The 126,266-nt window shown below is 43.8% G+C and overlaps 2 protein-coding genes across 8 annotated transcripts; one reads left to right on the top strand and one right to left on the bottom strand.

Moving 5' to 3' along the window:
- The first annotated feature begins 13,569 nt into the window (after window positions 1-13,569).
- On the top strand, window positions 13,570-34,735 carry GPR160 (G protein-coupled receptor 160). 2 transcript variants are annotated; one of them, XM_075266706.1, is made up of 4 exons: window positions 13,570-13,647; window positions 31,314-31,384; window positions 31,955-32,219; window positions 33,624-34,735. In XM_075266706.1, the coding sequence occupies exon 4, from the start codon at window positions 33,647-33,649 to the stop codon at window positions 34,709-34,711; it is 1,065 nt and encodes a 354-aa protein (XP_075122807.1). In that variant the 5' UTR covers window positions 13,570-13,647; window positions 31,314-31,384; window positions 31,955-32,219; window positions 33,624-33,646; the 3' UTR covers window positions 34,712-34,735. The 2 variants fall into 2 exon arrangements, with proteins under 2 accessions (XP_075122807.1, XP_075122808.1); XM_075266707.1 differs by lacking the exon at window positions 31,955-32,219.
- Window positions 34,736-48,396: 13,661 nt separating this feature from the next.
- Window positions 48,397-125,836, bottom strand: PHC3 (polyhomeotic homolog 3). 6 transcript variants are annotated; one of them, XM_075268698.1, is made up of 15 exons: window positions 125,781-125,836; window positions 120,895-121,030; window positions 116,466-116,624; window positions 112,330-112,404; window positions 85,548-85,706; window positions 74,404-74,505; window positions 71,228-71,471; window positions 68,656-69,527; window positions 65,653-65,809; window positions 63,196-63,440; window positions 58,639-58,798; window positions 52,856-52,970; window positions 50,844-50,991; window positions 50,553-50,766; window positions 48,397-49,090 (listed from the first exon to the last, which is right to left on the bottom strand). In XM_075268698.1, the coding sequence occupies exons 2-15, from the start codon at window positions 121,006-121,008 to the stop codon at window positions 48,936-48,938; spliced, it is 2,919 nt and encodes a 972-aa protein (XP_075124799.1). In that variant the 5' UTR covers window positions 121,009-121,030; window positions 125,781-125,836; the 3' UTR covers window positions 48,397-48,935. The 6 variants fall into 6 exon arrangements, 5 of the variants coding, with proteins under 5 accessions (XP_075124799.1, XP_075124802.1, XP_075124800.1 ...); XM_075268701.1 differs by having other exon boundaries at window positions 85,671-85,706; XM_075268699.1 differs by having other exon boundaries at window positions 125,785-125,820.
- Window positions 125,837-126,266: the final 430 nt, after the last annotated feature.

Here is a 126,266-nt window from a genome sequence, read left to right as displayed (position 1 = left end):
TATAGTAGCAATACCCCTAAATAGAGATAGAACTCAGTGTAGGTGCATAAGGGAATACACACATGTAGCCATATACACAAGTGAAAGCATGGTAGCTAAATAATGAAGTGAGTGAAAAGCTGAAAAGACATTACAAGTAAGGCATGACACAAAGATTAACAAATGAAAGACTTTGAACACAATATATTGCAAAAATAATAATAAATATGCCTACCAAAGACCGGAATGCCCTACAGCTGCAGTACAGTTCAGTGTATGTACAGAAGAATCTGTACGTTTTACTATTGATTTTAGCAAAGCATTGAAAACCTGCGGCCGTTTAAATGCGCATAATATCGTCTGTAAAAGTATACTTTATTTCCAGAAAAAATATATTTTTTATTATAGCTGGATGTGGATAATCTGGAGATCTGAATAAACGAGGTCTGGATAAACCAGGTTCTAAATAATATACTGTATTACAGTCTTCCTGTTACAAATCTACTAAACCTAAGATTCAATACAATTTATGAACATCGATAAAGCTATAATAATAATTATAGGCAATATCCTTGGTTTCTTACTGACTGATAGATTTCGATTTATGACCGATTTCTTTATTTCTAGCACAGTAGCACGTAGCCCTCCCTATCTTTCAATCGTTTACTTGAGTTGGGTAAGGGCCCCGCGCTTATGAATCAGCTTTCTTTAGACCTCTGCGGCTCAAATTGAATATAGAATAAAAATATTTCATTCTATATTCAATCCGAGCCGCTTTAGGCCCAGGAGGGCTCTACAAAAAAAATAATAACAATAAATACCGGATTGTGGTTTTATTTAAGCATTTCACATTGATTCACTCTTTGCTTGCTTATGGGGCTGGTTAAGGGGTCGCACTTCTAACCGACCTGCGTTTTTCGGTTAGGCCCGGACCACAGGGCCCCGCTGGCTCGCCCCGCCCATTTTTTTGTGGGCTCCTTTAAGGATTTCACACTGATGCAATAATTTCAGAGTGAGAGATTTCAATATAACAGATTTCTATGTCTCTTTTACTGCGTTTTGTTAGGTCCGGGCCCCAGGCGGTTGCCATACCACCCAACAGGCACAACGCCACAGGAGTGGCGGACACCATGCAGCACCTCACTTTGTGAACAGACCTAAAAGAAAATTCACCTTACCATATTGCTTCAGTCAGAGGACAGAGCTAGTAGGTGGGTCAGGTGTGTGGAGAGAGAGAGAGAGAGAGAGAGAGATATTTTGTTATATATAACCAGCTTTAGGATCAAACATAAATTTGTTTACTTAGTATTTCTAACTTCATATTTACAATTTCGAATTTGAATTCAAACAGTCTGAATTTTATTCCTTGGTTTTCTGGTTTTCATGATTCATTCTTGAAGTGTTATATGTAAAGGGTGAGGCATTGTAATGGAATTAAATAGGCTTACATTAGGAAGATATTGCAGTTTGTAGTGTAACAATAAGACTACATGCACACAATTGTGTGTGTGTCACCGGGTTGTGATTGAATGACACAGGCGGGATACAGATGTCATCTGTTTCCATGGCCGTGTTTCCATGAACCCATTGATTGGGGCCAGTGAGCACTGCCCGAAATAGGACCTGTCCTGAGTTTCGCTCATGGCCCCATATCCCAGATCGTGAATTTACATGGTCATGTACAAATTAATGGGTCAGTGTGCTAGCCGTGAAAAATGGTTGCGTGCATGAGGTATAACTTAGTATATCATTATAAGATAGTGGTCTATTACTAGAGTTCTAGCACTAAGAATGTGGTCTTTAGTGATTAGTATGTTTGCATTGTCATTTTCCTGTTTCTATGTCTATGGTTCTTATTCTTGTATAGGCCTGGCACACCCACAAACTACAACAGGTAATTATAATATCTTGTATTAGAGAGGAGAGTGTCAGGGGAATCTGCAGGTTGGAGCTAGCCCTGCCATCTGTCTGCAGCTCACATCCGGCATTCTCTAGATAATAATGCTGAGATATAATTACCTCTGGGTGTCAGAGTGACCTACGATTAAGAGTAAGGTATCCAATTACATAACACAGCAATGAGGTGTCCTGTTTACGGTATAAATTGACTTCCGATTTACTGTAAATGAGTTGAAGCGGTAAGCATAGACCAGCCTTAATAGCTATAATACAATGACAAGCCTGGCATCCTTCATTAGGCTTCCAGCTGTTAAGGAAACAGGACCTGAGCTTGTCCTGCACCATCAAAGGTATCCAGGAGGGAAGTTTGCTCTTTGAGGGGCTACAGGGTTCGTGATCAGAGTGAAATAGTATTACACAGTGGAGACCCTGTAGCTATGGCGGTAGCTCTGCAGCAGGCTGCCATAGGTGGATTTTGTTTTTTGCAGGGTTCAGTGTACGTTTTAGTTATACCATTTTCGGGAATGTCTGGTGTTTTGATCGTTTTTTATTCAAATTTTTATGAGCAGTGAAATAACGGAAAAACCTCAGTTTGCCACTTGTAATTTTTTTTTTTCTGCTACAGCATTCACCGTATGGGAAATATTTTATATATATATATATATATATATATATATATATATATATATTTATAGAGCGGGTGTTTTTGGAGATGGTATGTATAATTTGTTTATGTTTGGTTTTGTTTATTTATCTTTATTTCATATCTAGGGAAGGCAGGGGTTGAATTTTAAGTTTATTATTAATTATTATTTTTTTTTATATTTTAGCCACTTCCCTACCGGATCATTTTATTTAAATTTTCTTTTACTTTTCTATTTTTTTTTTTTTTTATTTTTTTTTTGTTACATTCTGTCTCCATGGGGTCATAATAGACTTTTGTGGACATCTGATCACTTTTTTGGTTTTTTTTGAGGGGGGGCTGAGTTCCTTGTAACTGTGCTGGTACATTTATAGCCCTAATTACAGGAGTAATACAGGCTCCTGCCCATAACTATAGATCTGATCTGGGTCTTATAGGACCCAGCAACACTAACAGACTCTGATCCCAGAAGATCATGTGACTGCTGGGTCACAGGGCAGCCACAACATGACGGCGCCCATAGCTTGTATATACAGCGCTCATTTAGAGCTGTATACACAGCGATTGGGAAGGTAATAAACCTTCCTTGTCTTCTCTATAGGAGCTCCGGCTGCAGTTACAACTGCTTGGGTGTACTGGTACGTCCTTGCAGTTTCAGACAACCACTCTCCAGATGTAAAAACACAATGGGCGGTCCAGAAGTGGTTAAAAAACTTTTTTTTTATTAACTATTTTGTTAGCCCTCCCATCTTTTGATTGCATGTCCTACAACCGTATTGCAGCCTATGGAACTTTCCCTATGTTACTATTGAGGCTGCTCATAGACCAGCCTCAATAGTATTATTACTAATATTATTACACCTTCATAAATCACCTTCAAAATCTCATTTTTTTAAGGCTGTTTTTGTATAAGAAAATACAGATACATTTCCATTCCCACTCCAAGAATTCAGTGCTCAATATCATCTTTTTTCATCTTCGTTGAAAAAAAACAAACAAACAAAAAAAAAAAACATAAAAGCTGCAATTGTCAAAAATCCAATTTGACTGTGACATAATGGGACATACTTTTTGCATAAATTAGCATGTTACTCAAAAAAGTGCAACCTGATGTAAATGATGTGGAAAATGTCCGCCATACTGTGAGCTGATGTACATTTCCCCTTGTGCGCTTCATATATGATGATCCTCTCTTAGGCTTTGGGCTATGAAGATTGGTATTAGGAACACCAGTCTTCATAAATCTGCCTCAGTATGTTTTATTCTAATTTTCATATTCACAACTAGCACTTGGTCATCATTATCTTCAGCATCACCATCTGCTTTTCCAACTCCTCCTCCATGCCAAAGTCAGGCATCCATAAGAGAATTTGTGCCCAGGAAACTGCAATATGCATCCAGTCATCTGGCAGTTCTGCAACTTAATTTGCACTTGGCCTAGTTACTGTTGGCGCAGTCGCTGCTTTACGACGTAGTGGATTTCACTACATTTCACCAACTGATGGTTAGAGGAGCTCGCCGCCGTCAATATCTGGAGCAGCCATTATGGACAGGGACAACACCTGACTTTCACATTCCAGAAATGCAACAAGCCCAAGTCCTAGTACTAACCATTTATACAGGTCCAGTTCCAACACTGGGGGAGTCAATCCAGCTCCTATGGTTCTCTTCGCTGAATCAGTGCAGGCTGTTGTTTTCACTCCAATAACAAACAATTGACTTAGTCAATTTAATCCTGCATCTGCCCCTGCTTCAGGAGAAATGAGCATCTGGCCGTATGATCCTGTGCTGATAGCAACAACAGATCCAATACTCAAGGGTTCAGACAAACCCATATTAAAAAGTTTATTATCTTTTCATTATCATACACTATTAATTATAGAGGATAAATTATAGATCATATTGTGAATATGATAAATATCAGTTCTTAGTTTCACTACAACCATTCCAACTTCACTAGCAAACGTGTCCAATTCTATCAGAATAGTTTCATTAAAGTAAATATATAAAAACAAAATAAGTGATCATTCTGATTTTATTATAATATTTTATCAATTTTGTGATAACAGATTTTTTTATGTTTAAATAAGGCTAATATGCTCCCCATAGTGGCTCCATACAGTATAATATGCTCCACAGTGGCCCCACACAATATAATATTCTACCCAGATCTCCCCCAGTATAATATACGCCCTACAGTGGCGCCACTCAGTATAATATGCTCCATAGTGGCCCGACATAATATAATATGTTCTCCATAGGCCCCCCAGTATAATTCTCCACAGTGGTCCCACATAGTATATATATATATATATATATATATATATATATATATATATATATATATATATATATATACTCACCGGCCACTTTATTAGTTACACCATGCTAGTAACGGGTTGGACCCCCTTTTGCCTTCAGAACTGCCTCAATTCTTCGTGGCATAGATTCAACAAGGTGCTGGAAGCATTCCTCAGAGATTTTGGTCCATATTGACATGATGGCATCACACAGTTGCCGCAGATTTGTCGGCTGCACATCCATGATGCGAATCTCCTGTTCCACCACATCCCAAAGATGCTCTATTGGATTGAGATCTGGTGACTGTGTAGGCCATTGGAGTACAGTGAACTCATTTTCATGTTCAAGAAACCAGTCTGAGATGATTCCAGCTTTATGACATGGCGCATTATCCTGCTGAAAGTAGCCATCAGATGTTGGGTACATTGTGGTCATAAAGGGATGGACATGGTCAGCAACAATACTCAGGTAGGCTTTGGCGTTGCAATGATGCTCAATTGGTACCAAGGGGCCCAAAGAGTGCCAAGAAAATATTCCCCACACCATGACACCACCACCACCAGCCTGAACCGTTGATACAAGGCAGGATGGATCCATGCTTTCATGTTGTTGACGCCAAATTCTGACCCTACCATCCGAATGTCGCAGCAGAAATCGAGACTCATCAGACCAGGCAACGTTTTTCCAATCTTCAATTGTCCAATTTCGATGAGCTTGTGCAAATTGTAGCCTCAGTTTCCTGTTCTTAGCTGAAAGGAGTGGCACCCGGTGTGGTCTTCTGCTGCTGTAGCCCATCTGCCTCAAAGTTCAACGTACTGTGCGTTCAGAGATGCTCTTCTGGCTACCTTGGTTGTAACGGGTGGCTATTTGAGTCACTATTGCCTTTCTATCAGCTCGAACCAGTCTGGCCATTCTCCTCTGACCTCTGGCATCAACAACGCATTTCCGCCCACAGAACTGCCGCTCACTGGATGTTTTTTCTTTTTCGGACCATTCTCTGTAAACCCGAGAGATGGTTGTGCGTGAAAATCCCAGTAGATCAGCAGTTTCTGAAATACTCAGACCAGCCCTTCTGGCACCAACAACCATGCCACGTTCAAAGGCACTCAAATCACCTTTCTTCCCCATACTGATGCTCGGTTTGAACTGCAGGAGATTGTCTTGACCATGTCTACATGCCTAAATGCACTGAGTTGCCGCCATGTGATTGGCTGATTAGAAATTAAGTGTTAACGAGCAGTCGGACAGGTGTACCTAATAAAGTGGCCGGTGATTGTATATTCCCAAGAGCTTTGAGCCGCTTCAGATGAACCCCCTTTCAAATTTGTTTTGATGAATATTTATCAGGTTTGCCAGTTTGTCTTAGTTTATACTAGTAGAATACCCGCGGCTTCGTTCGTGGAAAATATGTTAAATTGTTGGTTATACTAAAGTCAAATTTTCAGTGTCACACATAAATTGACATTTTTCAGAGCTACAGTAAAAAAAAAAAATTTCCACCTTAAATTTTCATTATTTTGGCATTTTACTAATTTGATGTGAACAACTTTTTTTAATTTCAACATTTCTATTGATTTTATATATTCATTACATATTATGTAGTATAAACTATTACAACTATTTTTTAAGTATTTTTTTTTTATAAAAATTCTAATTTCTGCCCCTTACACAAACATATAAAACTTTTACACACAATTAACAACATAGTGCAGCGGCTTCCCCGTAGATATAATTGTAACAGAAAGTCTGCAGAGGAAAACTCCGTGAACTTTCTGTTCTAAATGCTGCAGGAAAAACCACGATGCGTTCACACCACAGTTGTTCCCGCAGCGCTTTATTGCTGCGTTTCCGGCCCGTGCTTTAAAGTCATAGCAAATGCAAGACAGATTGGGAACTGCAGGCGCTTAAAATGAAAGGGCATGTCGCTTGTAAGCAACACCTGACACTGATAAGAGATATAATAGGAGGAATAGTAAATACAGAGCAGCCCTCACACAGTATTAGGGTCCATTCACACGGCAGAAAATGACGCTGTATTTGGCGCTGAATTTTCAGAGCTGAAAAAAAGCCTCCCATTGATTTCAATGGATTCGGTTAGCTTTTTTTTCCACTTGCATAATTTTCTGCTAGCTGAAAATTCAGTGCCAAATACAGCGCCATTTTCCTTTTTTGGCACTGATTTTGACGCTGAATCCGCGTCAGAATCCACATGGAAAAAACGCCTCCCCATAGAGTTCTATGGGTTCCACTCGCTTAATTTCTCCACTTGTGGAAAAAAAAGCTTCCTTCAGGTGGATTCCGCCTGCAAAAACCAATGCAGTCAATGGCTGGCGTAAAATCCACGTTGCAGATTTGGGCGCAGAATTGGCAAAAACTGCACGGAAAAAAATGCTAGCGTTTTTTTCAAGGCCCATGCATTGTGCTGAAGGAGAAACAAAACCAAAACAAAAAAAAGACTGAAAAAATGCTCCAAAAACCTCTTCAAAAAACCATTTCTTAATTCTTGAAGCGGATTTTTTTCCTCGCCAAAATCCTCGCCAAAAAACTCAGTTCTAGCAGAAAAAAGAAACCATTGAAGTCAATGGGGGACTTTTTTTCAGCGCTGAAATTCCACACCAAATTCCTCACCATTTTCCTCTGTGTGAATGGATACATACTATGACCTGAAGGAGCTGACATCTCAGTAATGAAGACCGCCTCACAGGCAGACTTGTGGAGTTGCCCATAGCAACCAATCAGAGCTCAGCTTTCACTTTACCTTAGCAGCTTCAGTGATGAAAGCTCCTGTATAGTAAGCAATGATGACAATCTTACTATCCGGCAGTTTCACCTGACCAATATTGCTGCTCAGTAAGGCTGCTTGCATACTACAGGAGTTTTCACGGGTCTCTGGGCCGTGGATTCTACTGCTCCATTGACTTCTATAGAGCTGCAAAATTCACAGCTTTGTGCACAAAGAATTCTATGGAACCACCAAATCCATGGCCCGGAGGCCCATGAAAAATACTGTAGTGTGCAAGCAGCCACTAAGAATACCAGGCGTGTTTTGTCAAGGCGTGCATGTATGTTTGTGCGCACATGTGTGGTCCGTGTTTGTGTCTGTGCTCTGTGCATGCATGTGATCCATGGGTATGTATGCATCTGTGCATGCACGTGTGTGGTCCATGTATATGTATGCGCGTGTGTGATCCATGTGTTTGTGCGTGTGCAATGCAAGTGTCTATGCGTGGAGTAGTTGGGTGTGCTCTGTTCGTCCGTGTATATATTGTGCATCCATCCGAGTGTGTTTGCGTGCGTGTGTATGGTGTGCATGTGTTATTTATGGGGTGATGTTGTATTCGTGGAGTGGTGTTTGTGTTGTGTGTGTCTAGAGTGGTCTGGTATTTGTGTGGTGTGTTGTGGCATTTGTGTGATGTTGTACTTGTGGGTTGGTATATGTGTGCTGTCTGTGTGATGTTTATATGGTGTTTGTGAAATGTTTGTGTGTTGTGTGTGGTGGTGCGGCCCCTTTAGCAGTGACTCTTTGGCGCCATCGCTATAATCCATCCCTGTCAGTCGCAACTGTTGTTTTCCCCTCAGCACTTTCACATTTCCCCATTATATGTATAGGGCCTAAATTTAGGGGCCCAAATCTCATGATGGGGGGACGCTAGCGAGATGTAACGTGCGCAGTATTCTGCTCCTGTGGGTGGAGAGGGGGCATGCCAAATTTCACCCAAATCAGGCGAGAACTGTGGATTTGTATAATGCAGACTACTACAGGATTTGAGTTATATATATATATATAGATAGATAGATAGATAGATAGATAGATAGATAGATAGATAGATAGATAGATAGATAGATTATACCCAGAGTATAATTATCAGAGACCCAGAGGAGGTGAAGAAAATAGCAGTTATACTCCCCTTGCCTCACCTCTCCTGGGCATCATCGCTTTGCACTATTATCTCCGCCAGCTTCTTCTTTTGCTCTGTGGCTGACTTCACATGTTCCGGACATCATCACTGAGGCCTGTTATTAGACCGCAGTGGTCACCTGAGGCACACTAATGTTATGACTCAGTGTGGTAAGGTGACACCAGTGCGCCTGTGATTGGGCCTCAGCGGTGACGTCCTGAACACATGACGTCAGCCGCACACTTGAAGATGACACCAGATCTTCAGACCGCAGGAGGAGGTGAGTAAAAATGTTTGTAATTTTTATGGCCCTCCCCTGGGCAGACCTCTATTGGAAAGCATCATGTGCCGCAGGGACCCTTTCCAATGGCTTTATAAGTGCAGTTTCTGCTTGAGAGTCCCTGATTTGTGCCAAAGCTGACACTGGGAGTCAGTGGCGTAACTAGGAATGGCGGGGCCCCGTGGCAAACTTTTGACTTGGGCCCCCCCCCAACCGACACCGAAGACCTCAACCGACCCCTTCCTCCGCACTCTATTATGTCCCTTGGTAAGCCCTGCACACAGTATTATGTCCATTAGTGGCCCCTGCACACAGTATTATGTCCATTAGTGGCCCCTGCACATAGTATTATGTCCCTTAGTGGCCCCTGCACCGCAGCGGTAGCGGCTGTCACTGGGCCCCCTAATGGCCCGGGCCCTGTGGCAGCCGCCTCCACTGCCTCTATGGTAGTTACGCCCCTGCTGGGAGTGGTATGTACCACACCAGCCAGTGAGACAAACCTCATAGTTTGAGAAGCAGTGGTCTAGTGTATTGTCATGGGATGATGGATAAGGATGAAACTATGTAATGGTTGACATCTGATGTCATCTGTAATACTTTTTTTTTTCTTTTGTTATCCAATTGACATCAATGCAATTTTAAGGAATAAAAGGAAAACCACAGGTGAGAACTCTTTCACAAAAAGCTATAAAAACTAATAGGATAAAGCGATCCTTTATAAATAAGAGCAGAAACTTGTATGGCTATGGATTTATCCAGTGAGAGGCGAAACGACAAGGTTGTAAAGCAGCAGGATTATAATCTACTTCCATTATCCAAACATGTTTCTGAAACACAAATGGGGAAAAAATGATATGTACACAAAAATGGCAAACACTAGAACGTGGGAGGGGAGAATATGGATTTAGATCACATGCACATTGCAACCCCTGTACAGAATCCGGCAAGGGGACGGAGGTAAAAGATTAATTGTATGTAGGAACTCAATGTAAAGATACAAACACAGAAGGTGTTGGCGTTACCAGGTACGATTGTGCCTGCATATGAATCATTGCGTTTATTTTAGGTGCAGCAAGCAAAGCACAACCTGCAGGAACATAGGAATATTTTCTAAACAAAAAAACTACAGCTATGATTATGACAAATCTAGGTTTAAAAACTGCATATAAGAAGTATTTGCTGTCACCTCCTTGGCGCACCACTACAATATTCTGTGAATAAGGCCTGTTGGGTTGGATAAACAAACTTTTAGATGTTTGCTAATACCAAGGCCAATGGTGCACCCACCCTGGGCCTTATGGTAGCAGTGGCCTCCTTAGTCATCTCGGATCAAGTGGGCCAGTCCTGCCTTCTTAGGGAGCATTCACACGGAGTAACACCGGCCGTAATTTGTGCTTATTTTTACTGGCGTAGAAATGCGAGGGTCACGTTTATGCGGTGTTTTTTTTACTATGAGCGTATACGCAGCGTTTTTTGCTCACGTAAACACTCCGTTTACGCTGCGTTAAAAAATGCAGCGTAAATGGAGCGTTTACGTGAGCAAAAAACGCCGCGTATATGCTCATAGTAAAAAAAGCCGCGTAAACGCGACCCTCGCATTTCTACGCCAGTAAAAATAAGCACAAATTACAGCCGACGTTGCTCCGTGTGAATGCTCCCTTAGGACCCAGACAGAGGTTGAATACAATAGTGGAGCACGGAAAATCTGCTCTGTGCTCCATTATTAAGCCTTCACCTGGTGATGTCTGTGGCTTCAATTTTTGGACTCCACGCTGTGTAGTGATTAAAAAATCACCTGGCTACTTAGTCCCCCCACTTACCTGCACAGAAGCGCTGCCGCTCCCCGTTGTTCTCGCTCCTCTTCTTTCTAATTCACATGTCTGCAGAGCGTTGTGCACGTCCCCACCTCCCAGGCTAGTGTTACTGATGCTGGGACTAGACGGAGCTTGTTGTGCCCTAGGAGAGTGTGGGTGGGTACAGGGCGGTACCCTCCCAGTACCCGCTCACACTTTCCTAAGCCACAAGCCCTGCCTTCTCCCAGCATATGTAACACTAGCCTGGGAGGTGGGGGAGTGCACAGCGCTCTGCAAACAGGTGAAGTAGAGAGAAGAGGAGCAAGAACAACGGGGAGCGGCAGTGCTTCTGTGCAGGTAAGTTGAGCGATCAGGGTAGGAATTCCGTTCCCGATCTTTTTTAGGCGTGATCGAAACCCGATTGTGAAATTTACTCGATCGCCGATACGCATCCAATCTTTTCCGATCCCAATCGCTCAACCCTAGTGGTCAGACCTCCTGGGGTTCAAGACCTGGTGACAGACTCCATTTAAATACTGCTGTATTAGGGTATGTTCACATGGCAGAATCTAGAGAATAATTTGAGATGGACATCTGCTTTTCTAATAAAAAATCATCCCTGTAGAACCCTTGATAGAAAGCCACTGCTTGGCTGATATACAATGGGGCTCATCCAGAGCGAGGCTTGTACTGCATTTTCCACAGTGATTCAGCCACAGACGGAGCAGGACAAAGTCACCATCACGGCTTCACAGGCAGATTCTAGACCGTTATTGGAGGTGACTTTGTGGTAGAATCTGCCTCAAAATCAGCTCCAAATTGGTACTTCAGATTCTACCTGAGAGCTCCCATTGAAATGAATGACAGGCAAAAAATACACTTCTTCTGTTGGCGTACACTTCTTCTGTTGACGTGGAATTTGACCCTACACAATAATGGTAAGATACAGAGGCACTCTTCTCCATATTCTGCTTCAAATTTAGCATCAAAATCCTTGTTGTTTGATAAGCAGAATAAATTTGAAGCAGAAATTTCTGCTCAACAAATTCAGCATCGAATTCTTTTGTGTGAACACCGCCTAAGGCCCCACGGGCACTAAAATGCTGCAGGAAGAACCGCTGTGTGAACGCATAGCGGATCTTTCGCAGCGCTTTTAAGAGAAAGTTCAGTTTTCCTCTGTGGAGTTTCTCTTAAAGGGGCTCTATCAGCAAAATCATGCTAGCCGTAGTAGCAGCCGCATGCTACTGCGCATGCGCCCAGGCTATTTTTTTTTATATCAGTGTCCTCTCGCGAGTGCCGGAGGAGGACGGGACCGGAGGACATCGGAGAAAGAAGAGGCGTGGAAGAAGATGAAGACACACCCTGAATGCCCGCCCAGCGTGCACGATGCGTAAGTAGAGCACATTCTTTTTTAGGTTATTATTTTAAAAGGGGGGGGGGGGGTAGTTTAATATAACATTTACAGTGCCTGAATAGCCATTTAAAGGCTATTCAAGTATACAGGCATATGTGGGGATCTATCTGCATGATTTTGCTGATAGAGCCCCTTTAACATTATATCTACGGGAAAGCCACCAGCGTTTCCGTAGATATAATTGACATGCTGCGATTTGCAAAGCTGCCATGGCTTTGCAAATCGCAGCGTGTCTGCGCTGCGATTTCTTCCACAAAGTAGGCATGAGATTCGCATGAATCCCATCCCCTTTGCTTGCACTGTAAAACGCCATGATTTTTCCCACAGCGGAGACGCAAATCGCGGCGTTTACATCACGTGGGACCCCCGCCTTAGGAGCAGAATTTCCATGTTGACATAGCCTTTGGTTGCTTTCATATGGTCAGTGTTTGGTCATTGATTTCGTTCAGTGATTGTGAGTGGAGTCTACACAGACATCAGGTGGAATAGACACATTTGTATCTGTTCTGTGTTTCTAACCCACTCCTAGTTATGGCTCACAATCACTGACCAAACACTGACCGTGTGAAAGCAGCCTAGGGCTAGTTCACACGTGGGCAAAGGGGAGTTTTTTGACAGCGGATTTAGCTTCAAAATCAGCCCCTTTACAATGGAGCCCTATGTGAACAGCTAGCTTTTTTTTTTTTCCGCTAGCTTTTTTTTTCCACTAGCTTTTTTTTTCTGCTAGTTATTTTTCAGCTAGCAGAAAAAAGAAGCGACATGACCTTTCTTCAGGCGTTTTCCGCCTGAAGAAAGCAATAGAAGTGAATGGGAGGCAAAAACCGGGCGGAAAAAAACCGCTAGCGTTTTTTTCAACCGATTCACTCATATGGGAGGGGAAAACAGCCTGGCTCTTTTTGGAAGCGGTTTTTACAAAAAAAAAAGCTCCAAAAAAAGCTTGGCAATGTAAAAAAAAAGCTTCCTAATTATGAAGCGTTTTTTTTCAGGACCACAATAAGCTAGGAGGTTTTTACGTGTGAACTAGCTCTTACACTAGGCGACAGTACTATTAGATTTTACTATAACACCAGGTGGTTTTCTCCCTCCACAGTGTTTGTTCGTGTGAACATGGTCTTAATCTGAGTGAAAATCGCCTCATTGTTGTCTGGCCCTATTTACACACATGAAGGCCTGAGGTAAACAGATCGTCATCTCCATGGCTGTCAGCGCCTGCGGGCAGCGCAGCAGGTAGAACGTGTCACACACCTGTGCACAGAGCCCGCCCTGCCGAGCAGCTCACACCCTCCGCTGGGCTCAGCCTCTCAGTGCCCGGGGAGGAGTGGCAGCAGGAGGTCGTGTGTGGCCGGCAGAGAGCCCGGACAGCAGCAGTGTGTGGCCAGCTGAGAGCCCGGACAGCAGCAGTATGTGACGGGCTGAGACACGGCACTGTGCGGGGACAGGTATGTACATAGGTGAGACACCACTCATAGGCAGCTGCTGCCTTGTAATCCGGAGCACGGCAACACTGTTTAGCGCCAGTGGCGCATTCCCTACAGGTCATAGGAAAGTGATAGAGAATGGTCATGTGTGTATGTATAGAGCAGAGATCAGGGGCTACTCATACATGGCCCTCCACATATGTGCTGTCTGCTCTGTTTATGGGAATAGGTTTTACCATATGATCATGGTGTAACGTAATAACCACTAAGTCTTTCATCCAGTGAATTGTCTCCCATGGAAGTGGGCACACATGGTTTAGTTAGTGGGCTGGTGGGCACTGAATACCCCGCTGGCAGCTATTTTGTTGACAGCCATACACATTAGAGGAATGTCAGACGCAGCCACCAGTTTCAACAGAACCAGCCCAAGTCTTATCCCATTTGTAAATCCGCTTTAGCGAAGGTGGGATGTTCAAGTCATTGTGCTGTCAGCGGATCATCCATTTGTCGCGAATATGAAAAAAGAATGTTTTAAAAATTTCTATGTGCTGTCAATGACCCATAGACTTTAATTAGACTTGTGATCTGCAAAATAGAGTACGAGTGGGTGGAAAGGGAGTAGTTTTCTACATGCATCAATTAAAGTCAGTGGGGCAGATTTTTTAAAGGGGTTGTCCAGGATAGAAATAAAATAAAAAAAATAATAATAATAATAATTAGACGAGAGAAAGTGAGAAAAAAAAACCCAGCGCAGTCCGGTCCTGCAGCTCTGCTGTTTTCTTCTGGCAAAAGTCCTCACCACACGTGACACAGACCTCACCAATATAATCAAGTGTGTACGGTATCTATTATTTATTATACTTATATAGCGCCATCATATTCCGCAGTGCTTTATAGATATTGTCAGTCACTGTCCCATATAGGGCTCACAATCTACATTCCCTATCAGTATGTCTTTGGTGTGTGGGAGGAAACCCACGCAAATACAGGGAGAACATACAAATTCCTTGCAGATGTTGCCCTTGGTAGGATTTGAACCTAGGACTCCAGCGCTGCAGTGCTAGCCACTGAGCTGCCCACACTACACTATCTACACTAAAACAGACAACAGAAAACCCTATATGTTAGACATGGTGGTGGTTCTATTGAGCTGTACCTCCAGGTATACTCTACTGCCCAATCTGACATCCGATGGCTATAGAGATGCAATTGAATGCTGGCCAGAATATCGTACATGGGTTCTATTCTAATTACTGGGATCCATCAATAGTCATTGAGCTTTGTATGGTTGCCTCATCAGCTGTACTGCCCAGAATGCACTTGTGTCTCCGCACCCTATGTCGGATTAGGTTGGAGAGTGTGCCTGGAGGTATATATTAAAGAGGACCTTTCATGTCCTCAGTCACATGCGATTTTATATACCGTTAGAAAGCTGACAGTGCAATGAATTCAGCCTCCTGTTTGCTTTGCCGTTATGTGCTCTGGGGCTGGAGATATCAGTGTCATTACAGATGTCTGCTCACTGTCAGAAGGGGGTTCCCGACAGTTTAGCTCGGCTATGAGGGACACCCCTTCCTGACAGTACTCGTCCATAGCCCTGTACTGTCAGAGGGGGTGTTCCTTAACGCCCAGTTATGATGCTGACTATGGACTTTCTGTGAAAAAGCGCTGCGGAAAGACCACAATGCTTTTCCGTTGTGGTGTACCTTTTAGATGAGCAGCAGAAACACATTAGTGTGCAGGGATTAAAATTGTGTTTTGTTTCCTATTAAAGAGAGTTTTGAAGAGTCTTGTAACTTCACCCGCTCCTGCCCTTGTAGCTAAGTAAACAGCTTTTTTTTTTTCTTTTAAAATGTCCTTTACAGGCTACATTTGTCCCTTCATGGAAACTCAAACAAAACTTCCACATCACCACTATTTTCTATATATGTGGAGGAGAACAAACCAGGGTTAGAAGGAAAGAACCACCTTTGTTATATACAGTGTGTGTGTGTGTGTGTGTGTATATATATATATATATATATATATTTATTTATTATACACATTTATAAAAAAAAAACCCCCAATAATAATCATTTCATTTCAACTATGAAGAACTTTAACTTGTTGATAATAAACTGATCACAAAGTGTCCCTCTAGTAGGACCCTGGCTGTAATATGTGGAGAAATTTGTCAGTAAGTGCTTAGTTTCTGTGCAGAGCCACTACAGGGAAAATTGAGCATTACAAAGTGTTTATTCAAATCAGTGGATAGCCTGTATAAGGCCTCATGCACATCCGCACGTGTGCCATTTGCAGGGGACTCCATTGCTTCCTTAGGTTCCATTGATTATAGAGTAGGTAATATTCTGTTCTGTGACATCGGAAAGGAACACAGACAGGAGGCACTCTGATGTCATCCAGGTTCCACTATAAAATTGCACCCTCCGCTCAGCCTACATACTTGGTCATGTGCTTGAGGATTAACGCAGGATGGGTCCTCTGGAGTAGTACTGACGTTGTAAATGCTCACCATAAACTCAGAGTTCCTTAATAGAGCATATGAAAATGAGTTTCCTAAACTGGACAAAGCTGTTGAATGAGGAGACTCCCCAAATACATGACACATGCTGGTAAGGCTAGGTTCATACCTGCGTTTGATCTATGTTTGGGGTTTCTATCCTCGAATCTGCTTAAAAAAATGCAAGCAGGACTTTTCTTTCCGCCTTTTTCACCCGAAAATCTGTCAGACCCCATTATATGAGGTCTGCGGGTAGCCGCTTTTATAAGCAGTGTGATCCTAGCATAACTTCCACTGTATTGGATTCAATCAGGCAGACTAGAGACTGTCAGTCTTTTCCTGAGGAACTATATATGCATGTTTCAAGGGAAGGTCTTTATCACCAGACACAAGATGAGGGGAGGTGTAGTCCCTCTGGTTTTCTTACCATGCTCGTCAAATGGATAACCTGGGTGAATGAAATGTTATTTTCACACAGAATGGGAGTGAGACACATTTTTTAAGATCTGTCACTGTTTATTAAATCTGCATTCTGCCTTCCTATTCCTCTTTTTGTGACCTAGAGACCTATCAGAAGCTCTTCTTGTCGCTGTATCTGTTGTGAAAGAGGTGCGATCAAAATACTCCTATGTTTCTGAATACAATATGGGTGTGAGTAAAACTAAAAGAATAAAAGCTGAAATAGACCCTAAGGCCTGGGCACCACGTTTTAAAAACGCGTTTTGGACGTGGCAGAAACACTGTGGCAAAAAATACTGCATTTTACATTACTTGCAAAGTGGATGGGATTCTGGCTAATCCCGTACATACATTGCAGGAAATGCTGCGAGTATATAAATCACAGCATACCTATGGAAACACTGGCTCTGCAGACTTTCTGCAGAAAAAAAACAGCAATATTTTCCGCTGCAGCTTGCTATTTGGGTCTTTAGCCTTATAAGTGTATGTAAGTAGACACCGTGGCTGTTGTATGTGTAAACTAAGTACTTCTAGCTATACCGCTGTGCAGATGTTTATAAACATGTCACCCGAGCTTGTTGATTTTGCATATAATTATTGATGTAGAGCAGATTCACATAGAGAATAGCTGAGATTAGCTGACAGCAGTGTTGTAGTGTCACGTTGACCTTGCTGTACATGTAACTTGCTGTGATAGGGATTGTTGTCTCTCTGAAGCTGAGGAACTTTGGCTGCATGTTTTGAAACAGAGTAATATAAAGATAATTCTGGAATTATTTGCACAATATCTGACAGTTCCCCCCCAGTTATTTATCAAATGTTCCTTTTTTCAGTGAGATTTCGCATAATTTTCCCTTTTGTGCCCCTTTTCAATTTCTGGTGTGATATACTAATCGGATGCAAGCTGTCCTTGCGTGTCTTACACCTTTTTTTGCGCCTACATAATAAATAAGGCGCAGAAAGAACAGAATGGTATTTAAAGAAGCAGAAACAAGTGACTTCTCTGGATCTGCATAGATGGCTTCAAATCTATCCAGCTTGTCCAGTGAAAAGAGCTTGTCTGATTTTTCGGTCTCAAAATTCAAAAAGAAAAGTAAATTCTTAATAGAAGATTGTGGCCAGGTCTGCCGCCCCTTCTGCCCCCCCCCCCCCCCACTAGTAACGCCTCTGCTCTGTCTTCTTGATGCAGCCATGTAGTTATGCACTTGAGTTGGCAATGCATTTTAGGATTTGACACAAGTAATTGAATATGATTTATAATATTAATGTAAATGTTAAGTCTGCTAACTTTGTATAGATTTGTGTGTCTAATGCTTGTACAATTGTTTGCTGTAGTCTACACTGCTTTGTTTGGATTGGAGCGTATATTTATGCACTTTAAAAAAAAAAAAAAAAAAAAAAAAGTGCAAATAATAAATCTGGCGAACACCTGTTTACCCAAGTGGCCATGCCAACTTTTCTGGCCAAAATCACAAATTGGGGAATTCTTTTGTAGAAAAAAAGAAGCAAACGCTACATAAATCCAGCGTGATGGCAAAAAGGCACAAGAAACATGTAAAAAAAACTCTCCAAATTAAGGCGCAAACACATTGATGCATTTTGCCCCAATGTGTGTTCTGTTCATTTATAGCAGCTTTCAGGGACAGCTGATTCTGTTTCTGCCTTCGCTTGTGCTGTAGAGACTTTATTTTATACAGTCATGACTGTAAGTGTAGGACCCCTGAAATATTTCCTGAAAATTACCGTATATACTCAAGTATAAGCCGACCTGAATATAAGCAGAAGCCCCTAATTTTACCACAAAAAACTGGGAAAACTTATTGACTCGAGTATAAGCCGAGGGGGGAAATGCAGCAGCTACTGGAAAATTTCAAAAATTAAAATGGTCGGAGTTTTTGGGTGCAGTAGTTGCTGGGTGCTGGGGAAGGGGAGGGGGTGTTTTGGTTGTCTGTCTGCCCCTTCCCTGAGCTTGAGGACTGTTTTTTTTTTTTTTTTTTTTTCCCCCCCACTTGGAATTCAGCCTGGCTGAATATAGCGTATCTGCAGTGCTCCTATTAACCCCTTCCCGACGGAATAGGAGCACTGCAGATACCCTATATTCAGTAGACCGGGCACGGACACGGGGATACCTAATGTGTATGTGTTTCACAGTAATTCTCTACTTGTATATGTATTCTAGGGAAAGGAGGGATTTAGAACTTTATTTTATTTTTTTTATCATATTTTTTTTAAAAGCTTTTTTTTTCCCCACTATTTTATGGGAGATTTTTTTTTTTTGCTTGACTTGAGTATAAGCCGAGGGGGGCTTTTTCAGCACAAAAACTGTACTGAAAAATTCGGCATATACTTGAGTATATACGGTAAGTATTTCTCCAAGAAAACTATTGCAATTACATTCTATGCATTTCAATAAGCATCAATGTTGTTTTTGTCAAAAAAAGCGCATCTAATCCTTTTTCAAACTGCTGTGACCAGCTCCTGGGGTAGGCTATTCCACAGATCCACAGTCCTTACAGTGAGAAAGCCTTGTCACCTCTGGAGATTAAACTTTTTTTTTTCTTCGGGCAGAGGCAGTGCCCCCTTGTCTTTTGAGGTTTTTTTTTTAAATTTTTTTTTTTTTTTTTACATGGAGCAGCTTTTCCCCATATTTCTAGTATGCGCCATTTATATAGGTTTGTTATATCACCCCTTAAACCTTGTCTCCAGACTAAACAGTTTTAATGCTCCTTATCAGTTTTGTTCCCCTCCATTCTCCAACTCTAGGACATCCTTTCTATGAACTGGTGACCAGAACTGAGCTGCATATTCCAGATGGGGTCGCAGCAATGACTTAGAAATTAATAATATTACACCCCTGTCCTGTGAGTCCGTACCCATTTTAATACATAACAATATCCTGCTGGATATCCAGCAGCTGACTGACATTGTGTTCTGTAACTTAATCTACAAGTGCACCCAGGTCCTTCTCCATCAGTGACTCTCCCAGTTTTACTCCCCTGATGCATAAATTTACATTTATCCATGTTGATCCTGATTTGCCATGTGGATGACCAAACACTCAGTCTGTCCAAGTCTGCTTGTAACCTATGTACATCCTCCATAGACTGCACTGTACTGCATAGCTTGGTGTCATCTGCAAAAATAGAGATAGTGTAACCCCCTCACAGGAGTTACTAATGGTTATTTGGCCATATAAGTGCCTTACATGTTATGATAGTTTGTATATGTTGCCATGTTTATTCTGTATTCATTTGTGTAATGTTGTTAAGCTGTTGTTCTCTGGTTTCACTTGTCCTAGTGAGCTGTGGTCTCCATAGCAACACACACTATGGTGAGTGGATCTGTAGCTGGAACAGGAAATAGTCATAGCAGAGACAGGAAGTAGTATTCTGTAAGAGCCGGGGAAGAAGAAGTGTGGCAGTGGCCATCTTGTGTTTCAGACACTGTGCTGTGAGGATTTCCACAGCAACAGCAGGACAGAGAAGCTGTGTGACAGCGCCCCCATCACTATCAGTAAGAGGACAGGAATTACATCAGGCTGAGCAGAGCTATAACCCTGGCAGCCTGCACCTACCTCTACAAGGTAACTGAGCCCCTGCAGTAGACCAGAAGCTGGATCTGCAGACATCTTAGACTCTCTGCTAATACATGGGAAGGTGTCGTCCAGCTACAAGCCACTGTGCCACAGCTCACTGCTACAGGACAAGTGAACCAGCAGATGCCTGTTACAATAAAGCAGTGAGCACTTCTACTGATCCTGGCCTGGACATTGCCTTCCCTGTAGCTAAGCCCTGGGCAAATGCTCTTTGTTGGAGTAGAGCACTGGCACCCACATCACATCTCAGCCCAGGGACCAGCGGGTGTCTCAATACTCCAACTGGCGTCACATCTAACTGACTCTGCCTATTACCCTGTGCACCTCTCCTGGGAGTTCTGGTGCCTATAAGGTCACCGTGACAGTCCAGCCTCCTGCACGGTTCTCCCAGGGTGGTCGCAGTTGGCGTCACGAACAGGATTGCTGTGCCATTGAAAAAAAGAAGGGAGGCACTTGAGCTGCTGGCAGGAAAAAGGATCTGTGACTGCGACACTGTGCAATATCGCCATCTTGGCCCTGCATCGCACGCTATACCTGAATCTACAGCACAGGCAACAGCAGGTGAGCCACGTACTGCCAGTATGTTTAGGAACAAAGAAAAAAGGGATTTTGTCAGTTTTAAACACCAAGGGTCCAGTAGTGAGGATGAGGAAGAGGGGTGTAGTGTTTCAGCCCCCACAGCTGCAGTAATGCCAATCACAATGCCTTATTACCCAGGCGTGCCATGGCTGCCACTCTATGTAGGCGAGCCAAATACCCTAAAGGACTTTAAAGAAAAGATGCAAGCGACTTTCAAAGTTTATCCCCTCACTGCTGAGCAGAAGGTTGCTATGTTAATGGGTCAGATGGGAGGAGCAGCCCTCCGTGAAGTTAAGTCCTGGGATGTTAAGGAGAAACAAACTGTTAAGCAAATATTTGATAAACTGCGTGCCATATTTGAAACTAAGACTCTGTCAGAACTAAAAGCTCGGTTCTTTAGCCGCAAGCAGAACACAGGTGAAAGTCTTAGAGACTATGCTCTGAGCTTGGATGAAGCTCTCCGCCAGGTTGCTCAACTAGATCCTCACGAGCGTCACAATTATGATTGCACGCTGAAGGAGCAATTCATCGAGGGTGCTACACCTGATGCAGTTAAAATGCAACTACGTATGCTTAACTCTCAAGACCCTGACCGACCCTTCAACCTATTTAAAGAGACAGCCATCCAAATCCTTAAAGTGGACACAATGCCAGAGGAGCAGCATAATGTGCCCTCAGCTTCTACAGCACCTCCGCCCTGTGTAATCCAACAACCCATTGCTCAGTGCGCACAGATCCAACCTTCTGACTCCAACCTTGAACTCCAAGGACAAATCGCTGAACTTTCAAAGAATCTAATTAAGCTTTGCAAAAAAGTGGATGACCTTCAGCTGACACCACCGAGGTCTCCCTCATCCCGGCACTGGCAGCGACCTTCGCCACGTCAGTATTCACGCAGACCGTTATTCCGACCCGGTCGCAGGGTCACGGACCAGTTTGATTCATCCGGAAGGCCCATCTGTCGAAGTTGTCATTTACCAGGACATGTTGAACGAGAATGCCAGTCTTTAAACTAGGCCGTCCTGGGGCAGAGGACCTACCCCCAGGAGACAACCACCACCATGGTCCACTATCACCTGAATGGGGCCGACATTTCATTGGAGACCGTCCTATCCTTTCCATCAATATGAACAACATCCCACTGACTGCTCTCTTGGATACGGGATCACAGATGACTACCATGCCCCTTGCCCAGTTTGAAAAATATTGGTCTCAAGATCAGCTACAACCATGCAATCCTCATGAGCATGTGACTCTAATTGCCAGCAATGGACAAGAACTTAAACAGGTAGGATACTTCCTAGCCACCCTTAAGATTGGCAAAACCGAACTGAAGGATCAAGGGATTGTCATTGTGGACGTTGCCAAAGACAGAGACACTCCCTCCATCATCATTGGGACCAATGTCTTAGTTAATTGTTTTGATGAAGCCATTGCTGCCTTGTCTGACACTCTTCAAATAGTCGCTCCAAAAGAGAGACACATCTACCATAAGGCCATTAAGGTTTTGGTCCAACAACAACAGGTCCAACTTTCCCAAGGTGAGATTGGAAAAGCTAGGGTGACTGACGCTAGACCCATCATCTTACCACCTGGTCATGTGATGATGGTCTGGTGCCGGGCCAGGTTTGGTGTCAAAGGCAGGGATTACTCCGTGCTCATCGAGTCAATGCCTACGGATCGTACAGTTATTGCTGCCCGTAGTTTGGCTAAGGTGACCCATGGACGAGTCCCTATACAATTGTTGAATTTTGGGGATTCTGAAGTTACACTACCTCGGTATACAGTGGTTGCCAAATTATCCAGAGTTCAGGATGCTGATTGCCTCCAGAGAGTCCATTGTGAAGCTCAGACCACCAAATCACAACCCACAGATACCCCCACTGGGGAGCAAAAAGAATGGTGGCAAGAGATTCACCTTGGAACCCCTGAGACGCCTTCATCTCAGCTGGAAGGGTTATTGCGGGTAGTTCACGAATTCGAACACATTTTCAGCAAGTCCCCTATGGACTTTGGGCATGTCACTGCAGTAGAACACACAATTCAAACTGGTGATCATCCTCCCATCAAGGAAAGACATAGGCCCATTCCCCCAGCACAATACCAACAAGTAAAAGGCTTACTCCAAAACATGAAGGATTCCGGTGTTATAAGGGACAGCCGAAGCCCTTGGGCTGCTCCCTTAGTACTCGTCAAAAAGAAGGACGGTACTATTCGCCTTTGCGTGGATTACCGCAAATTGAATGATATCACTCACAAGGATGCATATCCGCTGCCCCGGATAGAGGAGTCCCTTGCAGCTCTTCAGTCTGCAGCCTACTTCTCTGTCCTGGACCTTACCAGTGGATACTGGCAGGTCCCTATGTCCCCAACTGATGCTGAAAAAACTGCCTTCACAACACCAATGGGTCTGTTTGAATTTGACCGGATGCCATTTGGGTTGTGCAATGCGCCTGCCACATTCCAACGGCTCATGGAGTTCTGTTTAGGTCATCTAAACTTTGAGTCTGTCCTGTTATATCTGGATGATATAATTGTTTACTCCAGAACATATGCAGAGCATTTGGATCACCTTGCGAGAGTGTTTGAGTCTTTGGATCGCTATGGTCTGAAACTCAAACCTTCCAAATGCCATCTCCTAAAATCTGAAATCCAATACCTGGGACACATTGTGAGCGCTGATGGGGTGTCGCCAGATCCTCAGTACACTGAACGGATACGCGACTGGCCAACTCCTGAAACGGTAAAAGACATCCGTAGATTCCTTGGGTTCGCCGGTTATTACCGCCGATTTGTAAAAAACTTTGCCCGGATTGCTGCACCCTTACAGGCTGTACTGATAGGTCAGTCTACCACCCGATCTGGTAAGAGTCCAACTATCCAATGGACCCCTGAAATGCAAAAAGCATTTGAGGAGTTAAAAGCGGCCTTAGTCGGTCCAAATGTCCTTGCTTACCCTGATTACAGTAAACCGTTCATTCTGCAAACAGATGCAAGTAAAACTGGACTTGGTGCTGTCCTTTCCCAGAAACAAGAAGGTTTGATTAGACCCATTGCATTTGCCAGTCGATCGCTTCGGGCGACTGAACGTAATGACTCTAACTATAGCTCCTTTAAGTTGGAGTTTCTGGCCTTGGTTTGGGCGGTTACCGAAAAATTCCATCATTATCTCACCGCCACTCCTTTTGTTGCATACACAGATAATAATCCTCTGACCCATCTTAGCACTGCCAAATTGGGAGCAATTGAGCAGCGTTGGGCTTCACGTCTTGCCAATTATCAGTTTACCTTAAAATTCCGTGCAGGGAGGGAGAATGTTAATGCTGACATTTTATCTCGGTTACCCCAAGAGTCAATTAATGACCTAGATGACCCTGACAAATGGGAAGAAGTTGAACTCCCTGACTTCTATGACAAAGTCACTCAACGTGTTAATCAAAATGTCCGGACCAAATATTGTAACCTTCAGACCATGCGGGTTGAGTCCCTCCATCATATGGATTGGGAACAAGTCCAAAAACAAGATCCAACATTGCAAAGATTAAAAGACCTTTTAAAAGATTCAAATTCAATAGGTCCAGATAACAATGCAAGCCCTGAACTTCAAAATCTCTGGCGAGAGCGCGGTCGTTTAACTTATCTGCAGGGAAAACTGGTCCGCCGTTATGTAAATCCTCGTACCCATGAGCGAGTGTTTCAGATTGTGATACCAAGACAAGACGCTCCTTTGATCTTGGATGCGTATCATAATCAGTCAGGACATTTCAATGCCCAAAAGACAGAACGAACCATTAAGGATCGTTTCTACTGGGTGGGAATGCGCCCTCAAATTGAACAGTGGTGCCGGGATTGTGCACAATGTGCTTTGCGGAGAGGATCTAACCAACGGGCCCCTCTACAGGGCATTGTCACAGTCAGACCACTAGAGTTGGTAGCGCTTGACCACGTCAAGTTGACTCCAAATCGGTCAGGTTACACTTATGCATTAACAATGATTGATCATTTTTCAAAATTCATGGTTGTAGTCCCAGTAAAAGATCTCACTGGTAAAACAGCAGCTCGGGAATTCCAAAGACATTTTGGGCGACCCTACGGTTATCCTGAAAAGATCCTTACTGATCAAGGTCCTGCATTTGAGTCAGAGCTTTTTCAAGAGTTCTGCAACCTCTATGGGTGTCAAAAGATCCGCACTACAGCCTACCATCCCCAGGGTAATGGGCTTTGTGAAAAAGCCAATCAAATCATTATCAACATGCTGAGAACAGTTGCCCGTGAAAAACGATCTGAGTGGCCAGAGCTATTGCCAGAGATCACTGAGATCTATAATAACACCAGACAGGATTCCACAGGGTACACTCCTGCATACCTCCTTAGAGGACAGTTAGGACAGCTCCCCGCTGATCACCAAATGGGAGTGATTACAGAGGTTAGGTCCCCACCTTTACCAAATGACACTTGGGTAGCAGAAAGACTAAGGGTTAATAGAGAACTTCAGGAACTTGTGTGTAAATCTCTGGACCAGGCTAGACACAAACAGGCTCTCCAGTATGACAAAGGAGCAAATGCTCAACCATTGCAACCTGGAGATAAGGTCCTAAAAAGGCGACATGTTAGGCATCATAAGTTAGAGGATCGTTGGGAAGACAACGCCTATGTTGTCCAAGAGGCACCACATGATAACTCTAAAGTGTGTAAAATTGTTCCAGAGGATGGAGAAGGTCCATCCCAGCTAGTGTCTCGAGATGATCTCAAAGTCTGTCCCTCCTCTTATACAAGTCCTAGAGTGACCCGTCGGTTACCGGCTACTCCACACGCTCTGTCACAACCAAGACGGACATTACCCTGTATACCCATTCCTGGCCAACATGGTACAGAATTAGGACTTGCTCTGGCTTCCCCTAATTTATACTTCTTTGTGAGACCTACGGTTACACCGTTGCAAAGAGAGATTCCTTCTGTGTCAAGGGAAACAAGTGACTCCATTTCCTTAGAGGACTTTGTATCAGAGACTCCGGATACTCAAGTACTCCCTGACAGAGAGGAGGCCTCAGAGCCTGAAACAATTTCTCAAAGGAGATCCCAAAGGGTAAATAAGGGTAAACCCTCAGTTCGCTACAGCCCTTAAAGGAGCATGCCCAGATCAGCCATAGTAGACTGTGCATTTCAGCTGATCATCTGCCTTGGAAACTTATCTTCATTTCAACAAATAAGCCATATACCTGGTGCCATAGTGGCGACACCATGCTTGGACTGCCCAAAGTTCTACCTCTATTTCTCTTATTTGGTTCTAACCCATTTAACGTTTAATCCATTTACTTTGGACTATGGGATATTTAAGCCATTGACTGTTTTCTGTGTTATTGGTAGCCCGAGGACGTGCTACATTCAAGAAGGGAGGGATGTAACCCCCTCACAGGAGTTACTAATGGTTATTTGGCCATATAAGTGCCTTACATGTTATGATAGTTTGTATATGTTGCCATGTTTATTCTGTATTCATTTGTGTAATGTTGTTAAGCTGTTGTTCTCTGGTTTCACTTGTCCTAGTGAGCTGTGGTCTCCATAGCAACACACACTATGGTGAGTGGATCTGTAGCTGGAACAGGAAATAGTCATAGCAGAGACAGGAAGTAGTATTCTGTAAGAGCCGGGGAAGAAGAAGTGTGGCAGTGGCCATCTTGTGTTTCAGACACTGTGCTGTGAGGATTTCCACAGCAACAGCAGGACAGAGAAGCTGTGTGACAGCGCCCCCATCACTATCAGTAAGAGGACAGGAATTACATCAGGCTGAGCAGAGCTATAACCCTGGCAGCCTGCACCTACCTCTACAAGGTAACTGAGCCCCTGCAGTAGACCAGAAGCTGGATCTGCAGACATCTTAGACTCTCTGCTAATACATGGGAAGGGGTCAGCCAGCTACAAGCCACTGTGCCACAGCTCACTGCTACAGGACAAGTGAACCAGCAGATGCCTGTTACAATAAAGCAGTGAGCACTTCTACTGATCCTGGCCTGGACATTGCCTTCCCTGTAGCTAAGCCCTGGGCAAATGCTCTTTGTTGGAGTAGAGCACTGGCACCCACATCACCATCTCAGCCCAGGGACCAGCGGGTGTCTCAATACTCCAACTGGCGTCACATCTAACTGACTCTGCCTATTACCCTGTGCACCTCTCCTGGGAGTTCTGGTGCCTATAAGGTCACCGTGACAGTCCAGCCTCCTGCACGGTTCTCCCAGGGTGGTCGCAATAGTGTTATTAATCCCATCTTCTATATCATTAATAAATAAGTGACATAACAGTGGACCCAACACTTGAACCCTTGGCTACACCACTTACAGCAGGGAACCCAGCACTGACCCCTGGGGTACACCACTTACAACAGGGAACCCAGCACTGACCCCTGGGGTACACCACTTATAACTGAGGACCCAGCACTGACCCCTGGCGTACACCACTTATAACAGAGGACCCAGAACTGACCCCTGGGGTACACCACTTATAACTGAGGACCCAGCACTGACCCCTGGCGTACACCACTTATAACTGAGGACCCAGCACTGACCCCTGGCGTACACCACTTATAACTGAGGACCCAGCAATGACCCCTGGGGTACACCACTTATAACTGAGGACCCAGCACTTACCCCTGGCGTACACCACTTATAACTGAGGACCCAGCAATGACCCCTGGGGTACACCACTTATAACTGAGGACCCAGCACTGACCCCTGGCGTACACCACTTATAACTGAGGACCCAGCAATGACCCCTGGGGTACACCACTTATAACTGAGGACCCAGCACTGACCCCTGGCGTACACCACTTATAACTGAGGACCCAGCAATGACCCCTGGGGTACACCACTTATAACTGAGGACCCAGCACTGACCCCTGGCGTACACCACTTATAACTGAGGAGCCAGCACTGACCCCTGGGGTACACCACTTATAACTGAGGACCCAGCACTGACCCCTGGGGTACACCACGTATAACAGAGGACCAGTCTGAGCTGCAGTCACTGACCACAGCTCTTTGGATATGATCCACAGCTTCCCCCTATCCAGACTTCATCTCTTCATAAAAACAAATCAGGTTAGTCTGACACTTTCTGTCCTTAGTAAAACCATGCTGTCTGTCACTTATAATCCCATGTACAGTCACATACTCCTGTATATAGCCACATAAGAGCCCCTTAAATGGTTTCCCCACAATGGATGTTAAACTGTAATTTCCGATTCAGTGTATGATCACAGTATATGTGTGTGAAACCTATTTTTATTCCCTACCGGGTGCACAGATCTCTAGTCTTTCCTAAGTCTAATATTAATAACTCCTAATATTAGTTTATTCTTTATTGATCAGTACAGAAGAGGAAGAACACATGGACTGGCTGTTCCCTGTATATAGCTTGTTAATTGCGTTCCCAGGTAACCTGAGGTATTACTGAAGAGTCACACAGTGAAGTAACTAAATATTTGGATATTCATTATGGGTTATGGCCATGTGTGCCGCCACCTTGTATGTACTGTTACCTGTAAAGCATACATAAAATGTCAAACAAATTTTCATTTTCTGACAGTATCAGTGTCATTAATACATTTTGTAGTGTATTTTTTTTTAACATATATTGGCTCCTTTTTGTGAAATCCTGTATTTCTTTATTCTTTCCCTTACTTTTCTATTGAGAGCTGTTGCTGCCTCTCACTGTATACAATGTACAGTCCGCCTGCAGCCTCTTCACGGGGAAACAGTTTTGTTGTTTTTGGCCGGACACAAAGTCAGACATGCAGGATTTGATCTGAACTTCTATACCTCTGGATTCGACTACTAACCGCTGGACTTGACCTTACAACCACCAGACTGGACTTCTAACCAGCAGACCTCTACACCGCTGGGCTAACTTTCCTACAGCTGCTAAAGAATTTATACTCTTTCCTTAAGCCCCGCCCTGTGGTCATGAGGTAGTATGCATCATTCAAACAATAAGAAGGTGCAAAGATAAGTGCGTATGTACAGTAAAATGGCCGGCACACTGTACACAGACAAGACACACAAGACAACCCCCGGGGTAGATGTGACAAAAAAAAGACATATAGCAGCATTGCTCTGGGATGCTGCACACTCTTAGTGTCATGTCCAGATCATGCCATAAAATCTGCCAATATTTGGCTAGTTTTTGTTTTATAATGTTGCAAAATTTAAGTACATTTATGAAGCAAATATGACAAAAAAAAGAATAATCCACTGTGCCTCGCTTTCTAGGTTGAAGTTGTCTAGGTGCAATGACTTCCACCAAAATTTTGATGCACTCTTTTTCGGTGAGGCCTGCTGGGGGAGCAGAAATAGACTTGACAGGCTGATCAGAAGGGTCAGCTCTGTCCTGGGGAGCCCCCTGGACCCAGTACAGGTGGTGGGTGACAGAAGGATACTGTCTGTGGTGAGCTCCATGCGGGAGAACACCACCCCATGTATGAGACCTTGGCAGCACTGTAAGTGACTGTCTGCTTCACCCAAAGTGTGAGAAGGAGCGCTATCGGAGGTCCTTCCTGCCAACCGCGGTCAGGCTACATAATCTACATCAGACCAAGCGAAGATCACTCCGCCCAGAGAACGAAATTATCCTGAAGTCTTCCTTCTTTCTTTTCTTCCTTAGCTGCTATAGATTCCTAGTATTTTTTTTCTCAGCTTGTGTGTGTCTAATTATGTAATATATTATGGTTTAATATCCTGTATCTGTATTACTATGCTGCTGTAACACACTGAAATTTCCCCACGGTGAGACTATTAAAGGATTATCTTTATCTTATATACAGTTACTCTGTGTTCACAGCAGCGTCCGATCTCCATTCTCAGGTTTCCGTCTTCAGCAGACAGAAGACGGAAACCTGTCAGACAGTGTCCGGTCGTGAGCGCCGGTGAGCGTTTTGTGCTCTCCACGGTGAAACCGTTTTTTTTTTAAACTGGCCACAGTCATGCATGTCCCACTTTGTGGCGAAACAGTTTTTTTGGTTTTTTTTAACCGGACACAAAGTCAGACATGCAGGACTTTGTGTCCAGTTTAAAAAAAAAAACGGTTTCACCGCGGAGAGCACAAAACACTCACCGGCGCTCACGGCCGGACACTTTTCGAACCCATTCATTTGAATGGGTTTGAAAAATGCCTGCAGGTTTCCGTCTCCTGCCCAGTTTTGGGCAGGAAACGGAAACCTGAAAGCGAAGACCCCGGGCGCAGATGTGAACGAGCCCTTAGACAAAAGTGTCTAAACATGAACCAGATTTATCACCTACCATTGTCTAATGTAATAAATTTGCCACATTTAGACGTTATCTAACACTAGATTCACGTTAGCGTTCTTTCCATTGTTCTGGTTCGTTAGAGCGGTTACACCCAGAATCCGGCGGACCCCATTAACTATAATGGGGTCCGCTGGGTGTCCGTTGTTTTAAAACTGAAAATGGTGGAGGGAAAAGTTCCCTGTGCAGGTCTTCTTTGTCTGCTGATTTCAGGCAGATCTTGTGATTCCAACAGACATGCGGATGTGAACGTAGCCAAAGTTTACACTGTCTAAATATTGGCAGAGGTTAGTAAATCTGCCCCATTGTTTACTTCCATGCACTTAAATTTTTATTCTAGGATGAAATCTGTTTGAATTCTTTGATATGGACTTGAGTACTGCTGTCATACATTCTTATATTGTATATTTAGTTATCTTTACGAGCAGTCCATAGGGCCCAGCAGTAAAATTAATTCTGGCGACCCACTTTACAGTTACACGCAGGTGTTACCTGGCACGCATTCACACATTTCTAAAATGTTGCCGATAAATATCTCTTTCAGCAGTCGCTTGCTGCCTAGCCTGAGGTCCTGTCACTACCCTGCTGCCTGGCTCTTTTCTTGGAGAAGAACCCTTGTAGGTCTGTGAGTAAGACCCACACAGCAACAGGCCTCAGGTGGCAAGATGCTGCAGAACGATTGATGACTGGGACCCCTGTATTATTATTAACAAGGTGGGACGTTGGCTTGATGTTGCGTGTGGATGTCATCGCAGTTGCCCATTGTGTCCACAGTATATAAAAATAAAGTGTGTTTTCTTAATCCACAGGCTGGTTGAGATGACTATTAGTATCAGTATGAAGTAAATACTGTGACATGGCAGAATGAGCTGAGGGTCCACTGGGAGATTCACCTGTGGGTCCGGCTTAGCCGGATTACATTGCACCATTTATCAATAGGATTTGACCTAATCTATTGCTCCCAACTACGGAAATGAATAAATCCTTGTACTGAGGCTTCCCCAATCCATACATTTTTGGTCATTCTCATTTATGCCCCGACTAATATAGATAATGTCTATAATTTTACTACTTGTGATAGTATTACAGTAGGTTACAGATTGGATGTGTGTAGCGTGTGTTGGCCAGCTTAAGTATGATTACTTACATTTGAATAGGACTTCCTGAGACGCAAATCTGTAAAACTGGCTAGGTAAGAAATTGATCATACGTAGTGCTTACACTGCGATGTGCTCATCCCTATATATCTTTTGTGCAGGTTCCTCCTTTGTAATGTATGCATCCTTCCTGGGGCAACAGTGGTCTAAGCCACACGATCATTAGACTCAAGTAAGTATACCTGTATATACAACATATTTTCCAGCATGAAATGTTAATTTTAGCTTTACACAAAGCTTGTAAACCTGAAACTGATAGATAGAATTCCTTAGCTCTAAATACAAAGCAAACCTTAGCTGAGAACATAAGACTAGTCCTGCCAGGCATCACAAGCTATTGTGCAATATGCACAGCTGCAGGCAGTAACACTATTCCCAGGACTATACCATTCTTACCATAGCCTGGAGAATTGATGATGGGTTGTGTTTTCAGCCTCATTGATCATTACTGTCATTGGAAAATAGCAGAACCAATGACTACTTATGATATACAGCAAGTTTTTTTTGTTTGTTTTTTTTTGTTTTTATACAATTTGCAACATTTAAAAATAAAAAAAGTTAGAATTTCATGCCTTCTCTTAGGCCTTATTTACTGTCGTGCATTTTGTCCGTGTCTTGCCAGTGTTACACCAAAGCACACAGACCCATTGATTTTTAGATGTCTATTCTGGCAGATTTTATGGATGAACTCTGGTTCTATAGGGGAGAAAACGAAAGCATGTTCTATTTTTATCTGTTTCAGACAGAACACACCCATGAAGGTCAAAGGGTCTGTGATGGACAGTTGCTATGAGATGAGTCACTCTTATGACCTTTTTAGTGGGTTAGACCTCCTTGCATTGATGGATGACACGTCTCTGACGTGTGAATAAGGTCCAAGTCGCAGGCTGCAGCTATACCGAATCACAGCACATTTCTGCAACTGTGGTACTCACCTGCTGAAGTCCTTACAAATGCTACAATCCCCCCGCATTCAGATTGATGGAAATTTCTTTGCAAAATTATCTGTATGTGAATTGCTCTTAGGTCCCATTCACACTGCACAATTCTGTTCAGCATGTTGCATCAATATAAACATTGGAATAAGTCCAAAATGGCATAAACCTAGAATAATACAAATGTTTCCATGATACTTTTTCTGGCATGCATGCTGCATGTACATACCCGAATGTACGTAGAAAGATTAACTGGCAACTCTCTCCCCTGTTTGTGACCAATTAACTCCAGTTCCCAGCATGCTTTGCTTTCAAATAAATTGTGGACTATTAATGAGTATAAAGCTCTGGTCTGACACATCCTTGGTAGTAAAGAACCATTAGATCATATTTAACACTTTACAAGCAGAAACTCCAACAAACCTGTTTCCGCATGAGAGCAATGGCTGGCCTTGTTGTTTAGACTATGGTTATATCCAGAGGCATAACTAGGAATAGCGGGGCCCCTTGGCGAACTATTGACATGGCCCCGCCCCCCTTCCTGACCGACACCGAAGACCTTGACCGACCAACTTCCCCCCCACATTCCTGCACGCTCTATTATGCCCCATAGTGGCCCCTGCACACAGTATTATGCCCCAATGGTGGTTCCTGCACATAATATTATGCCCCATAATGAACACCTATGAGCAATTATTATACTCTGGGGTCTTTTCAGACCCCAGAGTATAATAATCGGAGACCAAGGGGGGATACAAACATAAAAAAAAAACAATGTTACTTACCTATCCCCGGCTCCGCTGCAGTGCTTGGTGGTGTCAGCCATCTTCAATGACGTCAGGGACATCACATGAACCCAGACGTGACATGACCCGGGACGCAGGTCCTGGTCAAGTAACGTCAGGCACATCACACAACTAGGCCCAATGCCTGTATGGAGCTTGGAGAGGTAAGTAACACAGTTTTTTATGTTCTCTTACCTCTCCCAGGTCTGAAAAGACCCCCGAGTGTAATAAGTGTTTGTGGGGCCCGTGGTGTCACTTACCGATCCCGGCCCCTGCCAGGATTGGTAACTGCCTATTAAGAAAAGTAGTGGCTGTCGCCGGGCCCCTAAGGTCCCAGGCCCTGTGGCAGCTGCTACCCCAGTAGTTACGCCACTGGTTATATCTGTGTTGCTTTGCTGTTTCATCCACTAAAGTAATGGACACTATGATGTAATCCTGATAGACTCCATTATAGTCAGTTGGATCCTATAGGCATCATGGTGTCGGTCATGCGGATCTGACACTGTCATTATTTCCATTATTTTCCAAAGCAGAACAATCACAATACAGGTGTGAACAGAGCCTTACAGATTTTAGTCTAGAAGTTAGTCACCTTTTCTTGTAAAGCTGTTTGCTTTCCCTTTGAGTAAAAGGTTTTCTGAATAGTTCCTTATGATATTATATGAAGCATATCTATTATTTTTTTCAACAGGAAGAAGACCCCATGCTTCCGTCATGTCTAAAGATCTAGCCTTTATCCGTGTTTCTGTGGCAAACAGCATATCTGGCCTGGACACAATGGATGGACATGAGTTGCTGCTCACGGACTCGCAGAGTCTTGAACCCAGCTGTATATTGATCTTCATAATAACCGGCAAAGTAATCATGAACACTCTTATATTTGGGGCAAGACACCGGACTGTGGGCACCAGCTTAATGGGCTTTTGCTGCATCTCTCTTGCCATTGTCGACTTTCTGCTGTTGTTTGCCATCTGTACTATCCACTACTTCCAGGATTTTACAATTTTGGGCTTCAGGTTCACCGACTACCACGTTTGTCTGTTTACACAGATTATATCTCATACCTATGGTATCCTGCATTTGCCATTTTTCTTGGCTTCTGGAATTGATTACTATTTGACTATCGTCAAGTCTATCCATATCCCATGGGGTTGCTCAGCATTGTTATATACAATTTGTGTTCTTCTTTTATGGACTAGTGCCTTTGCCTATGTTCTTGTCTCTCCTATGGGACTTCCAGATGTGAACAATGTACAATCTACACATCAGTGTAATTTTTACATTAGCAACCAAAGTTTTTACTTAACCATCTGTTTAGTCTTCACCATCTTCATTGTTTTCGGCCTCTGCTGTTCTGAAATGGTGGCTTTGTTGAAGTCACTGAAAGTGATGACCTATGCCGAGAACATGGTGGTCCTATTTTCATTCCCGGCAGGGGATAAATGGCCTGTCCAAGGAGTAAAACGTCTCCTGGCTGCTCTCTTGTTTTCTTTTTTGGGGACTTGGGTCCCATTTGTTGTTCTCCAGATAATCATATTGGTTTTGTGTGCACATATCCCGGGATACATGGACATGAATGTTCCCTGGTTGTACTTTATAAACAGTTTCCTAATAGGGGTTTCCTTTGGACTTAAATATCCACATATACAAGTGACAGAGAAGACATTTTCCAGAGACCCATTTATTGCCTGGAAATACTGTGTTCTGCCATTTATGAATGCTGACCATAACATGATGCCTCTTTTGAAAGAGACTCCATCTTCGGTGGCAATTGTTTAATGCTTTTTGTTGTAGGTTAAACTACTCAGGTTGTATATAATAAAGCGTCTATTCTTAAAGTGACATACATGGTCGTCTTTTTGTCTGTACGTGTGGCCATGGCACAGTGATATATATCAAGTATTTATGATACTAGTTGTACCTTATGATAGGTCATCAACAGCAGATTATTGGGAAGTGGGTACCCCCACTATTACTAGGTTACAGTGTCCACCAAGAACCAGACCCAGCTCATTACACTGCAGTGACCCTGCCTGGTTACTCAACTCTCTCCCATTGATTTCCATGGGACTAAGTTGCTGCTACACTGAAAGGCAATGTGCTTCTGACTGGTGCCTGGTTATTGCAGTTCTCCCATTCACTTGAATAAGTCTGAGCTGCTGTAACCAGGTAGAGGTGCTGCAAGCTGATGTTATACATGTCAGAATCACAGTATATTTTAAACCTCTCCTTAACACCAAATAACACGTTTTAGGGGGCAGAGTACCTCAAGGCATCGTGGCCACATGCAGTTACTTCCTTAGCTATATGAATGGGGAGCTATTAAAGAGTGTAATGCTTCAGATGTAACCGATTTGTACTATAGAGGTATTGTGGTTCTGTGAATATTACTCCTAATATAAATAATCTATAACCTATTTTTGGAAGCATTGGGACAGATTTATTGCGCTTTGTGTGACAGTTTCTGGAGTGCAAGGCTTAAAAAGTCACTTTTTTTTGCCAAAAAAATGGCAGCTTTATTATCTTTTATGCCAGAAATCTAGCGTAAATGATGGTGTAAATCTTACACCAGCTATGAACTGGTGTAGATTTCCCTCAAGACACACAGTCTGGCGGATGTTGCACCCTCTACCAGCCATGGGATTATCTTCCCCATTGTGTGACTGAATTGCTCAGTGTAGTACAGCATTGCATCCATCTCTGTTTATGTTGAATATCCATGCCTAGTCCTTTTGTTTTCTCTAGAGATAAGGAGTCTTGTCTTTATCTGCATTACAATCTTTTCTGCAAAACATTTCCTGGTATAGGAACTCAAAATAGCAGTCTAGTCCCCACCTGGGGGCAAAAGGCCAGGACTTGATGACTTCATGGCCCAGTTTTGTAAATGTGTGCTTTCCCCTCTTGCTACCCTGATTCTTCAGATGTTTAATGATTTCTCGGCACTCCTCCAACTCACAAACAATGGAGGTCTATGTCATGGTCCTCCCTAAACTAGGTTAGGTTCCACCCCTGAACTCAGTCTATTGGCCTGTCTATGCACATGCTGGCTGTACTGCTACACTAGCTTCCAGTGCCTAGAGGCTGCCAGAATAGCTGATTTGTGTGGGGTTGAGATGTTGGACACCCATAGATCACATACTGATGAGGTCATTTGTATGAAAACTACATTCATTCTGGACTTTCTGATTTGCACACAAAGCACTCTTCACAAACAAGGCACAAGAGACCTGTAACTTGATCTTGCAGTGGTATAATGTCCCATCCTTACCCACCATTGTTTCTCTAATTACCTGCTCATGGTGTGGGTTTAATAATGTCACATGTGGTGAGGACACCCACCGATACAGGTTCTCTTCCTTGTGACTGAGATGACTTGCATCGCCATACTGCACATATGGCAGATCCTTGTCTATTTCATACTTCAGAATAAACACAAGAAGTCATTAGCTACAGTAATCTCTTCCTCTGCCTTGATAAATTATCTTCCCCTGACTACTGAAAAAATGACTAGTTCGCCTAAGGCTAGAGTCACATCTAGGTTGCAGTCTCTGTAGGATATTCCGTCTAAAATCGGCAGAGAGTAAAGTCTACAAGGAGGACTCTTCTCTCTGCTGATTTCATTATAAAACTGTTGCAAATCTGACGGACACTCAACAGAACCCATTATAGTCATGGTCTAAGAGGTCACAGTAGCCACTTTTTTAGCAGATGGGCTCTCTTTCATTTGGGTCCATAGAACGTAGGACCTTATTGTGCTTTATAGAACGTAGGACCTTATTGCACATACTCTTCAGCATCCTGGTAGATTTGTTTGGATTGAGTTATAGTACTCTGAAAGGTTTCACATGGTCTCTACCCCAGTGAATTGATGATCCAATCTCTTCCACCAGTCTCAAGCACTAAAATATTTGTCTCTATTGTTCTTATGGTACATACAAACTCCTTGCAGATGTTGTTCCTGGTGGGATTCGAACCCAGGACTCCAGTGCTGCAAGGATACAGTGCTAAGCACTGAGCCACCGTGTTGCCTCGCATACTGGTCATACTGTAGTGTACAAAAATGTTAATGTAAGTTTATATCTGAAAAGAAGTTAAGCTGATGAAGATATTTTATGTTAAGTTGCAGGTACCTTGTACAGTACAGCTAGGGCACTGTACAAATTGTAGACTGTATAGGGTGTAATTATCTGATATCTCTGTAGACAAGCCACATTTATAACAAACCGGAAAATCCACTCTTTAAGAAATCTGTTGCCATAGCAGCATTAGAATGAGGAAGACCTGAAGTTTGCTTAAGCAAAATGTTTCTCAAATCTCCACCCAACAGGACGTGAGTACTTCATTAACCTCATAAGGAAACGTTACAAAAAAAAACTACAACACAAAATTGACAACACTACAGGTTTTCTTTCCTCTGTGGACTTTCTACCTCTATTATACCCATATGGAAAACACCAACGTTTCCATAGGTATAATTCACATCCTACGATTTACAAAAATGTAAGCATTTTTCCGCTACAGATTTATTTCTGCGTAAGTAATGGGGTAGCGGCTACCACAGGGCCCAGGATCTTAGGGGGCCCACTGCCTCTGCTTCCCCTTCTGCATCCCATATCTTATTGTTGGTCCCCTGGAGAACAGAAGGAGAAGAGGATGCAGCTTGTGAAGCCGTGGGCTTGCGGCAAGAATATTTATTGGATGAACCCCCAACAAATACTGCTATTATACTCTGGGGTCTTTTCAGACCCCGGAGTATTATGATTGTAGCCCCAGGGGAGGTGAGTGAACATAAAAACCAGGTAATGTAAAATGTAGCATTTTTTGCAATGTGGGGCTTCGGCCTTGGGATGTGGAAATGCAGCTTTTTTTGTTGCATGCGGGTTTTTGTTTTTTTTTAGCCAAAGCCAAGAGTGACTACAAAAGGAATGGAAAATATATAAGAAGTTCTTATTCTTCTACTTTCTGCCCAACCCTCTGCTGGTTTTGGTTCAAAAGACTGCACCAAAAAAAAGCTGTGTTTCCGCAATGTGGGGCTTTAACCTTAAAGGCAATCTGTCATAGAACCCAGCCCTGCTGATACACCAGGGTCACCTGAATCAAGAGACATTTTCCACTTGTGAATCAGTGCCTCCATTGCTGAAATCGCTTTTGTATTAATGGATTTTGACTCTCTTCTGTAAAATCCTGCACAAAGAGGACTTTCATGTGGAAAATTACATAACACACTGCACTACACTACGTATGTACAGTGTATATGCTGCAGAATGGAAAAAATAACAGGCATACACAGATCCTGTAAAGCTAACAGCATTAGGCAATGCAAAGGTGCTGATGGGTGACAAGGAAGCCATCTCCTCCAGAAATAACTTCACTTTTGACCACGGAATCTAAGAAGTTAAATCCTATCAGACACACACCATTTTTTTCTAGGCACCAGTCGGAATAACCTTAAGAAAGGCTATTCGTCTCCTACCTTTCGTCGTCTTCTCCGCGCCGCTGTTTGCCTACAATCCCGGTTCTTGTTGGTATGCAAATGAGCTCTCAGGCAGCACTGGGGGCGGGCCCCAGCACTCAGACAGCACTGGGGGCGTCCCTAATGCTGCAAGAGAACTCTCTCCAGCGCCGCCTCCATCTCCTTCAGGAGTGTCATCTTCAGCCTCTTCTTCCGGCAGTGGCTTGTAACTTCTAGGCCTCGGGCAGAGCAGACTGCACATACCCACAGGCCATGAGAAAATGGCCGCTTGCATAGTATTGTACTGTCTCTAAACAGCATTAGAGACTTCGGAAAATATGGTGCTGTTTAACCAAGTCTAGTTTAAAGTGTAACAAACTTTTTTTCTTTTTGCTTTTGTGTCAGAGGGTTGTTTGTGACCATTTTTGTAGTATACTTTATTACCGAACTACAATTCTTTTTATTATACATTCTCCTCAGCAACCCTCTATCTGAGCTGCTGATAGTGAAAATCATTACACAGTTGTATAATTGTACCGGGGTTGTGTACAGTTGTACACGACCTCGGTGGAGATCCAAGGAACATGCATTGAGATAGTCAAGACTTATAAGTATCTGGGTGTGCTCCTCAATAATAAACTAGACTGGGCTGATCACCTGGAGGAGCTGCACAGAAAGGGCCACAGCAGACTCTACCTGATCAGGAGGCTGAGGGCCTTCGGAGTCCAGGGGCTACTTCTTAGGGCCTTTTTCAACTCTGTGGTTGCTTCAGCCATCTTTTTCGGTGTGGCCTGCTGGGGGAGCAGTATATCAACCAGGGACAGAAATAGACTTGACAGGCCGATTAGAAGGGCCAGCTCTGTCCTGGGGAGCCCCCTGGACCCAGTACAGGTGGTGGGTGACAGAAGGATACTATCCGTGGTGACCTCCATGCAGGAGACCAAATCCCACCCCATGTATGGGACCTTGATGGCACTTGGCAGCACTGTAAGTGACCGTCTGCTCCACCCCAAGTGGAGCAGACGGTCACTTACAGAGAAGGAGCACTATCGCAGGTCCTTCCTTCCAACCGCGGTCAAGCTACATAATCTACATCAAACCAAGAGATCACTCCGCACAGAGAACTAATGATTGACTATGAAGTCTTTCTTCTTTCTTCTTCTGTTCCTTAGCTTCTATGGACTCCTAGTATATCTTCTCTTTTCAGCATATGTGTGTCTATGTCTGTAATATATTACAGTGTATTATCCTGTATCTGTATTACTATGCTGCTGTAACATACTGAAATTTCCCCACTGTGGGACTATTAAAGGATTATCTCTTATTGTGAATATGCAGAGCTAAAGCATTTATCCAAGGGTCACTACAAATCAGCTTCACCTATGAAAAAAAAATAATCATAAGAAAGCTGAGAGTAGAAATTTGTTTTTATATGGCTCATGAAGGAACTGCTACATAAGTTGAAATTCTTGACTGTGTTTTTAACTAATATCTCACATTGTTATAGCTAGTTCTTAAATATGGGCACCATATGAAATCTGAGAATCTCAGATACCAGAACCATGTTTCTAGTAGGTATAAAACCGAAGACACTTGAAGGGATCATCCCTCCCTTTGGGAAATGCTTCATCTCTACATACTACTTTGAGTACATTTGTACGGACAGATTCTCTGGCATTGCTTATAGGAACTTTACAGCCTGTTTTCTACTAAAAGGAAGTTTGATAGATTAATAAAGTATATTACAAAAATGCTCAACCCCCTCCCTGACACAATAGCAAAAATAAAAAAAAAGTCAATAAAATGAGAGTTACACTTTAACTTTGCAAAATTAGGCTACATGAATACGGCTGTGTGCCCTATTAGCGTGCTAGCTATGTTTTTCACAGCTGGCACACTAATCTATTTCTTTATATGGTCCCACACATATGCCCATATCAATGCCCTGTACATGCAGCCAAGAGCCCAGGCAAAATTCAGGACAGGACCTATAACTAGTTTTTGTGGGACTGTGGAGGTATGTGTGGCACATGTAGCCATAGACAGTATTAGTATATTTGTCCCTTTATGTTGTGCTATATCTGTGTTACTCTTAACTATGAATAATCTGACAATTGGGTATTTCTAGTTGGGTTGTGCCCGTACACAGACTAACACTGCTCAATCATTCACCTCCTCGATAAGGGTAAGGCCAGGGCCCCACAGGGTGTAAACGGCGTGATTTGCCCACAGCAGGAACACCATGGGAAAAATTGTGGTGTTTTACAGTCAGGGCAAAGCGGATGGGATTCTAGCAAATCCCATGCCCACTTTGCGGTACAAACCGCAGTGCAGACACAATTTTCCCATAGGTACAGTACAGACCAAAAGTTTGGACACACCTCATTCAAAGAGTTTTCTGTATTTTCATGACTATGAAAATTGTAGATTCACACTGAAGACATCAAACCTATGAATTAACACATGTGGAATTATATACTTAACAAAAACGTGTGAAACAACTGAAAATCTGTCTTATATTCTAGGTTCTTCAAAGTAGTCACCTTTTGCTTTGATTACTGCTTTGCACACTCTTGGCATTATCTTGATGAGCTTCAAGAGGTAGTCACCGGAAATGGTTTTCACTTCACAGGTGTGCCCTGTCAGGTTTAATAAGTGGGATTGCTTGCCTTATAAATGGGGTTGGGACCATCAGTTGTGTTGTGCAGAAGTCAGGTGGATACACAGCTGATAGTCCTACTGAATAGACTGTTAGAATTTGTATTATGGCAAGAAAAAAGCAGCTAAGTAAAGAAAAATGAGTGGCCATCATTACTTTAAGAAATGAAGGTCAGTCAGTCCGAAAAATTGGGAAAACTTTGAAAGTTTCCCCAAATGCAGTTGCAAAAACCATCAAGCGCTACAAAGAAACTGGCTGACATGAGGACTGCCCCAGGAAAGGAAGACCAAGAGTCACCTCTGCTGCAGAGGATAAGTTCATCTGAGTCACCAGCCTCAGAAATGGCAGGTTAACAGTAGCTCAGATTAGAGACCAGGTCAATGCCACACAGAGTTCTAGCAGCAGACACATCTCTACAACAACTGTTAAGAGGAGACTTTGTGCAGCAGCCAGCCTTCATGGTAAAATAGCTGCTAGAAAACCACTGCTAAGGACAGACAACAAGCAAAAGAGACATCCCTGTCGTCCTCAACAGCGGCACAATGTGGGGGTATTTCTGCCCCTGTGTGCTGGTAGGACAGGCGGATATTTAATTAGCCAATAAAATGCGTGGCTGGCCCTATAAGAGGGCACAAGAACCTCCCCTCTGCGTGTTTTTTTCTGTCCTGTGTGGACAGAGGACAGGTGGGAGGACTTGTGTCCTCTTATGGGGCTCAGCAGGGTCACTTACCCTCTGAGCGTCAGTATCATCATCTTTCTTCAGGATCTTTGATTGAAGTTCATCTTCTTGTCCTGCAAGAGAGAGGGTGTTTGTTGTTTAGCCTGCGTTTGGCTGGACTTTGCCAGATTGCACTCTATCCAAACCTTATTGGTATCTGTTGCTTCGCTGTCCGGTCTACTAGACCCGGTAAGATCTACCCTTTTATTTTCTGGGTTGTTGTCATGGTGACAGTGTTGCATGGTCTATTATCTCTCTCTGTAGGATATGTCATCCTCTACTACCCCTCCTGGGGATGGTAGGAGGAAAACCTCTTCCAAGAGGAAGCACCTTTCCTGTTTTAACTGCGACACACCGCTCCCTGATGGTAGGTAGCGGCTTAAAGGGTTAATCCCTTCGGGGTACTACTGGTCCTGTAACTTGCCTATTATTTTCAGGCTACGAGTGGGCCCGTTGTCGCGGGTGCAGAGGTCCTCCACCTGTGGAGCCCTCTCCCAGAGATATGATGGCCTGGGTCAAGGAGATAGTGAGTTTGGGCATCGCTTGGGTAAATAGGTTTTCCCTTGCTTGTACTCTCCCTTTTGTTTTGCAGGATGATTCCCTCAAGGGAATCCATTCCACCTTGTCTCAGCTCACCAAGAGACCATGCTCTGAGCACCGTTCCTCGTCTCTCCCCCCCCTGAACATCTGCGGGTGGCAGAGGATGATTCCTCCGAGGACGACTCAGTCATTTCCAGCAGACCTGTGTTCCACTATGAACAAACAGGCAGGCTGCTGAAGTCCATCTGGTCTACAGTGGGCCGAGATGTTGACAGGGAAGCCTCCACGTCTGCCTCTGGGGGACATATTGCCTTCCATGCGGACGCCACGCTGACCGACCTTATGGCGCAGCAGTGGAAACAGCCAGAAAATGGACACTCGCTTTCCAGGATCTTCAAGAACTTATTCCCTGTGGACACTGCACAGTGGGATTCCTGGGGGCCTCCCCCGAAGGTGGATTTGGCCGTAGCGAAGCTGTCCCGCAGAACCCTGGTGCCCCTGGAAGATGGTTCAAATCTTCAGGACCCCCTGGATCGCAGGGCTGACTCCGTTCTAAAGAAGGTCTACTCCCCCTGTTCTGCCCAAGCTTCAGTGGCCATAGCCTCCACCACGGTTGGTGACTTTCTGCGCAGCCGTTTAGCCGCTTTAGCGGGATATAGACTCTGGCGTTGACAGAGATGAGATTCTGGCCTCTATGAAAAATCTTCATAGGGCGGCAGATTATTTGGCGGAATCCTCCCGCCATCAATTAAAGATCTCTGCCAAATCTATGGCACTGTCTACTGCGGCCCGTAGACCCCTATGGCTAAAGCCTTGGCGGGCGGACTTTGCGTCCAAAGCTGCTCTTTGTGCTCTCTTTGAGCCGGGAAGAGTGTTTGGCCAAGGCTTGGACGCCATCATGGAGGGGTTAGCTGAAGGTAGGGGAAAGTCCCTACCTCAAGCATCCAGGGGCAGACGTGCTCCCTCTAGAGGCAGAGGGTCCTCCTCTAACTATAGACGCCCATCTCAACAGCGGCGTTCTAGGTACTGCCCTAGGGGAGCTGGGCGAGGCGCTTCCAGGGAGGACTCCAAGAGGAAGCCGGAGTTTTGACATGGGGCAGCTCCCTGTGGCCCCCCCTTCCTGTGGGAGGACGTCTTTCTTTTTTTTCCAGAGCATGGCTCACCCATATCCAAGACCCATGGGTGTTGAAGATCATACAGCACGGGTATCACATCGACTTTCATCTTCCACCTCCAGATCGGTTCGTTTCCACCCGATCTCTTCCACCTTCTCAGCAGGCCAGTCTAGAGACCTTGGTCGCCGAATACGTTACCAAAGGCGCCCTGGAGAAGGTTCCAGCCTCAGACCATGGTCTGGGAGTTTACTCCCCCGTCTTTCTGGTCCCCAAGGTCACCGGGGGCTGGAGGATGATAATAGTCCTGAGGTACCTCAATCGGTTTATCAGGAAGAGGTCATTTCGTATGGAAACCGTGGATTCCGTGACTACTTTTCTTCAGCCAGGAGAGGTGATGGTTACCCTCGACTTGAGGTAGGGACCTTCTGCTCCCTGTACCAGGAGGACAATCCCTTGGCAGTGGATGCCCTGTCCATCCCATGGAGGTTCAGGCTGTTTTACATATTCCCTCCAATTCCAATCATACCGAAGGTATTGATAAAAATAAGACAGGACCAAGCCTCGGGAATAGCCATAATCCCGTTCTGGCCAAAAAGGGCTTGGTTTGCTCAGCTCATACAAATGAGTCAGGGCATATATTGGAGGCTTCCCCCTCTCCCAGACCTGGTAACCCAAGGAGAGCTGAGATGCCAGGATCTGAGGAGACTCAACCTGACAGCCTGGAGGTTGACCAGTCCCTATTGAGAAATAGAGGACTGTCACAAGCCGTCTTGAAGACCCTATCCAGCGCCAGAGCAGATTCGACTAACAGGAACTACCGTCGAATAAGTAACATCTTTAATGCCTGGTGTCTGCAGCATCAAGTGGACTCCACCGATCCCCCTACGGAGGCGATCCTGGACTTCCTTCACGACGGACTAGACAGAGGTCTTGCTGTGGCCACACTCAAAGTACACGTAGCGGCCCTGTCCGCCTATCTGGGGAGGCGTTTGTCTCAAGATTCCTTAGTGAGCACCTTTATTAAAGGGGCAACTAGGCTGAGACCGGTGGTAAACACCCCCGTCCACCAATGGGACCTTACTCCGGTCCTGAACGCTCTATGTGACCAACTATTTGAGCCTCTGGAGGAAATCTCCCTCAAGTCACTAACCGGCAAAATGGCGCTGCTATTGGCAGTCACAACTGCCAAACAGGTTAGTGAACTACAGGCCTTGTCTGCTGAAGAGCCATACACTATCTTCTTTTCTGACCATGTACAGCTTAGGTTCCTCCCGGGGTTCCATCCCAAGGTTCTATCTGCTGCAAACAGGAATCAACGGATTTCCCTTCCGGTATTTTTTCCTTCCCCTTCTTCACCTGAAGAAGAAAGATGGCACAAGCTGGATGTGGTCAGATGCCTGCAGATCTACTTGCAGCGCACTCGTCCTTTTAGGCGAGCTGAAAACCTGCTGATCAGCTACACGGGGAAAAACAAAGGCGCTAAAGCCGCCAAAGCTACAATATCACGGTGGGTTACCGAGACTATTAAAGTCGCCTACACCGCTCAAGGGCTGTCGGCTCCATCCTTCCTTCATGCCCATTCAACCAGGGCAGTGTCCACCTCACGAGTGGAAAGGAGCGCTTTGTCTATCGACCAAATATGCGCAGCTGCCTCTTGGGCATCTGAATCCACCTTCATCCGGCATTACCGTCTGAAGGACCGGGTGGCAGATTCCACTGCCTTTGCCCAGACCGTCTTAAGCTCGGTCATGGAGTAGTCCCACCCATCTTGGGGACCTGCTTGCTATATCCCCACATTGTGCCGCTGTTGAGGATGACAGGGAACGAGTGATTATGAAGATAATCTTGTTTCCCTTAGTCCTAACAGCGGCACAAGATTTCCCACCCTGGGAATCATATCTTATGTATAAACTGTATATAAATGTTATGGAGGTACTTTTGTATTAACACGCAGAGGGGAGGTTCTTGTGCCCTCTTATAGGGCCAGCCACGCATTTTATTGGCTAATTAAATATCCGCCTGTCCTACCAGCACACAGGGGCAGAAATACCCCCACATTGTGCCGCTGTTAGGACTAAGGGAAACAAGATTATCTTCATAATCACTCGTTGTATGGGCTAAAGGACACAAGGAACAAACATTAGACCAGTGGAAATCTGTGCTTTGGTCTGATGATCCAAATTTGAGATCTTTGGTTCCAACCACCGTGTCTTTATGCAACGCAGAAAAAGTGAACGGATGGACTCTACATGCCTGGTTCCCACCGTGAAGCATGGAGGAGGAGGTGTGATGGTGCTTTGCTGGTGACACTGTTGGGGATTTATTCAGGCATACTGAACCAGCATGGCTACCACAGGATCTTGCAGCGGCATGCTATTGCATCCGGTTTGCGTTTAGTTGGACCATCATTTATTTTTCAACAGGACAATGACCCCAAACACACCTCCAGGCTGTGTAAGGGCTATTTGACCAAGGAGTAGAGTGAAGGGGTGCTACGCCAGATGACCTGACCTCCACAGTCACCAGACCAGATTTTCAGTTGTTTCACACTTTTTTGTTAAGTATGTAATTCCATGTGTTAATTCATAGTTTTGATGCCTTCAGTGTGAATCTACAATTTTCATAGTCATGAAAATACAGAAAACTCTTTGAATGAGAAGGTGTGTCCAAACTTTTGGTCTGTACTGTATAATTGAAACAGAAACTCTGCAGAGGAAACCTCTGTGAACTTTCTGTCTACATTACTGCGGGAAGAATCGCAATGTGCTGCACCATGGTTTTTCCTGCAGCACTTTTTTGCTGCAAAACGCCCCATGGGGCCTTAGCCGGAGACTGTTTTTAACTTATTCATACATTTCTAGGAGGAATAAAAGAAGAACAGCTTAGCACAGTTATATATCCATGGGGGAATACAAGTATTTACTAAATCAGACATGCCAGACGTGATGACCAATCCTCTTTAATTCTCTGTTTGGTTGTCTTTCACCAAAAAAAAAAAGATTCCCATAGTTGACTTTCTGAACCTTCCATGTTAACTTATAGTAAGAAATAAAAACCTAAAACAGAATGACATTTAAAGTTTGTCATTTACAGCTGAAATGTTTATATATGTACCGAACCTTCATTGCATATATGCAAATACACAATATGTTACAAAGTCATACGGCTTGAAACCACATTTATTCTGTGTATACTGTATATATCCAGTGGTGTCAGTAGAACAATATGGGCAGTTTATAGAATTTCTCAACATGGCTGATTTCTTCCTGAAACAGCACCACACTGGGGTACAGGCTGTGTATAATATTACATCTATGGACAGGTGTGGCACTGTATCTGAAAGCAAGCATCTGTGTTTTTAGTCCCCCCTCTTAAAGTGGACCTGTAACCACCTCCACAAGCGGCAAATCTTTGAATTCATTAATAGGTGTCTCTCCACTGATTTTTGACACAATTACTGCTGTTAATGGGGCAACACGGTGGCTCAGTGGTTAGCCTTGCAGCGCTGGAGTCCTGGGTTTGTTTCCCGCCAGGAACAACATCTGCAAGGAGTTTGTATGTTCTCCCCATGTTTTCATGGATTTCCTCCCATTCAAAAAAAAAAAAAAAAAAGGACATACTGATAGAGCAAAATAATGTACATCGTGATCCCTATATGGGGCTCACAATCTACATTGGAAAAAAAAAAATACTGCTCTTAATTTCAGCACCCAATATGCTGCTTACGCTTTTTACTGTGGGTGGTCCTGGACTGGAGCAGATAGTCTGAGACCACCCACCTGTCAGATGTGAGCTTAATAAATATATTGGATTCAGAAACTAACAGAAGTGACTGCATAGGAACAGTAGGAGCCAAGAAAAAAAACAACTGTGCTGGAGTCAATGCTCTGCTGCCTATCAAATAATGGGTCAGGGGATAATCATACACATTACGGAGAGTGTGTGCCTACATAGGCGCAGGGAGACTTACAAGTCATTTCTGCTCCACTAGGGATTCTGGGTAAAAAAATATGCAAATCTATTCTCCAGGATGTAATTAGGAGAACAGTGCCTATGTATGCTGCACTCTAGGGGCAGCCCCCTTAACTTCATGCATGACTCAGTTAATAAGCCTACTGACATGATGCAGGGTTTATTGCCAAATTAATATTTCTATTCCAAAAGGAACAGATTCCCAGCTATGGACAGTGCTGTTTCGGTCTTTTGGACCTCGTCAGCATAGCGCAGGGATACTAGTTTGGCAGAGTAAGAGACTATAGACCAGGGTCAGGGGATAATCATACACATTAGGGAGTGTGTGCCTACATAGGCGTACGGAGACTTACAAGTCATTCTTGCTCCGCGAGGGATCCTGGTCTATAGTCTTTCACGCTGCCAAACTAGTATTTCTATTCCAAAAGGAACAGATTCCTAGCTATGGACAGCGCTGTTTCTGTGTTTTGGACCTCGTCAGCATAGCGCAGGGATACTAGTTTGGCAGAGTGAAAGACTATAGATCAGGATCCCTAGCGGAGCAGGAATGACTTGCAAGTCTCCGTACACCTATGTAGGCACACACTTCCTAATGTGTATGATTATCCCCTGACCCTGGTCTATAGTCTTTCACTCTGCCAAACTAGTATCCCTGCGCTATGCTGACGAGGTCCAAAAGACTGAAACAGCGCTGTCCATAGCTGGGAATCAGTTCCTTTTGGAATAGAAATATTAATTTGGCAATAAACCCCGCATCATGTCAGTAGGCTTATTAACTGAGTCATGCATGATGTTAAGGGGGCTGTCCCTAGAGGGCAGCATACAGAGGCACTGTTCTCCTAATTACATCCTGGAGAATAGATTTAAATTTTTTTTTTATCAAATAATGCAAATTGTGAGAGAAAGTGAAGCTAGTGAATGGTCCTCTTTAAATAGTACTTGCCATAACCCATGCATTGTATCATCAATTTTGCTGTATACTTGTATCATGACAAAGACACCTTAATACATTGGAGATCACTTATATATTATATAATGATACATTGGATGAAGTAATCCTGGTTAGTGAATCACACATACAGAGCTTTCATATTACAGAGATTTTACATTATAAAGGACACTGGCAATCTGTGCAATACTTGAGTCACTTTCAGTAAAATAGAAAACTACAAGTGGTAGAAAACATACACTGGCAGGTTGTGTATGTAGAGAAATGTATATAAGTATACTGGATCTTTCTTCATAGAAGCTCAGCTACCTAACAGGTTCCAGGTTATAGAAATTGACGGAAACTAAAATGAAATATAAACATGATGATCATATAGAGGAACAAACTGCAAAGTAGATGAGCAGCTGTTCCTTGTGTTTTCTATATAACAATCAAGTGGCAAAGCTTTAACAACCTCTATATACTGGCCAGTAATATAACAGGCTTACACTGATTCAAGGAACAAATGACCACAAAGTTATCCAAGTACTGACTGTCTACCTGCAAAGATCATTATTTCTTCAGATCTTACAGATAGTCAATGCTACTGTGCTGTTTACTATGTTTCCTTTAGCGAGTTAATGCGAGCACAGATCTTAAGGGCTGGTCCTAACTTAATATTCATGGTGCTCATCAGATGATCTTCCTTCAATAAAAGAAGCGCCTGTCCATCAATCTCCTGTGTTCTGAATTCATCAGCGATATCATGGCAGCCTGGACAAATATAAGACATGGTGAGCTATGGCTTCCTATAAGTCATAAAGGAACAAATGGATGGTGAAGAAATACATTTACAGTGAAGCAGTAACAATTCCTTCATTACTTGAATCAGTCCTCTTATGGGGATGATGCAGTCGCTAGAACCCTCACAGCGCTCTCATACACTGACACAACAAATTCTTATACAAGGCTCTTGTGGATTATTATAGGAATCATCATAACATCCAATTCCCAAATAGGTGGAAACAGCACTTGTTCTTCCTGTGTGTTTCAGTCATAAATTAAAAAAGAAATAAAAAATAAGGCACACCCCTAGATTTTTTTTTTAAATCATTGTGTAGCTAACCTTTACAGCGCCTCTGCCCAATCAACACTGTGTATCTCAGTGAACCAGATGAGAGTCGCAGTGTATTTCTATGTGAGCCTCGATCTGACTATTGAAATGTATTGAGAATCCTGACAACAATATGCTCTATGGATAAGTAAGTCAGAGAGGGGTCAGATTATTTGAGCTGGATGGTGAACAGCGGAATTTATAGCATAAAAAGGTAATGGTGTGTGAGGATTCCTACAGCTAGCAGAAACAATGCCGAAACCCTTTGTCTTTCAGATTTATGATGAAGGAAATGACATACAGCACATATACATATACATGTCATGTATGAAACCGTGACAGCAATGGGCAGTACTGTCAGTAACTGACTGCATCACCCCAAGTGTGAAAAGGAGCTATCGGAGATCCTTCCTACCAACCACAGTCAGGCTGTATAATCAACATCAGGCTAAGCGAAGATCACTCCGCACAGAGAACTAAATGATACTGAAGTCTTTCTTTTTTCTTCCTAGTTGCTATGCCTCCTAGTATTTTCTATCTGCTATGAGCTTGTATGTTTTCTTTCTTGAATTATATTACTGTAATATCCATGCTGCTGTAACACACTGAATTTCCCCATGTTGGGACTATTAAAGGATTATCTCATCTTATCTACCTTTTAAGGTTATGGCCCTACATAGCAAGCCGCAGCCAAAAAGCGCTGCGGGAAAAAGCACGGCGGATACACTTTGTGGTTTTTCCTGCAGAGCTTTTCACAGAAAGGCCACAGAGTTTTTCTCTGTGGACTTTCTGCTTCTATTATACCTGTATGGAAAACTCCAGCGTTTCTGTAGGTATAATTGTCATGCTGCGATTTACAACACCACACGGGTTTTTGAAATCGCAGCATTTCCACTGCAGATTTTCTTTCTGAAACATAATTATGTATGGGATTAGCCAGAATCCCATCCACTCTAAAGGTAAACATTGTGGTTCTCCAAATTGCGGCGTTCAAGCTACAAGGAGCCCCAGCCCCTTGGCAAAAGGCAAGGCTTCAATGAGGTTCTGTTTTATTTCAATAAATCACTCCACAATGTTACTGGTTATTTTGCGTGTAACCTGAATAAAACTATCTGCAAGTACCTGGTAAAGAATGAATGAATGCCCACACATCTTCAACACTCCATAGCGATGGTTCATTCTGTGTATCGGGTGGTGACTCAGATGGTGAGGATGTCTTCCTTAACTGAATGCGACGCAACTCCTGTTCTCTCTCACTCTGCCGCCGTAGGCGAGTGGTCATAGGCCCCGGGATGGGATCCTCTAAAGCTTCAGTACATGAATATGAAGTGGGGAGCTGAGAGGTACACATATACATAGAATATTGAATGCAAATAGATAATGTAATGAGTCAATAAACTTTATTCTACAAACCTGTCTTAAGTAGTGATCTCGCAATGACCCTCCAGAGCTCTGTGAACGTCTCCCACGTCGACCTAGATTTCCTTCAGACTTTCTACTCCATCTGTTGCTTTTTTCAGCCTTGTAAAGCCCAAGACGCTTTGTACCGCTTATGTTATACCTTAAATAATTTGTTTTGTTTAGTAAAGAGAGTCATGAAAATTATATAATTCAAGAACAACACTAAGGTTTACTTTTGTCTGAACAGAATGCACACTATCAATAACTAACAAGAATAAGAGACTGGAAATCCCCCACGGTTTGCTTTCCAACTTTAACTTATAAATGCTGGAACCATTACACTTGACCATAACAAAAATCACAGACAAAAAATACTTTTTTGTTTGGCAAAACATTGGACATCACAACAGATACCATGTAAACCCCATTATACTCATTAGGGTCCTTTGTGTTGCATCCCCATTGGGATTTCAGTTTTTCTGCTTCTATGCTTAATATTGAAATTGCAATACAAAGAAGGACAAGACATAAGTACATGCAAATCGAAGAAGGGCAGTTGTACATAAGATCTACAAATATCAAATTTTAAGCACCTAGCTCTAATGCAGTGGTTGTGCAGTGGTGGTGAACCCACCAGTTTCATATATACATTCACCGAACTCTTCTTTAGTGATAAATCAAATATGATTTATTTCCAAATTCAAGACATAGGTATATGGTTTTTTACTGGTACACAAAATGAACCGTACATAGGGCCTAGGGTTCGATCGAACCACTGCTCTAATGTGTAGCATGTAGGAGGGGCATATAGCTCAGACTGAAAGCAAAGTTTTCTAGTCACATGCAATTGCAAAAGTCAGATCAAGTGGTGATGCCTCCTGTTTGTTGACATGCCAATTATCGCCACTTGTCGAATTGAGAGGGACAGAATCCTTTAACTGAGAGACCTTGGTTTATCACTCTGGCAGATGGCTACTTGCTTAAGCCGATATATCAGCACTGTTCAACGCTGTGTGCTTGGAAGTACAACCACAAACTGGAATGACAGCAAGAAGAGCTTTAGTTGTGTTTCACTACATTGGGCCTTAGTCTAAAACAGAAATAGAGGTTTGAATGGAGATGTACATCTTCAGCAGTATGTGCCTCTTTTGTCTTGGATGCAATAATAGCCAAAGATTGATCTAGAAGCCACGTAGCAATGCCATTAAGAGTCCTTCACAAGGGAACAAACTCATGGAATTAGGGTGGGTTCACACTACAGTTATTTAATGTCCAACAGCCCTAACTGCTACATATTGGTCTATTAAAAACTTTTTTGGTGTTTAGATCTATTTACTTGTGCGACTACGCAAAGCAGCATTCACTCCCAAGAAATAAAATCCAGAGTGGTGGTGAGAGATTAATAAAAAACCCTTATTACTGGTTTATCTTACTCCCTAGTGATTTACCTCTGGTATTGTGTTTTATTGGACTCATTGAAGGGTAGTGTTAATGGGAGTGTGAGAAGTATTGTTTGTGCATGTTCTAATAATTGGCATTTCGGGCATCTCTTTTTGTCGCACCCATATTTGTTAATAGCACATATCTTTAGGATATGCCGCCTCTCTTCCCCTCTCCATAGATGAATGCTAAAACAATATCCTGTGATGGAGCCAATAGGTTTCCCTGGGTACTAGTATCCAGATGTAAACCACCCTAAGGCTTTGTATATCACATGGCAGCATCTGGTATTTGAAGCTTTAGTTTTCTGCATGATCAAATTTCATAGCGGAATCTGCTGTGGAATTTGCGACTTCTACACAAGCCAGGCGGTTCCACCTGGGGCACACATTATGTATACCATTAGATTTCTCTCTCCCACATTTATCTACAGTCAGTGGTAATCTATTAAAAGGGACATTTCACTTGCCTCTAACACAGTACTACTGTTCTTCCTGTCATTTTATGTTTGTTTTTTTTCCAGAACACTCCCTCAATGAAGAGCATGACCACCTAACTATTGAGTACAAAACATTTCACATTACCTTTTTGCGCATGACTGTGAACAAAATCTTTTTGATCTCAAAAACTTGTTTGGATAGCCAGTCTTTCCACAAAACTCACACTGCAGAATTTCACATTCAAGCTCGTCGGCGCCTTCTGAAAGAAAAAAACAAACAAGAAACAAAACAACGTTGTACATTTCACCTTGCAAAAATGTATATTTTATTAATTAAGAAGCAAGAAACTTTGTGAAGCAAACACAGATAGAGGAATGAATTCAATGCTGGACACCTTTTCTGCCCTTGCCACTATTGGTTTCAGCAGTAGCTCATTCACTGATTCCCTATAAGTCCTGTCACTGCACCAGACCACCAAAGGATACAAACATCGACTCCTTTACTGCTGTAAACCAGCGTTTTACATCTTATCTACCTTAAACGGACAAAAGGGCTTGCAATGTTCCTTTTTTATGCCCTAACCTACTGGAGAGCCAAGCATGAACTACTTTACTAATATAGACCACTGTGTACCGCATGCTACCATTGGACTCTGAGGCAGTGGAAAGTGTTCTCTGGAGCTGTCTAATGGACAAATTAAAGCATGATGGATGTCTGGAGAATGCTACTCACTGGAATACAGGGGAAAAAATAGTATGGGACTGTTTTCCAGAGTTTGGGCTAAGCCCCTTATTTTCAGTGAAAAGCAATGCTAAAGCTATAGGAAGACATTGTCATTCCCTGTTACAACACAAGGTCCATAAAGTCAGGGATTGATGAGTCTGGTGAAGAAGATTTAGTGGTCTGTACAAAGCCCTCACCTCTTCCCTATTGAAAGTACTTGGGATAAATTAGTACATGGTTTATGTGTCAAATCTATTCATTCAGCATTACTGCCTGATCTCACAAATGCTCTTTTGACTAAATGAAAACAAATTTGCTCCGACACTTTCCAAAAACTTGTGGAAAGCCTTCTTAAAAAAAGTAGAGGCTTTTATACCTGCCCAACTCCATATTCCTGTCCGTGTTTTGGGATGAGATGTCTAAGCAGCTCATATAGATGTGATGGTCATGTTCCAACATACATACTGAATTATTCTGTTTAAGCTTTATAGTTTATATGTCATACAAATCTGTCGATTTAACATTTTTTGGGTTCTTCTTGACTTTCCACCAAGAGCAGATTTCTTGCCATTTATTTGTAAAAGTGAAGAGTTACTATGATTCTGGATTAGGAGAAAGGCTAACAATGTAAAAAATGGCAGCACAAATGTCTCCTCCACTTGCCAGGATGAGGTCCCTGTGGTATTCAATCTCTGTCCTGTTCCAGCACGTTGTTTCCTTTTATACTTTTAAGTCACAGCCCGTCCTAAACACATTTCCTTTATACACACCTTCTTTATATGTTACATATGAAACAATAAAAAAACATCCACTGCCATAACATTTATTTCCTATACTCATTTACTCATTGAGATAGTGTGTGTGTACAGCAAATTTTACAAGCATTCAAACAAAATATTTGCACAGCCAAAGGCTAGAGAACATACAGCTAAAGATAGGTTCATTCCAAGAATAGGTTGTTACTTCAAAGGCATAGGCATATAAAAAATGCAGCATTCATAGCTACGACTAAGGAAGCATCTATTCCGAAACGCGTCAGTCATTTCTGATGTTGCTCATTGCATAGAGCTTATTTTTGTTCATCAACATGAAGCTCGTATTTTAGCAATTTAATGAATTAAAAGTTACGTTTTAGTCAGAAGAAGATGAATGCTGGATTTTTTATATGCCCATGCCTTTGGATCCATGTTTTCCAGCCGTGGAAACTGTTTCATCTGTGCATTGCCACCTTCAGGAACGTCAGTTATAACATTGAACGATATACACACAAGTTAGACCACATTTCCCTCCCCCTGTTTTCCTTACGCATATACTGTTATGTTACTTGGCTATTTCCAGCAGCACATAGCACTGAATGGAGTATCAGGAGCCCCAAATCCTGTGCACAGTAGAGGTCCTAGTCATTGAACCCCCACAATTTACAATGTATCCCCTTACCTGGGATAAGTAGTATTCAGGGGAAAAAAAACCTTTAAACTCCTTCTTTAGATCACTCTGGTTTTCTCCTTGACTGGTCAAAAGGTAAGTTAAGGTAAAAGAAAAGAAATTCTAGTACTATATACTACATAGTACTACACAATGTTTCTTTCACCCAGTTATTTTGGAGCTCATTTATCCAATGGAGATCCACTTAACCATGAAAGGTGTATTTTCTTATGAAAACACCCCCATCTGGCATGTAAACATGATAAACATTAAAGCGCCTCTGAGATTAAGGCTAAGTTCAGACGGAGTTTTTTTTTAGGCCGCCTCAGGTTCCGGACCAAAAGCCGTGACTGAAAGCTGGTGCACTGCAATCCGCTCCACATTAGGCCCAATGGATGGGCCTAGTCCAGAGCAGGGAGTGTCTTCAGGCCGAATCGCGAGGCGAAATAGCCTGAAGAATTGAGCATCTCACTTCGTTTTCCGGGAGCTGGAAGAAACAGCTCCCAGAAAAAGCTCCTGAACAGCTCCCATTGATTTCAGGATTTTGAGGCCGCATTCACCTCAAAATCCTGACCAAAAAACTCTGTGCGAACTTACCCTGAGGTTGATTCTCCCTCTACTCTATAAGAACACATCAAAACTGCTGCATATTTATGTACATTAGAGGGAGTCTGACACATCAGAACATGCTGACAGCACTAGCAGATCATGCCTGTGATGAAGCTCATAGGAGCTGCAGAAACCGAAAACAGAAGTTTTAACAGAAGTTGCCATATGCTGTAAGTACAAGCTCCCTCTGGACAGTCTGGAGTGTGAGTGCGCACTGAAAACTCCCGTACCATTCCTCTCAGCTTGAATGACAGTGCTAGAGTCCTGTCAGGAAACTGCTAGAACCCTCACTAAAGAGAAGTAAAAAGAGGTTTGAGAGCCTTCACTTAAAGGGTGTTGTCCGGTTTCAGACCAATATTAAGAGACAAATGTTATGGCTTGTATAATAAAAAAATTCTACAATTTTCCAAGACACTTTCTGTATCAATTTCTTACAGTTTTCTAGGTCTGAATTTGTTGTCATTCATTCTGCTGTGGCTGGGTTCACATCTGCGCCAGGTCTCCGTACGGGGATTCTATTCCCTTCTCCGCATGAAAAATGTAGAGAGAAAAGCGCTGCAAGCATCGCTTTTCTCTCTGCATTTCTCACTATTTTCAGGAGGAAACCATGTGGACCCCATTATAGACTATGAGGTCCACGGGTTGCATAAGGTAAACGTTTTTTAATGCGGATTAGGTCTCCGTTTAGGGGGTCCCCAAGTGGACCCCCTGAAAAGAAACACGTGCGCAGATGTGAACGAAGCCTTAATACCAGTGGATAAAACTCAGCCCATTGTCATGTGATGAGCACACAGGAGTATTGCTTGTTACAGTCACAGCACAGTAGTCGTACATCTTCCTGGTAATGAGCTGCGCACCTCTGTCATGATCACAATCACATGACCAAGGACTGATTTTTATCCACTGGAAGTAAGCAATATAAATGACAGCAAATGTCTAGAAAACCAGGAGGATTTGATACAGAAAATAAATTGGAAAATTGCATATATTTTTTTTTACTAAACAAGCAATAACATGTTACCCAATGCTGGTCTGAAAATGGACAACCAATTTGGGCACTGCACATGAAGGGACTGCCGAGCAGGCAAACATGACACTTTCTTCTTTCCAACTCTTCTTTGTGGCTTATGCAGCTAGTATGAGAATCACCACAGGCTCTTCTTTTCACCTATCTAGAACTGGGAACAGTTTTAGAGCATAAATACTGCTGTCAGACGCCCTTTAAATTGTTATTGCAATGATTTTACACATTAAACACATGCTAGAGGAAAATACTTACCACTCAATCAACGTAATGTGTATACTAGATACTGTACATAAAAAGGACTTTTCACCCCCTCCACTAAGTCAAGTTCTTACCATCTGGATTGGTGCCACTCAACTGATTCCAGTGCAGTTGGGATTTCTCCAGTGTCAGACAGTGGGCATGATTCAGAGGCCTCCAGGGTCAGAGCGCATATCACACCCCTTGTCTGCTCCTGCCTGACACCGCCCTCCTGACAGTACAGGATCTAAATAGTATATCCGGAACCAAAACTAACAGCAGTGGGACCTAGAGCAAAAATTCATCTGTACCAGAATCAGTGGAGCAGCTCCTGTTAACTGATGTAAAGAGCTGGACTTGATGGAGGTGGCAAAAGGCCCTCTTTATAAAAGATATAGACATTGAAGATTATGTCCTGCTTTCCTAGAAATAAGCAGGAACCACCAGATGGAACCACCTGTCAGCTCACAACACAGCATTACCTGCCTGCACCTCACCTGCTAAATTCCACTGTAAGATCTTCATGGCAGAAGCGCTTTTTCCTGGGCCTTGATTTTGAGACTTCTGTTTGGGGGTACACCATTAAGACTGGGATTAGGGAGAATATCTCATAAAATTAAGAAAGAAACAACACTGCCCCAAATAATTACACTTTAATGGAAATAAAAATATCTACTTGCAAGTAGACTCATTGAATGCATAAACACTATGGGGATATTCTGGACAAAAGGAGCAGTTCTTTGCATTATTAACTGTGAATACGCATTGAGTTTTTAAGGCCAGACTCTACAGGCTATGCCACAACGTACAGCTTGTCTAGTCAACATTTCTATTAACTGATGTTTAGGAGAAATCTGGTTGTCCTCTTTTAGGCCAAAACAACAATAAGGATGGGGGGTAGAAATCTCTGGAATGACAGCTTTGTGAAAAGTAAGATTTTGCAGATATGTAGCATGCTATAATTAAAGGATATTGATTTTTTTGCTTTAAGAATAATATGTAGGAAATGGATATACAAAACACTACTGATAGGTATTAAGTAGTAAAAGTATAAAAGCAAAGCACCAACAAAGGTGGATGTGGAAAAACATGAAGGTTGGTTTCCTGATGTAATGAGGGCAGCCAGTCAAACCAAACTACAGATCTTTCACAACCCAGATGGTAAACAACAAAAGGGACAATGTGATTGTAGGTGTCATTTGTTGTGACGTAAAACTGTACTAGAGCCTCCTATCTACAATACTGGTATCTATGAGGTAGAAGGGCCTTTGGGAAGTGGAAATAGGTGTATGCCATGTTACTACCCAATGACAAAATCAAGCAGCAAGTCTTGAAACAGAAACATGCCTATATCATTTATCAATAAGTCAATTTCACAGCGCTATTAAGAATACTAGACAGTAATAAAGCCGCTAAAAGTACTGGCAATATAAAAAGTGATGTGACAGAGTCTGTGAAGAACAGCCATAACTCTTTGTAATCACATTGCTCACTGAGCTTTATCCACAGCAAATGTACAATAAACTGATAATCTGCCCAGTAGTAACTGGAAAACTATTTACAGTAAGTCTGATATCCCACATAGTAATATTTTATATTAGGTAATTCAAATATTGACATATAAACTTTTTGAATGGGGCAAATAAAACGCAACTAGGTAGTAACATGTATTGTTGTGGTCTTGTTTCTACGTAAAGGGAAACAAGGTGAATAAATTCTAAGGAAGTATAACCACAAACAGAAAAGTATCCTCTATACACTAGGAGCTCCAGAGAACTGAGGTCTGTCTAGTTCGCTCTTATATCCCATACAATAGTAGAAATAGGTAATCGTCTGGTTACTCCATTAGTTGGAAAGTACCTTATGACAATCAACAAAAGTAAAAAAGAATAAAACAATAACTCACCCTCAGCCGTTAGATCATCTACATCTGTGTCCGAGGAGTTGTCAGGAAGCTTGGCTGTGCTCTGAATGTCCGACTCCATGTCAGTAATATTCATAATCTGTTCATCAAGTGGCAAATGCCCTTTGGCAGGTTCATCTACCAGCAGGGAAGATCGATTTACCTAGAATATATATTTGGATGTTTTTATCAATTACTGGTGAGAGCACGATTACAAGTTCCAGGTGTGCAGGAACCTGTGGTTGACTAGTGGATTCTGACTACAAACAGTTTACTTTGTAGTAAGGTTCAGTAGAAGCTTCCATAAATAAATAAAATATATATATATATATATATATATATATATATATATATATATATATATAAATAAAATAAATAAATATAATTCATTGTGTGGCAGTGTACCTGCCCTGATACCTACCTGCATTCTGTAAATAAGATGCAGGAGCTTGTTTTGCCTCTAGGACAGGCTGGTCCAATGTCTAGCCCGAGTTTAAATTTTGTTATCCTTAGGGGGCCCTACTGGATCCCCACTGCTTTTTTTCAGTGGAGGTCTAGTAACAGCTCCTGTTAACTTATCTATTCCCTCTCCTGCTCGCAGCCCCCTCTTCAACCACCAGGGAACCCCCATGCACTGCACATTACGTCCTTGTGACCTGATGTGGAGCACACAGGACCCATTGAAGGCTGAGCTGAAGAGGAAGCCACGAGCATGATCAGTGAGTGGTAACTGAATGCAGCCTGGTTCTTCCCAGGGGACCAGTGATAGGGACATTATATTGTGTGGGGGCAGTGATGGGGGCTAATTTTTAATCTCTGTGTAAAGAAATTAGAAGTATGCCATTTGCAATAAAAAAAAAAAAATCATAAAATAGTTCATTTGAATTTAATGTTAAAGAGGACCATTCATGTCCCCATAGATGTGTGGTATTACTGTACATACCACTAAAAAGCTGACAATATGCTGAATTCAGCACACTGTCGACTCTCTAGCGGTATTATAATACCACACATCTATGAGAATGTGAAAGACCTTCTTTAATGGTTAAAAGAATATCAGGCTGAATGGTTGACTCACACCCATTTTCACATCACCACATCTGGATCTCCTTGGAAAAAGTTTGGGCAACCCCACTTTAGGAGTATGATTGTGAAGGAAAAAAAAAAAAAAAAAAAAAAAAGGGCACCACTTCTGTATTTAAACCCTGTCCTGAAGGTGTTCCCTGCTGCTGGAGGAGATGCAGAAGAGTTGATGGAGGTGCAGAACTTAAAACAATGGTTGGTGTGCAGGCAGTGTATCAGCCTAAGATTTGTGAGGCAGTGGCCATGACTTAACTAATATCAGAAGATTCACTGCCTCAGAAATCAGACTGATACACAGCCTGTAAAGAAACTAAAGTGTTAAAAACCACCCCTGACTTCACCTTTAACTTTAACCTCCCTGCCTGCAGCAGTAAACCTGTTCAGGATGATGAAATTTACATAAAGAACAGAAGTGGGAGACATTTTTTCCCATACAACCATATTCATAGAAGCAAAACAAGGATACAGGTAGGTATCAGGCAGGTAGGTATCTTTTTAAATTTTTTGGCCTATTGCAGGACAACCCTTTAAGGACCCCCAAAACAAATAAAAGTTGACTGAGCCTTCCGATTTGGATCACACAACTATGTTGGATGAAAGAAGAAATGCTTGATTCTTTTGTTTTTAAGAAAGTTAAAAGGGATATTTCCATTTCTAGAATTATATTTAACCCTTTCCCGCTGGAGGAATTTTTTCCACCTTCCAAACCACATGAAAGACATTAGGCTCCCGGCTGTCACCCGAACAGGTCGGCTCCTGCGATATCGCCGCGCAGGAGCCGGCCTGCAACTTTACAGGTACGGGGCCGGTGGGGACCGGCCCCGGGGGAGAAGAGGCCGCTGATACAGACTGCAGACCCGGCATCCGCTGTACTAGAGAGGCGGATGCCAGGGAGGGATAGACGCCGGGGCCTGAGACATCGCTGCGCTCCTCTGCCCTGCATGAAGCCAGCGGCGGGGGGACGGAGGAGCGGAATAGCATCGCCCCTGCCGCTGCTGGCTTCATGCAGGGCAGAGGATCGCAGCGATGTCGCAGGCCCCGGCACCTGTAATGGCGTCTATCACTTGCCGGCTTCCGCCTCTCTATTACAGCGGATGCCAGGCGCCACATTCGGCCTATAAGACGCACCCTTCTTTTCCCCCCAAATTTGGGGGGAAAAAAGTGCGTCTTATAGTCCGAAAAATACGGTATATGTTTCGGTATGATTCCGGGGATACCAAATGTATATAGTTTTATTTACACTTTAATCCCTTAAAAAATCGAAACAGCAAAAAAATGGCAGTTCGGCACTTTTGATCTTTTTTTTCTCCGCTACAGTGTTCATTGTATGGGAAAAATATGTTTGGAAGTTTGTACACGGGGCATTTTCAGACACGGGGATACCTAATGTGTATGGATTTCACAGTCATTTTTAACTTTTATATGTAATATAGGGAAAGAGGGGTGATTTTAACTTTTAATTCTTTTAATTTTTTTAATACTTTTTTTTAAATTGCATTTATCAGACTCCCTAGGTGTATTGAACCCCAGGGGTGTCATCATTAATATAATGTATTACAATGCTAATGCATTGCAAAATATCAGCATTTGTATGACAGGCTGAGCAACTCCAGGTGTTTGCGGCCATTAGGCACCGAGTCTCTCCTGTATAATACAGCAAAGACCCAGAGGCTATGGCGGCTGCTCTGCTCATGTTACTATAGTATTCCTGTACTATTACAGCAGATGCTGGGAAGAGGTTCAACTTGTAACTTAAAGAGGACCTTTCATGTCCTCGGGCACTGTTGGCTTTCCTGTTATGTGTCCCAGTGGAAAAGCTATCGGTGCACTCACTGTCAGAAGGGCATTCTGTGAGTGAGTACTGACGTGGGGGGCTGTGGGTGCGTTCCTCACCGCTCAGCGTCATCACTGAGCGGTAAGGAACTCCCCTCTAACAGTATAGCGCTACATACAGTACTGTCAGGAGGGGCGTTACCAGCTAGACTGTCAGGAACGCCCTTCTTACAGTGAAGAGCTATCGGTAAATGCACCGATATCTCTTCCACTGGGGCACATAACAGGAAAGCCGACAGTGCGCTGAATTCTGCGCACTGTCGACTTTCTAGCAGTATATAGAACCACATGTGCCCAAGGACATGAAATGCTCTCTTTAAGCTAATTGAAGTGTTTTACCCAATACATTGCTCTGTTTGTCAGATACAGCTAAATAAGTGTCCTTGATTTTTACAGCTTGTTGCTTAGGCTTTAGACCACAATCTTGCTGCACTGGTCGGCTGACTTGGTCCCTGTTACACCCACCCCCTTCTCTTTACTGTGACTGACAGATTATAGCTCTGGCAAGTGCATTTAGCTGCTGATAGTCCCTATCAAACAGTAGTTGATCAGTGCTATTGTTATCAGTATATGTAAATACCAAGCACACTGTTAGTCTTTGAGTACTGCTTGCCTAAGCTGAAAAACAAGAAGTAGAGAAGAAACAGGAAAGAAGGTGACACAATGAGATGCAATAACCCCTTTAAGCTGCCTGTAGAGATGTCTGTAAGCAGCTTTCTTCCCTTTCCCTACTGAAAACACATGCACACCCTATGGAAAGGGTGTTCATGTGTACTTGGTTACTTTGGCCAAAAGGAAATGGAGAATGGGAACCTTAAGGGAAACCAGTCACCATTAAAATCCTATGTTATCTGCAAGCATCATGTAACAAAACAGGGAGAGCTAAGCAGATTGATATAGTTTTGTGAGAAAAAAGAATTGTTATAATGTGTCATTTATTCATTAATTTCATTGTTCTTTCTATGTTTGGAGTAAGTAACTAAGTCCAGTGGGTGGTCCTAACAGTCATTAACAGCCATCTCTATAAGCTCTATCAGGGTTAAGACCGCCTACTAGACTCAATCACTCCTTCTAAGCATAGAAAGAACAAACATTTTTTTAATTAATAAATGACACATTATAATGAATCTTCTCCCACTAAAGTCTATATCAATCTGCTCAGCTCTCCTTGCTCTATAACATGGTGCCAGCAGATTAAATTGCATATTTATGGTAAAAGGTTTCCTTTAAGGCCTGTGGAATATCTGTAGTGATAGATCCTGCAGTTACATCCTCTCTTAGACATCTTACAGCAGGGCACAGTAACTAAGAAGAACCATCTGACCTGTGCCAGGGAGAGGACTGAGAACTAAGATGTGTAGCACTGGTGATCTTGAGAGAGAGTGATATGTCACATTGTGATCTACAATCTTGTAAAAGTATGTGCACATTGAGGTAAAGGGGTTTTAAATATTATCAAGAAGTCAATGTGCTAGTATACGATACAAGATCATCAAGGCATTGTCACAATAGCCATAATGAAAACATGCACAGCTTAAAATATCTGTATTCAGAGCACTAGAGAATGATGTGTAATGGAAATAAAATTTCCAAGAAAGAGTAACTTCCATCCATGAGTACAATGGTGAAAATAATTATACTTACAGGAAATGGCTCTAGGCCTTCTTGAATAACAAATCCCTCAATGACGTGGGTTAAAATCTGTGGTTTGACTATGGCTTGAGGAAGTTTGCTATCCAAGCCTGGAATGCTGTTAGGCTTCTGTGTACTATTGCTTCTGGTAGTAGCAGCAGGTAGAAGCAGCGGTGGTGCAGGAATAGAGGCGTAGGAGTTGTCAGATGGGGACTTAATGACTGAGGCACTAACTGAAGACACTGCTGTTGGGAGACCTAGAATTCAGAAAAACATAATCTCATATTATGCTACACCAGGCACATCTGTCTTGTAACAAGCAACTCTACATTAGTAATACATTTCTTCAATCTCTTCTACTACCAGCAAAATCACTTCAAAGCCACTTAGATGCTGTTTTAGGAGCTTTTTAGTGACATAGTGAATATACCTTTCATATGTGTCATGTTGGAGTACATGACCTGGCTTGTTTGTTTTTTTTAAGGCAGAATGTGCAAAAACAACAATTTTGAATTTTTTTATAATTTTTTTTTTTATTGGAGTGGATTACCCAGCGACAATTCCACTGTGCCTATTCCTAGCTGCAAACTTGCGCCCCTTTGGACTTAACCTTAAATACATTTCCCAGTTAATCTGGCACCAGCCTGGAAATACCATTATTGTATTCACTACAGTAATCCTTACTCCCCTCATAGTGTATGTGAACGAGGAGTTTTTTGCAGACTGAAAAAGTCTGCTTTGAAATTAGGAAACTTTTTTTTTTTTTTTTTTGGGGGGGGATTTTTTTTTCTTTTTTTACATGATGCAATTTTTTTGCATTTTTGTCACAGTTTTTGCCACAGTATTTTGCTCTGGCAAACTGTATGGACCTGGAAACATCCCTTTAGAAAAAATGGTTGTGGCTTTTGATGCAGGTTTTGCAAAAATCATATATAAAAAAATATAATGGGTTTTTGGGTTAATGGGTTTTTCAAGGCAGAATGCGCTTATACCAAATATTAAGGTATTTAGATTTCTCTTTTTCTTGGTTCTGCTATTGACTCATCATGCCTCAGCACAGCATCACATAGGCAGCTAGAAACAGAACCATCTCAGGCTGGGTTCACACCAGTACTTAAATTCAATTTGGAGATTCATTCCCCAAATGTGCTTGAAAAATGTGGAGAGAAAAGTCCTGCAGAAGGACGTTTCTCTCCTCATTTTTCGGGTGGAAACTGGGCAGACCCCATTATAGTCTATGGGGTCCACAGGTAACCACTTTGTAAATGGATTGGGTTTCCATTTTTTAGGACCCCAAGTGGACCTGGAGAATGGAAACTTGAGTGCAAGTGTGAACCTAGCATCAGCTTACGCTAGGTTCACACCTGCGTTCAGCTGTCCGTTCTGTGGTTTTCGCCTTCTGCATGCCAGAAGACGGAAACCACAGACCGGGTCCGGCTGTGAGCGGCGGTGAGCGTTTTATGCTCTCCACCGCGAAACCGTTTTTTTTAATCCGGACACAGAGTACTGCATGTCCGACTCTGTTTCCGGATTATAAAACCCGGTTTTGCGGCGGAGAGCATAAAACGCTCACTGCCAGACATCTTTCTCACCCATTCAAATGAATGGGGGAGAGAGACTCCTGCAGGTTTCGGTCTCCTGCTCTATTTTATGCAGGAAATGGAAACCTGAAGTACGGACACCTGGGCGCAGATGTGAATGAGCCCTTAGTAGGGGACAGTTTAATTATCCTTCTCTCTACATCTTAAATAATCAAATTAATCTATGAGATTATAAGTATACAATCGAAAAGGATAAATCTGTAATCTTCATTGCTATAACTGTGTGACAGGAGTTGTCTAATCTTTAGGAGCAGCTAGTGATAGGAGTTGATGCTTCCCTAACTTAAACACTTTAGTTATCCCCACACTCCAAAATGTCTGAACTATTCAAATATAAAAATATTTATTGCATACAGTGAACAGTGTATCATGAGCACTGTGAAAAGTATGTTCAGTCAAAGGGATGACAGTAGGTGCTGAACAATATGGTTTGGCTACCTAAGACTACCGATGCAAATCTAATTGAACTCTTTTGGGATCGTCCGGACAGACGTGTTTGAGATCTGCCGACCATGAGCCAAAATCAAGTTTGTGAGTTACTATACGAGAAATGGGCTGCAGTCCGAGCCAAAACTTAAACATGTTGACAAAGAGAATGCACCGTGTTCGTGTTCCTGTGTTCATTGCCAAGGGTGGATACTTTAATAAGAGAAACATGTAAGGAATTACGGTTCAATCCACCTATAAACGGTGTTCATGACTACAAAACATTTTTATTTGTCTAAACACAGTAAATCAATATTCATCACAAAGCAGCTTTTGTTGCCTCCTCTTCCATCTCTTTAACAATTTGGAAATCATGAGCAAAAGAAATCAGACAAAATGTATTAATGAAACAAATAATCCCCTTAAGTATGGTTATTTTTACCTTGAATGATATGATCTACAGGAAGCTCCTCTCCACTACCTAACGGAAGTGCAGGAGGGGATAGTGTTGGAGGTGTGGGGGTCTGTGTAATCACACGTACACATTCTTGTTGCTCCATTGGCACTTCTTCTGGACACAAGTTTTCTACATGGTAAACCTAGACAGGAGAAAGCATTAGCTAGAATGACAGGGGCCGCATTAATAGCGGAGGTCATGTACATGTGTCCTTGAGCGCCTTGTACTTAATCAAAACATTTCCTTTATTTTTTTTTCTCACAACTTAAACCCTGCCAATGTTAACTATAGAAAAGGACAAGAAAACACTAAAAAAAATTCAGTTAAGTATAAAAGAGCTTTCAGTAAACTGTGCAGATATAGGAATTAAAATAATGTTCAAGTTATTTTTTTAACCCCTCACGATGCTTAAAGGGGCTCTAACACTAGGAAAGTCATTTTTAACTAATCACATCCTTGCATAGGCTTTAGAAAGTCTATTCCACACCTATCTTTAGTATGTAGATTGCCTCAGTGGTTTCTGAATAAGTCCGTTTTTATTCATATGCTAATGATGCTAGGTTCACACCTGCGTTCGGGTCTCTGTTCTGTGGTTTCCGTCTTCTGCATGCAAGAAGACGGAAAGCACAGACCGGGTCCAGCCGTGAGCGGCGGTGAGCGTTTTATGCTCTCCGCCGCAAAACCGTTTATTTTAATCCGGTTTTGCGGTGGAGAGCATGAAACGCTCACTGCCGGACAGCTTTCTCACCCATTCAAATGAATGGGTGAGAAAGAGTCCTGCAGGTTTCCGTATCCTGCCTCTGTTTTGTGCAGGAAACGGAAGCCTGCAGAACGGAGACCGGGCGCAGATGTGAACGAGCCCTAAGCTTCCAGACTGCACAGGAAGTTCCCAGCACACTCTCCCTGATGTGTACGATTGTCCCCTGACCCTGGTCTATAGTCTCTCACTCTGCCAAATCAGTATCCCTGCGCTATGCTGAGGATGGCCCAATAGGCCGAAACAGCGCGGTCCATAGCTGGGAATCTGTACCTTTTGGGACAGAAATACTGATTTGCCAATTAAATCCACATTATGATTAAAAAGACTTTATAACTGAGCAGTTCATGATGTTAAGGATGCTGCCCTCTATAGGTGGCGTACAGAGTGCACTGTTCTCCTGATTACATCCTGGAGAATAGATTTGCATATTTTTTACCCAGAATCCCTAGCGGAGCAGGAATGACTTGTAAGTCTCCGTACTGCCTTTGTAGGGACACACTCTCCCTGAGGTGCACAATTGTTTTTGACGAAGTGAAGGTTGTATTTTGTTTTGTTCTTTTTTGTGCCTGAAGTCAAGGCTTATTTATTTTCCTGTTTTTTTTTTCTAAATAAATCAGCTTGCTTCACATTTTGTGCCCCTGTCTTGACTGTTTAGGTCCGCACTACTGCTTTTACCAAGCTAATGTCCCCACAGCTTTGCAGCATGTAATAGGTTTGTGTTTGATAGTTTGTAATTGATATCCATTGTATGTCTGTTTTTGAGTATTTTTCAGCCAGTTTAATAGTAGAAATTAAAACAGAAAAAATTAATCTATAGTCATACTATTGCTGACAAGCATTTGAAAAATTAGGAAGAAGTACACTCAGAGGCCAAAAGTCTCGGGAAGGCATATCCCAGTGCCGGATATGACGCTCAAACAGTGTGACGCGATGCGGCTTATGGTGCTAATGTCGCCAAGATATTTGAGCAGTCTCATGCAGACAGTCTCGTGAACATGGTAGCACATCGCAAGTTAAGTGACTTTGAACATGGGATGATAATTGGTGCAAGACGCATGGGGCATAGTATTTTGGAGATTACCCGGGAATTTGCATTTCCGAGGTCAACAGTGTCTCGGGTGGACCTGCAATATTGCAGGGACAACATTGGCAGCCATGTAAACCGGCGCACCAGTCAGACCACAAGTGTTTGATGAATGGATGTCATGTCACCTCCACAGAGTTGTTCGGGCTCTTGACGGTCTACTGTGGGTCAAATCACTGCTGATTTGAATGTGGGGTGCCAGGACTGTATGCCGAGAACTGTACCACATAGGCTTCAACAGTCAACATCTGACCCATATCCTTTTGCTGACGCCACAACACAGAACTAAAAGACTGGCAAGGGCCCGTGACCGTCGTCATTGGACCATGGAACAGTGGCAGCATGTGGTATGGTCTGATGAATCACGGTTCCAGTTGTACAGTGCTGATGGGCGTGCGAGAGTGTGGCGTATGCTCCATGAAGCCATGGATCCTGCATGCCAACAGGGACGTGTCCAGATGGGAGGTGGCTCCATCATGGTCTGGGCCGTGTTCACATGGTCACAAATGGGCCCTATTGTCCGGGGGCAGGGATCAATGGCCGGTGCTTGATACGTGCAATTTATGGCAGACCATCTGCACCCCTTTCTGGTGTTGGAGTTCCCTGATGGGGATGCTGTGTACCAATAGGACAATGCAACATGTCATCACTCATTGGTGGCACAGGACTCGCTTAATGAACACACCAGTGACCTCACGACCCTCGATTGGCCTGCCCACTCGCCCTACTTCAACCCCATAGAACATTTATGGGATGCTGTGGATTCCAGTTTCCGCTCCATGGACACAGCGCCAACTACACAGGACCAATTGTGGGCTGCAGTGCAGACTGCATGAATTAATATGCCTCCAGAACTCTTCCAAAACCTCATGGAGTCCATGCCTCATCATCTTGCTGCAGTTATCAGGGCTCATGGAGGGGCTACCCATGACTTTTGGCCATTCAATGTAGAAGTATGACAGCAGGATCTGACTACGCAAAGTCTGTTTTAAGTCTGTAACCATGGAGACATAAGGATATGCACCCAAAGATACTTTTAAGTCACGTTCTTTTTTTTTTTTTTTTACCTAGGGCATTGGTGCAATAAAATTGGTTGCAAAGATGGACATTCGAATATTTCAAGATATGGATATTAACAGCTTACCACTGGTGACTCCACTTGTGCTGAGGGTATATGTAGGTTTACTGCCACGGTTTGAGGTGGTGGAAGTGTCTGGAAAGGCAGCTGTACAAGTGCTTCTGCAGCAGGAAGTTCTTCTTCTGTTAGTAATGCATTTTGCACCAGAACCTGGCCTGGTGTTAGAATTTCTGGCTGTACTGATATGGTGTGCATGGACGGTAGAGGCAATGGCTGCATCTGGGAAGGTGGAGATGCAGGTAAATTTGGTGAAGAAGCCATTTGTGGTGGAAAGGATTGGAGTGATGATTGCACTTGGTCTATATGAGGCAATAAGTGTTGGGCAGTAGATGCTATGGTCTGTTGATGTGAGGATCTAGTATGGGTTTCTGGTGACACTGTAGATGAAGGATGTGTTGGAATAACCACCTGTGATGATGGATGCAAGGTGCTTTGCAGCTGTGTATTTTCTCTGGAGGAAAGTGGTGACTGCACAAGCAAAGGTGACTGAGAATGTATAAGGGTTTGTGGGTGAATAATTATAGTTGGAGACTGACATGGGGACTGTGCTGGTGAAGGTGACACAACTACAGACTGCTGAGCAGAGTGTGTGAAAGTTGGAGATGGAGGAGGAGGAGTGGGGGCTGGGGTACTGTGGTGTGAATGAGCGCTGCTGGGAAGAGACAGGAACGCCGGGCTATGAATTGGCACACACTGTTGTGCAGATGGAGATTCCAAGGCTGGGTTATGTAAAGTAATGGTTTGAATCTGATGTCGATGCTGTATCTGCTGCTGCTGCTGTAGTATCATTGGATGATGTGGCAACTTGGGTGGATCTGGATGGAGTTGGATTGTTGGGTGTTTAACCAATGAATGGGGGTGAACTGGTGAATATGATACTGCAAAAAACAAAACAAAAAGTACACTAAGCAATCTGATGAACATTATTGAACAGTAATATTACATCACATCTTTAGAAATAATTTAAAGGGGTCATCTGATTAATTTGGGATGGACACGGGGCAAAACAAATTGACCTCTCCACAAATAGCACTACAGAAGCTTAGGGCTCATTCACATCTGCGCCCGGTCTCTGTTCATACAGGTTTCCGTTTCCAGCACAAAACTGAGCAGGAGACGGAAACCTGCAGGACTCTTTCATACTCATTCATTTGAATGGGTTTGAAAGATGTCCGGCCATGAGCGCCGGTGAGCGTTTTATGCTCTCCGCCGCGAAACCATTTTTTTAAAATCGGACACAGAGTCGGACATGCAATACTCTGTGTCCGGTTTTAAAAATATGGTTTCGCGGCGGAGAGCATAAAACGCTCACTGGCGCACATGGCCAGAACCGGTCTGACAGCTTTCCGTCTTCTACACGCAGAAGACGGAAAGCTGAGAACAGACTCCGGGCGCTAGTGTGAACCTAGCGTAAGCAGTCATGTGCAGTTTGTGAATAGGTCACCTGATAGGGAAAACTGTAAGAAGAAGCACAGGGCTTTCAACACTGAAAACAAAAAACCGAGGAGAGGTGGGTACATTTTTTTAAATTATTTTATTGCCCCCAGGTTCAGAGCAATTTGTTTGAAAAAAAAAGCCTCTTTAATTAAAAAAATCTAACCCCTTCCCCATCCCACACCGCAGACCATTCTCTGTAAAACATATTTTACAGGGACATTATGGATCCACAATAATGAGTTCATATGACAACGTATGTTATATCAAATCCCTTCTAATTTTTGTTTCCAATCTCTATCTGCTCCGACACCTTCAATAAAAGTTCCTGCACTTTGGTGCTTTGTGTCTCTTTACATATTCCACATACAAAACTAAAAGCTGGAAAGCATACTTGAGAAAAATGGTGACTTTTCTTTTGGGCATTATAATATGGTGTAGGTAGAGCCAAAGTGATAATTTGGTAATGATGAACCCACAGAGAAAAGTGAAAGACCAAAAACTAGATAATCTCTTTCATCTGACTACTGATCAGTCAACTTATTGTGTATCAAGTTCTTTTAATGGAAAACATCTACACTATTAAAAGGGTTGTCCATTAAATTTTTTTTTATGGTCTATCCTCAGGATAAGCCATAAATATCTCATGGGTTCAGGGTCGACAGCTTCAGCCATGGATCAGCTGTTGCAGGCTGCACCTTGTCTTTGTACTATACAGTGTATGGAGCCAGAATTAGATAGCTACACTGTATAGTGTCTGGGTGGCATTACTGCAGGCAATGGAAGTCATCTGTTTCTGGCTCCTTACACTGTATAGTAGGGGTCTGCACAGACAACCTCTTTAATGTAAAACCTTCTAGAAGGTTTGGGACATAGAGCATGAGCGCTATAAAGCAAGGTGTAGGGACCCCAGCTTCACCAGGCGCAATGCACAGAGGGCAGAACCAAACTCCAGTGAGCAGACCACATGTAACTTAATTTTTTCCTGATTCTGGTAAAGGGCAGTAGTAAAAGTTTGTGACCCTAACCTCATGTGTATAACAGCACACTCATAGTTTTGTAGTCCCAAATCACCTGACATTTTTCCTTTAAAATTATTTTTCCAATGAATAACAGGACAAAAACTTATAACACTGAAACATGCCTGGTGCAAGCAGCTGATGTAAACTTGCTGTACGTGTTACGGCAGTAGTGCAGCGGGATTCTGATCCAGGACTTTCTCCTTTACGACTTGCCTCATAGGAGTCCGTGTGTATGGTTTTGGAACTTGTCACAGTTGTCTTGTGACACATAGCAAGGGGCTGCTCATGGTTACTTATTTTTGGAGGACTGTTTTGAGGGCATGAGATTTCCAATATTGGTGGGCTCCGCAGTGTTAAATTCTGAACCTAAATAAAATCATGAGGTAAATATACTTATCAGACAATCTTTTGTCAAAGAAAGCAATTAATAAATATAAATGCAAAACAAAAACATGTTGATATAAGTATTTTTTTTTAATCTAGGTTTTCTATAGACAATACAGGTCCACTAAGCATTTTATACGTCTTTTTAAAATGAAAGGGGTATCCCATCTTCTTATGTTATGGTAAACTACTAGGTATCTCCACTGTTCTGGGTTGCAGGGAACATCAACACAGCCCATTCAAAAAAGTGGGACCCTGCTGTACTTCCTTCTATAAAGTGGCCAGGAGCATTGCTGTGCAGGAATTCACTGCGGAAGAACAGCTCGGGAAGCTTCAATCTGAAGATCATGGGGGTCCTGGCAGTAAGACCCTCATCATTGCTAAGTGCTGGCATATTTTCTTGATTAGGGGGGCCAAACAAAAAAGGACTCCCACTGATAGGCCATAACTTACTATGCATAGATAAATAGGGAAAGGGGGAAACAATACCCCACTCATAGCACTTGTGATTGCCAAAATCCAAAACGTTGCTTGTGATGGAATCAACTGATGCACAGAAACACAGCTCCCTCAGCTTGAAGCAAAATGTAGACCATGGATAATATTCAGCAATTTGTGTAAAAAAAAATATACAAATTTTATTATAAATAGTTACATAAAAGATAAAATACTTGAAGCAGGGAAGATGTTAACAGCCAAAAACAAAAAACAGAGACACAAGAAATACAAGGTGCACAAGGACCTATACTGTATAGGACAATTAAATAGTTACCAAGGATAAAGGACTCAATCCAAATCCACAAATGAATACATCAAATAATTGGTAATTACCATACATCTAGGTCACAAAGTATATATACACGTATACAATGGTATATTGTCTGAGCCAGGACCACCTAGTATAAAGAAAGTAGAGGTGTACACACAAGGCCAACAACACAATATAAATAGTGACACACACTTGTTGGATACTACAAACACACTAAGAAGTAAATGGCTATGAGAAGTACACCAGTATCAAAACGCCCACAGCGCACACTACATAGAATTATATAACTTAGTATGAGTACACTATCAACATGGAGGCCAAGTGATGAGAACAGCAAACTAGATAAGAATACCTGTGGTCATGGCTCAAGACAGCACGGTCCAAGGTACCAAACAAGAATGGTCTCAAGAATACCTCAACGCGTTTCGCCAAAAAGGCTTCCTCAGAAGGTAAGTGTGGTGGAATAAAGTGGCCCTCGAGATTTGCAGAAGAATATCATTCCTAGAGAGTTACGTATACAATTATTTCCTACCCTTGACTCTGATGATACAGCTTTTGTCAGTAAATGGGAGGAAACGTTATCTAAATGCTCTCAAACATTAAACTCTTGATTGGGGCTGACCATAGAACATTGGAGAGGTTAGAGAAAGAAACTGAAACCTGTAAAGATAAAATACAGCAAACGCTGAGAGGTGAAGTTATACCTCCTGAGGAAGCCTTCATTTGTGGATTTGGATTGAGTCCTTTATCCTTGTTCACCATTTCATTGTTATATACGGTATAGGTCCTTGTGTACCTTATGTCTCTGTTTGTTTTTGGCTGTTAACATCTGCCCTACTGCAAGTATTTTATCTTTTATGTAACTATTTATAATAAAATTAGTATATTTTTCTACACAAATTGTTGTGTTAATTTTTCTTGGTTTTCTGGTGTAGATTATGTTGTATGGTCTTGCTGTGTTATTTATATGAGGGATTTTAAGGAATTAGTAGAGTACTGTATTGAGTAATGTAAGGGCTAGTTCACACGGGGGCAAGAAGGCAGATTTTGACAGCGGATTTGGCCTCAAAATCCGCCTCCATACAATGGTGGTCTATGGAGACCACTAGCTTTCTGCCGCTAGCAGAAAAAAGAAGCGAGCTGCCCTTTCGTCAGGCGAATTCTGCAGCTCACTGAGACGCAGCTTCTACCTGGCGGCAGCAAACTCCAGAGTTGGCCCATTCATTTGAGCCGACTCCAGAGGGGAAAGCCACGACCGCAATGGTTGTGGCAGGCGGGTTTTGACAGGCGGTGCCAAAATCCGCCCCAATGCCCCCCCCCCTCCGTGTGAACGAGCCCTAAGAATGTATGTTGCTGCCATGGGGACACTTTATTGGGGAAATAAGTTCCGGGAAGATAGCATTTTACAGTGCAGTAGGACACTTACCTGGTGGAGGCACACATGGACACAAAAGGTACAACAATTAATATTGTGAGTGGCAGAAATGGAAAGCGACAACTTTGTGTGACACAACAGGGGCATTATTATTGTTAAGGATTCCTGAGCAGCACATATTTCAATTCTGGTGATCGGACCCTCTGTGGTGTGCCAGAATTATTAAGAAGTCGAAGCCTATTAATAATTCTAGTGCATCCACTGTCAGCGTTCTCAATACTAATGTTGCAGTCTTAATAAAATCATATTGTGTTTTGGGATGGACTCATCGTGTTGATTTTTAGGGGTATTTAAATAAATGTTATGTTTTAGGAATTTGTGCATCAGTGCCTTTTGATTGATTCTTAATAAAATCCCCCCAATGTCACTAGGTTCTACTTACTATAGAAAAAAGTGTTCTCCATGCATCAGCCAAACTTACATTTGTCCATGAAACTGATCATAAATTGTGATTCATCACAACACAATTTCAATTGTCCAATGTGCCCTAGCACCACGACAGTTTACACAAGCAATTCATATGATTTTTGACTTGTTTGCTTCACTTTAGCAGTTTTTTGTTCTGAAGTTGCTTCTGTGGCCATTTGGGAGCAGGGGAGTTGGGTAGTGGATGACACTGGAGTACAGACCAGACAATCTGTAGGTATTCTGTACTTCAAATAGCGATACTATTTAGGATATTTTATTGAGGATGCATTACAATCACTTACCTGAGTAGCAGATGACTGACTGGAGGTTGAAGATGCAGAGGATGAAATCATTGGAATGTCAGACTGCACCGCTGCAACAGTGGCGGCCGGAGTGAAAATCAGCTATTCACAGACAACATAGAGAATGTCACAATTTATGTACCTGGTTACAATTATGTTTTTGTAAAATTGTACATTTATGTGATTTGTTAAAGACACTAATAAAATATGTTCATTAACCAGATTTATCATTTAATATGTACTTCTAAAGATGTTGATGTACTTGACTTCCACAAGCAATTAAAATGTGATAAGAGAGATGGCAGCTGGCAGTAACTGTGTGTCCCTTGTCATGGTCCTACTCCAGCCTTCCTCGTTCTTCTCTTCTTCAATTTTCTGTTGTGACCACCCTTTGCCTTTGTCCTGGTTCAGGATAAATCTAGAGTCCGTCAGACGCCTCTCTGATGGTACCCGCGTGATGGATAAGTATCTTCCTGCATATCTCATCATTAAGGGCACCATTAATCCTGATCAAATGCCAATATCCATTTGCTGCAATGCAGCCCCAAACTGTCCTGTAACCTCCACTGTGCATCACTATTGCCCACAAATACTCACTATTTATTATACCGTTCTACAGCCCTTCTGTTATAGCCAAATATTTCTAATTCTGACAGATCAGTCCAGAACAGCTGCTGCCATTTTCTGCACCCTAGATCCTATGTTTCCGTGCATAATTAAGTCACTTGTCCTTGTTTCCACATCAAATGGCTTTTTGGCCACAATTCTTCTATAAGGACCACTTCTGGCCAGACTTCTCCAAACAGTAGAAGGGTGTACCTGAGTCCCACTGGTTTCTGCCAGGTCTGAGCTGATGGCACTGTTGAACATCTTCCAATTTGAAAAGGGAAGGAAGCGAGATGTTTCTTTCATCTGCTGTATAAGTTTCCGTGGCCAGCTGCTGTCTATGGTCCTCAACATTGCTACTTTAGCTCAGTCTTGCCATGGTGTATGACCTACAGCATGAAACTGTCTTCTGCAGAGTGTGGCTGTTCCTCACACACATTCTGTTTCCGTTAATATCTGTGTTTCAGCCTATATATCAAAATGATAATCATTATTACCTGTTTGGTAGAATTATACAATTATACACCCAACTGTAATTCTACAAATCCCTGACTCTGTGCTCCATAGAACAACTGATGTTGTTAAGAAGGCAAAGGGTGGTCACAGCAAATATTGAGTTCGATTTCTCTCCAATATTTTTCTTCACATTGCATGTTGAGGGTCAAAAAATAAACCATTAACACTTTACTGCCAGCATCTTTTCCAAACATGCTTAAAACTTTTGCACATCACTGTATATGTCATATACAACAGACAGTCAATCACTCACAGGACCGCCCCCATGACTAGATGAATGTTTTTAAACACAGAAAGATATAACTAATTGAAGGGTTAAATTTTGCTCCAGCTCTGTAACATGCTACACTGTATTTTCATGATGACAGGACCCCTTTTAGTTCTAGATATTGTGATTACACAAGGATGGTTGGAAATGTTGAACATCTGCTCTGGTTTAAGGAAATCTAGCTTCAAGTTTGGGGCAACCATTTAACGTCCTTTACAAAATGAGACAAATGCAAGGTATAACATCTTTCTCCGCGCCATCCTCCAATCAAATGCTATGGTGTAGGAGGCGTGTCCATTTGTGATCCTTTGCTCCTGTTGTTGTAGCACAGCTGGGGATTCCAGCCAATGCTATGATCTCCTCTGGTCACTAAGGAGTTAACGCTAGTAGCCCTATGATTGACACTTTGTCTTGCCAATGAAGCTTGGAGCAGGTTCTTGTTACCCTTGATATTGTTTTCCAGCCCTCTGTGGTTGCTTGCTATTAGCTTTTCTGAGCATGCTGGCTATTATCTGTTTACTGATATTATATTTCTGACCTTAGATTTTCCCTTCAACTATTCTCCTGGTTCTGATTCTGTACTTCTCTGCTCGATTGGTTTTGACCCCTGGATCTCCTGATTCTCCGTATCTGTCTGTTTGTCTTGAGTGCGTTTTGTGTTCCACTTGTCACCCAGTTGTCCTTTACCTCCTAAGTTAGTTGAGGCAAGTAGGTAGGCATTGGAGCTGGGTCTAGCATTAGAACTCACTGTCTCTGTCGATCCCTCTCCTAGGTTCCTGTGGCAGTTACTGGGGGAATTGGTTAACTGGCAATTCCCTAACACAAGATCCTCCAGCCTGGGCAGAAGACCAGCACAGGGTATAAGATATTGCAATTTGGTACCATGTCACAAAGCATCAGGGATCTAATTCATTCATGAAAACAGACTTAAATTGGTAAAGGCGGGTTCACAACTGCGCCCGGTCTCCGCTTTGCAGGTTTCCGTCTTCTGCCCGAGAAAGTGGACAGGAGACGGAAAACGGCAGTCAGTTTTCAAACCCATTCACTTGAATGGGTTTGAAAAGTGTCCACCCGTGAGCGTCTTCTGCCTCTCCGCGGTGAAACCGTTTTTTTGAAGCAGACACAAAATAGGACATGCAGGACTTTGTGTCCAGTTAAATAAAACAAAAAAACTAACGGTTTCGCCTCGCAGACCAGAAGACGCTCACGGGCGGACACCAACTGCCTGTCCAGTTTCTCAGGCAGAAGACAGAAACCCACAAAGCGGAGACCGGGTGCAGGTGTGAAACCGCCCTTACACGAATGCAGTCAGAGGTGTATTTGATGCAGTATTTTGAGCCGAAGATGGAAATGGATTAGTCAGAGAAAATAGAACTAGTCAGCTATGGGTCTGATACGTGTAATTGGTTTACATGAACTGTGTTTTTAATGGATAAATAATTAATGGTTTTAAATGGATTACCCATTCCTGCCAAAAATTAGATAATGCTGGGAAATGTGAAAAATGGTTTTATCGATAAATTTAACTCACTTTGTACAAGTTACTGGCAGGCTGGGTACAGGTTACCACTGAGGCCAGTGATTCTCTACCGCGGTCACCTGAATATAAACAAACATTGAAACATCACCATTTGCCGGACTGAAAATGGTGGAGACTGGGTTGTCAGCGCTGGAAGAACTGTAAAAGATGAGTTAGCTTTACTTTTTTTATTCAGGCAATTTTCCCAGCATTATTTAACGTCCAGTGCAGTGCTGGGTGAACCAAGGAAGGGAACTGTCACGGAGCAAAGGTATACGTCTTCCTCCGGATGGTCTTTTGAATCAACACGGACGCAAGAGGTCGGGAGACAACAGCAATTTATTGTAATCCACAAAGTTAGTAGCCGGCGGCGGTCACATCAACCGTAATAACAATAAGTCCACAGAAGTCACAATCCAATGATAGCTTTGGCTCCTTGGTCCTGTAACTAAATCCTGGCTCTCTGCAGAGCTGTGCACAGGCCGGCTAACACATACTAACTGCTAGCTACAACTATATACTAAGACTGTTACACCTATATCTGTGGGTGGGAAGGGCTGAGTCACAGATCCTTCCCCCCTCACCTATACCAAGGAGAGCAGACTCCCTGTCTACTATGGACAATGCACCATCCAACATCTTCTTGGAGACACTGATCAGATTATCTCCACCCATTGTCCTCACTGGTCCTCACTAGTTAGAGGTATTTGCATACAATGTGCTAACACACTAGACCCTAATCAGCCAACTACACATTGATGTATATAACAGGTTAGAGAATACATTCCACATGAAATATATATTACACATTGCCTATAGTATAGACTCTAACCATCCCGTGACAACCCCTCCCCCTCTCAAAACATGTGCATGACACAATTGGCCTACACAGGTAAATTGGGGAATGCACATCAGTCTCTATAGCTCATATGTCCTCCTGCCGGGATAACCCATCCGCGTTCTGGTGTTGGTTCCCTCGGCGGTACTGAATGGTAAAGTTGTAGGGTTGAAGGGCTGGCATCTGGCAGAAAATCCGGTGGATCCATGTTGGTGTCTCTCTGAGCTTGGCTTCGGGTCACCGCTCCCACAAAGTGGCACTGTAGATTTCCAACATCGTTGCCTAACAGAACATCGGCCGGCAGCCCGCTCATCACACCAATTGTGCATCGTTTTGGTCCATAACCATAGTCGAGTTCCACGGTAGCTTTAGGAATACGTTTCCGAGTACCTCCTGCCAACTCGATAGAAAGGCCAGGGCCCTCCTCTAGGGCCTCAGGTCGAACCACTCGGGGGTCCGCTACCGTTAGGAAAGCTCCCGAGTCCCGGAATCCAACAACTGTTCGGCCATCCAGTAGGACCTCCTGCAAGTGCTTCCGCTGAAGGTTTGCGGATGTGTGGCGGAAGGCTGAATCCCATAGACCCCTGGAGGTGGAACAGATGGGTCATTCATGGAGTCATCTGGAAATGGGGCCAAACTTTCTGTCCTAGGGGTGGTTCCCAGGTAGTGAATAGGCCGGGATGCCACGGTGGCCCGTGCCCCCATGTTAACAGGGCAACTAACTTGCAAATGTCCAGGCCGCCCGCACCCAAAACATCTGCGCTCTAGCATTCTTCCAGTAGGTCGTTGTCTAGGGACAGGGTTGTTCATAGCTGGAGGCCGATGGGCTGGGGCAGGGGTAGAGGGGGAATTGTAATCCTGAGGCCGGGCACGAAAGGTGGGTGGCTGGATGAAGGGTGTCTGGCGGACTGTGGTAGTTTTCCGCTCCTCTGCAAACAACCTCTTCCACTGCGGCTTGATGGTCAGGCCTTCATCTGCAAGGGAAGCAGCTTTCTCAACTGTGGCTGGGTTCCGTTCCAGCACCCACTCACGGATCTCAGCGGGGCACTGGGAAAAGAACTGTTCCTTAAGTATGACTTGGAGGATCTTATCGACTGTGACAGCCTCCTCTCCTTCTAGCCAGCGCTTGCATGCTTGCTTCAACTTGTGGGCGAACATGTGGAAGGAGCTTCCCCCATTGTAAGACAAAGAGCGGAACTGAACTCGGTAGGTCTCTGGAGTGACTGCATAATACTTCTGCACCGCTCTTTTAATGGCCTCATAGTCCCGCTGATCACTAGGGTCCATGGCTCTGAGAGCTTCCGCAGCCCCATCTCGTAGGTGCCCCACCAGATACCGGACCCAATCCTTCTCTGGGACTTCCATCAGGTGGCACTGGTTTTCGAAGTCCTGAAAATATCCATCAACATCCCCAGCCGCTTCATCAAAGGTCTTGAAGTGTTTATGGGAGACATATGGTGGTTCTCTCACTGTTGGGCTAGGGGTCGACGTTTGATTATAATTCCGCGTAGTTATCTCAGCCATTTGCATTTCATGCGCCATTCTTTCCTTTTCATGCGCCATTCTCTGTTCCTCCTTCTCCGTTTCCTGAGCCCTCTGTAATGCTCTACTCCTTTGCTCTGCAGTTGCTCCTAGCCCCAGCACTGCCAATTCCTCCTCATACAAAACAACCCATTTGCTCTTTTGGGTCTGTACCTGCCACTCCCGTATCTCTACTGTCTCCTGGGGGCAGCCCTCCTCATGGTCGCTTTGCAGGGTCATCTCCTCCAGTGCCTCGATCAGTTGATCTTTCGTTCTTCCCTGGTAACTCAGGTTTAGTTCCCGGGCCCTTACTTGTAGACTTGCCATAGTCCAGTTCCTGTATTCTGAGGTTGTGGCTCCATTAATCGCTGAGCTGCTGTAGTCCATCTCGCTGTCCGCTGTTGATCCCACCGCTGCCAACCAGTTGTCACGGAGAAAAGGTATACGTCTTCCTCCGGATGGTCTTTTGAATCAACACGGACGCAAGAGGTCGGGAAACAACAGCAATTTATTGTAATCCACAAAGTTAGTAGCCGGTGGCGGTCACATCAACCGTAATAACAATAAGTCCACAGAAGTCACAATCCAATGATAGCTTTGGCTCCTTGGTCCTGTAACTAAATCCTGGCTCTCTGCAGAGCTGTGCACAGGCCGGCTAACACATACTAACTGCTAGCTACAACTATATACTAAGACTGTTACACCTATATCTGTGGGTGGGAAGGGCTGAGTCACAGATCCTTCCCCCCTCACCTATACCAAGGAGAGCAGACTCCCTGTCTACTATGGACAATGCACCATCCAACATCTTCTTGGAGACACTGATCAGATTATCTCCACCCATTGTCCTCACTGGTCCTCACTAGTTAGAGGTATTTGCATACAATGTGCTAACACACTAGACCCTAATCAGCCAACTACACACTGATGTATATAACAGGTTAGAGAATACATTCCACATGAAATATATATTACACATTGCCTATAGTATAGACTCTAACCATCCCGTGACAGGAACATAGTGGCTATGAAAAGGGAGTACTATATACAAAAGCTTTACCCCAACTACATGGTGAGAAGACTTATAAGAGATTAGATTGTAGTCCAACATTTTCCACCCAACAGATCTGCTTCTTATATTGGGTTTTGTGAAAGCACTTAGTAGAGAAATTATTTTCAGAGAAACCTTAAAAACCAAATAGGCATTTTTTTATTTTTTTTTTAAATGAAGATCCATAAGACCTTAGTTGACCCAATATAGAGACTGATCATAGTGGGCTATGGCTCTATTACAGATTGGATTGGTATCTGTTTGACACTACTGTATACCTTGCTATAGTAAACTCTTACTAGTTTAAGTGGGCAGAGTTAGTGGTGTGGTCAGTCTGTAGAGTTCACCATATAGGTGGGCTAGCAGGCATTAGGATGTTTGTGCAGCAAGTAGGAATGAATCTTGTGCAAATTTCCTGTGTGTTGATTTTGTTTTGTCCCATTATTTTTTTTTCATTTTGGTGAGTATTGGTACACCCAAATCACATGCACCAATTTTTATTTTGGGGATGGAGCAATCTATTTATAATTTTAGAAAACATTTTCTTTGCTTCATATAGTACTAGACAAGATTCAATAACAACGTGTGGTCAGGGACCAAGTTGAAATTCCAAGGTAAGTTTATTAATTATGTCAACAATTTGAATATGGAATTTGCTGTCAATTTGGGGATTAAGGGTTTATTTTTATGCAAAAACTTGACTCTTCAGGAAGTTTGTCGCCATGAATTACAGGAAATCCACATCAACAAATGCCCAGATTCATTATTGAAGCTATCACATCCCTTTTATATTAAAGCCTACCGCCTATTGTTTCTTTTAGAAGGTGTAGAAACTTGACAAATGAGTTGTTTAGGAAACGTTTTTGAATCCAGAATAACTGGTTGCGTTATTTCAATCCAGCAGACAATCATAAGTGTGGTCATTGCTCACTTTGTGGTAGTATGTGGACCAATAAATATGTACATGTTAATGTGATTCAACATACTGTCTATCAGTGTATTACTTTTTATGTTAGATTTTGTTATTTATGTCATTTTTGGTACCTGTTATTTTTACTAAATAGGTGAAATGACTAGAAGAATATTTAAACGTTTTTATGGGCATGTATATTCATTGAATACTATAAGGGGTGCATTAGATTGATTAGTTGTGGGAAAACTAAATAAAAGAATGATCCCTTAAGGCCGAGACTTCACTTCACAAAAACGCAGCGGAAACACTGCGGCAAAAAAACACAGCGACCAAGTGGATGGGATTAGCCGTAGAAAAAAATCTGCAGGGCAAAAGCTTCCTTTTCCAAAACAATCGTAGCATGTCAGTTATACTTATGCAAACGCTGGCATTTTCCGTATAGGTATAATAGGAGCAGAAAGTCTAGACTTTCCATGAAAAATGCTATGGAAAAAATGCAATGCATTTCCGTCACAGTCTTTTCGGCTCACTGTGTGGGGCCTTAGCCTAACTCTTACTTGGCCCTGCAACAAATTTTTAATGGCATTGACAGACACACAGATTTGCTATGGTGTGAGGCAGACTGGATTAAAGAGGCTGTACAGGATTAGAAAATATGGCTGCTTTCTACTTCTTCTTAGGAAGTGACTTTACATCAATTGCTGATATGTAAATGGTACAGTTCAGTCCCATAAAAATGAACGGAACTGAGTTGGAGCATGGTCATGTGACCAACGGATGAGAGGTGACTTCCTGAGGAAAAGAAATAAGACGGTTTTTAACCACAGGAATATGTGTATTCTTAAAGACAGAAATAATTTCTTCACTGCATTGCCATGATATTGCAATATGTCCGATTTTAGTTTTTTTTTATACATGTATATAAAATTTGGTTTTTAATAAAGCATGGTTGGTGAGGGGCGAGCTGCCCTAATTGTTCTGCTTTATTGACTACTTGTAAGTACTTACCTTGGAAGCAAGTAAGGCACTGTGTTAACTCCAATCGCTATGTCAAGATTGACTGAATGAGAGTCACAAAGTGGTGACAAGTATTTTAAATCTATTTCTACATATTCCAATGCATTATGGCCTATTAGTGATACAATGACATGGCATAATAGGTAATACAGTACTCATATCAAACTAATGTGTTAGACCCCAAATGCCATAGGTATCCAATCAGTACCTTGTGATCACAGTGCGCAAATAGGGCACAGGGCAAATGTACAGGGCACAAATAGAGTGACATAAAAGGGAGGAGGGGGCTCCAGTTATAAAAAGAACTTTCCATAAGTGAATAGTATAGGTGACTATAAGAAACATTGTAATATATCTTATTAAAAATATCTTTTTCCTTCAGCACTTATTAAAGGGTTATTCCCATAACTCTTTTTCTGCAGCCTGCAGGGCTCTGTGCTCTGTTCACTTCCTGGATTTCTCGGCACATTGGTGGGCGGGTTTTCACTTGCTCTGCTATCTGCTATGTTTGCAGTCAGTAATGAGGCATTGGTTGTAAATGCATTACCACAGTATAAAGCTGATGTGGAAACTGATGTAGCAGAGTTGGATTTGAGTCAGCTTGCATTACATGCAGATGTAACGGACTCCTTATCTCAACCCTGATCAGCCATATTCAATTAAATCGGCAGATAAGTGGAAAAGCTGAAGATAGACTGCACAGTAATCCCGGAGCTCTCACCTTCCCCCTCCCCTATCTGAGGAGCTCCGTTGCTTGTCAGCCCCTCCCTCCCCCCTGATAGCAGACAGCTAGGTCACTTAGGAAATGAGCAGATAAGCCCAGTGGCCATAGAAACCCAGTGTCAACAATGAAGTGAATACATTAAGATAGTGGACAAACAAAGCAGTTTTGATAAAGCAATGTATTTAGGAAAAGTATTAAATCCACATAAACTAGCAGTATAGATAGGATGCTTTTCATGGGACAACCCCTTTAAGCTGTTCTGCTCCTTTTCGTCAGTCTCACTGCTTGTTTTCATTACATTTGTCTCTATATTCAGCCTCACACAGAGTTCTATAGAGAAGGGAGGGATGGAGGGGAAGGATTCTCCTGCCAGCTGGTTAATTATAATTATTACTACCTCATTCAGTGCACTCGTAGCCTCTTATGTACAAATATAGGAGTGTTAAAGTAGCATAAAGTAGTATAAAGTAGCAGAGTGTAGGAGCAAGAATTATTTGAATGTATTCTTATCCCCCTTCCCTTCTTCACAGGATAATATGTAGAAATTAACTCTGCCTGAAAAGTGGTGAAAAAACCCTATTTCTTTAATAAGATATATTATGAATATGCCTTACAAACAACTAGAGACACAGAATATAAAAATTACATAACTTTATTAATAAATATCACATAAGACAGTACATCAACAAACAAGGGAGACACACATAGGGAAAAAGACAAATTTCCCCATAGAGTAGCGGAAGAATACCAAGAACCCTCCCACCAGTCAAAGGCTGAGTCAAACCCCAAACATGATATATAAAAGTGCAAGAACAATAATCACAAAAAGAGGAATATAATCCCCAATTAGATACTTAATATTACACACCAATCATAGGCCAGGGGACTAAAATACACATGTCCTCACAAGAAAAGAGGCACCCCAAATAGGGTCACTTTAGTACATACCCGTAGGTGTAGACATATTCTCTGTAGGTACCAATATATGAATGGAGAAAATAACACAGGGGACTCAGTCAGAGACTGGTAGGACCATGGGAAACGCCTGATGCGCGTTTCGCCTTCACTCGGCTTCGTCAGGAGCCTCCTGACGAAGCCGAGTGAAGGCGAAACGCGCGTCAGGCGTTTCCCATGGTCCTACCAGTCTCTGACTGAGTCCCCTGTGTTATTTTCTCCATTCATATATTGGTACCTACAGAGAATATGTCTACACCTACGGGTATGTACTAAAGTGACCCTATTTGGGGTGCCTCTTTTCTTGTGAGGACATGTGTATTTTAGTCCCCTGGCCTATGATTGGTGTGTAATATTAAGTATCTAATTGGGGATTATATTCCTCTTTTTGTGATTATTGTTCTTGCACTTTTATATATCATGTTTGGGGTTTGACTCAGCCTTTGACTGGTGGGAGGGTTCTTGGTATTCTTCCGCTACTCTATGGGGAAATTTATCTTTTTCCCTATGTGTGTCTCCCTTGTTTGTTGATGTACTGTCTTATGTGATATTTATTAATAAAGTTATGTAATTTTTATATTCTGTGTCTCTAGTTGTTTGTAAGGCATATTTGTATTTGTTTTGAGACCAGGTTGTTTTGCATTCTTGGGTTCTTGTTTTTGGTTTTCATATATTATGAATATTAAGTTTCAGATATTAAGCTGTACTATTCATTTATGTAAACTTGTTTATAACTGGAGGTATACATTAACGGTGGTTTATTTTGTCTTTGATTCTCAATGTGACTAAAGTAACTCTGTAGGTAAAGCAGCTATCATCTTCAGGGAATGATATATGTTGAACGTATACGTACATTTACTGAAAGTTTTGACAGAATATTGGCTTTTTTATGCAATGATCTATGGAACAGAGCAAATGCAAAACTGAGATGAAAATCTTTATGCAGGTATGTACAAGTTCAACATCAACTGATCATAATGAACACGGAGTAGCTTCTTCTGGCTATATTTAAGGACGTATTTTATGTATAATAGCAAGGTGTGTAATACTTTTAGGGGTCATATACACTCTATTCAAAAGTAATCAGGATTATCATCATTGTGTATAAGACACAAAGTGTATTAAAAAGGCAAACACATGAAAACCTGTCACGTCAAATAAAGAAAAAGAAAATAACCAAATAAACTGAAAAACTATACAAAAAAACACCATCTCACCATCTGGGCTCGTAGATACATCTGAGCCTGGCTTGCACTAAGAGATGGAGATGTGCCTCCGAGTAACATTGTTTTCTGTGTAATACTGCTGCTTGTTGTACTGGATGCTTGTGATCGACTTACAATTTGCGTAGGAGGAGGTGAAGAAGATAGGTTAAGCTTGAGGGGAAAAACAAAAAGTAAAAAGGTATAAATCTATGATAACAATAACAGAGCAATATAGAATTGTGGTGGGAGTCATCAAGATTTATTTTGTGCCACTTTTGTGGCGTAACCACAATGTTAAATACCTCCATTGTAACAAATATATAATAATGTAATAAATAATTAACATTTTAAAGGGGTTATTACGTTTCCAATAATAATCTGCAAATACATCCACAGCAGTGTTTAATACTCCCTGTTGCCTTGTGCTTCCTTTTCTTAGCTTTATTTTACTTGGTGCTCCTTGTACGACTGCAGTGAATCTGGAGACAAACTACATTTCCCATTATTCATCTGTCTGCTCTCACTCTCTGTGTTTGCTGAAAAACTGAGATGGAAGAACCCCTTTAAAGGCAAGTGCGCCTCTATGGCCACTAAGCCCCTCCCCTTTTACTGCTACTGGGTGCGGCAGAAGAGTAAATATGACAGCACACGGCTCCACTATTACAGCGACGTACCTCCATGGGAGCCAGACTGAAAAATTCTGCAGGGAGAGGTTTTTTTTTATCCAATTCCTGTAGAGATCAGGCACAAGAACTGAAGCAACTTGCACAAGAACAAATCCAATTGAAAATATGGAGTCTGTTCTAGCATCAGTTTCCCACTGGCTTGGCATTATTATTTATAACCAGGGAGTAATATTTATGAGGAGGTATTATTTATAAAAAAGGTACTGTTTATATTGAGGTATCATTTATAAGTAGGTATTATTTATAAGGTGGTATTATTTAGCGGGGATCTATGGTGGCACTTTATGCATCTGGGGGAATTCTCAGCATCTATGGGGGCACTAGTTGGATCTATAGCTTCATTATTTGGATCCAGCAGGGCTCTATTTGAATCTGGGGGGGAACTACAGTATTTGGCTACAAGAGAACTGCACTATTTGGCTATCGGGGGTCACTATTTGGTTATAGGGAGCACTATTCAGCAATATGAGGCATTATTTAGCTCCAGAAAATAGAAACATTTTTCCCTCTAAAGGATTACTTTAGTTGACAGATACACCAAATCATAACACAGCCAATGCCTGTAAACAATAAAAAAATATATCCTTGGATGGACTATGTTTCAATCATTAAGTCACGTCCTTCTGTGTGTGCAAGCACCAAACTAGGACGATGCAACAAACTGACTAACAAATGGAGCAATGCACAAAATCATAAAATCTATATTTTTATTAGAAAACATAGATAAAAATAAAAGTAGGAAACAATGAAGGAGATCAATAGTACAAAAACAGGGGCGTCAGACACCACAGAGACAAAATAACAATGTTAGGGAAACCTCAAACAAATATAATAATTGGGGGTTGTCAGAGTGAAGCTGCAGACTCTGTGAGCTCTAATACTTATCCTGATTTGCATCCTGCTGAGACCTTTGTCGGTGGTCCTGTTGGCCATTGGTCTCCTTCCCTGGTCCTGCTGAGTGGGCGGACCCGTTCCTAGGCCTGACGGCTGGTTGATCAGGCTGTATATGTGAGGCGCCCACCGGTACTTGCTGCGACATGCTGACTTGTCTGGCTCAGAAGTGCCTCATGATTACCTGGACTACTGCAGCGTTTGTCCTTGCTCGTCACCCTGAGCCTTCTTTGCCCCCTCTATCCCAGGTCAGCGACAGGCAGTGCCACCATCTAGTTCAGGCAGTGTTTCAGACACTGGGGGTGCAGTGAGAGGTGACCATTTCAAGCAGCACCGCACGGGTGGCCATTTTGAAAGGAAGCTGCAGCTCCACATGGCACATATTTTTGCTCTGCAGCTGTTAAGGCTCATTTGCTATGCTGCCAGGGCCTCTACCACTTCCTATGGCATACACTAGCCACTTTACATCACTGCCACACTTTATTATCTGTATATTTAGACCTGATGATGTCTGAACTGAACCTCAGCCTTTTACTATCTGTGTTCCAAGTTGAGCTCCCTGCTAAACCCTTGTGTAGTTGTTACTTGCTTTCTCCTGGATCCTTCCGGTGTGCCCTCTGAGGATTACCACTCTGCTGTTTCGATTTCCTTTTATTATAACGTGATATGACTACATTCACCATGCTCTAGTGGGCTGCACTGATACAACCAGAGTTACCGCACTGCTAAGCCACCATCTTGCCTGTGACTCAGTAGCTGATGGCATGAGTCAGACAGATGAAAATTCCCTGGATGGTATGGAGTCTCTGAATACTCGTGTATAAGATAAGAAAATGTCAGCGATTGCGGACTGTCAGGCAGCTCTGACAGTCAAAATTAATCACCTCCAGTCTGATCTTCATCTTCTTCTCTTCACACTGTAGATTTTAGGTACAACTCATCCAGCTGTTACTTACAGAAGTACTCCAATGACTCCGCAATAGTAGGCTTCATCACTGATGACGATGATAGGGAATACAGAGACTTAAACCGGGACTTTGTAGAATGGTGCCAGCATAACCACCTCAGGATTAATGCTGGGAAGACCAAGGAGATGGTGGTGGACTTTAGTAAACTGATAATTACTCCAACCCCGGTGGAGATCCAAGGGACTTTCATTGAGATAGTCAAGACTTATAAGTACCTGGGTGTGCTCCTCAATAATAAACTAGACCGGGCTGATCACCTGGAGGCGCTGCACAGAAAGAGCCACAGCAGACTCTACCTGCTCTGGAGGCTGAGGGCCTTCGGAGTCCGGGGGACACTTCTTAGGGCCTTTTTCAACTCTGTGGTTGCTTCAGCCATCTTTTTCGGTGTAGCCTGCTGGGGGAGCAGTATATCAACCAGGGACAGAAATAGACTCGACTGGCTGATCAAAAGGGCCAGCTCTGTCCTGGGGAGCCCCCTGGACCCAGTACAGGTGGTGGGTGACAGAAGGATACTGTCTGTGGTGACCTCCATGCGGGAGAACAAATCCCACCCTATGTATGAGACCTTGATGGCACTTGGCAGCACTGTAAGTGACCGACTGCTTCACCCCAAGTGTGAGAAGGAGCGCTATCGCAAGTCCTTCCTTCCAACTGCGATCAGGCTGTATAATCTACATCAGACCAAGCGAAAATCACTCCACCCAGATAACTAAGTGACCCTGAAGTCTTCCTTCTTTCGTCTCTTACTTTACTGCTATGGACTCCTAGTATATCTTCTTTTTCTCAGTATATGCGTATGCGTGTCTACTTCTGTAATATATTACTGCTTATTATCCTGTATCTGTATTACTATGCTGCTATGACATACTGAAATTTTCCAATGTGGGACTATTAAAGGATTATGTTATCTTATCTTCAAGACTGCACCACTAGGGCTGGACTCTGCTTATTCTACGCTTTACTCCATCCGTACTTTGGAGCCCTTCAGGCGAGAGCAGAGAATGCTAAAAACTGTAATATGCACAATAATATCAGAATTTTGGGACCCCCTGATAGGGTGGAAGGGGACAAACCTGAAAACTTTGCTGAACATCTTATTAAAAACTTCCTCTCTATGATTGGAGGATTAATGCAGGCTCGTCGGGCCCTCTGGTTAGGAGTAGAGATGAGCGAACACTAAAATGTTCGAGGTTCGAAATTCGATTCGAACAGCCGCTCAATGTTCGTGTGTTCGAATGGGTTTCGAACCCCATTATAGTCTATGGGGAACAGATACTCGTTAAGGGGGAAACCCAAATCCGTGTCTGGAGGGTCACCAAGTCCACTATGACACCCCAGGAAATGATGCCAACACCTCTGGAATGACACTGGGACAGCAGGGGAAGCATGTCTGGGGGCATCTAACACACCAAAGACCCTCTATTACCCCAACATCACAGCCTAACAACTACACACTTTACACACTCAATACCACCTCTCTGACAGTAGGAAAACACCTTGAAACATGTGTATTTGGCACTTGCAGTGAGGAGAGCTTGTCACCAGCAGTGAATTTGGCCCTTGTAGTAAGTTGAGGTTGGCACCAACATTTGTTTTGAAAATCAGGGTGGATTGAGCCTCTAACCAGCAGAGTTTGGGCAAATTCATGGTGGAGGGAGCCTCTAAACACCCCAGTTTGGGCAAATTCATGGTGGAGGGAGCCTCTAAAAACCCCAGTTTGGACCAATTCATGGTGGAGGGAGCCTCTAAACACCCCAGTTTGGGCAAATTCATGGTGGAGGGAGCCTCTAAAAAACCCAGTTTGGACCAATTCATGGTGGAGGGAGCCTCTAACCAGCCCAGTTTGGGCAAATTCATGGTGGAGGGAGCCTCTAAAAAACCCAGTTTGGACCAATTCATGGTGGAGGGAGCCTCTAATCAGCCCAGTTTGGGCAAATTCATGGTGGAGGGAGCCTCTAAACAGCCCAGTTTGGGCAAATTCATGGTGGAGGGAGCCTCTAAACAGCCCAGTTTGGGCAAATTCATGGTGGAGGGAGCCTCTAACCAGCCCAGTTTGGACCAATTAATGGTGGAGGGAGCCTCTAACCAGCCCAGTTTGGGCAAATTCATGGTGGAGGGAGCCTCTAAACAGCCCAGTTTGGACCAATTCATGGTGGAGGGAGCCTCTAAAAAACCCAGTTTGGACCAATTCATGGTGGAGGGAGCCTCTAAACAGCCCAGTTTGGGCAAATTCATGGTGGAGGGAGCCTCTAACCAGCCCAGTTTGGACCAATTCATGGTGGAGGGAGCCTCTAACCAGCCCAGTTTGGGCAAATTCATGGTGGAGGGAGCCTCTAAACAGCCCAGTTTGGACCAATTCATGGTGGAGGGAGCCTCTAAAAACCCCAGTTTGGACCAATTCATGGTGGAGGGAGCCTCTAAACAGCCCAGTTTGGGCAAATTCATGGTGGAGGGAGCCTCTAACCAGCCCAGTTTGGACCAATTAATGGTGGAGGGAGCCTCTAAACAGCCAAGTTTTGGGAAATTCATGGTGGAGGGAGCCTCTAACCAGCCCAGTTTGGACCAATTCATGGTGGAGGGAGCCTCTAAACAGCCCAGTTTGGGCAAATTCATGGTGGAGGGAGCCTCTAAAAAACCCAGTTTGGACCAATTCATGGTGGAGGGAGCCTCTAACCAGCCCAGTTTGGACCAATTAATGGTGGAGGGAGCCTCTAAACAGCCAAGTTTGGACCAATTCATGGTGGAGGGAGCCTCTAAAAACCCCAGTTTGGACCAATTCATGGTGGAGGGAGCCTCTAACCAGCCCAGTTTGGGCAAATTCATGGTGGAGGGAGCCTCTAACCAGCCCAGTTTGGACCAATTAATGGTGGAGGGAGCCTCTAAACAGCCAAGTTTGGACCAATTCATGGTGGAGGGAGCCTCTAAAAGCCCCAGTTTGGACCAATTCATGGTGGAGGGAGCCTCTAACCAGCCCAGTTTGGGCACATTCATGGTGGAGGGAGCCTCTAACCAGCCCAGTTTGGACCAATTAATGGTGGAGGGAGCCGCTAAACAGCCCAGTTTGGACCAATTCATGGTGGAGGGAGCCTCTAAAAACCCCAGTTTGGACCAATTCATGGTGGAGGGAGCCTCTAAAAAACCCAGTTTGGACCAATTCATGGTGGAGGGAGCCTCTAACCAGCCCAGTTTGGACCAATTAATGGTGGAGGGAGCCTCTAAACAGCCCAGTTTGGACCAATTCATGGTGGAGGGAGCCTCTAAAAACCCCAGTTTGGACCAATTCATGGTGGAGGGAGCCTCTAACCAGCCCAGTTTGGGCAAATTCATGGTGGAGGGAGCCTCTAAACAGCCCAGTTTGGGCAAATTCATGGTGGAGGGAGCCTCTAACCAGCCCAGTTTGGACCAATTAATGGTGGAGGGAGCCGCTAAACAGCCCAGTTTGGACCAATTCATGGTGGAGGGAGCCTCTAAAAACCCCAGTTTGGACCAATTCATGGTGGAGGGAGCCTCTAAAAAACCCAGTTTGGACCAATTCATGGTGGAGGGAGCCTCTAACCAGCCCAGTTTGGACCAATTAATGGTGGAGGGAGCCTCTAAACAGCCAAGTTTGGACCAATTCATGGTGGAGGGAGCCTCTAAAAACCCCAGTTTGGACCAATTCATGGTGGAGGGAGCCTCTAACCAGCCCAGTTTGGGCAAATTCATGGTGGAGGGAGCCTCTAAACAGCCCAGTTTGGGCACATTCATGGTGGAGGGAGCCTCTAACCAGCCCAGTTTGGGCAAATTCATGGTGGAGGGAGCCTCTAACCAGCCCAGTTTGGACCAATTAATGGTGGAGGGAGCCTCTAACCAGCCCAGTTTGGGCAAATTCATGGTGGAGGGAGCCTCTAAACACCCCAGTTTGGACCAATTCATGGTGGAGGGAGCCTCTAAAAAACCCAGTTTGGACCAATTCATGGTGGAGGGAGCCTCTAAACAGCCCAGTTTGGGCAAATTCATGGTGGAGGGAGCCTCTAACCAGCCCAGTTTGGACCAATTCATGGTGGAGGGAGCCTCTAACCAGCCCAGTTTGGGCAAATTCATGGTGGAGGGAGCCTCTAAACAGCCCAGTTTGGACCAATTCATGGTGGAGGGAGCCTCTAAAAAACCCAGTTTGGACCAATTCATGGTGGAGGGAGCCTCTAAACAGCCCAGTTTGGGCAAATTCATGGTGGAGGGAGCCTCTAACCAGCCCAGTTTGGACCAATTAATGGTGGAGGGAGCCTCTAAACAGCCAAGTTTTGGGAAATTCATGGTGGAGGGAGCCTCTAACCAGCCCAGTTTGGACCAATTCATGGTGGAGGGAGCCTCTAAACAGCCCAGTTTGGGCAAATTCATGGTGGAGGGAGCCTCTAAAAAACCCAGTTTGGACCAATTCATGGTGGAGGGAGCCTCTAACCAGCCCAGTTTGGACCAATTAATGGTGGAGGGAGCCTCTAAACAGCCAAGTTTGGACCAATTCATGGTGGAGGGAGCCTCTAAAAACCCCAGTTTGGACCAATTCATGGTGGAGGGAGCCTCTAACCAGCCCAGTTTGGGCAAATTCATGGTGGAGGGAGCCTCTAACCAGCCCAGTTTGGACCAATTAATGGTGGAGGGAGCCTCTAAACAGCCAAGTTTGGACCAATTCATGGTGGAGGGAGCCTCTAAAAGCCCCAGTTTGGACCAATTCATGGTGGAGGGAGCCTCTAACCAGCCCAGTTTGGGCAAATTCATGGTGGAGGGAGCCTCTAAACAGCCCAGTTTGGGCACATTCATGGTGGAGGGAGCCTCTAACCAGCCCAGTTTGGACCAATTAATGGTGGAGGGAGCCGCTAAACAGCCCAGTTTGGACCAATTCATGGTGGAGGGAGCCTCTAAAAACCCCAGTTTGGACCAATTCATGGTGGAGGGAGCCTCTAAAAAACCCAGTTTGGACCAATTCATGGTGGAGGGAGCCTCTAACCAGCCCAGTTTGGACCAATTAATGGTGGAGGCAGCCTCTAAACAGCCAAGTTTGGACCAATTCATGGTGGAGGGAGCCTCTAAAAACCCCAGTTTGGACCAATTCATGGTGGAGGGAGCCTCTAACCAGCCCAGTTTGGGCAAATTCATGGTGGAGGGAGCCTCTAAACAGCCCAGTTTGGGCACATTCATGGTGGAGGGAGCCTCTAAACAGCCCAGTTTGGGCAAATTCATGGTGGAGGGAGCCTCTAACCAGCCCAGTTTGGGCAAATTCATGGTGGAGGGAGCCTCTAAACACCCCAGTTTGGACCAATTCATGGTGGAGGGAGCCTCTAAAAAACCCAGTTTGGACCAATTCATGGTGGAGGGAGCCTCTAAACAGCCCAGTTTGGGCAAATTCATGGTGGAGGGAGCCTCTAACCAGCCCAGTTTGGACCAATTCATGGTGGAGGGAGCCTCTAACCAGCCCAGTTTGGGCAAATTCATGGTGGAGGGAGCCTCTAAACAGCCCAGTTTGGACCAATTCATGGTGGAGGGAGCCTCTAAAAAACCCAGTTTGGACCAATTCATGGTGGAGGGAGCCTCTAAACAGCCCAGTTTGGGCAAATTCATGGTGGAGGGAGCCTCTAACCAGCCCAGTTTGGACCAATTAATGGTGGAGGGAGCCTCTAAACAGCCAAGTTTTGGGAAATTCATGGTGGAGGGAGCCTCTAACCAGCCCAGTTTGGACCAATTCATGGTGGAGGGAGCCTCTAAACAGCCCAGTTTGGGCAAATTCATGGTGGAGGGAGCCTCTAAAAAACCCAGTTTGGACCAATTCATGGTGGAGGGAGCCTCTAACCAGCCCAGTTTGGACCAATTAATGGTGGAGGGAGCCTCTAAACAGCCAAGTTTGGACCAATTAATGGTGGAGGGAGCCTCTAACCAGCCCAGTTTGGGCAAATTCATGGTGGAGGGAGCCTCTAAACACCCCAGTTTGGACCAATTCATGGTGGAGGGAGCCTCTAAAAAACCCAGTTTGGACCAATTCATGGTGGAGGGAGCCTCTAAACAGCCCAGTTTGGGCAAATTCATGGTGGAGGGAGCCTCTAACCAGCCCAGTTTGGACCAATTCATGGTGGAGGGAGCCTCTAAACAGCCAAGTTTGGACCAATTCATGGTGGAGGGAGCCTCTAAACAGCCCAGTTTGGACCAATTCATGGTGGAGGGAGCCTCTAAAAAACCGAGTTTGGACCAATTCATGGTGGAGGGAGCCTCTAAACAGCCCAGTTTGGGCAAATTCATGGTGGAGGGAGCCTCTAACCAGCCCAGTTTGGACCAATTAATGGTGGAGGGAGCCTCTAAACAGCCAAGTTTTGGGAAATTCATGGTGGAGGGAGCCTCTAACCAGCCCAGTTTGGACCAATTCATGGTGGAGGGAGCCTCTAAACAGCCCAGTTTGGGCAAATTCATGGTGGAGGGAGCCTCTAAAAAACCCAGTTTGGACCAATTCATGGTGGAGGGAGCCTCTAACCAGCCCAGTTTGGGCAGTTTGGACCAATTCATGGTGGAGGGAGCCTCTAACCAGCCCAGTTTGGACCAATTCATGGTGGAGGGAGCCTCTAAACAGCCCAGTTTGGGCACATTCATGGTGGAGGGAGCCTCTAACCAGCCCAGTTTGGACCAATTAATGGTGGAGGGAGCCGCTAAACAGCCCAGTTTGGACCAATTCATGGTGGAGGGAGCCTCTAAAAACCCCAGTTTGGACCAATTCATGGTGGAGGGAGCCTCTAAAAAACCCAGTTTGGACCAATTCATGGTGGAGGGAGCCTCTAACCAGCCCAGTTTGGACCAATTAATGGTGGAGGGAGCCTCTAAACAGCCAAGTTTGGACCAATTCATGGTGGAGGGAGCCTCTAAAAACCCCAGTTTGGACCAATTCATGGTGGAGGGAGCCTCTAACCAGCCCAGTTTGGGCAAATTCATGGTGGAGGGAGCCTCTAAACAGCCCAGTTTGGGCAAATTCATGGTGGAGGGAGCCTCTAACCAGCCCAGTTTGGACCAATTAATGGTGGAGGGAGCCGCTAAACAGCCCAGTTTGGACCAATTCATGGTGGAGGGAGCCTCTAAAAACCCCAGTTTGGACCAATTCATGGTGGAGGGAGCCTCTAAAAAACCCAGTTTGGACCAATTCATGGTGGAGGGAGCCTCTAACCAGCCCAGTTTGGACCAATTAATGGTGGAGGGAGCCTCTAAACAGCCAAGTTTGGACCAATTCATGGTGGAGGGAGCCTCTAAAAACCCCAGTTTGGACCAATTCATGGTGGAGGGAGCCTCTAACCAGCCCAGTTTGGGCAAATTCATGGTGGAGGGAGCCTCTAAACAGCCCAGTTTGGGCACATTCATGGTGGAGGGAGCCTCTAACCAGCCCAGTTTGGACCAATTAATGGTGGAGGGAGCCGCTAAACAGCCCAGTTTGGACCAATTCATGGTGGAGGGAGCCTCTAAAAACCCCAGTTTGGACCAATTCATGGTGGAGGGAGCCTCTAAAAAACCCAGTTTGGACCAATTCATGGTGGAGGGAGCCTCTAACCAGCCCAGTTTGGACCAATTAATGGTGGAGGGAGCCTCTAAACAGCCAAGTTTGGACCAATTCATGGTGGAGGGAGCCTCTAAAAACCCCAGTTTGGACCAATTCATGGTGGAGGGAGCCTCTAACCAGCCCAGTTTGGGCAAATTCATGGTGGAGGGAGCCTCTAAACAGCCCAGTTTGGGCACATTCATGGTGGAGGGAGCCTCTAACCAGCCCAGTTTGGGCAAATTCATGGTGGAGGGAGCCTCTAACCAGCCCAGTTTGGACCAATTAATGGTGGAGGGAGCCTCTAACCAGCCCAGTTTGGGCAAATTCATGGTGGAGGGAGCCTCTAAACACCCCAGTTTGGACCAATTCATGGTGGAGGGAGCCTCTAAAAAACCCAGTTTGGACCAATTCATGGTGGAGGGAGCCTCTAAACAGCCCAGTTTGGGCAAATTCATGGTGGAGGGAGCCTCTAACCAGCCCAGTTTGGACCAATTCATGGTGGAGGGAGCCTCTAACCAGCCCAGTTTGGGCAAATTCATGGTGGAGGGAGCCTCTAAACAGCCCAGTTTGGACCAATTCATGGTGGAGGGAGCCTCTAAAAAACCCAGTTTGGACCAATTCATGGTGGAGGGAGCCTCTAAACAGCCCAGTTTGGGCAAATTCATGGTGGAGGGAGCCTCTAACCAGCCCAGTTTGGACCAATTAATGGTGGAGGGAGCCTCTAAACAGCCAAGTTTTGGGAAATTCATGGTGGAGGGAGCCTCTAACCAGCCCAGTTTGGACCAATTCATGGTGGAGGGAGCCTCTAAACAGCCCAGTTTGGGCAAATTCATGGTGGAGGGAGCCTCTAAAAAACCCAGTTTGGACCAATTCATGGTGGAGGGAGCCTCTAACCAGCCCAGTTTGGACCAATTAATGGTGGAGGGAGCCTCTAAACAGCCAAGTTTGGACCAATTCATGGTGGAGGGAGCCTCTAAAAACCCCAGTTTGGACCAATTCATGGTGGAGGGAGCCTCTAACCAGCCCAGTTTGGGCAAATTCATGGTGGAGGGAGCCTCTAACCAGCCCAGTTTGGACCAATTAATGGTGGAGGGAGCCTCTAAACAGCCAAGTTTGGACCAATTCATGGTGGAGGGAGCCTCTAAAAGCCCCAGTTTGGACCAATTCATGGTGGAGGGAGCCTCTAACCAGCCCAGTTTGGGCAAATTCATGGTGGAGGGAGCCTCTAAACAGCCCAGTTTGGGCACATTCATGGTGGAGGGAGCCTCTAACCAGCCCAGTTTGGACCAATTAATGGTGGAGGGAGCCGCTAAACAGCCCAGTTTGGACCAATTCATGGTGGAGGGAGCCTCTAAAAACCCCAGTTTGGACCAATTCATGGTGGAGGGAGCCTCTAAAAAACCCAGTTTGGACCAATTCATGGTGGAGGGAGCCTCTAACCAGCCCAGTTTGGACCAATTAATGGTGGAGGCAGCCTCTAAACAGCCAAGTTTGGACCAATTCATGGTGGAGGGAGCCTCTAAAAACCCCAGTTTGGACCAATTCATGGTGGAGGGAGCCTCTAACCAGCCCAGTTTGGGCAAATTCATGGTGGAGGGAGCCTCTAAACAGCCCAGTTTGGGCACATTCATGGTGGAGGGAGCCTCTAAACAGCCCAGTTTGGGCAAATTCATGGTGGAGGGAGCCTCTAACCAGCCCAGTTTGGGCAAATTCATGGTGGAGGGAGCCTCTAAACACCCCAGTTTGGACCAATTCATGGTGGAGGGAGCCTCTAAAAAACCCAGTTTGGACCAATTCATGGTGGAGGGAGCCTCTAAACAGCCCAGTTTGGGCAAATTCATGGTGGAGGGAGCCTCTAACCAGCCCAGTTTGGACCAATTCATGGTGGAGGGAGCCTCTAACCAGCCCAGTTTGGGCAAATTCATGGTGGAGGGAGCCTCTAAACAGCCCAGTTTGGACCAATTCATGGTGGAGGGAGCCTCTAAAAAACCCAGTTTGGACCAATTCATGGTGGAGGGAGCCTCTAAACAGCCCAGTTTGGGCAAATTCATGGTGGAGGGAGCCTCTAACCAGCCCAGTTTGGACCAATTAATGGTGGAGGGAGCCTCTAAACAGCCAAGTTTTGGGAAATTCATGGTGGAGGGAGCCTCTAACCAGCCCAGTTTGGACCAATTCATGGTGGAGGGAGCCTCTAAACAGCCCAGTTTGGGCAAATTCATGGTGGAGGGAGCCTCTAAAAAACCCAGTTTGGACCAATTCATGGTGGAGGGAGCCTCTAACCAGCCCAGTTTGGACCAATTAATGGTGGAGGGAGCCTCTAAACAGCCAAGTTTGGACCAATTAATGGTGGAGGGAGCCTCTAACCAGCCCAGTTTGGGCAAATTCATGGTGGAGGGAGCCTCTAAACACCCCAGTTTGGACCAATTCATGGTGGAGGGAGCCTCTAAAAAACCCAGTTTGGACCAATTCATGGTGGAGGGAGCCTCTAAACAGCCCAGTTTGGGCAAATTCATGGTGGAGGGAGCCTCTAACCAGCCCAGTTTGGACCAATTCATGGTGGAGGGAGCCTCTAAACAGCCAAGTTTGGACCAATTCATGGTGGAGGGAGCCTCTAAACAGCCCAGTTTGGACCAATTCATGGTGGAGGGAGCCTCTAAAAAACCGAGTTTGGACCAATTCATGGTGGAGGGAGCCTCTAAACAGCCCAGTTTGGGCAAATTCATGGTGGAGGGAGCCTCTAACCAGCCCAGTTTGGACCAATTAATGGTGGAGGGAGCCTCTAAACAGCCAAGTTTTGGGAAATTCATGGTGGAGGGAGCCTCTAACCAGCCCAGTTTGGACCAATTCATGGTGGAGGGAGCCTCTAAACAGCCCAGTTTGGGCAAATTCATGGTGGAGGGAGCCTCTAAAAAACCCAGTTTGGACCAATTCATGGTGGAGGGAGCCTCTAACCAGCCCAGTTTGGGCAGTTTGGACCAATTCATGGTGGAGGGAGCCTCTAACCAGCCCAGTTTGGACCAATTCATGGTGGAGGGAGCCTCTAAACAGCCCAGTTTGGGCACATTCATGGTGGAGGGAGCCTCTAACCAGCCCAGTTTGGACCAATTAATGGTGGAGGGAGCCGCTAAACAGCCCAGTTTGGACCAATTCATGGTGGAGGGAGCCTCTAAAAACCCCAGTTTGGACCAATTCATGGTGGAGGGAGCCTCTAAAAAACCCAGTTTGGACCAATTCATGGTGGAGGGAGCCTCTAACCAGCCCAGTTTGGACCAATTAATGGTGGAGGGAGCCTCTAAACAGCCAAGTTTGGACCAATTCATGGTGGAGGGAGCCTCTAAAAACCCCAGTTTGGACCAATTCATGGTGGAGGGAGCCTCTAACCAGCCCAGTTTGGGCAAATTCATGGTGGAGGGAGCCTCTAAACAGCCCAGTTTGGGCAAATTCATGGTGGAGGGAGCCTCTAACCAGCCCAGTTTGGACCAATTAATGGTGGAGGGAGCCGCTAAACAGCCCAGTTTGGACCAATTCATGGTGGAGGGAGCCTCTAAAAACCCCAGTTTGGACCAATTCATGGTGGAGGGAGCCTCTAAAAAACCCAGTTTGGACCAATTCATGGTGGAGGGAGCCTCTAACCAGCCCAGTTTGGACCAATTAATGGTGGAGGGAGCCTCTAAACAGCCAAGTTTGGACCAATTCATGGTGGAGGGAGCCTCTAAAAACCCCAGTTTGGACCAATTCATGGTGGAGGGAGCCTCTAACCAGCCCAGTTTGGGCAAATTCATGGTGGAGGGAGCCTCTAAACAGCCCAGTTTGGGCACATTCATGGTGGAGGGAGCCTCTAACCAGCCCAGTTTGGACCAATTAATGGTGGAGGGAGCCGCTAAACAGCCCAGTTTGGACCAATTCATGGTGGAGGGAGCCTCTAAAAACCCCAGTTTGGACCAATTCATGGTGGAGGGAGCCTCTAAAAAACCCAGTTTGGACCAATTCATGGTGGAGGGAGCCTCTAACCAGCCCAGTTTGGACCAATTAATGGTGGAGGGAGCCTCTAAACAGCCAAGTTTGGACCAATTCATGGTGGAGGGAGCCTCTAAAAACCCCAGTTTGGACCAATTCATGGTGGAGGGAGCCTCTCACCAGCCCAGTTTGGGCAAATTCATGGTGGAGGGAGCCTCTAAACAGCCCAGTTTGGGCAAATTCATGGTGGAGGGAGCCTCTAACCAGCCCAGTTTGGACCAATTAATGGTGGAGGGAGCCGCTAAACAGCCCAGTTTGGACCAATTCATGGTGGAGGGAGCCTCTAAAAACCCCAGTTTGGACCAATTCATGGTGGAGGGAGCCTCTAAAAAACCCAGTTTGGACCAATTCATGGTGGAGGGAGCCTCTAACCAGCCCAGTTTGGACCAATTAATGGTGGAGGGAGCCTCTAAACAGCCAAGTTTGGACCAATTCATGGTGGAGGGAGCCTCTAAAAACCCCAGTTTGGACCAATTCATGGTGGAGGGAGCCTCTAACCAGCCCAGTTTGGGCAAATTCATGGTGGAGGGAGCCTCTAAACAGCCCAGTTTGGGCAAATTCATGGTGGAGGGAGCCTCTAACCAGCCCAGTTTGGACCAATTAATGGTGGAGGGACCCGCTAAACAGCCCAGTTTGGACCAATTCATGGTGGAGGGAGCCTCTAAAAACCCCAGTTTGGACCAATTCATGGTGGAGGGAGCCTCTAAACAGCCCAGTTTGGGCAAATTCATGGTGGAGGGAGCCTCTAACCAGCAGAGTTGGTGGAAATCAGGGTGGAGGGAGCCTCTAACCAGCAGAGTTGGGGGAAATCAGGGTGGAGGGAGCCTAGTATTAGCAGAATTGTGCAACGCTTATGGTGGATGAGTATGAGGATGCGGAGGAATTGGAGAGGTTGAGTACAGACATGGAGTTTCATGTTGGGGTGCTTTACACAGGTGGGCACAAAAATGACGGCTCTACCCAGTGGTGGTTCATTTTTATCAAAGTGAGCCGGTCGGCACTCTCAGCTGACAGACGGGTGCGCTTGTCAGTGATGATGCCACCGGCTGCACTGAACACCCTCTCAGATAGGACGCTGGCGGCAGGACAGGACAGCACCTCCAAGGCATATAGGGCAAGTTCAAGCCACAGGTCCAACTTCGACACCCAATACGTGTAGGGCGCAGAGGGGTCGGAGAGGACAGGGCTGTGGTCGGAAAGGTATTCCCGCAACATGCGCCTATACTTCTCACGCCTGGTGACACTAGGACCCTCCGTGGCGGCACTTTGGCGAGGGGGTGCCATCAAGGTGTCCCAGACCTTAGACAGTGTGCCCCTCGTTTGTGTGGACCGGTGAGAACTTGGTTGCCTACTGGAGGAACTGCCCTCCCTGCCGCCAACGTCACATGCTGGAAACATCTCCATCATATTCTGCACCAATTGCCTGTGGCAAGCATTGATGCGATTGGCCCTCCCCTCTACCGGAATAAAAGACGAGATGTTGTTTTTATACCGGGGGTCAAGGATAGCAAAGATCCAGTACTGGTTGTCCTCCATGATTTTGACAATACGCTTGTCGGTTGTAAAGCACCCCAACATGAACTCAGCCATGTCTGCCACAGTGTTAGTTGGCATGACTCCTCTGGCCCCACCGGAAAGTTCAATCTCCATTTCCTCCTCATCCTCCATGTCTACCCATCCGCGCTGCAACAATGGGACGATTCGAAGTTGCTCGGAAGCCTCCTGTATCACCATCACATCATCGGACAACTCTTCTTCCTCCTCCTCCTCCTCCTCCTCCTCCATTAAACGCAGTGAAGCGGACAGATGTGTGGACCTACTCTCCAGCTGTGACGGATCGGATGCTATCCCTAACTCCTCTGTGTGATCTGAGTTATCCCTGATGTCAATCAGGGATTCTCTCAGAACACACAAGAGCGGGATTGTAAGGCTCACCATCGCATCCTCAGAGCTCACCCTCCTTGTGGACTCCTCAAAGACCCGTAGGATGTCACAAAGGTCTCTCATCCATGGCCACTCATGGATGTGAAACTGAGGCAGCTGACTTTGTGGCACCCTAGGGTTTTGTAGCTGGTATTCCATCAAAGGTCTCTGCTGCTCAACCACTCTATTCAACATCTGAAACGTTGAGTTCCAGCGTGTGGGGACGTCGCACAAAAGCCGGTGTTGTGGCACATGCAGGCGTTGCTGGAGAGATTTTAAGCTAGCAGCGGCTACTGTCGACTTGCGAAAGTGGGCGCACATGCGCCGCACTTTCACCAGTAGCTCTGGAACATTGGGGTAGCTCTTTAGGAAACGTTGCACCACTAGGTTGAAGACGTGGGCCAGGCATGGAACATGTTGGAGTCCGGCAAGCTCCAGAGCTGCTACCAGGTTCCGGCCGTTATCACAAACGACCATGCCTGGGCCCAGGTGCAGCGGCTCAAACCATATTGCCGTCTCATCGAGGAGGGCATCCCTCACCTCGGAGGCAGTGTGCTGTCTGTCCCCCAAGCTGATCAGCTTCAGCACAGCCTGCTGACGTCTACCAACGCCAGTGCTGCAACGTTTCCAACTCGTAGCTGGGGTCAATCTAACAGCGGAGGAGGAGGCGGTGGCGGAGGAGGAGGCGGTGGCGGAGGAGGAGGCGGTAGAGGAGGAGGAGGAGGGGGGTGTTCTTCTCATGTCCCTGCCAGGAATGTTAGGCGGGGAGACGAGGTACACCGGGCCAGTTTGGGAAGCAGTCCCAGCCTCAACTACATTCACCCAGTGTGCCGTCAGTGAAATGTAGCGTCCCTGTCCGCATGCACTTGTCCACGCGTCGGTGGTGAAGTGGACCTTTGTGCAAAGCGCGGAACTAAGGGCCCGCCTGATGTTGAGTGACACGTGCTGGTGCAAGGCGGGGACGGCACACCGGGAGAAGTAGTGACGGCTAGGGACGGCATAGCGAGGTGCCGCAGTTGCCATCAGGTCCAGGAAGGCGGGAGTTTCAACAAGCCGGAATGCCAACATCTCCTGGGCCAGCAGTTTAGCGATGTTGGCGTTCAAGGCTTGCGCGTGTGGGTGGTTAGCAGTGTATTTCTGCCGCCGCTCCAATGTCTGAGAGATGGTGGGTTGTTGTAAAGAAACGCCTGATGGTGCCTTTGATGGTGCAGGAGAAGGAGATAAGACAGGACCAGGGGAGGATGAGGTAGAAGTCAACAAAGTGGCGGAGGCAGATGAAGTGGTGTCCTGGCTCGTCCTCTGGAGTGCATCGCCAGCACAGTCAGCAGTGGCAGTGGCAGAGGCAGAGGCAGTGGCAGAGGCAGTGGCAGTGGCGTGAACGGCAGGCGGCCTTTGTCCTGCCGTTGCTGCCTGCCACTGATTCCAGTGCTTGGATTCCAAATGACGGCGCATTGAAGTGGTGGACAGGTTGCTCTTCTCAGAGCCCCTAATCAATTTCGAGAGGCAAATTGTGCAGACAACACTATATCTGTCCTCGGCGCATTCCTTGAAAAAACTCCACACCTTCGAGAAACGTGCCCTCGAGGTGGGAGTTTTTCGGGGCTGGGTACGAACTGGAACATCTTGGGAGATTCCGGGTGTGGCCTGGCTTCGCCTAAGCTGCTGACCTCTGCCTCTAGCTACCCTTTTTGGTGCTGCACCTGCCTCAACATCCACACTACTTTCCCCGCTTGACATCCCCCCTGTCCAGGTCGGGTCAGTGTCCTCATCATCCACCACTTCCTCTTCCAACTCCTGTCTCATCTCCTCCTCCCGCACAATGCGCCGGTCAACTGGATGCCCTGACGGCAACTGCGTCACATCATCGTCGATGAGGGTGGGTTGCTGGTCATCCACCACCAAATCGAACGGAGATGGAGGAGACTCTAGTGTTTGAGCATCTGGACACAGATGCTCCTCTGTTAGGTTCGTGGAATCGTGACGTGGAGAGGCAGGTTGAGGGACAATGAAAGGAGCGGAGAACAGCTCTGGGGAGCAGGGACAGTTTGGGTTATTGTTCTGTAAAGCTTCGGAATTTTGGGAGGAAGGAAGACAAGACTGTTGGGTAATAGGAGGAGAGGAGGCAGAGTCTGACTGGCTGCTGGACAATGTGCTGTAAGCGTTCTCTGACAGCCATTGCAAGACCTGTTCCTGGTTCTCGGGCCTACTAAGGTTTGTACCCTGCAGTTTAGTTAATGTGGCAAGCAACCCTGGCACTGTGGAGTGGCGCAATGCTTGCTGCCCCACAGGAGTAGGCACGGGACGCCCTGTGGCTTCACTGCTACCTTGCTCCCCAGAACCATTCCCCCGACCTCGCCCACGGCCTCGTCCACGTCCCTTTCCGGGAGCCTTGCGCATTTTGAATTCCTAGTTAGAAATTGGCACTGTATACCAGTAGTAAAAATTGTGGGTGCACGTAACCCCAATATATTCTTTGAATTACCAGTCAGAAACTGGCACTATATGGCAGTAGCAAGAAATGAGGGTATTTGTATTCCCAATATATTCTTTGAATTCCCAGTCAGACAATGGCACTGTATACCAGTAGTAAAAATTGTGGGTGCACGTAACCCCAATATATTCTTTGAATTCCCAGTCAGACACTGGCACTATATGGCAGTAGCAAGAAATGAGGGTATTTGTATTCCCAATATATTCTTTGAATTCCCAGTCAGACAATGGCACTGTATACCAGTAGTAAAAATTGTGGGTGCACGTAACCCCAATATATTCTTTGAATTCCCAGTCAGACACTGGCACTATATGGCAGTAGCAAGAAATGAGGGTATTTGTATTCCCAATATATTCTTTGAATTCCCAGTCAGACAATGGCACTGTATACCAGTAGTAAAAATTGTGGGTGCACGTAACCCCAATATATTCTTTGAATTACCAGTCAGAAACTGGCACTATATGGCAGTAGCAAGAAATGAGGGTATTTGTATTCCCAATATATTCTTTGAATTCCCAGTCAGACAATGGCACTGTATACCAGTAGTAAAAATTGTGGGTGCACGTAACCCCAATATATTCTTTGAATTACCAGTCAGAAACTGGCACTATATGGCAGTAGCAAGAAATGAGGGTATTTGTATTCCCAATATATTCTTTGAATTCCCAGTCAGACAATGGCACTGTATACCAGTAGTAAAAATTGTGGGTGCACGTAACCCCAATATATTCTTTGAATTACCAGTCAGAAACTGGCACTATATGGCAATAGCAAGAAATGAGGGTATTTGTATTCCCAATATATTCTTTGAATTCCCAGTCAGACAATGGCACTGTATACCAGTAGTAAAAATTGTGGGTGCACGTAACCCCAATATATTCTTTGAATTACCAGTCAGAAACTGGCACTATATGGCAGTAGCAAGAAATGAGGGTATTTGTATTCCCAATATATTCTTTGAATTCCCAGTCAGACAATGGCACTGTATACCAGTAGTAAAAATTGTGGGTGCACGTAACCCCAATATATTCTTTGAATTACCAGTCAGAAACTGGCACTATATGGCAGTAGCAAGAAATGAGGGTATTTGTATTCCCAATATATTCTTTGAATTCCCAGTCAGACAATGGCACTGTATACCAGTAGTAAAAATTGTGGGTGCACGTAACCCCAATATATTCTTTGAATTACCAGTCAGAAACTGGCACTATATGGCAGTAGCAAGAAATGAGGGTATTTGTATTCCCAATATATTCTTTGAATTCCCAGTCAGACAATGGCACTGTATACCAGTAGTAAAAATTGTGGGTGCACGTAACCCCAATATATTCTTTGAATTCCCAGTCAGACACTGGCACTATATGGCAGTAGCAAGAAATGAGGGTATTTGTATTCCCAATATATTCTTTGAATTCCCAGTCAGACAATGGCACTGTATACCAGTAGTAAAAATTGTGGGTGCACGTAACCCCAATATATTCTTTGAATTACCAGTCAGAAACTGGCACTATATGGCAGTAGCAAGAAATGAGGGTATTTGTATTCCCAATATATTCTTTGAATTCCCAGTCAGACAATGGCACTGTATACCAGTAGTAAAAATTGTGGGTGCACGTAACCCCAATATATTCTTTGAATTCCCAGTCAGACAATGGCACTGTATACCAGTAGTAAAAATTGTGGGTGCACGTAACCCCAATATATTCTTTGAATTACCAGTCAGAAACTGGCACTATATGGCAGTAGCAAGAAATGAGGGTATTTGTATTCCCAATATATTCTTTGAATTCCCAGTCAGACAATGGCACTGTATACCAGTAGTAAAAATTGTGGGTGCACATAACCCCAATATATTCTTTGAATTACCAGTCAGAAACTGGCACTATATGGCAGTAGCAAGAAATGAGGGTATTTGTATTCCCAATATATTCTTTGAATTCCCAGTCAGACAATGGCACTGTATACCAGTAGTAAAAATTGTGGGTGCACGTAACCCCAATATATTCTTTGAATTCCCAGTCAGACACTGGCACTATATGGCAGTAGCAAGAAATGAGGGTATTTGTATTCCCAATATATTCTTTGAATTCCCAGTCAGACAATGGCACTGTATACCAGTAGTAAAAATTGTGGGTGCACGTAACCACAATATATTCTTTGAATTACCAGTCAGAAACTGGCACTATATGGCAGTAGCAAGAAATGAGGATATTTATAACCCCAATATATTCTTTGAATTCCCAGTCAGACAATGGCACTGTATACCAGTAGTAAAAATTGTGGGTGCACGTAACCCCAATATATTCTTTGAATTCCCAGTCAGACACTGGCACTATATGGCAGTAGCAAGAAATGAGGGTATTTGTATTCCCAATATATTCTTTGAATTCCCAGTCAGACAATGGCACTGTATACCAGTAGTAAAAATTGTGGGTGCACGTAACCCCAATATATTCTTTGAATTACCAGTCAGAAACTGGCACTATATGGCAGTAGCAAGAAATGAGGGTATTTGTATTCCCAATATATTCTTTGAATTCCCAGTCAGACAATGGCACTGTATACCAGTAGTAAAAATTGTGGGTGCACGTAACCCCAATATATTCTTTGAATTACCAGTCAGAAACTGGCACTATATGGCAGTAGCAAGAAATGAGGGTATTTGTATTCCCAATATATTCTTTGAATTCCCAGTCAGACAATGGCACTGTATACCAGTAGTAAAAATTGTGGGTGCACGTAACCCCAATATATTCTTTGAATTACCAGTCAGACACTGGCACTATATGGCAGTAGCAAGAAATGAGGGTATTTGTATTCCCAATATATTCTTTGAATTCCCAGTCAGACAATGGCACTGTATACCAGTAGTAAAAATTGTGGGTGCACGTAACCCCAATATATTCTTTGAATTACCAGTCAGAAACTGGCACTATATGGCAGTAGCAAGAAATGAGGGTATTTGTATTCCCAATATATTCTTTGAATTCCCAGTCAGACAATGGCACTGTATACCAGTAGTAAAAATTGTGGGTGCACGTAACCCCAATATATTCTTTGAATTACCAGTCAGAAACTGGCACTATATGGCAGTAGCAAGAAATGAGGGTATTTATAACCCCAATATATTCTTTGAATTCCCAGTCAGACAATGGCACTGTATACCAGTAGTAAAAATTGTGGGTGTATATAGCCCCAATTCTATTGCTAGGGGACTTGCAGGGTATTTCTGGGGTGAAGGTGGGGGGGCACACCGTTGGAACGGGTATCGGGGTATATATCGGGTATACGGGAATACACTGACAGTGTATTCCATTCAGGATCCTGGGAAAGCTGGGTTGCGGCGATTGAGCCCGTCAGTGCCACGTTACACTGACAAGCTTCTCCCTGGAATTTAGCTCTTACAAGAGCTGTTGTGGTTGTCTTCTCCTTCCTATCCTAGCCTGTCCCTGCCTACCCAGAATCTAAGCCCTAGCTAGCTGGACGGAAACCTCCGTCCTCGGTGAATTGCAAGCTCAGAATGACGCGAACCTGGGCGGCGCTGTTCTTTTAAATTAGAGGTCACATGTTTTCGGCAGCCAATGGGTTTTGCCTACTTTTCTCAACGTCACCGGTGTCGTAGTTCCTGTCCCACCTACCCTGCGCTGTTATTGGAGCAAAAAAGGCGCCAGGGAAGGTGGGAGGGGAATCGAGTAATGGCGCACTTTACCACGCGGTGTTCGATTCGATTCGAACATGCCGAACAGCCTAATATCCGATCGAACATGAGTTCGATAGAACACTGTTCGCTCATCTCTAGTTAGGAGTACTCCCTTAGACAGGAAGCTAACCGCAGCAGAGTCAGACTATGTAACTGACCCTAAAGAGGATAAGAGGGCCTCCTGGCTTACAGTTATGAATCAGCTGAGGTTGAGGTTAGATCTCACAGAATACAGTGGCATTTGTCACAATCTTAAGACTATATTTGCAGATCTTTGTATTCTGACATCATTATGAGTTAGCCATTAAAAAAGGTATCACCCACTGAAGACTTGCAAGTTTTTTGTTTTTTTTATATTTCATAACCACTGGCTAACACGGTACGAGAACAAACATTTTCCTTATACTATATTTGCAGAGGGAGACAAAAATGGGAGCGCTATTGTCTTCCTAGCTCGAACTGAATGCCCATAGATGGTAGTGGAAAGTATTAAGACTGAAGAGGGAATGTGGGTGACAAAGCCCCAGGCCATTTGTGACCAGTTTGTATCTTGTATACGTCTAGGGCTAGGCACTCAGGATTATCTGGATACCATATCCTTTCTGACTTTGTCTGCGACCTCTAGTCAGCAACTGGATTTTTCTACTGAGGAATCCGAAATACAAAAGGCCATCACCTATTTGTCCGTGACAAAACCCCTGGTCTGAATGGCTTCCTGGCAGAGTTATACAAGTTACATATGGAGATTCATAGTCAGCACCTTTTTGAGGTGTTTTGACATTCAGCCAACTCCTCTGCATTATCTCCCTCCTGACGCTACCATAGCAGTGATTCATAAAGCGGGGAAACCGCTGGTTCAGTGTTCCTTATATAGGCCAATTTCCCTGATTAATCTAGATGCCAAGATTTTGGATAAAATACTTGCCCTGAGACTGGGGTCCATCATCCTTTCGATTGTGGGGCCTGACCAGCATAATAATATTGGCAGCAGGGCTATTGCTTTGCTCAATAATGAGAAAGCTTTTGATTCCCTAGAGTGAAGGGGTGGGGGGAAGGGGAAGTCCCATCCTGCCAAGTGTTATACTTCTAATATGCCTGTGACAGTTGCAGCCAGGAATTTCTTTGTGTGTATATTGGTTGACAAGGGGAAGGGATGATGTACAATGATCACCCTTCTAGCCCTTATAGCGGAACAATCTGCTGCCAGAGCTGCGGAGTCTCGCTTTGAGACTATGAGTTTTGGCTCAGGAAGGGACTGAAATACCTCTGTATATATATATCTGTATGATGGGTGTTTCTTTCGCTCCTTTGAAATTCTTTGAAGGGACCTTCAACATACCCACCTATATGGTTATCTCCAGCTACTCCATGGCTGTAGGGAGCAGTTTGGAGGAAATCCAGTGTCTCTGGAAGGTCACCGATTGGAGTCAGTAGCAAGATAGGAGGACCCCTATAAGCCAATTTCTTCTTTTTACACACTGTTGATTTCTGGACAGAATTCCCCACCAGACAGGTCATTTTCACTCTGGCAGAGAGACATCCCAACACTTCATCCAAGCTGCAAGGAGGAGATGGCCATGACTTGGAAAAAATCAATGATTAGTACTAGGCGTCAGATTATTCAGGTCAAGTGGCTCCTCCTGGGTTTATTTGACACTAATCTGACTGGTCCAATGTGTACATTAATTAACCAGTGATATCGGTATTAGGTGTGGAGATCGTTGGGGATCCTTCATACGTATGGTATGGGAATGTGTGGTCATCTGAGCCTTTTGGTCGGAGGTTCATAGACTTCTTGATACGACTGTGGGTCTACCTATGATTTGTACTCCTAAAGTTAATTTACTAAGTTTGGTCAGGGAGATCATTTCCACAAAGTACAGCTGAATGGGGTCGTGCACTGGGTGAATGTGTGTGACTTGACAATGCACCCTTTTTTCCCATTTTTTCAGCAAAATTCGATTGTTATCCTTTATTTCTGTTGCATATTTTTGCTCTGCCCTATTGGTACTCACTTGCATTTTCTATTGTTTTTTACTATGTTGGACACAAGTTTCGTCTTTTTGAGGTTCCCAAAACATTGTTATTTTGTCTCTGTGGTGTCTGACACTCCTGTTTTTGTACTATTTGTCTCATCCATTGTTTCCTATGTTTTATATGTTATCTAATAAAAGTATAGATTTTATGACTTTGTGTATTGCTCCATTTGTTTGTCGGTTAGTTGACAGGTAGCAAAGGTACATCACAGGGAATTATTTTTCCCACTCATGTATAATTCCCATGTGGTGCCCATTTGTATTCCACCGTGGGAAGACCTTTTCTTTTCGCTTCTAGCAAATGACAAAATTACATTTTAGTTAACAAGTAGCAAAGTTATGTGATGGAGAATTTATTTTTAATGTGTAGTTCCCAGGTGACGCTCATGTTTACTCTGATACAAGGAGACTTTTTTCCCTCTGACGGACCACAATACACACATATATATATATATATATATATATATATATATATATATATATATATATATATACATATATGGTAGTTGACGGTCACTCACAAAATGGTGCTGCACAGTTGTAAGTTATTAGGAGACTTCCATGCCCTTTCACAGAGCCAGGAAATATGATGTGATGTGATGTTGAGTGTGATCACTTGTAGGGATTAGGGTCCCTCCCACATTTACAGGTTATTTTTATCTGGTTCACCTTGCTGCAGCTATGGGATGTGCTCCCCTTGGTGGCCAAACTAGGGGAATATTAAAAATAATTATTTAATTTTTAATATTTTCTTTTAAACATACCAGTTAAAAAGAAAAAAAAAGTATAACAAAAACATTAAAAACAGAAATAAATTAATTTAGCAACACATTCCCTTTATAGTGGCTATATTCTGTAAGCATTCTATTGTGTAGGGATATATTGTCATAAGAGTGCTGTATACTGTGTGTGGGGCCACAACAGGGAATTATATTGTGGCATAAAGGTGGTACAGTATAGGCGTGGAAGCCTGGCCTGCAAAAACATTTACAGTATGCAAAGCATGCACATTTTCATTCTGCCCTGAAGTCATTTTCCAAAAGTTTACAACCTTTGATCGGAACTTGCCAGATTCCTAATCTCTCCTTGCTGAGGCTTACAGGGAATGCTGACAGTGGTCCCATAGAACACCTTTTAAACTGCTGACCCCCACTGATCTGCAGCTTATCCTCTATCCATTGGATAAGTTACTTTGGAGCAACCCCTTTAAGAAAATAAATAATAATTGCACCAAATAAAATAAAACATTTATTTCTTATACTATTATTCATTTAGTTAGGAAATGCCATCTAGCAGGAGAACAATTTTACGAGTTAAGGGGAAATGCAAAGTGGAGCAGAATAGTTAAGACAATAGACAGAGATGCAGCCAGCGGTGATCCAAGTGGGAAGTGAGGCATCACATGTGTTAGCTAACTAAACTGGTTTTCCTACTAACAAAAAATAGGGAACAAATATCTATTTGTTGGAGATCCGACCATTCTGAACCCCAGCAATTACAATAGGGATGATTTGAGTCCCTGCATGAACAGAGAGCTAGTGCACATGCTTGACTACCAAGCCTTCATTTCTGTGGGACTGTTGGTGCATTGTACTCGGCTATCTCCATAAAATCCAAATTGAAAGGAACAGAGTGGTTGTGCATACAGATTGGGGGACTCCCATTTTCATGATTCCTGAGGGTCCCATAAGACCCCACAGCTATCAAACATCTATCCGAGTCTACTAAATATCCTCATAAAATAGTGTTGGAGTATATTTTCTTAGACTTCTGTCTTGGCTATACTTCTGTGATTCTTCCTGGCTATGTATGAAGAAATTAACAGGGTGTTACTGCGGTATTCACCTTGTCAATGTGGCATAACCCATTGTGGCATTCTGTTAGTGTCCAATCAGCACTGATAGTGTCAACTGGTGTAAGTACATACACCTTAGGGCCTATTCACATGACTGTATTGCATCCATAAAATATGGTCGGTGAGTCGGTCATATCTCCCGGACTGATCACAGCTGTATGAATATAACTCACTGATCTTCTGAATAGTCACAGCGATACTGTAGTAAAGTGACATAAAACTGTCTGGTCAGACTAGCAGCATTTCAGACCTTCATAACTCACTATGCAGCACTGAGTTGCATTTGCGTGTGCATTGTCCAGAGTATTCCAGAAAACATGTGTACCAATGCCTAAATGTACAGTGTAATAGTGTTCTTATCATACAGGCTTTATCATACTTCTCCATTACATGCAGATTACAATTAACAAACAAAGGAGTTCTTATATTAAATACTAAGATATTTAGAAATAAGGAAATAACCTGGTGCAAAATCTATCCTTCCTGCAGTTCGTTTTACAGAGTGACGAGCACATCACCAAGACTTAAAAGGGTTTCATGGTAGAAGTAATACATTTCACTGAATCGATTCTGATCATAGATTACTGATAAAAGTGACCATTACTTTCTCTTTAATACCGTATGTTGCAAGACAAAGAACCACAAAGGTTAATTTGACTGTAAAACGTAAACAATGAAACTTACAGATGACTGAGGAACAGTGGACTGTTGGCTAACAGCACAAGGGGAAGCAGACCGCCTGTCGCCAGACACACCTGCCTAGAGACAAGTACAAGAAAGAAAGTGAGTATAGGAAACAGAGTCAAAGTGGCCCTGAAATTGAGTGACATTGTGAATTGTCCATTGATCCCATCCATCATAGAACAAGAGCAACAGACCTTTACAGCGATAGAGATACAGACACATTCAGAGACCCCCTGCATCTGTTTCCGTTCCCTTTGATTTCAATGTAAAACAACATGTCGGAAGCTTTCTTCCTTCAAGTTTGCTCACTTTTGAACTAGAAGAAAATGTCATGCATACATGCATTGTACAGCACATCATCATCATATAGATAGCTTTACTTGCATATCTACATTTGCGCTCAATTTTTATTAAAAACTTTGCTATGTTTGGATTCTGCAGCTTCAGCGTTTTACACCTCATAGCATCCTGCAGCATGTCATTCTTTGTCTGAGCTAACTGACAGGCTATGTGATGTGGCTCGGTCTCTGACCCATCTCCTGAATGAACCGTCGATTTATGACAAAATCAAAGTTTAGCTGGAACATCTTTGCTTAGACTTTTGCCATTCTCATGTTAGACCTCCTGAAATGTATACACATAAAGAGGCCAATAGTACATACTGTGGTTATGGGACTCAACTCATACATACAAGGAAAACAACCATATCCACGAATGAATATAAAAATATATTTTTATTACTATCCAAATTAAAAAGGTATTCACATGGACATACAGTAACACATTACACAAATAACACAAAGTAAACGGGATAAACCATGAGGTTTATAAGTGCCAGCAAGCCAGAGTGATGTCGGTGAGACAAAAGCATAAGTCTTAAAGTCAGTATTTAGCCATGGGCAGGGCAACTGAGGGTTTAGTTGAATGGTATAAGTACACACACATATGCCATAACAAGAAAAAGACAACTAGTCCATTAATAGTCCAATGGACAGTTTATATGATGTAAAGGTGAGCTAAGGCATATTTTCGTTCATATGTGGGCACTTTGGGATAAGGTTGAGTTGTTTGACTTTTGACTATTATGCCATGTGTAACTTTACATATTAATGGACTAGTTGTCTAGAGGACAGAACAGAGGACCCCACTTCATAACTCTGAATTCTATGATACGGAACCCATTTTCAACCCATTTCATACACTGCTGACATAGCAAGAAGGCATTTAGTGCCGCAAATGTACATGGTCACCAACCTCATCCCCTTCCCCAAAAACACTACAATCATGGAGGAGCCAGTGTTTTGATCAGGTCCGTGGGTCCTCCTAGTGTTATGGCATCAAAGTCATATGTAACCCAGAATGGTACCAATAAAAAGTATAGCTCATCTCACAAAAGCAGGCTATCAAACTAAAAGTTATGGCTTTTGGAAGATGGCAGTGCAGAAGCCAGTGTTTTTCTTTCCAAAAATTTGTTTTTATGTTGTACTGTACCCTCATGTCACCTACAACACCTGGATGAACTACACCTTCAGCTGACTTACACTGGATCCCAGCATAATGCAAGTAAAAGACCACTCTCACTGCCATGCATTGCCTAAAATCACAGCAATAGGCAATGTAGTGGGAGTGGTCTTTTACCCGCATCAGGCTGGGATTACACTTTGGAGCTCCGAGATTTAGGAGGCATTCTGGCTCAGCGGGGCAATGAGCAAGGGGAGGAGCCAGCTTCCCCTTCCCAGGCTAGTAATGTCAAGTTCATTAATCACGTGATCTTTCTGAACTGGATAGGATCATCATCACCTAAGGATAGGTCATCAATAGGGAATTTTAACCCTATATTGCCATAAATTATTAAATGAGAAGTTAAAGGGATTATCCACTTTCTAATACCGATGGCCTATCCTTAGGACCCCTGCATGTGATGTGTAACAGTAGCTTTAGGTACTGCAGCACCCTCCAATAAACTTGGGACAACACTGCAATACCCAAATCACTGCTACATTTTGGACACCGAGTGAGCAATGCGGCTCCCAAGATGCTGTCCTGGAACTGATCTGCAGGGGTCTCTGCTGTTGGATCCTCATAGATATAATATTAATGACTTATTCTCAAGATAGGCCACCAATATCAGAAAATGGATAACCCATTTAAATCAGTGGTCAGTTGTTTTGTGTACAGAGATACTGGAATTAGAAAAGTATAACTTGTAAAATTTGCTTTCTACCAAAAAGAAAAATTATAGAACTTTATTTCGATATTTCAGGCTACACAGACTTAAACTTAGTCTCATTAATCATCTTTTTGCTCCCGTAGTGAACTTGAAGCTGCAGTCATTTCATTGCAGATATAATAATTTAGAACATTTAGTAATACTTATCCTGGCTCCATTCAGATTATGTTTTTACTTTCATTAGAGGATCTGTTTAATGGATGCATACAGATGGCCATTTGTTTACATAGAGTTCAATGTTAGAAAAAAAACAAAACAAAAAAACAACATCTGTATCTGTCTCCTTTTTTTCCTGTGGGCAGACATAAAACCACAGTTTACCATTTTTTCGTGTCTATCCCAAAAACGGACAGAAATGATCATTTTTACATACATTCAAGGGGTTGTGCAGGAGTTTGACAAGTCTCATAGGAGACCAGGGAATGTGAAAAATCAAAAAGAATACAAAAACAAAAAAAAAATCCTCATTCCACTTATGCCAATCACATACAGCAGAGGACTTCCAGCAATTTTATGGCATGCACTGGAACAGACAACGACAATGGGCACCAGAGCCCTAGGGACAGGGGAGTATGTTTTTGTTTTTTTAAACCCTTTCCTCCGCAAACTGCGTTTGTGTGACTTTCTTATAGGTTTTCTTTTTACGGTGTTCACTGTGCAGCCAAAATGACATGTCACCTGTATTTTGTGGGTTGGTAGGATTATGGGAATCATAATCTCAGCTGCTGAGCGGGTAGCATATTTAAATACCCGAAAAATGCCGTAAAATTATATAGCAGATGTCAGGATAGGGTTAAACAGATCTTCTAAATGGATGCAAAAGCATGATCTTAGTGGAGCCTAACAGAGACAGGCTATTAGGTTACGCGTATATACTCGAGTATAAGCCAAGGCCCCTAATTTTACCACAAAAAAACTGCGGAAACTTATTGACTCGAGTATAAGCCGAGGGGGAGGGGGGATGCAGCAGCTACTGGAAAATTTCAAAAAATTAAAATAGATACCAATAAAATTACATTAACTGAAGCATCATGGTCATGTGCATTACAGCTTAGTAACTCCATGTGCCTCATAGTAATAGCAGTTAACCCCATCATATCCCTCACATTAACCCCGTGTGCCTCATATAAGAGTTAATGATATGTGGGACATATGGAGGTAATAATTAGGTATCTTCATAATTAAGGTCCTTTATTAGTAATGATGAGCGAGTAGTATTCAATTGAATACCTCGCCGGCATAGGTATGTGTGTAATCGGCTGAACACCAAGGGGTTAACGCATCGAATATTCGAAGCGTTTAACCCCTTGGTGTTCGGCCGATTACACGCATACCTATGCCAGTGAGGTATTCGATCGAATACTACTCGCTCATCACTATTTATTAGTTACCCCCATGTGTCTCACATATTAGTGACCCTTATATAGGGCATACAGGGGTTAAAATGAGGGACATGATGGGGTTAAATTAATAACCCCAAATGCCTGACATTACTAGGAATAGTAACCCCAGTATGTACCTGTGTGTTTTACTTCCACTTTATTCTAGCTTCCTCTCCTCGATGCAAGGCAGCAGCAGGGGCCTCCCAGACTTTCATCTCTCTTGCTACAGAAGGGGGAGTGTCCTATATCATTACTGTAGCATTAAAGGACCTTCCCCTCAGTTTAAGTCATTCAGGTCCTTGTCAGTCCAACCTTGAGTTGGACTTTGACTCAAGTATGAGCCGAGGGTGGATTTTTCAGCATAAAAACGGTGCTGAAAAAGTCAGCTTGTACTCTAGTATATACAGTAATACCAACTGCAGACCTTTGGGTAACAGGTAAACAACTTGTAAAGTTAATGGGCTCTGTTAAAGATTTAGCACAAGCCCCAAAAAGGTCAATTGATATCTCTGGGTATATAGTACCTGTTGAACAGAGGCTAAACTCTGGAGCTGAGTGCTGCTTAAATGCTGCTGTTGCAATGCCGCTGTCTGCAGCATTAGGTGTTGCTGTTGAGCTGCATACATTTGCTGAAGGTACTGGGCCGCAGAGCTTGGAGGACGATTTAGTGTCTGTTGAATAACCTGCAAGTGAACAAATATTACACAGTTGAAAATGAAAAAAAAAATATATATATATATATATATATATATATATCAGTGTTCAGTGTAGCTATAAGGGTGCTTTCACATGTGGCAGATTTTATCTCAGAGATTTTTGTGAATGAAAATTAGTCCCATTTGTCTGATTGTGGTTACTTTGCAGTCAACATAATCTACTTTGTGTTAATGCTCCCTTAAAGTGTCAGACTATAATTTGTTGCCATAGACCATTGACATCCTTTATATTCAAGACTTAATAGTAACACACGAAGACAGAAGAAGGGGCAACGTCCAAATATATGTTTGAAGGTGGAAATTAAAACTCAAAATAGATCATGTATTCCACAAATAAACTTTTTGCTGTATACATGAGCATATACATACTATATTGTATATATTATTGCTGTTATAAGGTTGCTTTCATATAGTGCCGAAGTACCAAGTGACACTACCACCAGAACACATGAAATGCAGGAAAAAAAAATTAATGCTAATGCATTTGAGTTTTGCCTTAATTTGCTATGCAGTACCAGACCTCTGCATTGCACTACGGCATAGGTTTGGCTAAAGCTAGCCAAACAAGAGTTGATATATCTGTTGCTCGTAAAATTGAGCCAATAAATGGGCAATACTGTAAATAGCATTTTTTTATATATTAAATTGGAGTATCAACACCCTGCCATGCTTCTTCTATTAAAGGTCAGAGGTATGATGATCTCTCCCCAGCAGTCACATCTGGAGGAGAGTAGACAGCTTGAGGCCAGGTTCAGATGGCTTTATAATATGATACATATTAGCATCTATATTGCAGCTGCATCAGCCAGACATTCTTCTGATCCAACATGCATTGTTTATAAACCAGCAAAAGTCAGACCTTATGTAAAAGATTACCAGGGCAAATAAGTTATGGACCTTTTGTTCTATTATATGCATATCTTTTTCTGGCAGCAGAGTTGGCTATATTTATTATTTTCATATAAAAAAAAAGGATCATAGTTTCAGTAGGAAAATCTCCCAGTCTATCCTATCTTATTTTCTATCGCCATCTAGTGGTGATATTTATAAATAACACAGATAAGAGGTAGTGAATTGAGATGAGCAAATATCTCGCTCCATAGGAATGAATTTAAGCGGCCGGCGCTTAACCCCTTGGTGTTCAGACGCTTCCATTCATTCCTATGGGAGCAAGGTATTCGAAACTGGAGTTTCGAATACTATTCACTTATCTCTAGTAGTGAACTTAAAAAGAAAAAAATATCTTTCCACTTTCTGACAATATTCAAAATGATTTCTATATTATGGTGTTCAGATTGCTCATACATGTCCAGCTAGCAGTGTTGTATCCATCCCAAACTAAAGCCTGAAGGGGAGTACCTTTCACCAGTTCTGGGAGAATTTGATGAAAGTAAAATCAGCATTCCTCATCACTTTCTGTACGATGGAGCAACCATTCCCTTGAACCATCGCTTAAGCAGAATACAGTGACTAACAGACACGATAGACATTTGTAGGGACCCAACAGCCTATGCTGTGAACAGAGACTAGCTATTGTCCAATTGCAAAGGAAAATTTAAGACATTTCATGCTGCATTCAATGGATTAAAGCAGGGGTCTCAAACTCGCGGCCCGCAGGCCGCATGCGGCCCCCCGAACAATTTTGTGCGGCTCGCACAAGCCTAGGGACGCCGGATCCGAGTTGAATACATTGCGAGATGATTATATCCACTAGCCGCTACGTTCCGGCTAGTGGACATATAGGTGCGATGTGATGACGTCACATCATCACATCGCGCCTACAGGTCTATTAGTGAAATTGCAGAGCGCGGCGGTGGAGCGTTGGATGGTGAGTACAAGTGGGTTTTTTTGTGTTAAAGAGGACCTTTCACCATTTTGCCCACAGGCAGTTCTATATACTGCCGGAAAGCTGACAGTGTGCTGAGTTCAGCGCACTGTCGGCTTTCCCGATGTGGGCCCAGTGTGAAGAGCTTACGGTCCGGTACCGTAGCTCTTCTATGGTCAGAAGGGAGTTTCTGACACTCGCGCTGTGCTGTAAGAGCCGGGAGGAACTCCCCCCTCCCTCCCTGATAATGCTCGTCTATGGACGAGTACTGCGAGCAGAGGGAGGGGGCGTTCCTCCTGGCTCTCACAGCACAGCGCGATTGGTTGTGCTGTGAAGAAGGACGTCTCTGGCTAACTGTTAGAAACGCCCTTCTGACCATAGAAGAGCTACGGTACCGGACTGTAAGCTCTTCACACTGGGCACACTGTCAGCTTTCCGGCAGTATATAGAACTGCCTGTGGGCAAAATGGTGAAAGGTCCTCTTTAAACATTGAGGTAGAATGAAGGGGCTCATGACACTGGAGGCAGACGAAGGGAGGGGGGAGAACAGCATGACACTGGGGCAATAATGGAGGGACATGAATCTGGGGGAAGAGATGGAGGGGACATGAATCTGGGGGCAGAGATGGAGGGGACATGAATCTGGGGGCAGAGATGGAGGGGACATGAATCTGGGGGCAGAGATGGAGGGGACATGAATCTGGGGGCAGAGATGGGGGGACATGAATCTGGGGGCAGAGATGGGGGGACATGAATCTGGGGGCAGAGATGGAGGGACATGAATCTGGGGGCAGATGAAGGGTGTATATGTAACTGGGGGAAAGATGGAGGGGGGACATATAGTTTACGGCTGACTGTAGGAGGATTATACAGTGTGGGGGCACATGAAAAATGAATGGGCGGAGTCAGCATAAAAGTGGGTGGAGCTAAATTTGCCACGGTGCGGCCCGCCGACTGGCTGGGATCTTGCTCTGCGGCCCACATGCTGAGTTGAGTTTGAGACCCCTGGATTAAAGGGACTCTATCATTGGGAAAAGTCATTTTTAACTAAGCACATACTTGCACAGCCTTTAGAAAGGCTATTCCACACATACCTTTTGTATGTAAATCACCTCAGTAGTTTTTGAATAGGACCGTTTCTATTCATATGCTAATTAGCCTCCAGCGAGTACACCCAAAGTGTCTGTGAGCACCCTCTGCTATTCTCTATGTGCGTGAGAGCAGAGAGGCTGATGATGATGACTCTCACACACATAGCACAAAATAGCAGAGGGTGCTCACAGACACTTTCGGTGTACTCACTGGAGGCTAATTAGCATATGAATAAAAACAGTCTCATTCAAAAACTACCGAGGTGATTTACATACAAAAGGTAGGTGTCGAATGGCCTCTCTAAAGACTATGCAAGTATGTGCTTAGTTAAAAATAACTTTTCCAAATGATAGAGCCCCTTTAATGGTAAACATCTCATATGACTCTAAAGTGATTTACACAAAAACACACATACTGTATACGGCGGATTGTGCATGATTATGGAAGAGTTGGTGGAGACAAACGCCTCATAACGTCAAAGTAACATGATGAATTTACAGTTTCCGTGCATACATGATATCTTTACAACTTTTTTCTGTAACATCGTTGCTGGAAGAAAACATTTGTAATTTTTCTCCCATCATGCCTGTAGCAAATTTCAGAATTCTTTTAAAAGCTAAATATTTATGAAGAGATGATGCTGTGATACAAAGTATGTGCGCATTTGTCCACAAATTCTCATCTAGCCTCAGGTCTAATGACCAGATCTGTTATGCTGTCAGTCCGGATCATTATCCAGATAGGTCAAAGACTTGTAGCCATAAGATGAGGGTACAAATGCACCTGTACTGAACAGCCAGTGACACCGGCTTAAAACTGGTTTAGTAATAAGAACTCCATCTTAGTAACTCAAATGTTACTTATCACTGCTCTTCGCAGCAGGAGAACTCTGAAATTCCTTTCATGCATCACAACACTCCTGCTGCACATATTTATTACCGGTTCATTCATCTCACACCACTGAAAGAAAAGGAATTCCTGGAAAAGAAGCAAATACATTCTAAACACTTAAAATGTACCTCCAGTTATAAAACAGCTTTTATAAATGAATAGTAGATTTCACTATAAAAAAACTCTAATGAATAAAAATCTCTTTCCTTCCCCACTTATTATACTAGGTTCACACTAGTGTTCAGCTTTCCATCTTCAGGTCCACCTGGGGATAAGAGAGACATAATTCATGTATTTTGTACTTCAGCATATTAGACAGAACCAGGCTTAAGCAGTATCACAAAGTTTCTCCTATTCACCTGTACTATTCATTTATGAAATGCTTTTTATAACTGGGGATACGCTGTAAATGGCAATACTTGTACACACCTGCACAGCATGGCGGTCTGAACTGTACACAGAGATAGGCGGTGGATGGGAAGCAGAAGTGGTTGTAGTTGTCGGAGATGGTGACGATGTGGTCACAGTGTGTTCACTCTCCATGGTTCCTGGTTAATATTTCATCCTGTCATGCAACAAACAGATGCCCTGATTTGTTATTTAGTACACAGGAATAGTGGATATTAACCCCTTCCCGCCGATGGAATTTTTTGATTTTCGTTTTTCGTTTTTGACTCCCCTCCTTCTAAACCCCATAACTTTTTTATTTCTCCGCTCCCAGAGTCATATGAGGTCTTAATTTTTGCGGGACAATTTTTTCTTCATGATGCCACCATTAATTATTCTATATAATGTACTGGGAAGCAGGAAAAAAATTCAGAATGGGGTGGATTTGAAGAAAAAAATGCATTTCTGCGACTTTCTTACGGGCTTTGGTTTTACGGCGTTCACTGTGCAGCCAAAATGACATGTCCCCTGTATTCTGTGTTTCGGTACGGTTCCAGGGATACCAAATTTATATGGTTTTATTTACATTTTGACCCCTAAAAAAAATTCCAAAACGGTGTTAAAATTTTTTTTTTCTAAAAGTCGCCATATTCTGACGGCCGTAACTTTTTTATACATAGGTGTACGGGGATGCATAGGGCGTCTTTTTTTGCGGGGTCGGGTGTACTTTTTAGTTCTACCATTTTCGGGAAATGTTATTGCTTTGATCACTTTTTATTCAAATTTTTAGCAGAATTAAAACAGTGAAAAAACGGCGGTTTGGCACTTTTGACTATTTTTCCTGCTACGGCGTTTACCGAACAGGAAAAATATTTGTATAGATTTGTAGAGCGGGCGATTTCGGACGCGGAGATACCTAACATGTATATGTTTCACAGTTTTTAACTACTTTTATATGTGTTCTAGGGAAAGGGGGGTGATTTGAACTTTTAATACTTTTTATATTTTTTTATATTTTTTTTTACTTTTTTTTAAAAATTTTTTTTGCATTTATTAGACCCCCTAGGGGTGTTGAACCCCAGGGGGTCTGATCACTAACGCAATGCATTACAATGCTAATGCATTGCAATGCATTGCAAAAAAGCATCATCTCTTTTGCAGGCTGTATACACCAGCCTGCAAAAGAGAGAATTTGCAGACTGGCTGGGAGCCCTTAACAAGGCTCCTGGCTGTCATGGCAACGGGGGGTCGGCCCTGGAGAATGCTCCAGGAGCCGGTGATCCCTGCCAAAATGGCGGCGCCCATGCGCCGCCGGGAAGATGGCGCCTCCGGCGCCTTTGACAGCAGCGCCGGAGGGGTTAATGCCTCCGATCGGTCCGGGGACCGATCGGAGGCATTAGAGCCGGTTGTCTACTGCTTGAAGCAGTAGACACCCGGCGGCTATGACGGCCGCCCGGCTCCCGGGCGGTCGCCATAGTTACAGACCCGACACGCGCCGTACTATTACGGCGCATGTCGGGAAGGGGTTAAAGAGGAGAATGTGACGGCCTGCCACTAATATTAGGGTATTTCAAACATGCTGGAAGACTCATTCAGGTTAAAATATAAGGGTATGTGCACACAGGTGGATTTTGAGGCTCGATTCACCTAAAAAAAGCCTCTGAAGTATCCCATTCTTTACAATGGGAGTCAAGAGAAGATTTTTTCCCTCTAGCCGATAATTCAGCTGGAATAAAAAAAAAAAAGCTTCATGACCTAGCTTCAGGTGGATTAAGCCTTGCAAACCCCATTGAAATTAATGCAAGGCAGAGAAAAAGATCCTGGCACCTTTGCCACTCTAGCTGGGAAAAAAAAAATCAACTAGAGGAAAAAAAAATCAGCCTGACTCCAAATGAAATGAATGGGAGAGATGGGAGGTATTTTTTGAGGAGGATTATGAATCCAGGGTGTACATGAGAGGTATACTTTCCCTTTCCTTACACTTTTGTACCTTTCCTTCTGCTAAATTCACTCTTGATTTTGTCTAAAAAAAAAAAAAAAAAAAAAAAAAAAAAAAAAAAAAAAGGTGTGGCCTCAGCCTAAAGCGCTCAGGTTTTCAGATACAATTCTTAAAGAGACAACTAGGAGTCAGGGTGCTGGGAAAAGGATCATGCAGTGTTGGGGGCCACTGGGGGAGAGTATTATAATCTGTAGTGGGAGCATTAGGCCACAACATTATAGTGTGTGTGAGAGCACTGTGGGACAACATTATATTGTGTGGTGGGGACTCTGTGGGACAGCATTGTACTGTGGTGGGGGGAATGGAGGAGAGCATTACACTGTGGGGAGAGTCAGCACTGGGAGAGGACATCATTACACTGTGTGGGAGGGGCACTGGCAAGAGCATTAGGCTGAGTACACACACTCTGCCTCAGTTTCCAGACCAAAAACCACGTAGCTGTGACTTGATGCCGATGCAGTGCAGCGGCGTCCAGTTGCGCACTCTTCTCCGGATTAGGCCCAAATGAATGAACGTGTCCATTCTTTTTTCCGGGAGCCGGAACAAAGAACTGACCGACTGCAATTGATTTCACTGTGGCCGTCTTTTTGGGCAGAATTTCAAAATCCTGACCAAAAAAACTCTGTGTAAACTCAGCCTTATACTGTATGGGAAGAACACTTGGTGTAAGAATTATACTGTGTGTGGAATCCACTGGGGGAGAGCATTATATTGTGAGAAGGAGCATTACACTGTTTGAGGGAGCCACTAAGGGACAGCATTATACTGTGTAGAGGGCGGCCACTAGGGGGAAAGCATTATACTGTCTGAGGGAGATCATGATCCTATGAGGAGGGAGTCACCAGGAAAAGTATTATACTGTGTAGACCACTGCCAGAGCACATCATATTGTGAGGCAGTCATTGGAGAGCATTATTCAGTTTGGAAACTAAAATTTTGTTTTGGCTTTACAAACTGCATCTGAAAATTTGAACATGTAAACACACATTTTAAAGGAAACCTGTAAGGTCAATTTGGGACACCAAACTACCTACAGGCGGGTGGGAGAGAACATTATACCGTGTGGAGAATTAGAGTTTTACCTACACTAGGTAAAACATTTTTTTTCTAATAAATGGTTTTAGCTAATGAAGGAAAGGTATTCAGGCTGGATGGGTCAGGACCCTGCAAATCCACTGTTTGAAGATAATAATAATAAATTGTATTTACATAGCGCCAACATATTCTGCAGCGCTGTACAATTTGTAGGGTTCAAATACAGACAGATACATAACAAAGAACGTCATTTCACACAATGGGACTGAGGGCCCTGCTTGCAAGAGCTTACAATCTATGAGGTGTGCAGCCATCGTGAAAACACCAAGAAATCTTCACTGTTTACGTTGCACACGGTTTCATAGTGACCAATCAATGTAATTACAGCCTTGTACAAGACTTATACCAGCTGATCAGCAAGGGTCCTGGGTGACAACCCCTCAGTCTTTAATTTATGACCTATCCATAACACAAAAAAATGGAGTTGGTTAAGCCCTGTAAGGGTATGTTCACACAGTGGAATTTGCATTCCGCGTGTGAACATTCGGCGCAGCTAGCCACGACGGGATGCCAATGCAATGCACCGGCATCCCGTCGCGGCACTCCGGTCCGGATTAGGCCTGAATGAATCGGCCTAATCAGGAGGGAGTCTCGCACTGCAAACGCCGCGGCTCAGTCAGCTGTGGGAAGAAGGGTCATGTCACTTCTTTTTTTCCACTACTAGTTAGCGGAAAAAAGAAGCGAATAGCTCCCACTGAAGTCAATGGGAGCCCTTGGATCCGCGTCAAAAACCACTGCCAAAAAACTCTCCTCTCCTGCTATGTCTGTTGTTGTAAACCGTATTCTCCATGCAATAACAATTCTGGAGACTAGCGAACACTGTTCGGATCAGCCGTTCCGAACAGCACGCTCCCATAGAAATGAATGGAAGCACTTGGCACGTACACTTTGCCGGCGGTCTGTCGCCGTGCCAGGTGCTTCCATTCATTTCTATGGGAGCGTGCTGTTTGGAACGGCTGATCCGAACAGTGTTCGCTCATCTCTATTGGAGACCATTTTCTTAGAACACAGCATTATAACATTTTTTGTTATTCTTCCTAGAAATTTGGGAATAAATTGTCAGCTGCGTATCACCACACCCCTTGTTAAAGATCCGACATCGGTCTGTTCTGACTGGGTCTGTTCTGACTGGACAACGTCAGACTGTTTAGAGACACACACCCTACTGGTAACGCCCACTTGTCAATTTATTAATATTTAAGGGGAACAACAAAACACAGAGATATGAGAAAATATTATCTACAACTATTATTTTATAGAGAAGTATTTACTAAAACAGATATTTCAAGGGAGATGACAGGTCCCAAATGGCCACCCCCCTACATCCATGTCCACAGGCTACCCTGAGGAAGAGTCTGGAGCGCTGATATTGGTGACTTCTACATGTACAATAGTAACTTGCCATATTGTAGAATAGCTGCTGTCAGGGGCCTGATATAATACAGATGGCTGACATGTGGCAGTGTATGACAACACACAGTGCCCGCCTCATGGCATGTCCTATAGCTCAGCCTGGGTGATAGTGCTGCCACACACACACATATACAGCACTGCTCGCCACCTCACCACACACTCACATCATACAGTCCTCGTCCTCACATCACCTCACACTCCCTTTGCGCCCATGTCATCTGTCCTTATGACAGCCCTTCACCCCACTGAGGGGTCATGTTTGACCCCTCCCCCTCCTAGTCCTGTGCCGTCTCTGCTTTATTACAGTGCACTGCCCCCTCCCCGCTCAGTAAAGCGGTGTATGACTTCCCCCGGGTTATCTGCTCCCACTCCCGCCCACCAGCATCTCCATACCCCCCACTGAACGCTCACACTCACTTACTCACTGAGTTTCCGCCATTTTCTATCTCCGTCACTAGGTGTCGCTGCGCATGCGTCATGCAGCCGTGTGACTATCAGCTGGTGAGGGCATTTAACCCCACACATGTCCGCTGCGGGAGCTGCCACCTCCTCCAGTAGTCCTGGGCATCACCAATACCTCCATCATACACGTGTGCTTTACTAGTATAGATGCCAGCCTATTGTCTGACCAGAGATGAAAGGAATGGTGGGCGAATACTGCATAAAATGTATTCACATGGCACATTTATGGGAAAATAAACCAGGTTATGCACTCATGGCTTTACCCCTCATTATGTGTGATATTATACTCCTGCATTTATGGGATATTGCAATGGGATTTTAATATTTTACCTTTAAAGAGATGGCCTAATCCTAAATATCCTAATCCTAAATATGTCACTTACACTAGGCTCACACTAGCATCGCTCTGGCGGATGGAGGACCATAACTACGGATAGGTGGACCG

Source organism: Leptodactylus fuscus, chromosome 3 (genome assembly GCF_031893055.1).
Source record: "Leptodactylus fuscus isolate aLepFus1 chromosome 3, aLepFus1.hap2, whole genome shotgun sequence".
Lineage (NCBI taxonomy): Eukaryota > Metazoa > Chordata > Amphibia > Anura > Leptodactylidae > Leptodactylus > Leptodactylus fuscus.
The sequence above is the reverse complement of the archived record's forward strand: the minus strand, read 5'-3'. Positions and strand labels throughout refer to the sequence as shown.

What these genes read in the sequence shown, in the direction of transcription:
- GPR160 (XM_075266707.1), top strand. Translation starts at nt 33,647, where the DNA reads ATGTCTAAAGATCTAGCCTTTATCCGTGTTTCTGTGGCAAACAGCATA.
- PHC3 (XM_075268698.1), bottom strand. Translation starts at nt 121,008, where the DNA reads ATGGAGAGTGAACACACTGTGACCACATCGTCACCATCTCCGACAACT. An exon ending in CAGACCGCCATGCTGTGCAG is followed by an intron (nt 116,625 to 120,894) that starts GTGTGTACAAGT and finishes GTTCACTTGCAG; the next exon opens with GTTATTCAACAGACACTAAA. An exon ending in TGTAGATCATATCATTCAAG is followed by an intron (nt 63,441 to 65,652) that starts GTAAAAATAACC and finishes TCTGAATTCTAG; the next exon opens with GTCTCCCAACAGCAGTGTCT.